The sequence below is a fragment of the Schistocerca gregaria genome, chromosome 5 (assembly GCF_023897955.1).
Source record: "Schistocerca gregaria isolate iqSchGreg1 chromosome 5, iqSchGreg1.2, whole genome shotgun sequence".
Taxonomy (NCBI): domain Eukaryota; kingdom Metazoa; phylum Arthropoda; class Insecta; order Orthoptera; family Acrididae; genus Schistocerca; species Schistocerca gregaria.
The window spans coordinates 159,303,644-159,447,822 of record NC_064924.1 but is presented as its reverse complement, the minus strand read 5'-3'; the positions used below and the strand labels follow the sequence as shown (position 1 = coordinate 159,447,822).

Here is a 144,179-nt window from a genome sequence, read left to right as displayed (position 1 = left end):
AGGCGTCACATCGGAGCGTAGATACAGGAACTAGACGGAGTTAGTGACTGATAGGAACGAAAACTAGTCCTAGTTTTATACAAGACAATAAGCTCTGTTTTTTCATTGGAAACCTGTGGTGTTTTTGCACGGGTCCTTCTCGTTTTAATTTCAGACTGCATCCAGTTTTCCTTATGGACGAGATACTATAAACCGCTTGGATACGGTGTACTGCCTGTGTGAGGTGCTCGTCTTCCAGTGCTGTGCTGGAGCTTAAAGTGTTGTAAAGTACTAGAGAGCATAATTAGTTGTAAAAAAGAATTGACTGTTTCAACACTGTTCTTTATTTAGCTCGATAGCATAACTGATCAGCCAGAACATAATGACCACCTACCTACTATCGATATACAGGGTGTTACAAAAAGGTACGGCCAAACTTTCAGGAAACATTCCTCACACACAAAGAAAGAAAATATGTTACGTGGACATGTGTCCGGAAACGCTTACTTTCCATGTCAGGGATCATTTTATTACTTCTCTTCAAATCACATTAATCATGGAATGGAAACACACAGCAACAGAACGTATCAGAATCACTTCAAACACTTTGTTACAGGAAATGTTCCAAATGTCCTCCGTTAGCGAGGATACATGCATCCACCCTCCGTCGCATGGAATCCCTGATGAGCTGATGCAGCCCTGGAGAATGTCGTATTGTATCACAGCCGTCCACAATACGAGCACAAAAAGTCACTACATTTGGTACCGGGGTTGGGTAGACAAGAGCTTTCAAATGCCCCCATAATTGAAAGTCAAGAGGGTTGAGGTCAGGAGAGCGTGGAGGCCATGGAATTGGCCCGCCTCTACCAACCCATCGGTCACCAAATCAGTTGCTGAGAAGCATACGAACACTTCGACTGAAATGTGCAGGAGCTCCATCGTGCATGAACCACATGTTGTGTCGTACTTGTAAAGGCACATGTTCTAGCAGCACAGGTAGAGTATACCGAATGAAATCATGATAACGTGCTCCATTGAGCGTAGGTGGAAGAACATGGGGCCCAATCAAGACATCACCAACAATGCCTCCCCAAACGTTCACAGAAAATCTGTGTTGATGACGTGATTGCACAATTACGTGCGGATTCTCGTCAGCCCACACACGTTGATTGTGAAAATTTACAATTTGATCACGTTGGAATGAAGCCTCATCCGTAAAGAGAACATTTGCACTGAAATTTGACATATTGTTGGATGAACCATTCGCAGAACTGTATCCGTGAAGGCCAATCAGCTGCTGATAGTGCCTGCACATGCTGTACATGGTACGGAAACAACTGGTTCTCCCGTAGCACTCCCCATACAGTGACGTGGTCAACGTTACCTTGTACAGCAGCAACTTCTTTGACGCTGACATTAGGGTTATCGTCAACTGCACGAAGAACTGCCTCGTCCACTGCAGGTGTCCTCGTCGTTCTAGGTCTTCCCCAGTCGCGAGTCATAGGCTGGAATGCTCCGTGCTCTCTAAGACGCCGATCAATTGCTAGGAACGTCTTCCTGTCGGGACACCTTCGTTCTGGAAATCTGTCTCGATACAAACGTACCGCGCCACGGCAATTGCCCCGTGCTAATCCATACATCAAATGGGCATCTGCCAACTCCGCATTTGTAAACATTGCACTGACTGCAAAACTACGTTCGTGATGAACACTAACCTGTTGATGCTACGTACTAATGTGCTTGATGCTAGTACTGTAGAGCAATGAGTCGCATGTCAACACAAGCACCGAAGTCAACATTACCTTCCTTCAATTGGGCCAACTGGCGATGAATCGAGGAAGTACAGTACATACGAAACTAAAATGAGCTCTAACATGGAAATTAAGCTTTTCCGGACACATGTCCACATAATATCTTTTCTTTATTTGTGTGTGAGGAATGTTTCCTGAAAGTTTGGCCGTACCTTTCTGCAACACCCTGTATTCCCTAGATCACGATCATGTGACAGGCAAATGAATTATTTATTAACTTCAGCGGTATTTAAGGATCGAACAGCCTGTAGCTATTTCTATTCCCTTATCCAATGAAAATCTTGAAGCAGAAATAAATGTGATAAAAACTACTGCAGTTAATAATGGTTATGAACCCAACATAGTAAGGAACATTTTTAATAATAAAACAAAGAACAAAATCATTACTCTGGGCGTTTCCTTTAATGACCGAAATGATTGGAAAAATTTTATTTCTATACCGTGTCTTGGACCTTTCTCTTACAGAATACTGCGTCTTCTGCACAACAAATCTGATTACACAATAGCTTTTTCCACCAATCATTCTTTAAAAAATAATCTCATTCACAATCTGGATTCAATCCAGTCTCACTTACAAATGTCAGCAGTTTATAAAATCGTCTGTGACTCTTGTCGGGCCTATTACATATCACAAACAGGGAGAGTTATAGCTGTAAGATTGAGAGAACATTTTCTAGGAGAAAAGGGTACTAATATTCATAATTCATTCTTCGCCGACCACTTGTTAAGCACAGACCATAATCCCAAGGAAGTGCAAGATGTCAGTATGCTACACTACGAGAAAAAAGGTCTCAGCCTTGGTATCCTAGAAGAGTTGGAAATTTTCAGACACCTCTCGCAAAAGACTGTTTTATTCTTAACGAACTATTGCAGTACGTAATAAAAATTTCTTTCGAGGTTTGGAGCCGTTATTTAGAACTGCCTGACTGTCGGATTTTCCCTGATCCAACAGTCATTGTCAGTTTTTTACTTTATTTAAATCTGCCTGTAAAAAGACTGATTTACTATTTTTGCAAACTTTTATATTGCCTGTTATCTGGATACTATATGTTACTAATGTATACCTACAGCCATGTAATTTTGGTCTTAACGCAGATGTTTATAAGTTTTCCGTTTTGTTACTAGATGACACTGCTAATCCTCATGTCCATCTCATGGCAATATCGGTTTACATGCCGTTTAGTCTGATGTCAATTACGTTCTGTGTGTGTGTGTGTGTGTATGTGTGTGTGTGTGTGTGTGTGTGTGTGTGTGTCGGTCTTAACCGGCCGACTACAGTTGTTTAACTTGTGCCACCACTTGCAACCACGGTTTTATCATTCTGTGATAATTGTCTGTCTTTTTTATTACGATTTTTTTTCTTGACCCATGGAACACAAACATGTCATTTGACAAGACCACTGTTGCTGAAATTTAAAAGTTGTTACGTGATTTCGTGTAAGTACGGTTTCCTGGCTTTAATTGAGAATTTTCACATATATAACTATTTTATTTATATTATTTAAACCTTATATATTTTTCTAGGTGACTTTTACCATTCTGGTGAAGATAGTCTTAGAACTATCGAAACCTGGTTACGTGTGCAGCCGGTTGGCTGACTATTACATTTTATATAACCTTTTCACGTGTTATTCGATTTGTCCCTCTAATCTTCAGCATTCTTCGACAGCGCCACATTTCGAAAGCTTTTATTGTCTTCTTGGTTCAACTGGTTATCGCTCACCTTTCACTTTCATATAAGTCTATACTCCAGACAAAAACCTCCAGCCTTTATAGCCCCACAACTTCAGCCTTATCAATTGTTTTGCGTCCAAATAGTTAAACCCATCTAATACTTATAGCGTCTCATTACCAAAGCTAATACCCTCAACATCGTCTGATTTAATTCGACTACATACTATCACCGTTATTTTATTCTTATTGACGTTTATCTTATGATCTCTTCCAGGGACGCTATTCATTCCATTCACCTGCTCCTCCAAATCTTTGGTCGTCTGTGATGGAGTTACTATATCATAGGCAAACCTCAAAGATTTTCTCTCTTCTCCTTGAACTACGAATCTCTTTCTTAATTTCGTTTACAATTTGTTCGCTGAACAGACTGAATAACATCAGGGATAGTTTAGATACCTGTATCACCCTCTGCTCAACTACTGTTTCCCTTTCATATCCCTCGATTTTATGATTGCAATACTGGTTCTATAAAAGTTGGAAATAATTTTCACTCTCCGTATGCTGTCCCTGATAACTTCAAAAATTAAAAGCATGTAGTTCTCTTAGGATGGTCAAAAACTTTCTTCAAGTCTATAGATTTTTCGGACGGAGGTTTATCTTACTTCATTGTATCTTCCAAGATGATAAGCAGTGTCAGACTTGCATCTCATTTTCTTGGATTTCCCCGAAACCCAAACTAATATTCTCTGAGATCGGTTACTACAAGTTTTGCCCTTCTCCTGTACATAACTCTTATCAGTGTTTTGCAACCATGATTATCAAACAGATGTTTTACTTGAAGTCTGAAGGTATTTCCCCTACCTCAAATACAATCTGGGGGGGGGGGGGGGGACGCACCATGAAGGAGTTATCTGAATGGGACGGAAATCGGTAGATTCGATTTGCTTCTAAATGTAAACAAATTATTACAATTTCCAAAGAATTGGACGGTTTATTCAAAAGGAAAAAAAGAAAGAACTTCACAAATTGAACAAATCAGTAACTCGTTTGTCTTCATCCAGCCCTCATGCAAGCGGTTATTCGATTTGCTATTGATTGATAGAGTTGCTGCATGTCCTCTTGTGGAATATCGTAACAAACTGAATCCAGTTGGTGCGTTAGATCGTCAAAATCCCCAGATGGTTGGCAGATTCTGCCCATGATGTTCCAAACTTTCTCAGTTAGGGAAAGATCCGATGACCCTGATGGCCAAGTCAAGATTTAGCAAGCACGAAGACAATAAATAGAAACTCTCGCCTTGTGTGGCCGAGCATTATTTTGCTGAAATGTAATCCCAGGATGGTTTGCCATGAACGGCAACAAAACGGGGCGTAGAATATCGTTGACTTAACACTGTGCTGTAAAGATGACACGAATGATAACCGAACTGGTCCTGCTATGAAAAAAAAATGGCACCCAGGACCATTACTCCTGTTTGCCGGGTAGTATGACGGGTGACACTAAGTTCAGTATCCCATAGCAGTCCGGGACGTCTCTTGCTACGTCGTCGTCACGGCTCAGCTCTATGCTGGACTCATCACTGAAGACAGTTTTACTCCAGTCAGTGAGATTCCAGGCCCCGATTACCAGCAAAGACATGTCACATCTACCGATTTCCGTCCCACTCGGATAATTCTTTGGTAAAGCATCGTTTCTTTGTCTTCCATTCTATCTTACGCACCCTGTGGAATAGTTCTATCATGGTTGGCTCTCTCAAATTAAGGCCTCGGAAGGCTCAATGGTACGGACCGACCGCCACGTCATTCTCAGTGACAGGCTGGATCTAGCTGTCTCTAGGATTTCAGTAATTCTGAGGGACTATCGGCTACTGTAGGTGTCTTGTTTCCATTTAGGTCTCTCAGTGCTCTTGTCAATTTTTTTTCGCTGTGTCATATTTCCCATCTCTTATTCATCTGCTTTTTCTTCTCTTTCTGTAACATTGCACTCAATGTCGCTTCCTTTGTATAGATCCTCTACATACTCCTTCGATCTTTCAGCTGGTCCGCCTTTCTTCGTTACTGGTTGCAGTCTGAACTGTTGGTCTCTGCCTCATTTATTGCATTTTTTATGTTTTCCTCTTCCGTCAGTTAAATTCGTGAATTCAACACCTCTTGTGTTTTCCAAGGATTTCCATTAGGCCTTGGCATTTTTCCATGATATTCCCTGCTGCCATCAGTATTTCATCTCTCAAAGCGATCCTTTCGTCTTCTCTCGCTTTCCTTTCCCCGCTTCATTTTAAAGTTGCCGCATGCACCATGTTAAACTCCCAACAACCTTTGGTTCTTTCAATTTATCCAAGTCCCGTCTGTTTAGTTTACAACCTTTTTGCAGATTCTTCAGTTTTAGTTCATAACGAATAACTTATGGTCAGAGTCAACATCTGTTTTGGGAATAGTTTACGATATGATTCCGAAATCTCTGCCTTACCATTATATAATCAATCTGAAGCAATTTCTTGTGGCTAATTTTTTTAAATCTTAATTTCTGGTGCTTTAAGTTGATGAGAGATGTGAGTATGATGGAATGGCATTTCTTTTGCGTATTAATGAAGGAATTACCCGCTACACTAGGTGTGATCAAAAAGTAACGGTCATTTTAGTTTTTCTTCAAGAATCCTTATTTATTGATCAACATTAACTTGGCGCCCTTCAGAATAATCTTCCGCAGATATAATTCATTTCTACCAACGCTTTTTCCAGCCACTCTGTTTTTATCTCATCAGTCGTGGCAAAGCGACGTCCTTTCAAGGATCTCTTCAGTCTCGGGAGTAGAAAGAAGTTGCAGTGGCCCATGTCCGGCGATTACGACGGCTAGTGTCTTGAAATGAGGATATAAAATGAACATCAACAAAAGCAAAATGAAGACAATGGAATGTAGTCGAATTAAGTGGGGTGATGCTGAAGGAATTAGATTAGGAAACGAGACACTTAAAGTAGTAAAGGAGTTTTGCTATTTGGGGAGCAAAATAACTGATGATGGTCGAAGTAGAGAGGATATAAAATGTAGACTGGCAATGGCAAGGAGAGCGTTTCTGAAGAAGAGAAATTTGTTAACATCGAGTATAGATTTAAGTGTCAGGAAGTGATTTCTTAAAGTATTTGTATGGAGTGTAGCCATGTATGGAAGTGTAACATGGACGATAAATAGTTTGGACAAGAAGAGAATAGAAGCTTTCGAAATGTGGTGCTACAGAAGAATGCTGAAGATTAAATGGGTAGATCACATAACTAATGAGGAAGTATTGAATACGATTGGGGAGGAGAGAAGTTTGTGGCACAACTTGACAAGAAGAAGGGATCGGTTGGTAGGACATGTTCTGAGGCATCAAGGGATCACCAATTTAGTATTGGAGGGCAGCGTGGAGGGTAACAATCGTAGAGGGAGATCAAGAGATGAATATACTAAGCAGAAGGATGTAGGCTGCAGTAGGTACTGGGAGATGAAGAAACTTGCACAGGATAGAGTAGCATGGAGAGCTGCGTCAAACCAGTCTCAGGACTGAAGACCACAACAACAACAACAAGGCAACATAACCGTTTTAATTTTTTGCCAATAAATCACGAACAAGCACTGAGGTGTGAGCGAGAGCATTGTCGTGATGCAATTTGCACGAGTGGTTTTGCCATTCTCTTCGGATTGCCTCACACAACGGCGCTTATCTTCCAGGTAGTACTCCTAACTGACGTACGACCATAAGGCAGGAAGTCATGAAGCGTTGTCCCATTGCAAGCGAAGAAAACATTGAGAAGGCGCTTCACTTGTCGAATATTTTTCGGTGTTGCGACGACAGGACCTTAGTTTCGACGTCAAACCTGTACACCGATGTTTCGTCACCCGTTATGAACTTCTTTAGAAGTTCTGGATCTTTGTCGACTTCGTTCCAGCAATGTGTACGCGACGTCGTTTTTGGTCGAAATACAATAATTTCGAAACAAACTTTGGTGCTACATGTTTAGTGCCCAAAACACCCCGAAAAATTGCTTGACATGCTGCAGAGGATGTACTGACAACATCAGAAATCTCATCAATGATAATTCGGCAATTTTCCGGAACCATTTTCTTTTCTTCTTCCACGTTTTCGTCAGTAAGTGATGTGGGGCGGTCGTCGTCCTCAGCGTCTTCTCGATCCTTTTTGAAACATTTATACCGCCAGTAGACTCTTGTCTTACTTATACTAGGTTGGCCAAAAGCCACAATCAACATTTCGATTGCGGTGCTGCTCTTTAATCCATTTTTCCCAGCAAAAATTAGTGAATATTCTTTGGTCCATCTTTTTCGAATGTAAAAATTCGCCGAGAACTCGAAAACACGTACCAGGTATAGAAGTATGAAACCGGAATTTCCCTATAGATGGTGCTAGTCGGCCGCGGTGGTCTAGCGGTTCTAGGCGCTTCAGTCTGGAACCGCGTGACCGCTACGGTCGCAGTTTCGAATCCTGCCTCGGTCATGGATGTGTGGTGATGTCCTTAGTTAGGTTTAAGTAGTTCTAAGTTCTAGGGAATTGATGGCCTCAGATGTTAAGCCCCATAATGCTCAGAGCCATTTGAACCATTTTTTATAGATGGTGCTAGCCGTCAGTGTAGGGCCCGAGACACCGCATCTGCAGCGCCATATTCTTCCTGTAACGGCTGACGACGAAAGTCAACACACAGTGACCCAAATTCCATACATCGTTATCTGTTTGAAACCCGTGAACATGTCGAGTTTTGGACCTACGAACTGCGACTTGAGAACACCATTGGTTTTCTGTCATCATTTGAAGAAAACCGCTGCAGAATCCCATCGAAGACTGGTCGAAGCTTTCGGCGAACATACTCTTGGGAAAACACAGTGTTTCGAGCGGTTCAAAAAACTTCAGAAGTGGTGATTTTGGCGTGAGAAAGCGCGGAAAACCACCGAAAAAGTGCGACGACAACGAACTGCAGGCCTTATTGGATGAAGGTGATACTCAAACTCAACAGGAACTCGCGGAAAAACTAAATTAGACGCAGATTGCGTTTCTTTTCGCTTGAAATCTATGGGAAAGGGGGAAAATAGGTTCCGCATTGACTGAATGAAAGACAGCAAGCAAATCGAAAAACCACTTGTGAAATTCTGCTCGCCATATCCAAAAGAAAGTCGTTTCTTCATCGATTAAAGGCAGGTGATGAAAAATGGATATCTTTTTAGAATTCTGAGCATCATAAATCATGGGTGAATCCAGGAAAACAATTGGAATCCGCTGCAAGAAAAAAATGTTCAAATGTGTGTGAAAACTTATGGGACTTAACTGCTAAGGTCATCAGTCCCTAAACTTACACACTACTTAACCTAAATTATCCTAAGGACAAACACACACGTGCATGCCCGAGGGCTTACACGAACCTTCGTCGGGACCAGCCGCACAGTCCGTGACTGCAGCGCCTTGGACCGCTTTTTTTTAAACAATTATTTATTGGTATTCTATTTCTATTTGGAAACAAAATTAGGCAGTCCACAAACACTAAATGACATGCATCCTCTGGGAAAAAAATTATTGTAAGGCAAATCACAAATTTAAAGGAACAAGGATGTTGTTTTTATTTATTTATTTATGTATTTATTTTTAATAAAAATCACTCTGTTAAAAGGAACATGTAGATCAGTTGCATTACATATTGAGTGGTGAGAGAAGTGTGAGGTTCATCATCAGCTGTCAAATGTACACACCGACTGCACCCGGCAAATCCCAACTGCGTGGGGGGTCGAGGAAGACTGCCTGAAGATAGTTGGCAAAGGTTTTCCGATAGTGTGACCATCTATGAACCTCATTGTGGGCTTGTGGGCTTGCTGCAAGAAATGCTAAAGTCAAGTCACGACTTGGCAGCATCCCCATAGAGGTGCGCGATCGTCCAACCATTGACCCAGATGATCGACTGATTTAGTCGCCGGGAAGTAGTCACTCTTCGGATGTAAGAAGGAAGCAGGTGTAATATGTTGCGGGGTCACATGGAGGTAGCAAGCCACCATCTGTCTTCCTAGGAGCCAGAGGTCCTCCACCGCGATACAAGTTAAACGGTGATGGTCGTCATCCACTTGGCGACATTTCGGGCATAGTGGGGTGTCCACTAGTCAAATTGCATGGAGCCGTTGGTTGTGCTGTACTTGCCACAGGCGACAGAGAACCACAGTGCCCGAACGAAGGTAGGAAGGAATTTTTGGTGCACATGTCTCCAAATCTTCGGCCAATGCAAATTGGGGTGTTTGAGTTCAATGCCGTTACGACTTATCCGTCGTAGCAGCCAAACATAAAAATCCTTCCCGCATGGTGGTCTCGTGCGCGAAAGTTTGTCTCTGATATAACTAAGTTCCACGATAAATGTTGATACATGCGCAAAATGTGGCATAATGTTGCCCACCGCCGCCGGAGTTGTGAGGGACCCTGGAACCAGGAGATCCAGTAGGCGGGATGTAAAGGAATCACGCCCGCTACGCCATTGCTCGTACATCGTGGCTAGAAGGAGCGCCGTCGCTCGGCAGTGAACATTCGTAAGTCCGAGTCCCCCCTTGTCCGTAGGGAGCGTGAGCGTTGCGTATAGCACCTTGAGGGGCGATCCAATCATCTCAAAATAGCCTAGTGCTGATTGAAGTCGACGTCCGAGGGTAAGTGGTAGGGGCAGGATCTGCGAAATATGCACCATTCGAGAAACCACATAAGCGTTCAGATACTCGACTCGCTGCAAAGGACCAAGGCGCCGTAGGAGATGTGCCGGACCATGGTACGTGTTGTCTGTAAAATACGTCAGTAGTTAACTGCCGCAGTATGTTTTACAGATGAGGTAAAGTCTATGCCGAGATAGCGAAATTGTTGCACATAAGGAAACGGACTGATTTCTTCCGGCGTAAGGCGCCTTCCAACCGGCATTGCTCCCGATTTGGTCATGTTCACTGCACTACCCGCCGTCACACTGTGGTCCAGCAACAGTTCAAGGACCGTCTTCACCTCTTCCTTAGAACGAACGAGCAGCAGGAGGTCGTCCGCATACGCTCTCGGCTAACCCCGCGCAGCTCCACTGCAAGACCAAATAGCTTTGGAATGAAGTGTTTGGTGGTGTCAGAAGGGTGTCATTATTATGAACTGCTAAAACCTGGTGAAGCTGTTAATACTGATTGCTAACAACAGCAAATGATCGATTTCAATTGAACACTACGTCAAAACGACCGGAATTTGGAAAAAGGCAACATAAAGTCATATTGCTCCATGGTGACGCCCCATCACACACAACAAAACGGGCCAGGGAAACGATCGAGGCTTTCAGTTGGGAAATACTAGAGCATGCGGCTTATTCTCCACACTTGGCTCCGTCCGATTACCACCTTTTTGCTTCACTGGTACAGGCTCTCGCTGAGCAACACTTCAGTTCGTCTGAAAATGTACGAAAGTGGCTCGGTTCAAAAGAAGATCTGTTTTTTTGAAGTGGCATTCATAGTCTGCGGGAGAGGTGGGAGATTATTTTGAATAAAATATCGTTTATCAGTTTCAAGCAACAGACGTGTAATTATTGCAACCACATTCCGGTCTCATACTACTACACCTGGTATAACCTCATTAATAAACGACATATTCGACTATAGCTGACAGTGCAAACATACGTCAGGAACTTGTGTGCCACCAAGATAAAAAAAACAATCGTATGAATAAAGACCACGAAATTAAAAAAAAGTTCCGTTACTTTTTATCACAAATCGTATAGCATTGAGTGACGTTTGACTCAACGTTACTTAAGCAGCACGAGAACAATAGGATTCGCCTAAAGCCGTCGGCACATGGACCGTGCATCCGAGCGTTGAGCGTGCCGAGTTTCTGACATCATAGCGTGGAATAGCAAGTTCGGGAGTCTTTCCGAACGTGCAGAGCAGTATTTGGCATGTCAGATATTCTGAGCGTGCGTCTGAGCGTTGACTAATGAGATGGCACAACGCCACCTAAGTCACACGCACGCCGTCTCCATTCAGTACAGAGTTGTGAGGCACCGTATTGGCATTCATTTCAAACCTATATGTATATATGCCGTTTCTCAGCACCAGCAGATTGAGAATTACTGAAAAACCCGTTGTTAACTGTGTGATTCGTTCCAATGAAATAATGAGAAACATCATATTCGTGGCATAAGAATTATTATAACTTGCGTATTATGAAAGTAGGCTATTTGAAGGCAGCGACACACTGAAGATCCACCCAAAACGAATTATTCTTGGTATAATTTGTTATAATTAAATTTCAATTAGTAACATAATTATCTACGATTAACGTTTTCAGCAAGGGCTACCATAGTATGATTAGGTACAAGACGTGTGTTTTTGTTTTAGCTTAAATGAGTGGCGTCACTGTCCACTATCGAGTTCTTTGTTGGGGCGGTGGTTCGCGTCTTAAATCTTTTTCCTAACATTCGCGATTTTGTTAGGTTAAGTTTAATGTAAGTATATACTATAATACACTCCAGGAAATTGAAATAAGAACACCGTGAATTCATTGTCCCAGGAAGGGGAAACTTTATTGACACATTCCTGGGGTCAGATACATCACATAATCACACTGACAGAACCACAAGCACATAGACACAGGCAACAGAGCATGCACAATGTCGGCACTAGTACAGTGTATATCCACCTTTCGCAGCAATGCAGGCTGCTATTCTCCCATGGAGACGATCGTAGAGATGCTGGATGTCGTCCTGTGGAACGGCTTGCCATGCCATTTCCACCTGGCGCCTCAGTTGGACCAGCGTTCGTGCTGGACGTGCAGACCGCGTGAGACGACGCTTCATCCAGTCCCAAACATGCTCAATGGGGGACAGATCCGGAGATCTTGCTGGCCAGGGTAGTTGACTTACACCTTCTAGAGCACGTTGGGTGGCGCGGGATACAAGAGGACGTGCATTGTCCTGTTGGAACAGCAAGTTCCCTTGCCGGTCTAGGAATGGTAGAACGATGGGTTCGATGACGGTTTGGATGTACCGTGCACTATTCAGTGTCCCCACGACGATCACCAGACGTGTACGGCCAGTGTAGGAGATCGCTCCCCACACCATGATGCCGGGTGTTGGCCCTGTATGCAGTCCTGATTGTGGCGCTCACCTGCACGGCGCCAAACACGCATACGACCATCATTGGCACCAAGGCAGAAGCGACTCTCATCGTTGAAGACGACATGTCTCCATTCGTCCCTCCATTCACGCCTGTCGCGACACCACTGGAGGCGGGCTGCACGATGTTGGGTCGTGAGCGGAAGACGGCCTAACGGTGTGCGGGACCGTAGCCCAGCTTCATGGAGACGGTTGCGAATGGTCCTCGCCGAGACCCCAGGAGCAACAGTGTCCCTAATTTGCTGGGAAGTGGCGGTGCGGTCCCCTACGGCACTGCGAAGGATCCTACGGTCTTGGCGTGCATCCGTGCGTCGCTGCGGTCCGGTCCCAGATCGACGGGCACGTGCACCTTCCGCCGACCACTGGCGACAACATCGATGTACTGTGGAGGCCTCACGCCCCACGTGTTGAGCAATTCGGCGGTACGTCCACCCGGCCTCCCGCATGCCCACTATACGCCCTCGCTCAAAGTCCGTTAACTGCACATACGATTCACGTCCACGCTGTCGCGGCATGCTACCAGTGTTAAAGACTGCGATGGAGCTCCGTATGCCACGGCAAACTGGCTGACACTGACGGCGGCGGTGCACAAATGCTGCGCAGGTAGCGCCATTCGACGGCCAACACCGCGGTTCCTGTTGTGTCCGCTGTGCCGTGCGTGTGATCATTGCTTGTACAGCCCTCTCGCAGTGTCCGGAGCAAGTATGGTGGGTCTGACACACCGGTGTCAATGTGCTCTTTTTTCCATTTCCAGGAGTGTATTTGATGTTATGTAAATATAAGTTCACCTTTTTTTTTGAGGGGTGTCTTTGTTCGATTCGCTTAATCTATAGGACAGCTTGCGCTACTTGAGTAAAAATAATTTGCTCCTTTTTCTTTTACACTTCGTAATTCACACGTGGAAAAGATTCTGCTACTGAGTAGGAACAGTGATCAAGCAAGATGATGCTGTGGTGTACGGGAAGGTGTCGTCGTTGATTGACTGTAGGAGGATACTACATGACTTGGTCAGGATTTGTGATTCATGCAAAGAATGGCAGCTAACTCTAAATATAGATAAATGTAAATTAATGCAGATGAATAGGAAAAAGAATCCCGTAATGTTTCAATACTGCATTTGAATACTCCATTGACACAGTCACGTCGATTAAATATCTGGGCGTAACATTGCAGAGCGATATGAAGTGGGACAAGCATGTAATGGCAGTTGTGGGGAAGGCGGATAGTCGTCTTGGGTTCATTGGTAGAATTTTGGGAAGATGTGGTTCATCGGTAAAGGAGACCGCTTATAAAACACTAATACGACCTATTCTTGAGTACTGCTCGAGCTTTTGGGATCCCTATCAGGTCGGATTGAGGGAGGACATTGGAGCAATTCAGAGGAGGGCTGCTGGATTTGTTACTGGTAGGTTTGATCATCACGCGAGTGTTACGGAAATGCTTCAGGAACTCAGGTAGGAGTCTCTGGAGGAGAGGAGGCGTTCTGTTCGTGAATTGCTACTGAGGAAATTTAGAGCACCAGCATTTGAGTTTGACTGCATTACAATTTTACTGCCGCCAACTTATATTTCGCGGAAAGACCTCAAAGATAAGATAAGAGAGATTAGGGCTCGTGCAGAGGCATATAGGCAGTAATTTTTCCGTCGTTCTGTTTGGGAATGGAACAGGGAGAGAAGATGCTAGTTGTCGTACGAGGTACCCTTCGCCACGCACCGTATGGTGGATTGTGGAGTATGTATGTAAATGTAGACTGAAAAAAAATAGTCTCTGAGCACTATGGGAGTTAACATCGGAGGTCATCAGTCCCTAGAACTTAGAACTACTTAACCCTAACTAACCTAAGGACATCACACACATCCATGCCCGAGGCAGGATTCGAACCTGCGACCGTAGCAGTCGCGCGGTTCCGGACTGAAGCGCCTAGAACCGCCATTTTTTTTTATAGACAGGGTAAACAAACAATCTTTATTCCTACAATTGTGCTGTCCTAGGGATAAGAAACGTATCGAGACAGCAATAACAATTTTGGAAACCATAAAATCAACATAAAGGCCGTTCTCTTTCTTTTGTGACAGGAATAAAGCAAATGACAATCGTAGTCACGGGCGGGAGTGAAAATGATGAAGTTATCATCTGCATCACAATCCCTGCAGCACGCGGTGTCGCATCATAAACCTGGCAGAAAGCCATATAATCTTGACCATTTCTGCCAGTGTGGACGACATGTATTTCTCCTGCGTCGACCATTCGAAGGACCATAATCTGTGGCGGTTTCGTTGTGTATTTTTTTTTCTTTTTTTTTTTTAAGATCACATAATCCATTCATAACTGGCGCCAACAGGTAGGGGCCAGTTGTCTTCTCAGTGTGCCATATGCCAACATAACTGAACCGTGCTGTACTGTCTGTAGTCGTTCTGCTGCTGGAGTCTTCTCAGTTCTGGGACACCCCAGCTGTCGGGCGGACTGTGAAAAACACTTCCTAAAAAATTGGAAAAGTAAGTCCTGTATTTCGTATGACTCCGTATGAGCTCGTGTTGTTCTTGTAAATACATCCAACAATCCATCACGGACTTAATATCGTACAAATACAAATATTTCGTCGCAAGTCCAGCGATCCAATTGACCGCATACGTCTTTTGTTTGGGAAAAAAGGTCTTGTCCGGTAGAAAAAGCACATCCTGTGTGATTAGTGTGTAGTTAGTGCGCCGAAGGAAGGCCAGTATTCGACGCCTCAGTATCCAGACGTCCCTCGCTGCGCCACACACTAAACCATGTTCTTCCGTTGCTAACAGTCCACAGTTTGTGCAAAGAGGAGAATCGACCATATGAATTGTATGTAACCGACTCCTGGTCACAAGTTTACGGTTTATAAGAATATCTCGGCCACCGCGGCCGGCAAGCAAGACTGACCTTCGGGTTTTACTAAAATGTGGGAATGATGAAATAATGTTTATCTTGCGCGGAAAACTATTCCAAATTTGTACCGCACTGTTAGTAACGGAACTTTTACAAGCCTGTGTCCTAATTGACTGGACATGGTACTTTCCTTTTCGTGGACGATAGAGGAACTGTGCGTTTTAATAGAGCTAACGTGGGAATTTTACTCGCGCCCGTTGAGTAAACAGTGTTTATTTATTTATTTATCTCTTGTTCCGGTGATCCATGTTGTGTCACTATCACAGGATATGGAACGTGTCTATTTTACTAGCTTTTGGCCAGAATTTATGGTAATACATAAAACAAAACAAAAACAGTAAACGCTAACTTAGGTCCCACTACAAAAAAAATACATTTTAGAGATAGATAGAGATTATAAAACAAAATCAGTAAACAACAACTTAGGTCCCACTAAAAAAATACATTTTAGAGATAGATAAAGATTACAAAATAATAAGTGTTACAGAGGAATAAATATTGCAAAATATATGTTTACAATAAAAATATTCGGTATTACAAATACAAATTTGGGCATACATTTACAATTTACAATACAAGAAATGTTAAACACTGTAGTTCAGGAACTCTTCTAATGTATAAAATGATCCTTGAAATAGGAACTGCCTTAAGGTTTTTTTTTTTTTTTAAATAGGAGACCATCATCTACCAAACACTTAATTCTTGAAGGGAGGGCATTAAAAATCTTACAGCCATTGAAATGGACTCCTTTCTGCACCATACTTAGATTTGGCTGTTCATAGTGGATATCATGTTTCCTTGTAGTATTGTGACTGTGATATGCACTATTCAGCTTAAAGATGGATTTTTCTTTCCTTATGAAGCACATCAACGAGAATATATATTGCGCAGTGGATGTAAGTATTTCAAGCTTCTTAAAAAGATCGCTGCATGTGGCTCTAGGATGGACTCCACACATGATCCTTATGGGTCTTTTTTGTACACACAGTACTTTTTTAGCCAGTGGCTGATTTCCCCAAAATATAATTCCAAATGCCATAATTGCATGAAAGTAATCACAATACGCTGACTTCATGGTTTTCATATTTATATAAGAAGAAACAATGCGCAATGCGTATGTTGCTAAACTTAGTCTTTTGCACAGATCCACGACGTGCTTTGACCAATTCAGTTTGCTATCAATATGCAAGCCTAGGTATTTTGATGAATCTACCCTGATTATTGCCTGCTCACCTATCTTTACAAATATTCCATCATCTTTGGATGTTTTGTGGAACTGAATGTAGTTTGTTTTACAGTAATTTAAAATAAGACCATTAATGGTGAACCAGTTCACCGTTTCATTTAAAACCTTATTTGCCGTTACCTCAAGTTTATCTACTGAATTATCAATAAGTGGTGTAGTGTCATCCGCGAAAATGGTGAACTAGAAACATCCAGCTGTCGCTGGAGTGCGTTGCTACCGCGTATACCACGTTGGGGCCCACGTACCGTATGCACAAGTCGAATCGTTCCTGAGCGTTCAGCAGCACGTCGAACTTGGCACGCTCAACGTTAACGTTCGACAGCACGGTCCGTGTGTGCCGACGACGTGCGGGTTGGCGATTGGGATTTGGACACGGCGTAGAATTAGCCGATGCCAACGTGGAACCCGACCTACCGGTTCCCTGCAGATTTATGTAAGTGGCCGCGTACACGCACAATTACTTTCTTACGCGGTCGCATTTGTAGCTGTCCTGTCGGTGGCGCGGGCATCCCTTACATCGGGCGGCTACAAGATAAAAACGGCGCGGCGGCTGCCGTGCTGGGCGGATTACGCCATTACTGGACGGTGGGCCGGTAGCTCTTCTCGGAAGGGCGCCACCCCGGCTGCCCGGGCGCACAGCAGGTAGAAGCCGGACCGCGTGCGACTGCGCCGCTTAATTGACAGAGATAAACATCCTATCGTCACCTAGTTAGCTGGCGCTCGTACGTCTCACAATTATCGGTGGCCACTCTCTGCATATTTAAAAGAACCTCGAAGGCCACACCACTGGCGAAGAAAAAGAAAAAAAAAACTAAAAATTTAAAAAAAGGTGGAAAGTGAACGTAGACTTTAGAACCGATAGCGAAAGATGGATAACGCGACTTCATAATGGTTATTTATCGTCAGATGTCTGGCCGAACGATTGGAACGGCCAGTAATTAAGGAGTCTCACTTTACGTAAACTCGCCAACTGCGATGGCTAGTACTAAAGGACGTATCACGCGGTTATCGCTTTTTCGCCAGCTTTATGGCCTTTTCGGTAAATATATCAGCGAAGGAAAAAAAAAAAGCCCCAGACGCGTTTCGCATATTTACTTACACCTAGGAGAAGGGAAACTATGTTTTTGCATATTTTCTTTGCCGATTGCGTGAACAATTTTCTGCGTTTTATGGCGCGGTAAAACATTTAAATTTAGTCGTGGATAAATACACTCTCTGTTGGTAACACAGTTTGCGAGTAAGTTAAAGGATTGCGCCTTATCAATATTCAAGAAAAGGAAAGTTTATTTGGCAGTCATATGTGAATATCTGAACACAATTTCCTTGCTCCTCCCATGCATGCTGCCGCGGGTTGTTAGGTTCGCAGCTGTCCAGTGCTGAAGAGGTTGGCAAATTTTTTTCATCGCATCCGTCTCAGTTGCACTGATATAAAATTTTTGCTGCAGTGGTTACCGGTTCAAATTGTTCAAATGGTTCAAATGGCTCAGAGCTCTATGGGACTTAATTTCTGAGGTCATCAGTCCCCTAGAACTCAGAACTACTTAAACCTAACTAACCTAAGGACATCATACACATCCATGCCCGAGGCATGATTCGTACCTGCGACCGTAGCGGTCGCGCGGTTCCTGACTAGCGTCTACAACCGTTAGATCACACTGGACGGCGTGGTTACCGGTTCCGGGCAAATACGCCCTTTCTAAAACCACACATCTTGTTATTAACCGTAGCTATTCATACAATATGGAGTCAAAAGGCACAGAAGGTTCTGTGCAGAAAGGTATACTGCAGGTCACAAGTACCGTCATTGATATTAACCTACACTATGTGATCAAAAGTATCCGGACACCCTAAAAAACATACGTTTTTCATATTAGGTGCATTGCGCTGCCACCTACTGCCACGCACTCCACACCAGCGTCCTCAGTAGTCATTACACATTGTCTGAGAGCGGAATGGGGCGCTCTGCAGAATTCACGGACTTCGAATGTCGTCAGGTGATTGGGTGTCACTTGTGTCATACGTCTGTACGTTAGATTTCTACACTCTTAAACATCCCTAGGTCCACTGCTCCCGATGTGATAGTGAAGTGGAAACGTTAAGTGAGACGTACAGCACAAAAGCGTACAGGTGCACCTGGTCTGTTGACTGACAGAGACCGCCGGCAGTTGTATAGGATCGTAATGTGTAATACGCAGACATCTATCAAGATCATCACACAGGAATTCCAAACAGCATCTGGATCCACTGCAAGTAGTATGACAGTAAGGCGGAAGATGAGAAAACTTGGATTTCATGGTCGAGCGGCTGCTCATAAGCTACACATCATGGCGGTAAGTGCCAAAAGACGCCGCGCTTGGTGTAAGGAGCGTTAACATTGGACAATTGAACAGTGGAAAAACGTTGTGTAGAGTGACGAACCACGGAGCACAATGTTGCAATCCGATGGCAGGGTGTGGGTATATCAAATGCCTGGGAAACATCATCTGGCAGCGTGTGTAGTGCTAAATGTAAAATTCAGAGGCGGTCGTGTTATGGTGCGGCCGTGTTTTTAATGGTGGGTGCTTGCACACCTTGTTGTTTTGCTTGGCGCTATCACAGCATAGGCCTACATTGATGTTTTAAGCCCCTTCTTGTTTCCTATTGTTGAAGAGCAGTTCGGGAATGGCGATTAAATCTTTCGATACGATCGAGGACCTGTTCATAATGCACGACCCGTGGCAAAGTGGTTACACAACAATAACATCCCTATAATGGGCTGGTATGCACACAGTCCTGACCTGTATCGTATAGAACACCTTCCGGATGTTTTGGAACGCCTACTTCGTGCCAGGCCTCACCGACCTACATCGATACCTCTCCTCAGTGCATCTCTCCGTGAAGAATGGGCTTCCATTCAATAACAGACCTTCCTGCAACTGACTGAAGGTAGGCCTGCGAGAGTGGAAGCTGTTATCAAGGTGGGCCAACACCATATTGAATTTCAGCGTTACCGATGGAGGGTGCCATGAACTTGTAAGTCAGTTTAGCCAGGTGTCCGGATACTTTTGATCACATACTGTATGTTAGTATTGTAGTCGCCTAAAAGCGTATGCCTTATGACGTAGACGCGCCATATAACATTATCTGAGATTTTTTCTGTTTACTTGCGTCCGCAGTTCTGAAATAATTTAAATGACAATTTTTTTCCGCCTGGATCTTTGTTCAATATTTTTACTCAACAATGTTAACATAATAGACGTTCTTCATAGAGCTATCAGCTGAGTATGGAACGGAAGGTTACAATCTGGATTATTAATAATACGTTTCCTAACAGTCCATGTGGAAGATGATGCTGTTTCTATAATTTTGTGAAACTCTCTGCTACACCTACATCCACATTTTCGTATGGTGCGTGGCGGAGGGCACCCTGTGCCATTATTTGTCTTTTCCTTTCCTGTTCCACTCTCAAACAGAGCGAGGGAAAAACGACTATCTGTACGCTTCCGTATGAGCCCTAATTTCTCGTATCTTATCTTTGTGGTCTATACGCGCAGTGTACGTTGGCGACAGTAGAATCGTTCTGCAGTCAGCATCGAATGCCGTTTCTCTACATTTTCTCAACTGCGCTCCTAGTAAAGAACGTCGCCATCCCTCCTGGGATTCCATTTGAGTTGCCGAAGCACCTCTGTGAAACTTGCGTGTTGTTCGAATCTACCGCTAACAAATCTAGCAGCCCTCCTCTGAATTGCTTCCATGTCTTCCTTCAATCCAACCTGGTCTGGATCTCAAATAATGCAACTAGTACTCAAGAATAGGTTGCAGTAATATCCTATATGCGGTCTCCTTTCCTTTTCTAAAATTCTTCCAGTAAACCGAAGTCGATCTTTCGCCTTCCCTACTACTACTCTTACATGTTCATTCCATTTCATACTGCTTTGTTACGCGTAGATATTTAATCGACGTACCTGTGTCAAGCAGTACGCTGTGGTGTCCTTAGGTTAGATAGGTTTCAGTAGTTCTAAGCTATAGGGGATTGATGACCTCAGAAGTTAAGTCCCGTAGTGCTCAGAGCCATTTGAACCATTTGATTTTGTTAGCTGCAAGAGCGACTTCGATAATTACCGCTTTGCAATGATTTCATTGAGTCCAGTAATATACACGTGCTTGTAATCAGGGAGAACTATCAGTCATATGCGCAGTATTCTATGTAGTTTTACCCCATTTACATTAGTTAACTAACATTAAATTAGGAAGTGAAGAAAACAATTTTTTTAATAAAAATATTTTATAAAAGCATACATTATATGATGTGACAGTGCTGAGAGAGAGAATGATAATTATTCATATTAGTTGGGGCTTACTTTTGTGTTATTAAACGGACTGAATTTCAAAGCACTTATTTTAATGTTTATAATTATTTCACAATGTTCAAAGAAACATGTTCGGTAAAATTTCCATCGTTAGACATTGCACGTTTGCGTGAACAACAAGCGATAATTTTGAAAGAGAATATAAACTAATTTTCTTAAAGAACAACTTAAATATAAATAATAATAAGAAGGTAGACTGGCGCACAGTGATTTCTTTCAGATGATCATTTGCAGTGTAGCCAGGACAGAATCAAGTTTTCAACTCCAAGGTAACAATTTTCTGTAAGGCGTAAATGAACATTTTTGACAGCACGCTAGGAACAGTTTCAGTCACTGAAATTACATGTATATTCAACAGATGCTTTGTTGTAATATGGCACACTGAAATTGCGTAACAGTTCAATATGGTTCAAATGGCTGTGAGCACCATGGGACTTAACTTCTGTGGCCATCAGTCCCCTAGGACTTAGAACTACTTAAACCTAACTAACCTTAAGACATCACACTCATCCATCCCCTTGGCAGGTTCGAACCTGCGACCGTAGCGTTCTCGCGGTTCCAGACTGTAGCGCCTAGAACCGCTCGGCCACCCCGACCGACTGCGTAACAGTCAGTCCTTCTGAGTACCTTTGTGAATCAGTCTTTTGTGCAGTCTAATTTTCAGACCATAAGGAGCATTTCATATTAATTAAAATTACAATCATAAAAGTAATTTGCATAATAAGTTCGTGTTCACAAGTAGGATAGCTGCGCAGTTTCTAGATCAGAATCTGTAATCGAAAGTTTACAAGTCAGCAAGTTGTGAGATTTTTAAGGAGAAATTTGGTTAAACACAGTTTCAACATACAGCTCCCAACAATACGGTTAACTTTCATGGATTGTTTCACTTACATCAACCTCAAAATGTCAAATCCAGTAGATATTTGATACGCAGAGCACTCGCTTGTTTATTACGTCAAAGCTGCTACAATCTGTTAGAGTTTAACCTAACAATCCATAACAGTAAAGGTTTCAGTATGAATGCCCTGAAAATATCCCCCTTTGTATAAAATTTATCCAATGAATTAAAAACAATTCAACCTAGCTACTGTTAATGAAACATGATGTAATCAGTAAAGTGGGCTTTAGCATCTTTTAAAGGAAACCAAAGCACAACCCAGACCTCCAACAGTCATAGTTCAACCTATACTTACTGTCTCTTTTTGTAGAAAAGACGCGTACAATGCAGATGAGACTGCACTTTGCATGGCCTTATACATACCGGCAAGGAGCTAAGCTGAAATAATGTCGATATATTCGTGGCTGCAATATATTTCGAAGTTCTCTGCGACTCAGACCTGCCTTGTTCGGCTGAAAAACTGCATTTAAAGAAGAAAATACTTTGTCTGCTAAGAGCAATTTATTGTACTATTAATTCTCCAGAAGGCATATCGTTCGCAATAAGCTGTGCTCGCACAACCTACTAATCTGCTCGTTTATAACACACCTGCAGCTGAGCATAAAAACTATACAACCGAAGGATGAGTTTAGCGGGAAAGTAATTTATGAGAGATTCCAAATTAACTTCACTCATAATTCAGTGAACAGCCACGTAGATTCACGAACAGTAGATGCAAATGTCGTTCACAGAACCACGTGCATGTATGACACGGTACAATGACAAAAGCAGAAAATTAACCCCATATGCTTTCAGATCCTTGTAATATTATGTAGTTAGCAGGGAAGTGAAATGAAAAGTGAATGATGATTAAGGATGACTAAACCAAAATTAGATACTAATCTTCGCTAAGTCAGGCAAAGACGCGAAACGAACAAAGGCCTGGCCTCGCTAACATGAATGGGCCTACACGTTTGCAAGCCTGAAAACCATGCAATTAGGCCAGTGGAACGCCAGCAAGCAACGCTCTCACTATAAACTCTGAATGCCACAGATTAGGAATTTTCATCTCAGTAACACACAAGATCCGGCCGCTGTGGCCGAACGGCTCTAGGCGCTTCAGTCCAGAACCACGCTGCTGCTACAGTCGCAGGTTCAACTCCTGTCTCGGGTATGCATGTATGTGATGTCCTTAGGTTAGTTAGGTTTAAGTAATTCTATCTTTAGGGGACCGATGACCTCAGATGCTAAGTTCCACAGTGCTTAGAGCCATTTGAACCACACACAAGACAAAATGGCTAAACTTGACAAATTATCAGTAGGGAGAAATATTAGCAGCTCCAGGCGCCGAGCACGAGAAGGTATTCGAACTCGAAACCCTGCACCTCTCAAGTCTCCCAATTCAAAGTACAAGTTGACGACACGCATTTCACAAGATATGACTTCTCGAGTAGACGACGGCATGGGCTATACACTGATGACCACCTGCGGAATTGCTTGTTTGTCCGTCTTTCTAACGAAATACATCACTGATTCTGCGTACCAGGGACTGGACAGTTTGTTGGTAGACCTGTGGAGGTGTGAGGCATTAGATGTCTACTCACAGGTCATGTTATTTGCTTAAGTAACGGGCAGCTGATTTGCGTATGCGGTGATGGCGCCAAAATAGCGACCCAGGATAGGATTTACATCAGTCGAATTTGATCGCAGAGGCATCAACATGAGGTCACTAGAATGCTCCTCAAACCACTGTAGCATGGTTCTGGCTACGAGACACGGACGGTTATACTGCTATAAGTTGTCATCGCGTCGGAGTAGACATCAACCACGAAGAGACGTAAGTGGTTCGCAGCTGTCAGCGTGTCTTCGACTACAACCACAGGTCCCGTGCAAGGTAGGAGAATGATTCCCATAGCAAAATACTGCTCCCACCAGCCTGAGTCCGTGGCACGCTGCACTTTTCGAGCCGCCGTTCACCTCGATGACGGCGTTTGTGGAGACTGCTGTCGACCTAGTGTAGCAAACACGTGACTCACCCGAAGAGCCGACACGTTTCGTTGATCGACGGTCGAATCCCAAAGGTCCTGTGTCCACTGCAGTGATAATTGACGATATCGATATGTCGACATGTCAACATGTAGGGATTGTCTGCTGCGGAGCTCCAAGTTCAACGACGTACTATGACCCGGTGAGCTCGAAAACACTTGTGCGTGTACCAGCTTTGTGGTCTTGCGGCAGAGATGCCACAAATCACTATTTATCCTACTTCACAGAGTAGATAAGCTTCCGAACTCCACGTTCTGTAAAGAGTCGTGGACGTCCAATCATTTAGCGCACAGCTTCACTGTCTTTGTACCTCTTTCCGCGGATGCTCACGGCAGTAGCACGTGAACATTCGATCAGCTTCGCCGTTGTCGAGACACTTGTTCACAGACGTTTCTATCAGAAGGCCTGCAATAGCAAGCCGTCTATGCCATATCAGGGTGGCGTTACTGGCCCCACTATTACTCGAAAAGTGCGAAAGCTGAAACGGCGTCATCTTTCTAATATAGTTTATCCCGCTCAAATTCCTCCTGGGTGTTGATATTTCATTTTCCACTAGCAGATGACGTGCGAGTGATTTCTAAGGCAACACGCTTTGTCCTCAGGCCCCTCTACTTCATTAAATTGCATGGCCTTCCCTTTTTTCAGATCAGTCTTTTCTTCACGAGGCACTCAATGGTGACAGTCATTCCCGTACCCGGGTTCCCGGGTTCGATTCCCGGCGGGGTCAGGGATTTTCTCTGCCTCGTGATGACTGGGTGTTGTGTGATGTCCATAGGTTAGTTAGGTTTAAGTAGTTCTTAGTTCTATGGGACTGATGACCATCGATGTTAAGTCCCATAGTGCTCAGAGCCATTTGGACCTAATTACGGAGTAATCAGGAAGTGGTTACACGGTTTAACGGAAACAGCCTCCACTTTACCCATATTGGATCTTGTGAACTCCATGGACAATAGAAAATGATTGATATCTCTGTATCTTTTCTTAATGATAATATTTCCGTTGTAAACCAAAACGTCAAATGTGCAGCACATGTGACATTAAGAATATTGTGAAGTGTACCACAGTCATTTATTTGCAATAATTGTGCCACTTGCTGAGTCTGCCGGACCCGGAACTTTTCGTGTCTAGTGCACAACACATACATGGACTTGAATAACCACATGTATCACAACAAAATAAAGCGCCATCTACTGGAACTTATGTAAGTTAATACAACTATTTCACATTGTATCTACAAAACGCAAGCACTTTAGAATGTTTTTGCTACCGAAACAACTTGCAAAGTGGCATTAAATATTCAGATTTTCTTGTCCAGTGTAGGAGCAGACTACCTGCTGTTGATCAAAATATTTGTGTAACTGAACATATTAGCCCTCTGGAAATGGGCATGGTAGCCCGAACCCGGTTATGGGACTAAATTAAAACATGTAAAAATTACTTGTGGCTGGCTGGGTGCGGCATTCACCAACTTCTAGAAGTATTTTTCACAAGGTTGTGGCAGGCACACGTCCTGTCCTCTTAAAGCAGTAGGAAAATCCTGTAGTTGTTTTAGTCTGTCAGATCTGACTTGCTACACTGTAACACGTTGTAAGACGTTACAGCCGGCCGGGGTGGCCGAGCGGTTCCAGGCGCTACAGTCTGGGATCGCGCGACCGCTACGGTTTGTGGTTCGAATCCTGCCTCGGGCATGGATGTGTCTGATGTCCTTAGGTTAGTTAGGTTTAGGTAGTTCTAAGTTCTAAGGGACTGATGACCTCAGAAGTTAAGTCCCGTAGTGCTCAGAGCCATTTTTAAGACGCTACAGTCGAGGGTACCACGTGTCACCAATCGTTTTGGAGCCTGGTGTCCGCCGATGGTATTTTGCCAATCGAGGTAATCACTCATTTATGTCAGTGACCCTGCACCACTTGCTGAGTCTGCCCGACCCGGAAGTTTTCGTGTCCAGTGCACACGTCAAGTAAGAAATAGGTTTTACAGTAACTGATAATTAAAAACAGTTATGACTGGTAGAAGTTACTGCTAAACATCCACTTAAAAAAGAATGAAAAATAAAAACACACACCGTCGACAACAGCCAGTAAAAAGGAAGATTCGTTTTAATGTCCCGTCGACATCGAGGGCATTAGAGACGGAGCACATGCTCGGATCGGGCGAAGGCTGGGGAAGGAAATCGGACCTGCTCTTTCAATGGAACCGTCCCGGCATTTGCCTGGAGCGATTTGGGGAAAACACGAGAAACTTAAGTCTGGATGGCCGGACGGGGGTTTTAACCGTCGTCCTCACGAATGCGAATCCAGTGTGCTGATAACAAAGTCACCTCACTCGGTCGAAAACAGCCAGCGTGCGTGTAGATGAGCCACATTATTTTTTGACCTGTTAACTATTTTTCAGTTTTTTTGCTTAATTTATATTGGTGAAACCTCCAACATGTTCATTCCAAGTTTAATCATGATGGTCGTAAGGAAGGCACTATAGTGAGATACCGGTACCTTGTTTCACTCCCAAGGTATTTTACTTATTTGTGGACACATTGAGTGGAATTATTCAGTAGAAGACTTATTTAGTTCTTAATTTGGTTCAAGAATGAACAAAGCAAATTATGATGTGATGAAGAGTTATAGGAGGAAGAACAGCGACTTGTTAAATATCAAATCTCGGAAGACACAAGTACAGATATATGAGAATCCTGCTAACTAAAATACAAGTCATTACTCATACTGACCGAAACAAGAGAAACATAAGCAGCAGAATGGGGCAACGATAAAAGGTTCCAGCAAAAATGTCAACACTGACAAACAAAATGAGGTAGAAGTTCATGAAATTGCGTGTCGATGTCTGTGAAGAAGAAACAGAAAGCCTTTGATATTTATTGATACTGCGTGACATGCTAAAACTGTATACTGGAGCGCGACAATAACCTAAAAATTTGTCTTGTCTTTCCTTGAGTATCTTAGAGTGTCGCAATTGGCAGTGCAGTGCCAGGAATTGGCAGGAAACATGGCCCAACTCTCAAAATGGCAAACAGTTTTAACTTATTACATATAATCAGCACCGCGCTCAGCAAAGCGGACTACTCTGTAGGTCTCTTATTTTCGTCTATTTGCAGTTTTTCCTGAGCTCTTAGTTAAAATTAATGATACCTGCTGCATCTCTTTGTGTTAGACTTGTAACGGGACATCCTGCTCTAGCATTACTTTCCCTCAACAGTAGTTGTCGATACCAGTATTATTTTTCGAATTTTGGACAGGTCACTATTGTCTCAGTTGCTTTTCTCAAAACTTTCATATAATTTTATACACAGTATGTTATATTTCAAGCTAAAATTTATGAAAGGAAATTACTTTTATAAAATATTTTTGTTTCCATGCTATAATCGATAAGTGCTAGTTCTGAATGTACAGTTAAAATTATTTTTGTAGAAACATTTGACATTACGAATTATTCGCACACTTAAAATTTCTATTATTAATTACGCAATCCTGTACTGTTTACTATGTTTATTTCTGAAATAGTAATCGAAATCAATAACGTAACGAATTCATTTGTTAATCATTTGTTAACAAAAATTGTATCACTTTGGGATATTATTTCCGCAGAGCGTGGGAGTCGTAAGCTTGCCTCTGATGTGACAGGACGTATTTTTGCATGATAGGTGCGAACAATGTAATTTCGGCTTTGTTAATGTGAAAAATCAAGATACTGTATGATATACTAAAGTGTGAGAAAATCAGTAGAAAATACATTTACGTAAAAAAAATTCTGCAAAAACAATCTTTCAGTTTATTTAGTTCAAACCAACCGTGAGGACCTGATGTTAGAGTTCCAGCTTCAAGAATCAGACCACTAGACAAGAAGAACTGAGGCCATCTCAACATGACAAGCTGAGTAAACTTGAAAGTTTATTATAATCTTCACCTCTCTCAAATTTTCATAAAAGACTTTGCTGGGCATTGTCTAGTATGGACACTATATGGAAGATGGAAGGAGCAGAGAGATTACGCACTTGTTACTCTGAATATGTCATGATCGTAGAGAGTTTAATCCATTTGCAGCATCGTTCTAATGTATGAGTCTTCTATCAGCTTTGTCGTATATCGTATGTATCAGTAACCGACCCATCGTTTTGAGAATTACATTTACTGTGCAAAACTGATTGCGGTTAATTGGTCCTGACAGAAAGAATTACGGCGCGGTACTTGGTGTTCTCGTTTGCAAGATCACTTGCCTGTCTCATCGCTCCCCGTGTGGTAACACCAGTTCCGTGACATTATTTGAAATTTGGCAGGCTGCTCTGCAGTAATCGTTTTTTTTTTTAAAAAAAAAAAAAAAAAGGGATGCCCTCTTTGAGATCCGGGTTTGGACAGCTTGCCTGTTCTTGTAGAACCTGTCAAGTTTTCGGGGCGAGTTTCCAAGGACCATGCAGCACATTCGCCCCCACAGCTTCCTTCAGTCTTTCACTACGTCTGTTAAAAGACAGATGCGCGATGTGGTTGCAGTCAGTGCATCGTCTTCTTTGGTTCTCGGAAACAGTCAATGCCGATTTACAAGGCCGTCATAACTACCTGTTCGGGGATCTACTTAAGGAAAGGATACATTCTGCATTATGCTGAAAGACGGTTCATTGAAGTGATTCAGTGCAAAGAAGATCTCAGACAATATTACGCAACGTGATTTCGATTCCCTGTGTGAGATAAGCGTCATGCGCCCAACAGTTACGTAAGAAGTACTTGTTTCATATCCGGTGAGTGCTATGCAATCTTCGTTAACTGTTTAATTTTACGGAAACTGGTGACAAATTAAAGCTTAGTGGAACGCTTTCCTGTTGTCTGTCAGTTAAAAAATATTTTCTGTTTTACAGTTTAAATCTGGAGTGGCTTAAACATGAGTGTCTCCACCATATTCGTCCATATCTTTTTCCGGTATCTAAACATACACTAATACCATGGAACTTAAAACATGGTCAGCTCCGTTCCTCGTGTCTAATGTGACAGTCAACTCGATTTTTGGAAAAGACTGTTTATTTCGTCATAGTGACCTCGACTCAGTTGTGTCTCCTTACTAGCGAGAACTAATAAATGAAGAGCAACGTATATGATAAACTTCATTCCCTAAAATTTGCTGTGATAATCACTATTACGGTTCATTCTATTCGCTGTTCAATTTACGAAATATCTTTATTAATGATTTTGTATCTTTCAATGTGTCTGTGACCTCTTGGTGGATCGCACATGTGCACTCAGACAGAGTGTGCATCGGGGCAGTCGTTTAAGTCTTCATGAATTAACTTCCTTCATATTATCAGCAGTCTCGAAAATAAAAGAAGAAGAACATTTTAGTGTGCTAGAACTACGCATCGTACACCACTGTTATGCAGGTATGTTGCGTTAATTCACGTCTTCGTCAGCTGGATATGCAGTCGCGACATTCTGTACAATTAGTTATGTAGTACCAGACGAGCCAATCCACTTCTCGACTAAGAACCTTCTGGTTGTAACTATGAATGGGCATTGTTCTCATTGCCAGTTCTCTTGTGTATATGACAGCTACATTGGTGCTTCTTTTTTTATCTCACTGATTAACCATGCTGCGGTTGAGAGGTAGCGCAAGTCGAACCGCATCTCCGTAAATTGTGAGGGAAAAAAAGAAACGCTTCATGACGTTTTTCAGTTTACAATGTGGCCACCCCACTGCATTTTCACAATGCATACCTAGGCGATAGTTTTGTGTGTAACGCAAATATGAAAGGATAAACCACACACACTTCAGTCTATTCTTGCACTTTCATGCTTCAGTAAACATCTTCACTCCTCTATAAAATGTTTCTAATAAACTTCTTTCTTCCACACCAACATAGATTCTTTAAAAACTGGAACGTGGGCAGAGTTATTGGTTAAATGCTCCTACTCGCCCTTTAATAACTCTGTCTTGCATTCATGACTCCTTTGGTTGCGGTATGTGAGGAGCTATAGAATGTTACAAAATACCGCAATAAATAGTGTTTCTTGGAAGTTTGTAAGCAGGCTTTCGAGCGATAATTTACGTCTCTCTTCAGGCGTCTGCCAGTTCAGGCTTTTCAGTAATTCCGTGACGTCAGACCAACTTGTGACCCTTCGAACTACTCTTCTTTAAATACATTGAATATTCCGTATTCTTCCTTTTTGGCATGGTTCCACAGTATTTCGGCAGTATTCTAGGGTGATGGTTCGCACGACTACACTCCTGGAAATTGAAATAAGAACACCGTGAATTCATTGTTCCACGAAGGGGAAACTTTATTGACACATTCCTGGGGTCAGGTACATCACATGATCACACTGACAGAACCACAGGCACATAGACACAGGCAACAGAGCATGCACAATGTCGGCACTAGTACAGTGTATATCCACCTTTCGCAGCAATGCAGGCTGCTATTCTCCCATGGAGACGATCGTAGAGATGCTGGATGTAGTCCTGTGGAACGGCTTGCCATGCCATTTCCACCTGGCGCCTCAGTTGGACCAGCGTTCGTGCTGGACGTGCAGACCGCGTGAGACGACGCTTCATCCAGTCCCAAACATGCTCAATGGGGGACAGATCCGGAGATCTTGCTGGCCAGGGTAGTTGACTTACACCTTCTAGAGCACGTTGGGTGGCACGGGATACATGCGGACGTGCATTGTCCTGTTGGAACAGCAAGTTCCCTTGCCGGTCTAGGAATGGTAGAACGATGGGTTCGATGACGGTTTGGATGTACCGTGCACTATTCAGTGTCCCCTCGACGATCACCAGAGGTGTACGGCCAGTGTAGGAGATCGCTCCCCACACCATGATGCCGGGTGTTGGCCCTGTGTGCCTCGGTCGTATGCAGTCCTGATAGTGGTGCTCACCTGCACGGCGCCAAACACGCATACGACCATCATTTTCACCAAGGCAGAAGCGACTCTCATCGCTGAAGACGACACGTCTCCATTCGTCCCTCCATTCACGCCTGTCGCGACACCACTGGAGGCGGGCTGCACGATGTTGGGGCGTGAGCGGAAGACGGCCTAACGGTGTGCGGGACCGTAGCCCAGCTTCATGGAGACGGTTGCGAATGGTCCTCGCCGATACCCCAGGAGCAACAGTGTCCCTAATTTGCTGGGAAGTGGCGGTACGGTCCCCTACGGCACTGCGTAGGATCCTACGGTCTTGGCGTGCATCCGTGCGTCGCTGCTGTCCGGTCCCAGGTCGACGGGCACGTGCACCTTCCGCCGACCACTGGCGACAACATCGATGTACTGTGGAGACCTCACGCCCCACGTGTTGAGCAATTCGGCGGTACGTCCACCCGGCCTCCCGCATGCCCACTATACGCCCTCGCTCAAAGTCCGTCAACTGCACATACGGTTCACGTCCACGCTGTCGCGGCATGCTACCAGTGTTAAAGACTGCGATGGAGCTCCGTATGTCACGGCAAACTGGCTGACACTGACGGCGGCGGTGCACAAATGCTGCGCAGCTAGCGCCATTCGACGGCCAACACCGCGGTTCCTGTTGTGTCCGCTGTGCCGTGCGTGTGATCATTGCTTGTACAGCCCTCTGGCAGTGTCCGGAGCAAGTATGGTGGGTCTGACACACCGGTGTCAATGTGTTCTTTTTTCCATTTCCAGGAGTGTATTTTATAAGCAGTCACCTTTGTACACTCTTATTCCATTTTCCCGGCGTCTTACCAGTAAACCGAAGTTTGACAGTTGCTGTAGCTACCGTTGAACCCATGTGATGATTCCATTTCATATCCTTACCGATTCGCACACGCTGTCAAATGTGTGCTTCAACTTCTCAATTGTGTCGTACTTGTATAATAACCACGTTTTCGCTTTTTGTGAAGAGCACGAGTTTTCATTTCTGATTGATTAAAGCAAGTTGTCAATCCTTGAATCACAAGGATCTTACCAGCATTTGACTGAATATATACTCCTATGTATATTTTTCCTGATAATACTTCATCATCTGGAAACAATATCAAAAGTAAGCTTTGCCAGGAGATTAATATCAGCATTAATGGCAAGGGTCCCATTACATTTCTCACGAGCACACCTAAAGTTACTTCTAACTTTATCTTACCTATTTTGTCTAATATTTATTCAATTATTATTTGGTCTTTCCATTTAGTTTTTATTATTTTTCTGCAAAACCACAAGTAAAACGTTTCCAGGTTTTACTCTCTTGTTTCATCAAGATTCACGTTCCTCCTCAATATAAATTCTCACCAGACATTTAGCTCTTTATCCAACAATTTATAACCATAGAATTCCTTCGTCGGAGAGGTATTTTTGACATGCCGCAGCCTCTACTTAGTCTCTTCTTTGCTGCAACTAATACTGCGTGATCTTCCCGTCTAGAAAGTAGAATTGTTTCACTTTTTCCTTTACATATTTTCCACTTTCTACGTTTTAGCAAATCATTTTGTTTCTTCCATTCATAATTTCTGCTTATGCTTTATTTGTCCTAAACTGAATTTCTGTTTTATTAAGTCAGTACTGTCGGCTATAAGTAAAAGAAGGGAAGTTACAGTTGTAATTGCTAAAAACAGTGCAGGAGACCGGAAGGAACTTGGCTGTAAGTTGGTTTAAAAAACTACACTATACTCTTCTGAAATGATTCAAAATAACCACTGAAAGTTGAAATCTCGAGAGCCTGGTGGGTATCAAAATTTATAAAGTAGTGGCAACACCAATTTTATTGTGTGAGAGTGAGACTTGTGTGCCTCCACAGAAGGTAACGAGACTTTCCAGAAAAATGAAATGACTTTCAAGGTTAGACAGAAAACATAACGAAGACATGAGAACGAAACTTAATGTTTATAGCATTGGGGAAAGAGTGAGCGATCACAGAAGAAAATGGATAGAATATACACACATCAAAACAGTTTGGCGTCACCTCATCTCCGAGAGTTCAGGAAGCTGTACAGAAAATTAGAATTGAGATTTCCGCCATTTTTATTGCTCATGAAAACCACACATTGCATATTGTACCACCGTACAACGAGGCCTTCAGCGGTGGTGATCCAGATTGCTACACACACCGGTTCCTGTAATACCCACTAGCAAGTCCTCTTGCATTGGTGCATGCCTGTATTCGTCGTGGTATACTATCCACAAGTTCATCCAGACACTGATGGTCCAGATTGCCTCACTCCTCAACGGCAATTCTTCACAGATCCCTTAGAGTGGTTGGTGGGTCACGTCGTCCATAAACAGCTTTTTGCAATCTATCCCAGGCATGTTTGATAGGGTTCATGTCTGTGGGACATGCTGGCCACTCTAGTCGAGCGATGTCGTTATCCTGAATGAATTCATTCATAAGATCAAGGCGATGGGGGCGCGAATTGTCGTCCATGAAGACCAATGCCTCGCCAATATTCCACGGATATGGTTTCACTTGAGGATAGCATTCACGTATCATATAGCCGTTACGGCGCCTTCCATGACCACCAGCAGCGTATCTCGGTCCCACATAATTTCACCCCAAAACAGCAGGGAATCTCCACCTGGCTGCACTCGCTGGAGAGTGTGTCTAAGGCATTCAGCCTGACCAGGTTGCCTCCAAACACGTCTCCGACGATTGTGTGGTTGAAGGCGTATGCGACAATCATCGTTGAAGAGAACGTGAGCGATCCATTCGGCGTGTTGTTGGGCCATTCTGTACGACGCTGCATTGTGTCGTCGTTGCAAAGATGGACCTCGCCAAGAAACTCGGGAGTGAATCTGCGCATCATGCAGGATATTGCGCAGAGTTTGAGCCGTAACACGACGTCCTAAGGCTGCACGAAAGGCATTGTTCAACATGGTGGCGTCACTGTCAGGTAAGTAGCGGTCATCCACTGCAGTAGTAGCCCTTGGGTGGCTTGAGCGAAGCATGTCATCTACAGTTCCTGTCTCTCTGTATCTCCTCAATTTCTGAACAGCATCGCTTTTGTTCACTCCGATGATGATGATGATGTTTGGTTTGTGGGGCGCTCAAATGCACGGTTATCAGAGCCCGCACAAACTACCAGCCATTCCTCAGTCCAATCTCGCAACTTCCGTGAATGATGGTTCAGTCCGAGACGCCTGGACACTTCTCTTGTTGAGAGCCCTTCCTAGCACAAAGTAACAATGCCGACGCGATCGAACCGCGGTATTGACGGCCTAGGCATGGTTGAACTACAGACAACACGAGCCGTGTTCCTCCTTCCAGGTGGAATGACTGGGGCTGATCGACTCTCAGACCCCCTCCGACTAATAGGCGCTGTTGATGCATGATTGTTTACATCTTCGGGCGGGTTTAGTGACATCTCTGAATAGTCAATGAGACTGTGTCTGTGATACAATCTCCTTAGTCGACGTCTAACTTCACGAGTTCTGGGAACCAGGTGATGCAAAACTTTTTTTTGATGTGGGTGTTAGCAGAATGGAGATAGATTGCAAAAACAGACAAATCTTTGTACGCGAAATGGAAGAAGAGATCCTGGAAGAGCTAGCAAAAGATAGGACCGACTGTAAATGTGACGAGTGAATTGGTTTGTTAAGTGTGGAAGAAGAAGAAAAAGAATTTGAAACAGATTTTCATCTGCGGTATTTCCAAGATCAAAATCACGCTGCTAGTCGGAAATTAACTCATGTTTTAATGTAAAAACTTTTTATGCCTAAACAGCAAGTTTTGGTATACAACTATAGCACGATGAGTACTTTCATTTCTTTTCTACAACCGTCTTCAGTTCGTTCAAATCGTAAAACAAACATGCATAATTAACTACAGTTATGCCCGCATCTCGTGGTCGTGCGGTAGCGTTCTCGCTTCCCACGCTCGGGTTCCCGGGTTAGATTCCCGGCGGGGTCAGGGATTTTCTCAGCCTCGTGATGGCTGGATGTTGTGTGATGTCCTTAGGTTAGTTATGTTTAAGTAGTTCTAAGTTCTAGGGGACTTATGACCATAGATGTTAAGTCCCATAGTGCTCAGAACCATTTTTTTGAACTTCAGTTATCCAGTGAAACGCAATCGTATTGTAGACCAAAATGATTATGACAGTGTGTAGTTAAACTCTTCAGCATGATCGCCCAGGTTGTAAACCATCATCTTGCAAGGTGACAGTGATAAAGAAGGAAAACTGTCAATTTCATGAGAAGAACTTGTACCACATGTCCGTGATTTTCAATTGTGATTCTGAGAACAGTATAAGCAACATTACAGGAAGAGCCATCTGTTCCGTAGCCTGGTTTACTAAACAGCGATCCAACATAAATTAGTCATCTTTATAAAATGTGCCCAAGTGGTGACTAAAAGTAAAATGTCACAAGTCTAATCTGACTCGCAGGACACTTCAAAAGTTATCGGAATGTGATGCAAGATTTACTAAGAATCTGGCAATTTTCCTTCTTTTCTACCGTCATCTTACAAGATTATGTTTTACAGATTGGCTTGCTCATGACGAAGTTTTTAACTACATACTGTCATTGTCTCGTTGGGCACAATACGAATGCATTTTAGTTAAGGATAATGTTTTTCAATACATGTTCGCCGTTTTTCTAAGATTTGAACGATCTGAAGATGTTTGTAGTAAACAACCGCAACGAGTCATCGTGCTTTAATTTTTTGTACACTGAGAATTTTGGTCTAGGCATAAAATTTTTATATATTAATATTATATTTAATAAGTCAGATTAGAAATAATAGTGCACCGATTTTCGACGGGATTGTGGGGTGGTTCCTTGGAACAGGACACATTCTTTCTTGATCCCAGTGCACGGTTTCAGATGACCACCTCACCGAAGAGACCGTACTTCCAAAGTTCTTTTTTTCGCGCAGTTCACGCCTCCAACACGGCATCGGTGTGTCCTTGACCCGTCCCCTTACATCTGGAGAATCCCGAGCCGGAGACGGCGCTCCAGATACGGAGGGCGGCCCAGCAAAGGGCTGGCTGGCGCTCCCAGCAGGTATGAAGGCGAGGTAATTGGCGGGCCCAGTTCCCAGCGTAAATCACTGCTTGCCGGGTCCCCTGCCGCCGGCTGCTTCCATTCACTGCGCCACAATGGCACGTTTAGCGAGCGCCTCCGTACCTGCCCGTGTGGCCCCTCTCGCCTCACCTCCCCCACATCACACACACACACACACACACACACACACACACAAGCAGAGGTAGTTGTGGTGGTCCACGACCACGACATCCAGTACCAGACAGAGCAAACATATCGATTACTGAACTCCTAAAACCATAAAACTTGTTGTTCTTTCGTGATTCACTCTATGGATAGATACAACCAGTGCGCTCACTGATCTCCTTTCACAGATTCATCAGAAAAAATGACTTTTTGCCATTCGTGCACCCAGGTTCGTCGCTGAGTACCCCATCGCAGGCGCTCCTGTCTGTGATGCAGCGTCAAGGGTAACCGCAGCCACGGTCTCCGAGCTGGTAGTCCATGCTGCTGCAAACGTTGTCGAACTGTTCGTGCAGATGGTTGTTGTCTTGCAAACGTCCCCATCTGTTGACTCAGGGATCGAGACGTGGCTGCACGATCCGTTATAGCCATGCGGATAAGATTTCTGTCATCTGGACTGCTAGTGATACGTGGCCGTTGGGATCTAACACGACGTTCCGTGTTACCCTCCTGAACCCACCGATTCCATATTCTAACAGTCATTGGTGTTCGACCAACGCGAGCAGCAATGTCGCGATACGATGAACCGCAGATCGCGTTAGGCTACAATCCGTCATTTATCAAAGTCGGAGACGTGATGGTACGCATTTCTCCTCCTTACACGAGGCATCACAACAACGTTTCACCAGGCAACGCCGGTCAACTACTGTTTGTGTATGAGAAATCGGTTGGAAACTTTCCTCATGTCAGCACGTTGTAGGTATCTCCACCGGCGCCAACCTTGCGTGAACGCTCTGAAAAGCTAACCATTTCCATATCATAGCATCTTCTTCCTGTCGGTTAAATTTTGCATCTGTAGCACGTCATCATCGTGGTGTAACAATTTAAAGGCCAGCAGTGTAAAATGGTGCAGCGAGTAATCATTCGTTTTATCCATTTGCATTGTGTTACACTGATTGAAATTCATCGCCAGGTGTGTGAGACTTGAGATGATGGTGTCTTGGATGTGTCTAGAGTGGGTTCGTGCGTTTGACAGTTCAAAGCAAACAGGTTGTCGTCTGGCAACAAACCTAGACAATGGCCGGTGTCGCACCAGCTGGCGTGATTGAACGAATGTAGAAAGTTGTTTCGGGGGCTCGCTGAATGAGTAGGGTACGCAACGCCTCCGAAGTTGGCATTTCGGTTGGATTAATGCACAAGACTCCGCCTTAAGACCTGAAAATGAGAAAAGTTTCCTGCAGGTGGGTGTTCCGGACGCTGCGCACGTGGCATGTTGTTAGCCATTGCCGACGAGCGGTAACGGCATGAACCGGACTTCCTTTTCATTTATTCCAGCTACATCTTTTCCGATAAACTTCGACAGAATATTACTAGTTCGTTATATGCAGACGAATTGCCTTACATGCCATTTAAAAATACGTGAATCAGATATACAGGATACTGTTTGTGAAAGAAGTGCATTACGAAATTTTGGTAAGACCTGTTCTTGAGTATTGAACGTCAGTCTGGATTCTTACCAGGTTGGGTTAATAGAAGAGAGAGAAAGAGAGAGAGAGAGAGAGAGAGAGAGAGAGAGAGAGAGAGAGAGAGAGAGAGGGGGGGGGGGGGGGGAGAGGGAGAGAGAAAATCTCGTACTGAAGTTTAGTGCCAACCATTCATCCCATGGGCCGTTCCAAAATGAAATGAGCCAGAGAACGAGGACTAGATATTGGTTGTCACTTAGCAAACTATTTGTTTGCCGTATTTCAGCTGGGACATTTCAACCCTGCTAAGATAGCCCAAGTCTCCTGCTGGTGGTGTGATCATGATGTCGCAACTGAAAGGAACAACCAGAGCTAAGTAAGACCCGTGGGAGATCAAGTACTTGCGCACAGAGACGTCGAACTTTACGAAGATTGTTTACAGAAAATTGCGTTAAGTTAGCGGAAGAAATCACTCGTCGGTTCCAAAGTGCTGCCTTCAGTCAGACTAGCACTATGGCTGTGCATAGGCGTACAACGGTCGAGCTAGCTCCTCAAAAGCCCCACATTTTTTTGTAATATGTCTCTTAAGGGTAGTGTAAAGGGCGACGCCAGTGGACAGTGGATGACTACAAATGAGAGATTTGGAGTCATGAGCCACGATGTATCCCGCGGCAGTACTATGGAAGTGTTTAGGTTTGACAAATGCCTGGAGAACGTTACCTGCCATCTTATGCAGTGCCAAGGAGGAGGTAGTGTTTGGGCTCGAGGGTCTGTTTCGTGAGAGTCCCGATTTGAATCCAATGGGACACCTTTTGGATAAGTTAGTTCCTCGACTCCGCTCAAGACTACAGCGTCTAACATCACTGGTTTCTTTTCATAAGAAAGTATGGGCTTCTGCTCTTTCACAGACCGTCAAACACCTCAAAGAATCTCCCTCCAGCAGAGTTAAGGCGGTCATAAAGGCGAAGAACTGAACAGATTTTATTAATGCCCACTAACAGACGTGTGAATACCTTTGATCACATAGGGTATAAATCGGGTGCTTTCCTGAATTTTTTAATTTTTGAGCTAACAAATATACAGATTTAGATATAAATGATCATGTTCGTATTCATGCCTTGTAATTAATGTTCTTTCTGGCTGAGAATGGCATGTTGTTTGACCGAAACATATTTTTAATAAAGAAGCGACATACCGCTATTACGTCAAATCATGATTTCTCAAAAAACATTTATTTACATTTAGAGTCTGCTGTCAATATTTGTAAGAAGCGCTTAGGAACTGAAGGTCCCTTTGCATTTCGTAACAAGCTTTCAGAGATGTCACCTCCTTCTACATTTATATCGTTTGCAAACAGGCATACGGAGCTCCACATGGTATCCGCCGAAGCATGCAGTGAAGAGAGCTACCTCTGCTTCTTTTGATGTCTCCTAACGAAATAAAAATTATTGTCTCTGAACTGTCCAGTCTGTTTTTAGAACTGGCTGACAGAAGTATTATTGTTTCGGAATGTAATACGGTTTTGTGCCGTGTTGGTGGAATTTTTTAGGGAAAGCTGCCACGTTTTATACTGAAATAATCTGTGTTGCCAAGGTACTTGCTTTGGAATGCATTCCGACCGTGTAACATTCTTGCGTTTATCTTAGTTCCAGCAGGTGAGCAACCGTGATGGTAAGAAAATCACGTCGAACAGACAGAAGGCGGTATGCAGAATGTCGCTGTTAGTCATAGTTTAGCTAGTATACTGATGTCCACGCAGCTGTTGTCATTTCGCGTTTCCTTACATTTCCTATGTTTTATGTCTCTCATTTTTCCAAAAGTGGACAGGTTGTAAAAAACCAACGCATATAAAATAAAATAGAAATCTGACTACCAGAAAATGCAACTACTCAAAAGCAGAACGTAAAATAAGATTTGACGTGGCATTAAAATGTTTTAACAATTAGAAGTGGCTTTCTCTATCGCCATGTCACTTCTCAGACAGTAGAAATTTTATACGATGTAGTTTGTTGAAGCGGCCTGCGGGAAAAAGGGGAAAAAGTGTGGTCCCGCTTTCTCTACCCTTCATCACGGTGTCATATGGCTGCCGTAAACCCCTTTGATGATATTTAATTCAACCTGAGATTTCCGTTCCCGCATGAAATATGGCGCTTTTTATCCCCTCTGGCCTTTTTGCGATAGACTTTCCTCACTCTGACATGCCTTTCCACAATATTACAACCCGAGATTTCGTTGCGCTTTGTATTTCCCGAGACGGGTGAGAAATTTACAAGAAGAAAACGGCGGTTTGTAGCGCAGCCTTTGAACGCCGCTGTCGCGTTGCCCTCTGCGGACAGAAAAACGGCGAGACGGAGCACCTGTGAGCAGAGGAACGCGGTAAACATCTGGCGCAGCCAGCGAGCAGTCGGCTTAGCGGCGAGAACAGACACCGACGGACGCACTGCGGTCTCAATTTCCGAACGTTAGACTACGATAGTAGTGTTAAGATGGTCCACACATCTTTTTGAAGAGCAGAGTAATATTCACAGAAAGAAACCATACTACACGCATTATGCTGTTATCTATAATGAAGTACTGTCTGAACAAGGCAGCATAAATACGCAGTAAGAGCTTGTTAATATTTCAAAGTGGTGTGACGATTGCCAGCTTGGTTTAAATGTTCGGAAATGTGAAATCGACCACTTCACAAAAAGAAAAGAACGTACTACTCTATGACTACTGTATCAACGAGTCACAACCGGATTACAAATACCTGTACGTAAAAATTTGTGGGGTTATGCAATGGAATGATAACATAAGCTCAGTCGTAGATGAAGCAGCTTTCAAACTCCGATTCGTATGTAGAATTCTAGGGAAATGAAAGCAGTCTACAAAGAAGATTGCTTAAGCAGCACTCAACCGACTCATCCTAGACTATTGATCTAGTGTGTATGATTCATAACAAATACGATTAACAGGGTACACTGAAAGTATACAAAGAAGGACAGAACAAAGGACATAGGTTTGTTTGACCCATGCAGAAGCTGAAGGAATTTAACACACCAACTATCCCGTGACAACATACTTAAGAAGTATTTAGGAAGCCAGGAATATACCGCGTCCCACCACCGTCTGCCATGAACTTCACAGTGGCTGTGAGTATGCTTGCAGTTGTAGATTAATTTGTCAAAAGCAACTGTTCTCTCCAACATTTTTGAATAACTGGATTTGAGTACCACAATGGGGAAGAAAAGTCTACTTTTTTCAGCGCTGTATTTTCAACTATGAAAAGAAATAAACCAGCAATATTTTCATAATAGAGAGGTTTTGTAGGAAGAGTTCTATTGTATGAAAATATCCCTATACCTTCCTCTGACTTAAGCAGGGCATCACCCTCTCATAACCGATGGAACTTCGAATCGCGTTTTGACTTGTTATTCTTCTGCACATTTATGTCGTTCCCAGACGTGACAATAGATGAGTAGAACCAACCGGGATGGATTTCATAATCTTCTAAATGTCACCTAAAGACCCACGAACACCAAAGGAAACAGACTACTAAAAAAATTTTTGCGGAAAATGTACATACCAATATTTTACAAGCACTTACGACGAAAGTAAGTTCATATGTAGCTTTCAGCGACCATCCCGAGAAGATTATTATGAGGGGTGTTCAATAAGCAACGCAACACATTTTTTAATTTCTGAAAGCAGGTACATTTTATTCAGGATTCCAATACACCATATTATTCCCCACGTTACTGGGAGGGCCTGTATGCCGGCATCGTACAACTGTACTGATGGACGTCGGAGCCAACTTCTTCCCGCATCAATGACATTGTCACCATCTGTGTGCTGCTTCCCATGAAGTACATTCTTCATTGAACCACACGTACGAGCCGGAGGATGCGATGTCCGGGCTGTAGCGTGGATGAGGAAGATCAGTCCAATAAAGTTTTGTGAGCTCCTATCGAATGAGGAGACCTGTGTGAGGCCTGGCGTTGTCATGGGAATGGGAAAGTTCATTTTCACTTGTGACGAGATCACACTAAAGCCCTTTGCTTAATTTTCGTGGGGATGGGGGGGGGGGAGCACAATACACTTCCGAATTGATCGTTGCACCAAGAGAAAGGATATCAAACAAAATAATCCCTTCAGAGTCCCAGAAGACCGTATACATGACTTTTCCGGCTGAGGGTGCGGCTTCGAACTTTTTCTTCGTAAGACAGGTGGTGTTGTGCCACTCCATGGATAGCCGTTTTTGTCCGGTTCGAAGTGGTTGACCTATGTTTCATTGCTTGTAACGACGTTCGACAGAAAAAAAAGTTTTCATCATCCTCGTAACGCTCAAGAAATTCCGCACAGATGGCCATTCGTTGCTGTTTATTGTCTTCTGTCAGGCGGCGAGGAACTCAACGGGTACACACTTTTATGTACCCCAAATGATGGAAGAGTTGCGTCAGGTCTACCAACAGAAACGTTCAGTCGTGCAGCGAGGTGTTTGATCCGTCCATCACCTCGCATGAGAGTGTCCGCACGTTCCAACGTTGCAGGAACCACGTCTCTGTGCCGCCGGCCGGCACGCAGGAGACACGACAGGTTTGCACGACCTTGTTGCGATGATGGCAGACACTTCGTCCAACCACTGGCCGTGCTTTTGTTTGTGGTCAGGTCTTCGAAGACGTACCGCAAGCACGTATGAATGTGATTCTCTGGTTTTCCAGCAAAAATACCTCAATGACAGCTCTCTGCTTGGAACACACCTCCGTTACAGACGTCATTTTGAAGGCCCTGTGTAGAGCCGCCGCCAATCTGAACTTCATGATACTATAGGGGATCAAGCTGGAATATTTCACGATATTCCACAATAAATACTGCATTTTTTCAACCGAAATTGATCAAGAAAAAAAACGTGTTACGTTAGTTGCTGAACTAGCTGGTCGTTGGTTGTGTTCCAAAAATTATCAACATAAAGACAGAAGTGATGACACTTTCTGCAGGACCTGACCATCATTTTGCAGGACAATACTCAAGGACGTACAGTGCAAGTTGTTACTGATTTGTTTGACTGATGGGCCTGCTAACTGCTAACTGCTATATCACCTACTGCACTCCCATGACTTAAGCCCTCGTCAGTTCAACTCGGTTTCTAAACTGAAGGAAACACTTCACGGAATTCGCTTCAGAACTGCTACAAATTCGTCGGGCAATAGACCGCGCCGCTCGAACTGTCAACACAACTGGCACTGCTAAGAGTATCCTTCGACTTCCACATCGCTGGCAACGGGTCATACTCAATGCTGGTGAGTACTTTGAAGGTCAGTAAAATTCGAAATACGTATCTATTTTGTACGAGCTGTAAATAAATGCCGGCCGCGTTGGCAGAGCGGTTCTAGGCGCTCAGTCCGGAACCGCGCGGCTGCTTCGAATCCTGCCTCGGGCATGGATGTGCGTGATGTCCTTAGGTTAGTTATGTTTAAGTAGTTCTAAGTTCTAGGAGACTGATGACCACAGATGTTAAGTCCCATAGTGCTTAGAGCAATTTGAACCATTTTTTGTAAATAAATAGTTGCCACTATTAAAGATCCAACCCTCGTACATCTTGTTGAGATAATGGTGGTAATGGCAGAACTATTTGAGCTCACATAGAGTGAAACTTTTTCTCCCTTGACGCTTGTCCACACCACCGCGCCACACTTTATTCGTAATTGGATCAATAACGCGTTAAAAATAAAAAATGACAGTGGAATCGGAAATACCCTCCCCCACCCACGGAAATTTGTGTTGCGAAGATATATCTGTTGATGTAGAATATATCAGGAATATACGTAGTATCTATGAAATTACTGATGAAAAGCTGGAAAGTTAAGTGAAATCATGAATTTCGTTGTTACTATCGAGGCTGAGTGTAATAGTAAAAGATTACCCGTGTTCGAAAGATTGTTGGTTTACGTCACTGACCATCAACGATGATGAGCAAAGAACACTTTTTTTCTACTTCCTTGAAAGTAGACGTCTATAAGCGAAAAAGTAAGTAACGCAACAACACGCGTCTAACAGTTTAGACGGTCCACACAAAGATAGCGTACGGGACATACGGGACTGGTTGATTCAGGCAGGCATCAACTGTGCGAAGCTTCTGGGAGCTGACATGAAAAAGGTCGCGCGTGGGGTTTTGGGAATATCTACCTTCTCTCTCTTCACAAGTAGGAGCAATAGAAAAACGTTGTACTTCTTTAAAATGTCAAGATTTGCTCGTGTACTTGTATTATTTATTATTTTCGGCAACTTAATATCCACTGCTGAACACATGCCTTCTTCAAGTTTTCTGCGTGCGTGGTGGTATTTCTGTGACTGCTATTATTTTGTGCAATTTTTCCTTCTCTGTGTTGGTCTCACATTGATTTATTCTTATTGAAATTTATTGTGACGCCTGTTTACAAACGTCCTCTATTATTTTACACCCATCACTTACTGAAATTTTCCTGTATAGACTCGAACAGTACTATATTCTTAGCACTACCATTCTGGTTAAAATATTTTCAGATAACCCTTCTTTCTCCGGTTCAGTGAGCTGAAAACTTCCACTAAGGCTACTGATATCAATCTTGATGATGACGTATCTCCTTGCCTAACTTTTCTTTCGGATCTGCAGTGATAATGAAACCTATTTCATGATGTACGAGGCACACAAGACGTAAAACACTTAGTGTCTTCGTAATTTAATGGATGTTCACCAAAGTAAGACCAACTGCCTAGAAATGTATTGAAATCAAACAAAGGAAGAAGTCAGCTTTACACGTGGATACAGCACAAAGGACCAGCTGCAAGTCATAAATCAAATTACAGAACAGAGCAATATGCGTGAGATACTACTACTATTTTTTTCAAAAATTTTAGAAATGTTTTGGTCTGAAATGCAACAAAACATGGGAAACGGACTTTCAAAAACAAGCACTAACGTGACCTATGTTAGCCAGTTGAAGAATATCTACATCAACAGACCTAGTACAGCTTCATTTAGAATTCATGAAGATTGTGCAAAATTCATGACTTGGAGCTGGTCCTTTGTGCTGTATTCACATATAAAGCTGACTTCTACCTTTGTCTGATTTTAATACATTTCTAAGCAGTTGGTCGTACTTAGGTGACCATCCAATACATTACAAAGATATGGCTCACCCGTCTTTAGTGTTTTATATCTTATGTACGTCGTACCTCATGAAATAGCTTTCATTATTACTGCATGATGATTATCAGCATTTAATGTAGATAAATGCCCCATTGTTCGTTAAAATATGGAAGCCCTTCACTGCATGACTAATGAATCAATACTGGAATCACCTCACAGAAGCATTGTGTGCCGATATGAAGTGGAAAGACATTCAGGTGCAGTACAAGGTAAGGCAAATGATAGCCTTATACAGGATGTAACATGTGTAAGTGCAGATACTTTTGTTGGTGATTAAAAATATTGAACTGAACAACATTATTTTAATATTTACTTCATTTGCATACTAATAATTATAGCTATTAAAAGTAGTATGTTTTTAGGCTGGTTAGTACATGTGGCAAGAGAAAGCCATTAATGCTTATATTCCCGTAGGCAACAAGTCAGTGTGGACACGTAAATGTAGAACAGTTAACCTATACTGACAGGCGTAGTCCACTTAGTGGTGCATTTACGACTGTGCAGAAAACATCAGGTAGCAAATTATTTGACATGTTTGTGTGAAGACTGTTCGAGACAGAGTAAAAGCAACCAACACATTGATGTGAGTGCATATCAAGGTAGCACACATTAAAATATCCGTAGTTATACACGTTACACGTTGTATAATGTGTTGAAAGTAAGAATGGCCCAAAAAATATTTCATGTACCCTAATATAGGCAACCTAATATACACCATCTGACTCAGGTGCAGATAAAGTGTTGGATTGCCTGTCTTAAGGCGTATGAAATGTTTTCTGGGCCAGTTTTATTTTTCCCGCACTGTATTTATTGGTAGGTTCTTGTGAAGCTGCAATCGGAGTATTAGGGACGTTCCTTAAACATAAAGCCATCATCAGCATGATGGTTGATTTGATCACTGCAGTGTTTTACTAGCAATTGTCGTGTTGGACATGGTAGTCTTCTTCTAAATTTTAAGTGGCCTCCTCAATTAGAGAACCGATTAAATTTAACGTGCACTACCAACCAATCGGATCGGAGCGTGGAATGTCAGATCCCTTAATCGGGCAGGTAGGTTAGAAAATTTAAAAAGAGAAATGGATAGGTTAAAGTTAGATATAGTGGGAATTAGTGAAGTTCGGTGGCAGGAGGAACAAGACTTCTGGTCAGGTGACTACAGGGTTATAAACACAAAATCAAATAGGGGTAATGCAGGAGTAGGTTTAATAATGAATAGGAAAATAGGAATGCGCGTAAGCTACTACAAACAGCATAGTGAACGCATTATTGTGGCCAAGATAGATACGAAGCCCACACCTACTACAACAGTACAAGCTTATATGCCAACTAGCTCTGCAGATGAGGAAGAAATTGAAGAAATGTATGATTAGATAAAAGAAATTATTCAGATAGTGAAGGGAGATGAAAATTTAATAGTCATGGGTGACTGGAATTCGGTAGTAGGAAAAGGGAGAGAAGGAAACGTAGTACGTGAATATGGACTGGGGCAAAGAAATGAAAGAGGAAGCCGCCTGGTAGAATTCTGCACAGAGCACAACTTAATCATAGGTAACACTTGGTTCAAGAATCTTAAAAGAAGGCTGTATACATGGAAGAAGCCTGGAGATACTAAAAGGTATCAGATAGATTATATAATGGTAAGACAGAGATTTAGGAACCAGGTTTTAAATTGTAAGACATTTCCTGGGGCAGATGTTGACTCTGTCCACAATCTATTGGTTATGAGCTGTAGATTAAAACTGAAGAAACTGCAAAAAGGCGGGAATTTAAGGAGATGGGACATGGATAAACTAAAAGAACCGGAGGTTGTACAGAGTTTCAGGGAGAGTATAAGGGAACAATTGTCAGGAATGGGGAAAAGAAATACAGTAGAAGAAGAATGGGTAGCTTTGAGGGATGAAGTAGTGAAGGCAGCAGAGGATCAAGTAGGTAAAAAGACGAAGGCTAGTAGAAATCCTTGGGTAACAGAAGAAATATTGAATTTAATTGATGAAAGGAGAAAATATAAAATTGCAGTAAATGAAGCAGGCAAAAAACGAATACAGACGTCTCAAAAATGAGATCGACAGGAACTACAAAATGGCTAAGCAGGGATGGCTAGAGGACAAATGTAAGGATGTAGAGGCTTATCTCACTAGGGGTAAGATAGATGCTGCCTATAGGAAAATTAAAGAGACCTTTGGAGATAAGAGAACCACTTGTATGAACATCAAGAGCTCAGATGGAAACCCAGTTCTAAGCAAAGAAGGGAAACCAGAAAGGTGGAAGGAGTATATAGAGGGTCTATACAACGGTGATGTACTTGAAGACAATATTATGGAAATGGAAGAGGATGTAGATGAAGACGAAATGGGAGATACGATGCTGCGTGAAGAGTTTGACAGAGCACTGAAAGACCTGAGTCGAAACAAGGCCCCCGGAGTAGACAACATTCCATTGGAACTACTGACGGCCTTAGGAGAGCCAGTCTTGACAAAACTCTACCATCTGGTGAGCAAGATGTATGAGACAGGCGAAATACCCTCAGACTTCAAGAAGAATATAATAATTCAAATCCCAAAGAAAGCAGGTGTTGACACACGTGAAAATTACCGAACTATCAGTTCAATAAGTCACAGCTGCAAAATACTAACACAAATTCTTTACAGACGAATGGAAAAACTAGTAGAAGCAGACCTCGGGGAAGATCAGTTTGGATTCCGTAGAAATGTTGGAACACGTGAGGCAATACTGACCCTACGACTTATCTTAGAAGCTAGATTAAGGAAGGGCAAACCTACGTTTCTAGCATTTGTAGACATAGAGAAAGCTTTTGACAATGTTGACTGGAATACTCTCTTTCAAATTCTGAAGGTGGCAGTGGTAAAATATAGGGAGCGAAAGGCTATTTACAGTTTGTACAGAAACCAGATGGCAGTTATAAGAGTCGAGGGGTATGAAAGGGAAGCAGTGGTTGGGAAGGGAGTGAGACAGGGTTGTAGTCTCTTCCCGATGTTATTCAATCTGTGTATTGAGCAAGCAGTAAAGGAAACAAAAGAAAAATTCGGAGTAGGTATTAAAATCCATGGAGAAGAAATAAAAACTTTGAGGTTCGCCGATGATATCGTAATTCTGTCAGAGACAGCAAAGGACTTGGAAGAGCAGTTGAACGGAATGGATAGTGTCTTGAAAGGAGGATATAACATGAACATCAACAAAAGCAAAACGAGGATAATGGAATGTAGTCGAATTACGTCAGGTGATGCTGAGGGAATTAGATTAGGAAATGAGACACTTAAAGTAGTAAAGGAGTTTTGCTATTTGGGGAGCAAAATAACAGATAATGGTCGAAGTAGAGAGGATATAAAATGTAGATTGGCAATGGCAAGGAAAGCGTTTCTGAAGAAGAGAAATTTGTTAACATCGAGTATAGATTTATGTGTCAGGAAGTCATTTCTGAAAGTATTTGTATGGAGTGTAGCCATGTATGGAAGTGAAACATGGACGATAAATAGTTTAGACAAGAAGAGAATAGAAGGTTTCGAAATGTGGTGCTACAGAAGAATGCTGAAGATTAGATGGGTAGATCACATAACTAATGAGGAAGTATTGAATAGGATTGGGGAGAAGAGAAGTTTGTGGGACAACTTGACCAGAAGAAGGGATCGGTTGGTAGAACATGTTCTGAGGCATCAAGGGATCACCAATTTAGTATTGGAGGGCAGCGTGGAGGGTAAAAATCGTAGAGGGAGACCAAGAGATGACTACACTAAGCAGATTCAGAAGGATGTGGGTTGCAGTGGGTTCTGGGAGATGAAGAAGCTGGCACAGGATAGAGTAGCATGGAGAGCTGCATCAAACCAGTCTCAGGACTGAAGACCACAACACACAACAAAACAACACCAACCACAGTGCGGTTTAGCATTATTCACAATAACACCACATGCCTTGAAGAGAAAGATGCAAGAAACGACAGGAAAAATGCTATCGATTTTTAGCGTTACACTCACACACCTAGCCACTGGCGTTGCATAATACTCATAGCTGTTATCCTACTCAAATGTTTGCGACACTTTGAAAATTAGGTGCCTCATGTTGCGAAGAAGACGTTTATCGGAGTCTAATCAGCTGATTTAGTGGCGGTGGAAATTAAATGCGAGGTGTATAAAATTTTCCTACGTGAGACGCGTGGCACAATTAACATGAATAGTGACACAATTAAGAGACATGCAAGACGTCGAAATAAGGCTCGTTATGTTGTGTGCCGGCTACTGCTCCTGTAAAGACGTGTAAGTGTGTGATTCTTGTTACCAACTCTGCAGCTCTGCACCCATCCTTGGATATAGTGCTTGGCCACCCCACACAGCAGGAACACCTCACAATGAAGCAAACATCCTATAAATGTAGGTGGTTGTATTTATTATTTAAGGGTCACCTAATCATAGAGAAATTTCAGGACATTAGGGCCGTCAAAATGTAAGTCACATCGAGAATGCAAAACTCTTACGTAATGTAACCAAGTGAAAAATCGAGAATGAATAATACAAAGCAATTTTCCGAGAATTGTAGTAAACTAAAATGAAATGACTCAAAACTTCACTGGACTTGCATTTAATTAGAAAACAGCAGGAAGCGAAAATGAATAATACCTACGTAGCTGAGCAGCTCGCAAAAGCAAGATAAGTGAAATATAGACAACTGAGCACCGAAGATGCGGAGCCAAACGAGTTAAATGCGACCTGCTCAGAAGACGAGTTATGCCATTGCCTGAGCGAAAGTGCAGCACAGTGAGAGGACGTCGGTCAGTACCAGACGAGAGCTGGGAAGTGATCCTCTCCAGTCCAAATTCTCTTCTGAACTCTCACAGTTTGCCAGCTCCTCTCGGAGCAGAGACTGATTGTTGAAGCCACTTTGACAAGTGAATATGTTCCCTTGCCTACATAAAAGGAAGGGAAAACAGCAGAAACTTCCCATTCGTCATTACGATTCATGACGTTGGTACTGCTTTCGAACAGTCTCTTTTTATTGGTCAGCAGCGTCTGTGTCGCATCTGGTGGGGAGCCGCTATTTTCAATGGAACAGTCCATAATTTTGGGGGGAGGCAACGACTTTCTCAGCCAAGGAAGCGCTGGTAGGTGGCTCGTCTTTGTTGTGTGAACGAAAGGCAAATTTCCACCTGAGGCACCCTTACGGGGAAAGCTGTGGCGAGTGGCGGGACCACGTCTGTGGTGAGCGGTAGGCGCCAGGAAGTATTTTGGGAAACAGGACCAGTTTCCGCGAAAATTGGCTGACACCCAGGAGATGCTGGTTTCCTGCATTTGAAGCACAGTGAAAAGCCTTCTGCCGAGCCTACACGACTGCTGAGTCCTCCAGATCCACTCGCTTCTGACAAGAAATCGATATACTTTCCACTTACAGCAAAAATCTGCCGATCTCACACATTTATTTACCGCTGAAAAAAATCGCAAAGCAATATATGACAGTCATATTACAACTGGTCAGCTCGAACTTATTGAGGACGTTTATCAAATACAATCTGGCTCTAGAATTGGTCAAACACGTGTTGTATCATGCGAAAATGTAACGGTAATGCTGAAGTGAACCCGAACTGGAGGACATTTGAAGAAATGTATGTAATATCGTGCAAAATCCTACTCAAAACATATCAGGTTTCGCTTTACTACCTAATTACCAGAGATATTCTTGACTTGTCCTGGTGCAGATCGAGAGATTAAAAGTAGACGGTTGACAGTACACTCTGAAGCATATGCGAAGGATTTTCATAAAGAAAACTGTCGAAAATACTGTTATGTAATTATTTATTAACAGGTGCACCTCTGAGATGATTGTGTGGTCTGATGAGGCACAGTTCAAACTCTTAATTGCACCTAGTTACTCGAGTAAACATGGCTGGCGCAAGGTTAACATTTGACGAAAGGAAGTCAGTTTTGAAGTGGTATTTTAAGTACGAAAACATTAATAAGGTTTAACGGGAACGGCGAAATGAGTATCAAACAGAGCCACCGACACGTTTAATGATTCGTCGCATTAGAGACAAATTTGTAGCCGAAGTTGTGTTAAAGATGTACACAAACAACGTCTGGATGACCTGTAACAGTAACAAATCCAGCTAACTCCCGTCGTGTGTTACAACAAGTCACTCGCTCACCACAGGAGTCTGTGAGACAGTGTGCCGTGAAACTGGAGTGAGTCGCTCAAGTGTTTGGGGAATTTTGAAGACAGCAAAGTGGACGTGCTTCATCCCATGATTGCTACACGCAATGAACGAAGACGACCCAAATCGTATGATTGAGTATAGCTAGATGTTTACTAACAACGCGCAACGATGAAGAGTTTGCACAGATGATTGTGTGGTCTGATGAGTCACAGTTCAAACTTAATGGTACGGTAAATCGCCACACCAAAATCTACTGGACCGCCGAAAGTCCGAACGTTGATGTAGACAAAGCCGTGAACTTGCCAGGACTAAATGTGTGGTGTGGGTTGTCTTACCGGGGCTTGATTGGGCCATTCTTCTTTGGTATTCTCGGTACACTCTTGACTCTGTGGATCTCGGAATACTAAATTGCCTTATGACTTCGAAATGAAAGGTTTCATGCATATAACTCCAACTACCATTCCGCGCTCTACGTCTGTTAAATGCTGCCATAATGCCATGACTTTTGTCACGTCATTCTAAATTATACAATTAATTACGTAACTCACGTAATTACATAACTTTATTTCTTCGTGGCGATAATTACAACTTTATGACTACGTTTCGTAAGCAGTCTTTTTTTTTCTGCCACGAATCATCTGTTATTGTATTGGGGTGGAACTGAACATATTGTCGAATAAAAAGTTTTCTCTGTCAGCTACTGTAAGGTGATTTACAGAATACAGATGCAGAATGGTTCAAATGGCTCTGAGCACTATGGGATTCAACTTCTGAGGTCATCAGTCCCCTAGAAATTAGAACTACTTAAACCTAACTAACCTAAGGACATCTCACACATCCATGCCCGAGGCAGGATTCGAGCCTGCGACCGTAGCGGTCGCGCGGTTCCAGACTGTAGCGCCTAGAACCGCACGGCCACCCGGCCAGCAGCAGATGTAGAATGAGAATCGTGTATAACACAGCAGCAGTTTACATCCGACGGCAAGATCAATGATGAATTTCTGCACACACGAGGCAGTCAGTACGCCGCTACAGACGATGTGTGCCACTGAACAACATGTGGAGGCCAACCTTGTTGGCACGAAGCACTCTAACGTCGACGCGCGTATCGCTCCAAGCGCTGGGAGACGTCGGGGCTTCAGTGGATTTACGCACCTGTAAAAACGCAGACAGAGATAACGGACCAGCATGCCACGCTCATCAACTACGGAAAATACGGCAGCGAGCCACTATCCTAGACGATCGTCACGACCGTCTTTATTAAAGTTTTAACTAACTAAGCAGCCCCCTCCCACCCTCACCGTTTCAGCTCCCACTCATGTTCTCCTTTTCTTATTATTTTCGTCGTTACTGTATGTGTGTGGGGAAGCGCCTACTTTTACGACCTTTAACCGGAGGCCCATAAGAAAACGCGCGGAGGTATAACAAGGACCCTTGGCGACTTGCAAGGACCCTGCCAGACGGGGCTTTTTTTCTACGGCGTCGTTCATTACGCGAAATTTACTGTACTTGTCAACTCCTTTGATCTGATTTACTCAGACCGCACGTCACACAAACATTAGCAAGATTTTTGGTCTGCGATACTCAGGTACAATCGACGAGCTAATAACACTGTAGCCAAGCGGTTCTAGGCCCTTGAGTCCGGAACCGCGTGATTGCTACGGTCGCAGTTTCGAATCCTGCCTCGGGCATGGATGTGTGTGATGTTCTTAGGTTATTTAGGTTTAAGTAGTTCTAAGTTCTAGGGGACTGATGACATCAGGTGTTAAGTCCGATAGTGCTCAGAGCCAATGACACTGATGTTGAGATCTAAGTATATCGAGTCCCCTACAATAACGTAGATTACAGAATCCATATCGCCTATGGATACGCAGGGGTGGATTAAAAATGGAAACAATAATGGCTCTGAGCACTATGGGACTTAACAGCTGAGGTCATCAGTCCCCTAGAACTTAGAACTAATTAAACCTAACTAACCTAAGGACATCACACACATCCATGCCCGAGGCAGGATTCGAACCTGCGACCGTAGCAGTCTCGCGGTTCCGGACTGTGCTCCTAGAACCGCGAGACCACCGCGGCCGGCGGAAACAATAAAACCAGGCATCTTACTGTGATGAATACGGTCCAGAAAAACCGTTTGCATTCAAAACAGGTTTACGTCGTCTCGGATCGGATAAATACGGGGCCGGTATGGTTTCCGAGATAACACCGGTTCCCGTCAGATCACCGCAGTTAAGCGCTGTCGGGATGGGCTAGCAATTGGATGGGTGACCATCCGGTCTGCCGAGTGCTGTTGGAAAGCGGGGTGCATTCAGCGCTTGTGAGGCAAATTGAGGAGCTGGCACACGGCAGGGAGAGCAGTGTTCTGACCACATAGCCCTCTATATCCGCATCCAGTGACACCTGTGGACTGAGGATGACATGGCGGCCGGTCGATACTGTTGGACCCTCATGGCCTGTTCGGGAGGAGTTATGGTTTCCGAGGGAATGTTATACCTTTCTTCCTGCTAAATAGTGGTAATTTCAGGTAATGTTTATGGAAGGGGATCTCCAAAGGCTCAACAATAGTGAGATTTGGTGAATATGGTGGTAAGGGGAAATGTGACGATTGATCCTTGTGCTCAGAAAACGAGTCCAGGACGATGCGAACTATGTGAGCAGGAGGGTTGTCTCCTGGCGACACATCGCCACTGGGGAACAAACATGGTAACATGGAATGGACCTAATCAGGCAAAATGGTCACATAATCTGCATCTACATACAAACTGCGGAAGCCACCGTCCGGTGCGTGACGGAGGGTACCTTGTACCACTCCTAGTCATTTCCCTTCCCCTTCCACTGGAAAACAGAGCGCCTTGGTGGCAAGAGAACCGTTCTGCAGTTATCTTCAATTACTGTTTCTCTAAATTCTCCCAGTAGCGTCCCTGCAAAGAACGTCGTTTTCCTTCCAAGAATTCCCATTTAAGATTCCGAAGCCTTTCCGTAACACTTGCGTGTTGTGTGTTCGAACCTACCAGTAACAAATCTAGCAGCACGCCTCTCAATTGCTTCTATTTTTTTCCTTTAATCCGATCTGGTGCCGATCCCAAGCAATCGAGCAGTACTTGAGAATGGGCCGCACTTGCGTCCTATATGCTGTCTACTTTGCAGATGAACCACAGACTCCTAGAATTCTCCCAATAATCTGAGGTCGGTCATTCGCCTTGACTACTAGCATTGTCACATGCTCGTTCCATTTCATATCGCTTTGCAACGTTATGCCTGCACACTTCATCGAGGTGACTGTGTCAACAGCACACCACTAATGTTGTATTCGAACATCAGCTCTAAGCTGATTCCCATTCATCAGAGCAACTACAAATTTTGACTGAGTCATCTTGTATCCTCCAAAAGACGCTTAACGATGACACCTTCCCGTACACCACACCATTATCAAAAAGTAGACGCTGCTCACCCTGTCCGCCAGATCATTTATGTGTATCGATAGTAACAGCGGGCTTATCACCCTTACCTTGGCAGTAATGCTACTTTGCTCTACGGGGCTCACGGAGTACTACGTTACGCCTACCCGTGTCATCGTCGAAACCCCTCCATGTTTCACACTTGGGACGTAAATCGGGCCAGAAGCTGTGAACAGTGTGAAACAAGACTCATCCGACCAAATTACTTTCTTCTGTTGCTCCACAGTCCAGGTTTTGTGGCTCTGGCTCCACGTTTTCGTGTTACGAACATTGTATCAGTGAAGAGTGGTTTTCGAATTCCGGTCGCTCTGCAGTTCCCAACATATGGAGCTCCCTTCGTGTTGTTTAGGTGCTGACAGGGTACATGAGGGCGACATTCGGTTCTGCAGTGCGTTTTGCAGACGACTAGCAGATGTCCGCTTTAAGCGATTTCCAGCTGCAAAGGTACGTTTATCAAATCGTATATCAGATGCGGTATTTATGTAAAGAGCGGCGTTGTGAAATCACTAAAAACCCACTTTGTCTCAAGCGGCCATTTTGGAATCACAGATTAACACTGTAGAAACTTAAATAATGATTTATTGCTTTTGTCTGCAGCATTTGTCACACGTATGTCAATATATTATTTTATATGTTTCGTCAATCCCCAAACGCAAAAATCGACAGTCAGTTGCAACGTGACATTTAATGGGGGTATTTAAATTTGCCAGATGTTGCAAATAAAAACAATTATCCTTTTTAACTCCAAAGAAATTTCTTTTGGCTTGAATTAGGATTAATCTGTGACTTGAACATGTTCCCTTGACCAAAACTGGTTGTCTGAGAGCAAATATACACTGAAACTGCTTTTTGTGGATGCATTATCCGGTTCCTTAAACACACTGCAGCTATGACATACTTCCACAGCCCACGTACATGGATGGCAGTTGTCAGTTATCTGTATATCAACTACGGTAGGATGGTAGTTGATACAGGATATGTAATACGTAGCCCTCTACATGAAAATATTTTAAACGTGAAATCGACTGCTTCTTGTTTAATAAAAGCGTATTTGTTAATAATCGCAGCTGGGAGGAGAATGCTTACGTCGTTCGGTAAATGAACACTGGTTGAAATGTTCCTCTGTCTGCTTATTGACAACAGGGTCCATTCGTCACTCCACAGTTGCTGGAGTCATTCGTAATATAATCTTTCATTCTAGTTGTTCGGACTGTTTTCTTTTATATGCATAGAATGTACGTCACCAAACTCTATATGTGCACCACACTGCAAGGAACAAGTTATACGCCGTCTTTTGCATTTATTAAAAAATAAAAAGTTAAAAGCCACGAAGAATTACTGCATTAGAATGTAATTGCATTTCTGGAACTAATTTCATCCAGTTTCAATTATCGAACAGATAATTTCAGAAATAACAGCGTTGTTAAAAAAAAGATGAAGTAGCCAAAATTATAAGTTATCAGTTACATGAAAACTTTTCTGCAAAGTTGTACAATGGTTCGAGGTCCACGCCATACTACAGATTTGCTCCTTAACAGACTGTGTATGTCAGTTTCAAGGATCGGAGAAAGACAAGGGCACACCTTCTCGAATAACGTAATTCATACTAAAGCAATGCAGCATCAAAACCATCATTCGGGTTTACGATGGTTTCACATTTTTGTTTTTTTCGACATATACCAATGAATACTAGTTCAAATTAATGGTTTAGGAGATCATTCTGTCACCCTGTCTACTCTTCCATTTCTTGTGACGATCTAGTTCCTAGCACGCCTACATGAATAGTGGCCGCTTGCATCTTGGTATTTGGAGACGTCAAGTGGTGGCGTAAGGTTGATGGTCACTTGGAGGCATCGGTATTTACTTTTTTCCTCGTGGGACAACTGGCAAAACTAACGATAGACCTACACGTGTGTACGTGGGTGGTTGTTAAATTCCCTGTTGGCATTGCTAATAATTTCGCTAGCTGCTGAAAATGTAAACATGACTGCAGATAATAATGCGGGACTCACCTCAGATGTTAGTGTTACTCATTCAGCTACCATGAAGATTTCTCCAAAGAAGATATATTTCTGTTTTCACTTCGAGAGCTTCAGGTATTTTCTTTCTCTATAATTTAGTACTTGAAATCGATAAATAACCAATGAAACATTGTGCTTATTTAGGATCTGGCATTCAAATGAGTTGTATTCGATTTTATTCTCGAACTGTTGGCAACAAACAGTATCAGTTTCCAAAACAGTGAGATAATTTGGAACAAGCCATTACTAGTTCAATCTCTATTGTTGAATGGCTCAAATGGCTCTGAGCACTATGGGACTCAACTGCTGTGGTCATCAGTCCCCTAGAACTTAGAACTACTTAAACCTAACTAACCTAAGGACATCACACACATCCATGCCCGAGGCAGGATTCGAACCTGCGACCGTAGCAGGCGCACGGTTCCGGACTGCGCGCCTAGAACCGCGAGACCTCTATTGTTGAGAATACCAAACGAATAAAAATATGAAGTCCGTTAAATAGAAGAATATATACTGATATACTGCTATACTCAGAGACAATGTAATTAATGTCAATTCACGGCAGTGATTTACCGATAATGAACCACATCTCTATGACTCTTTAATCTTCAACTACATCGGCCACTTTAAACGTCACTCTTCAGAATTACCAGCTTCGTCAACATAGCGCAACAAGCTCCCTTCGACTCACAATATATATTCCTCCAATCAGCTATCTGATAAACTTAAGTTATCTGGAGACTTTGGATACTATAGAGGATTCATAGACTCACATGTTGTCTCATTTCAGTTTTAGCGACTCTCGCTTGGTGAATAACTGTTTCACAAGCGTTAATTCCATCGCATCTTGCTAAGTAGCCAATAACAACCCTCTTATAGCCATACTAAAAAAAAAAAAATGCTTGCCTGCTGCTTTTATGTATTGTATTTCTTTGGAATTTTGTGGCCACGCAGCTATTGACACGTTCCACATCATAACGGTTTTTCGTGCTATTGATCAATGGAACACATAAATAACTAACTAGCTATTACGGATGACGCTTACAAGAGAAACGCAGGACGCTAAAAGGGACGTGCGGCATGAAAAGGGCCATCGCATGCTCGTAGTTCTGGGTCGTGTTAGAGAGTCCAAAGCACTATGCAGTTCCTGATGGAGAGATACAAGGTATGTGACACTGCGGTGACGATCCGTTCTTCGGATTAAGGTGCCAAGTAGCCCAGAATTCCCTGCAGTGTCTCTGTAGTCTGGCTGGTGAGAATGATCTGAGCGTTGCATGAGAGTCTTATATTTCTCTCTCGTCTTGGTCAGCAGCACATCTGCAATGATACACTCTGCACTTACATTACACAGTTATCTTCTTAAATGCTGTGAATGAACCTTTCTAGGTTGCCGAATGTATCTCACATAGTATCCAGTCAATAATATTATATGCATTGTTTGTTGTGGTCTTCAGTCCTGAGACTGGTTGGATGCAGCTCTCCATGCTACTCTATCTAATGCAAGCTTCTTCATCTCCCAGCACCTACTGCAACCTACATCCTTCTGAATCTGCTTAGCGTAGTCATCTCTTGGTCTCTCTCTACGATTTTTACCCTCCAATACTAAATTGGTGATCCCTTGATGCCTCATAACATGTCCTACCAAGCGATCCCTTCTTCTGGTCAAGTTGTGCCACAAACTTCTCTTCTCCCCAGTCCTATATGCATATTCCTTACTAATCCCCCAGAATTGTTTTCTTGTTATTTAACTGTTTTGAGAGTAACTGGGATGAGGGTAAGACTAGTTTTTATCTGGGAACATTATTTCAGTCGAAATCAATATGAAAGTAAAACGTGGTTTGTTGAAAAAAGAACGGCATCTAAAGTATTTTAAAATCTCTTTTCTAAGGGTATATGGCAGCAGAGCGAAATGAGATGATATTTTCAGTAACTAGGTCCGCAAGCGATAAAGAGCCAAATAGATAGTATACCAGCGTCGAAAAGAAACTTAGTAGCTCACTTTGCGTTTTGTGCGAAGTAGCCAAATGCTTAATCAGCTATCAAGCGAGTGATTAGGCATAGCGTAATGAATACGAGCACACCCTTTGTTCCGTATTTCCTCCTATAACCGAAATTCGACAACAGCGCTATCTCTTCCCTCACACTATGACAGTGACTTATTTATGTGTTTTTTTTCTTTTTTTTTTTTTTTTACTTTGCGTATTTACGGACGACTGTCAGTCTGTTACGACTCAGATATCTCCAAGGATACTCGTAAGATAACCCAGATATGTTTATGAGGCCGAAGACTTTGGGACTTTGAGCTCTCTCCCTTCCTTGTCGCTTCTGCGATTTCTACTCTGTTGCTAGTCGAGTGAAAAAAGCAACAGAATTTAGCTTTATTTGTTTCTCAATGCATACACTGTATTGCTACAAATTCATCACCTCTCTCTCAGGTAATCTACATCAAACTGTTCAGCTCGAACAAGCGAATACCAAGGCCATGTTTATCTCCTTGGTTCATTTCAGTTGGTATCCGTCCATTCGTTGTCTTCAGCAGCCCTAAATACAAAAACTCGTCAGCTGGCTCTATCACTTACATGTTAATTTTCTTTATTTACATATCGCTACGTTCATTCTAGTCACCTCTTTATTGTTATTAAAGTTTTTTCAATGCTAGTCTCTGCATCGCTCTGTTAAGTTGTTCGCTTCGTTGCGGAAGTTTATTTGCGCTAGAGGGAAACTTAGAATGTGTCCATAAAAACGAAGGTGGTTTGTTTTATTAACAAGTACTTCTTCAGCATTTTCTCTCAATTAAGGATATAAACACTTTTTGTCGTCCTGTTAGAGCAGTTGGAGTGCATAAAATCTCCTTGAATAACGTTTCTTTCAACTCTTAATTTGCGTCTACCCCCAAGAATGTATTTATTATGATACAGCAGGTTAGACAAAAGCCTTTTATCTCAAAATTACGTTGTACTAATTTTGTAGAAACAAAATCGAGAGGTTATCTAAGTTACCACACACACACACACACACACACACACACACACACACACACACACACACACACACAAACACACACACACACAGTGCCTACACTACTGCCTACACAACTTTGACCAAGTTGTGATTAAAGATTGAGAACATGGTCCATGTAGGCTATATTCTTTTTATTATCTGTGCGGTTGGCCATCTTTAACCTTTGGTCATTTTGAAGCACGTCTCTTAAGCTTCCAGCTTCGTTTTACATTGTAATATATCTCTGGTGCATGTTGATAGGAATACACCTTACTTCTGTGCGTATATAGCACAAATACAATACACTATTGTACGTTGTTTTGTCTGTTTGCCGACACAAACAGGAACATATCATAAGCACATAAACAACACGTATTCCTGTCCATATGTGCCAGCGACGTGTTGTAATGTAAAATGAAGCTGGATTCATAAGATACGTGCTTGAAAATGACCAAAGGTTGAAATTGGCCAATCGCATAGATAATAAAAAGAATAAAGCATACCGGACCATGTTTTCATTGTCAAAACACGTTGAGGCTGTGAACCCCCACAAAAGTAAAATTTTTAGTTGTGATTACTTTGTTTAGGATTTCTCCAATAGGCTACAATGTCCTGTATTTCTCCCCTAATCTTTATTCCCACTTTCCTTTGTACGTTACAGTTAGAATAAATATTTGACATACAGGAAGTTGACTGTATATAAAACTGTTATACGTTACAGTTAAAATATGCAATAAAGTGCTGCACATAACGTTTTTTCAGTTGCAAAAATTTGCAGTCTGTTAGAGCAGACACATAATGTGGGATTCATATCGACAATGACAGAAAACCGTATCACGTTGTTGTGGAATGTCAAAACTCCAAAATCAATGATGCCCTCATTGCGACTTATTAAGATACTGAAAAAACAACCGTAGGTGAGAGTCTATTGTTCCTGTGGCATCCTTGTTAATAGAAGTGGTGCGTACTGAGAGGGCCTAGAATGAGAACCAAATCACTCGTGACTGATATGAGAAATTTGCCTCAAGCGATTCGAAACAGAGTGAAAGAAGAGTTGAATACCATTCTTCACTGAGACTTTTATATGTTGATTGTGTAGAGCAAGTTTTACGTTATCATGAATTTTTTTCTGGTTTATAAGATAAAAAAGGAACGGAAGATAATGTACTAACATCCAAGTCTTACAGTTAAAACACAGCCTTCGAAAACTTGTCGACATATTTCACTAACAATAATGTAAGACTAAATCCTTCAAATACACACGTCATTACATTTCATATACGGAACAGGGACTAATAACGACCTGAATCACGCGTTTCTGGGAATAACTTTCGTCAGAGCACTTGAAGCCACAGTGTGAGTGACAAAATTAAGTCTCCTATATAAAATAGTCTAATTTGCACCTACTTCGAAAAAATCCATACCAGCGATATCACTGCGTATTTTTTTCTAGTGAATGTAGTTCACAAGTTTAGTATATATCATCTCATTCCAGACCTCTACATTCTGCTTCCAATGAATCTTGGAGGCTGATAAAGGGTTCTTTCAGGCATTTTATTACATTGTTGTTCTCTACGCAGAGAAGTACTAAGTGTCAGCCTGCAAGGAGAGATGGAGCGGTACGCTACAGTTCCCATACACTATTACTGAAGGGAGGTGTAAGCAAAGTTTCCTGTGAACTTCTAATGCAGCTTGAAACTTCCTTTCAGATTAAAACCAGTTATAATTGGTTATCTTTCTGACAGAGGGTAAAAACATGTCTTGGAGCTGTCAAAAATTTTCTCGGTGAAATTGACGCATTACATGGTATGAAACGTCGCCGGCGTAAAATAAATGCAGTGGATGTTGCGATCAGCGAAGGATAATCACGCTGCTGGAGCCCCAGCAGATGGCATTGATATTCCGTGCAAATGTTAAAAGCGGTACTTTTTCCCAGCTCTACACCAGACACCAGCAGCAAAATCTAGAAAATTCAGAGCAATCAGTCATAGCCTTGTCAGTAAGCACAAGATCTTGTTTGAGGCGACACAGATTCTAGCCCGCGCTTCGGATTGCTGGAAGTCGGTCATCAAAGAAGCCGTGAAAGTTTTAATGCATGTCAACAACTATAAAAGTGACACTATCTATGTACTGCCAATGAAAGTGCGTGGCCTCGGACGTTCAGAACCGCTCGAAAGTGCGCTTGGGATATAAATCGCTCATCCTAAAAACATTGTTATGTGCCACTCATATGCAAAACGACACGCCTTACCACGAGATTCATTTGAATTATCTCCTTTTAAATGTCAAAGAGAGGAACTTTGGTAATGTGAAGAAACAAAATATTGATGTAATACGACTAAAGTGCGATGGCTTATTGCCTTATTTCCCTCTGCTTAACATAATTACGCTATCTGTCCGACAATATTGCTCAACTATCCAGTCTTTAAAATGTAGGTGTGAGATTTTGAAGAAGTGGTGAAAGCAAAGAGGAACAGAACAATATGCACACCTGACCGAAGCTGCTTTTCCACAGTCAACATTCAAGCAGTCAAATATTGTAGTCTGAAAATGTAATTACTGTGGCGTTTGATAATGGACTGCTTGACTGCAGCAGTGAGACTGAATGTGAAAAAGAGGCTTTTATTGAGATCTGTATATCGTTCTGTTCCACTTTCCTTTGACCATTTCATCGAAGTGGCACACAAAAACTTTGAATAACTACGTAGCATCAAGTCAGCACAAAAAGTTCGTTTCTCAGATAGCATGCCGCGCCGGATTCGCCGAGCGGTCTGAGGCGCTGCAGTCATGGACTGTGCGGCTGATCCCGGCGGAGGTTCGAGTCCTCGCTCTGGAATGGGTGTGTGTGTTTGTCCTTAGGATAATTTAGGTTAAGTTGTGTGTAAGCTTAGCAGTTAAGTCCCATAAGATTTCACACACACAGAGATAGCGTACTTACGTTAAACAGGGAAATATAGCATGAAATCGCGACATTGATATACTCGTATGTTTTTATTTATTTATTTATTTATTTTTGATCTATTACATCGATACTTTGTCTCTTCGCATTACCAAAGTTAATCTTCTAGACCCTGAATAGGTGATCATTCAAATGGCTCAGAGCGTTGTTTTCGGAATGATCGATTTATGTCATAAGTACATTTGTGCGCGGTTCGGAGTTATCGAAGCAACTTACTTTCCTTGTCAGTAACGCGTGGAAGGAGTGCTAGATATCGGGAGGAGAATGTTCTGTCATAGTCGTAACAAAGATGCTGTGGAGTTGTATCATCTTCAGCACTGACCTACTCTCCTTCTGCGGGAGTTAACACTACATCAGTTACATATGTTGACTTCAGCTCGATAAAGAGCACAAACACAGGTACAGCATTTTAGTATGCTTCATATTAGACACTTGTATGTACTTTCCTTGACAGTTGCACTTTATTTTCCGAGAATCTCCGGTGCAAAACGAGGTGTTCCATTTGCCTCTGGCGTTCAATTTCATACAGAATCACAGTGTCACTCCCAGCTATTTCAAAGATACGGAAACCCACATGAACGACGCTATACTCGACGACCATCAGCTCTTTCTCGTATATGTGAGCATTCTCTGGGCCTTATTCTAGTTTAAGGAGATCTGAAATACAGTGAAACAAGTGAAAATACTTAGTCATTGTATGTTTTTTCACAATCATCCAGCCGGCCGCGGTGGCCGTGCGGTTCTGGAGCTGCAGTCCGGAACCGCGGGACTGCTACGGTCGTAGGTTCGAATCCTGCCTCGGGCATGGATGTTTGTGATGTCCTTAGGTTAGTTAGGTTTAAGTAGTTGTAAGTTCTAGGGGACTTATGACCTAAGATGTTGAGTCCCATAGTGCTCAGAGCCATTTGAACCATTTTTGAACCACAATCATCCGGCGAAGATGCTCGCCTGTAAAGTAAACGACAGTATTATCAGTGACGAATTAGTGTCGCTGATTATTATGTTGGCGATTCATTTATGACTGTAAACATCTACAGGTACACAATTGCTTTGCAATTCACAATTAAGTGATCGGTAGAGGGTGGGTAGAACTAATGTCACATATGTCTCCACCATTATACTTTCTTAGCGCTTGGGAAAAATTAACACCTATATATTTCGGTGAGAGCTCTGAATTCTCTCATTTTATCACGATGTTCATTTGTATGTGGATCGGAGACAACAAAAAATACTTTAGCACTCGGAAAAATCTGTTGACGATTGATATTTCATGAAAAGATATAGCCGTCATAAAATATGCCTTTGTTTTAACGATTGGAAGCCCAGTTCGCCATAATATCCACGACACTATCTACTCTATTTCGCAGTAGCACAAAACGTGCTCGCCTTCTTTGAAACGTTTCGAGGTCCTCTGTCAGTCATATCTAGTAAGGCGACCATAATGCCCAAACGTTCTCCGTTAGAGGAAGGATAAGTATAGTGTAGGCAGTCTCTTAGTGGATTGTTGCATTTCATAAGTGTTTTACCAATAAAATGCAGCTTGTGATTCACATTCCGCATAACATTTTGATCTGGTGATACTAATAAACGTTGTTCACAATTGTAGACACTAGGTATTTAGCTGGAACGACGATTTTAAATTTGTGTGCTTTGTCGCGTAACCGAAATCTAAAATGGTCAGATTGTCTCATAAGTCGCATTGTTTCCTAACTCTTTTATACAGATGAGGGCCTATAACGCTTCCTTAGGCAACTCTAGACGTAACTTCGATGTCACTAAATGACTTTCAGATAGGAAACTAAATGAAGTTGAGATAGGAAATCACGAATGCTTTCACGCAAAATAATATTCCGAACTTTTACATTGTCTTCCAATGAATACGAAACTCGCTGGTCTCGGCGGACGTTTGAGTCCTCCCTCGGGCATGGATGTGTATGTTTGCCCTTAGGATAATTTAGGTTAAGTAGTGTGTAAGCTTAGGGACTGATGACCTTAGCAGTTAAGTCCCATAAGATTTCACACACATTTGAACAATACGAAAGTCAAAGTTTCGCCCCATTTTCGGAGGACATCTACAAGGGAGTTCTATATTTATGACGGCCCAATTTGCACCTGGGCTCGATAATTCAGCAGTGACTCTTCATGAGAATTCCACCACTGCCAAATAGCTCTGAGTCTTTTCATAAGCGTGAATTCATTTATGCATACTAGTAAGATTAGCGACTCTAACGTCCGCAGCTCGTGGTCTTGCGGTAGCGTTCTCGCTTCCCGTTCACGGGTTCCCGGGCTCGATTCCCGGCGGGGTCAGGGATGTTCTCTGCCTCGTGATGACTGGGTGTTGTGTGTTCTTCATCATCATTTATCATCATTGACTCGCAAGTCGTCGTATTGGCGTCAACTAACTTGGAACCGCGTGGGGCCTCCCGGCCAATAATGCCATATTGGAACCGCGTGGGGCCTCCCGGCCAATAATGCCATATGATCATTTCATTTCAGCGGCTCTAATCCTTTCTGTGCAACGTTTGCTGTACAATGAAAGGCACAGTACTGTATCTGTCAGAAATTATTGCATATATCAGTAGATGCTTCGCTATCGGTCAAAAGCCATATGGTAAGCCACTGTTTATCATGTGAAATGCCGTGTGAAATGATAACCAGAGATAAATAGCCTCACATAAGTGTCAGACTTCCTAAAATATTCTAGACTATTACATCGTGGTGGTGTGAATATGTTGGAAAAACTAAACGTTTTGTCTCCATATTCGGAGGACTTCTTCAAGAGGAAACTTCAATGAAGGTCCGATTTACGCTGTGGTTCGTTCAGCCAGCAGTGACCAGCGTCTGAATTGTCGCAGAGGTTCAATGTATCACTGGCAAATAGGCGGGAATCTTTTAATAAGTGTGAATTCATTTCCGGCCCCTGTGGCCGAGCGGTTGTAGGCGCTTCAGTCCGGAACCGCGCTGCTGCTACGGTCGCAGGTTCGAATCCTGCTTCGGGCATGGATGTGTGTGATTTCCTTAGGATGGTTAGGTTTAAGTAGTTCTAAGTGTAGGGGACTGATGACTTCAGATGTTAAATCCCATAGTGCTCAGAGCCATTTGGACCATTTTGTGAATTCATTTGTGCATAGTGAGAAGATTAGAGCCTCTAATGCTTCCTGTGGAACGTTTACTGTCCCGTACAACGAACTAGATTGTATCAGTCACAAAATGTTACAGATATGAGTAGATGATTCGTTATAGGACTAAAGCCGTTTGCTAAGGAACTGTTTCGCATGTGGAATGTCGCGTGAACTGAATGTTAGAGACTAGTAGCGTCACGAAAAATATGCTTATTGAATCCAACACGAAAATGATTTTTTTGCAAATACGCTGTGTCGGTGCCTTCGCACTTGGTGGTCCGCGGGATAGCTGGTGGCTGTTGGATGAGCAGCAGAGTGTACAGGTAGGAGAGGCAGGGGGCCCGGCCGCCGCGACAACTATAGCGCCGAGAGGATGACAGCGCAGATTTATTGCTGTACATACACCGCCGGCATTTGCATGAGGACGGGCGCGGGCCTGGGGAGCGGGAAAAAGCAACAGGCGCCCGCTGCCTGCCTGCCTGCCTGAGCGCGGGTCCGCCACCGGCTGTCTCTGCCGCCGCCAGCATTCATCACCTCCGTCTGCGGCGACACGAGCAAAAAGCCGGCAATGTCCTTGATAACTGTACAGAATTTCCGAGTCGGGAAAGCAAAGTGAAACGTTTATTCGCAGACAAATCCGACGTAATAGACGTCTGCAATAAAGTAAGCTGCGAACGGAGGACGTCACAGATTTATTAACAAGGTGCTAGGAAACTTTCAAGCAAAACAGTAAGTCCAGGGTATAAATATGTACTCTGACACACAAATCAATCCTGCATTTTAAAATTTTTTCGCCGACAGGCTGTGTGTTTCTTTACTAAAACAAAACGAAAAACTGGGAAGTTTCCTCCCAGTGAAAAGCTGGTCGGTAGGCTGTTAGCCCTACACTGCTTCCTACCCCATTCTTGCACTATTATACATGTCCTGACTGAGACTCCTTATGTTGCCTGGTAAGATCCGTTTTTTAATTTATTTCACTCTGATTCAAAACATTCGTCGCACATTGCCAGAGCGATTAACGACTGTCAACTTTACTTCTCCGTGTGACTCGCAAATATAAGAATATCTGCTAAGAAACACGCTTTTGTAACTTATTATTTATTTTAGTCAGAGTGGCAATTTAATATACACGAATACTAGTTTCGGCCATTATCTTCAGGTCTATACAGCTTAGTTGCTGTGACACGCGAACTACGTCGCCGTACATCGCTGCTTCAAAATTAATCTTCTTTAATATTTTAACGCTGAAGAAGCCACACACGACAATTTAGTGAATATGTCACACTACAACTATGTTGAAAAGATCTGAAGATGGCCGATAGCGGCCGAAACCGGTAGTCTCCTACCTTAAATTGCAACCATGACTGAAATAAATAATCACTCAGGATATTTATTTCTTTTATTGTTGCGAAGGTTTCTGCTCAATTTATGTTTGGAATTCTGCTCTCTCCATTTTAAACAACAGAGGGGCTAACTTAATGCTACTCCCTCAGCAGTAATTAATACTTACTATCGATAATTTCTGATGTTGCCCGTCTTCGGTGAGTCAGGTATAATCTTTGGTGAGTTACAATCTTTTTTGCAACTCTCCATAGGTGCAGTAGCTGCCCTTACAAAAAAACTCTCTTCTTATTCCGAAAATTCTTCAATTTGTGACCAGACAACCGTGTGACAAACATCAAGAGGAACTCTTCGCTTAGCCGGCCAGGGAGGCCGAGCGGTTCTAGGAGCTACAGTCTGGAACCGCGCGAACGCTACGGTCGCAGGTTCGAATCCTGCCTCGGGCATGGATGTGTGTGATGTCCTTAGGTTAGTTAGGTTTAAGTAGTTCTAAGTTCTAGGGGACTGATGACCTCAGCAGTTAAGTGCCATAGTGCTCTCAGTCATTTGAACCATCTGAACTCTTCGCTTATGTTATTTAGGCCCTCTTTCGAACCGTCACACCCAGTAATTCCATCACTGACAAACAGAGGTATGGATTTTAAGTTATTTATGTTCAGTAGTAGAAGAACTGAACTAATCATAGAACACCAGGTACGCTGAAATAACCTGCCGTCACCTGAATGTCGTCTGAGGCCAAAAATTTTAATTTCGGGGCATTGTATCGACAAGGAAGTATGTGGCCAAGCCAAAGGCACAGAGAACGTAGTATGTCTAGGTATATGTAAACTTAGCTGCAACGTAGTCGCTAGAGAGCGTACGTTGTATGTGCAAAGGTGTTGGCACGGACAAGGTAGTGTTAGCTTTTCATTGCCTCGGCAATGGAGAGTGCATACACGTGTTGGTAGCAATTAGTGGTGTTCATTGTGATACATAACTGTGTTTATAAATCAGTATGCTGCCAAAACTCCTCTATTTAGAATGGTAAATTAAAATTACTGACCCTTTGCTAATGTTTCACTATCTCTTGTGAGTCTAACCAAAGTGGCTTGTACAGAAAATTCTTTCCTAGGAAAAAGTAAGTGGCGTTATAAGTGTCGTGAATTCACTTAAGAAAGTATAGTTTGTAAAGAATTTTGGAAACAGACAGCTGATGTACAAGGAAATATCTGATGAGTTTAACTGCTGTCGTGAATATTCACTGAAGACTTGATCGAAAAATACGATGATAGAGCATTAACTAGGAGCCAGGTTCCTGTCACGTATTGCTTAACCGCCGACAGTGAACATGTGCAAGTTTGTAGTAGATATTTTAAAAATATTTTGCGGCTACGTTGAACTTCCTCGATGAGAATATAACGCATTTTACCGCAAAATTTGTGTGTAGAATACAAATCATAGTAATCCTGAGTGGATAGGATATATATGAGAGGATAAAGAGAGAGAGACAGTGGGATTTCATGGGCAAATTTTTTCGTTCTTTCAAATGTAATATGTAATACAAAGAATGAGTGTATTCCTCTCATTCCAAGCAGTGTCTGTAACAATCTGTTAGGAAACTAACTCATAAATTTGCTTATTGATTCCCCTGAAAAGTTCTCTTTTTGGCAGTTACTACCTTCCCCGTATCGAAGTGTTATTTGATGCCAGGCTGTTGGCTATGCCATCGCTTAGACGAGTGTTTTAATCTCGTAGAATTTAAAGCAAAATTGTACACGTTGAACTAGATCAGTAGTTTAAAATGTGCGCCGGTGCTACAAAGAAGTAACAAGGTGTCGCTGCAAAAGTGCATGACACAGCATTCTGTCGCGTCGCAGAGCTGCTGCCGACATAGAGTATGCCCAGACACACCTCATTTCATTACCCTCGCCAGCGCCAGAGCGCGCTATCAGCTCTGCGTCCCTCCCGGCGAGCATACATGTCACATGACTCTGCCCCGTCATCCGGAAAAACCAATTCCTAAAGCGAAACACGCCGCAACTCCGTGTTATGCCGGCTGAGTGCGCAGATGGGGCGCGAGATAGGCTCTACCGCTTTGGCGGCCCGCATCTGCACCAGTACACACACACACACACACACACACACACACACACACGTATAACGCAGACGGCACACGAGAGCACCGCGACAAAAAAGTCTGGCGCGGGCCCCAGTCGAATAACTGGAGTGCACACAGGCGCAGGAGGGCAGGGTGAGCCCATTGAGGGCCCCCGGCCAGCCCTTTGTGCCCTGCAAGGGCGGCTCGTCGCTGGAAATTGGGCTCTGTTGCGCCCTCGCGTTCCTGCGTGCTGGGTGACACCTCTCGTATATGTGTTACAGGTATCCGGGAACCGCCGGACCTCGTAACGTCACAACCCGGCCCGTACGTCCGATGACACACTCGAACATTTACGAACATGATGAGGAGATCCGTTTTTCTTTCACATACATCTACATCTACATGACTACTCTGCAATTCACATTTAAGTGCTTGGCAGAGGGTTCATCGAACCACAATTATACTACCTCTCTACCATTCCACTCCCGAACAGCGCGCGGAAAAACGAACACCTAAATCTTTCTGTTCGAGCTCTGATTTCTCTTATTTTATTTTGATGATCATTCCTACCTATGTAGGGTGGGCTCAACACAATATTTTCGCATTCGGAAGAGAAAGTTTGTGACTGAAGTTCCGTAAATAGACCTCGCAGCGACGAAAAACCTCTTTGCTTTAATGACTTCCATCCCAACTCACGTATCAGTTCTGCCACACTCTCTCCCCTATTACGTGATAATACAAAACGAGTTTCCCTTTTTTGCACCCTTTCGATGTCCTCCGTGAATCCCACCTGGTAAGGATCCCACACCGCGCAGCAATATTCTAACAGAGGACGAACGAGTGTAGTGTAAGCTGTCTCTTTAGTGGACTTGTTGCATCTTCTAAGTGTCCTGCCAATAAAACGCAAGCTTTCACTCGCCTTCCCCACAATATTATCTATGTGGTCTTTCCAACTGAAGTTGTTCGTAATTGTAACACTCAGGTACTTATTTGAATTGATAGTCTTGAGAATTGTACGATTTATCGAGTAATCGAATTCCAGCGGATTTCTTTTGGAACTCATGTGTATCATCTCACACTTTACGTTATTTAGCGTCAACTGCCACCTGACACACCATACAGCAATCTATTCTAAATCACTTTGCAACTGATACTGGTCTTCGGATGACCTTACTAGACGGTAAATTACAGCATCATCTGCGAACAACCTAAGAGAACTGCTCAGATTGTCATCCAGGTCATTTATATAGATCAGGAACAGCAGAGATACCAGGACGCTTCCCTGGGGAACACCTGATATCACTTCAGTTTTACTCGATGATTTGCCGTCTATTACTACGAAATGCGACCTTCCTGACAGGAAATCACGAATCCAGTCGCACATCTGAGACGATACCCCAAAGGTAATTTTCTCCTGGGTTGTAGACGAGGTCATCTTGTAAAATGTACCAAGCTTTCTGTCAATATTGGAGGTTGCCTTCGTGCTACTGTAGTATTTCCGTCGCTGTGTGGATTCAGCCAATAACGATCTTCTCCGGTGTTACAAGAACGATGATGAGGTCCCACACTCCGAGGGGCGTAGGGGACGATGCGGGAGACCCGCACCGCCGGCTAGGCAAGGTCCTAGTGGAGGTGGTTTGCCATTGCCTTCCTCCGACCGTAATGGGGATGAATGATGATGAAGACGACACAACACCCAGTCATCTCGAGGCAGAGAAAATCCCTAACCCCTCCGGGAATCGAACCCAGGACTCCGTGCGCGGGAACCAAGAATGCTACCGCAAGACCATGAGCTACGGACGAACAACATGTAGGAATACGTACCAGGCCACTCACGGCTTGCAACAGTATAAAAAAGGTTTATTCGAGTCAGAGATACGTAAATTACGTGGTAATTACCAATAGATGAGGAAGAATTATCTAGTTACACCACTCTTCACCAAAAGCTTGCAACTTCAGCTGCACACGGAGACCCAAGCAAACGAGCTTCTGTGCATTCACAGTTGGTGCTATCTAAGGTCCAGAAATCCACAACTGTTTCCTTGATATAGCTGCTGCCGTTTGCAGTGGTGGATTAGAGGACACTACTTCTATACCTCAACCATAGTGCTGGTTGGACGTACCAGTCTGATTTATTCTTTCCGTATTCGCAGTTGCTTCACGATGAATATTTAGTGGTGCTACGCCTGGGAGCTGTGTTGTTTTAGAAGTGGCATTTCTTTCAGATGACCTGTCATGAAACTGTGTTTCGTTTAGCACATTTGCAACTATGCAAATATTGGCAGATTTGTAGCAGACTCGGCACGCATAATCTGCAGCACTTTAAATTATTGGCGGCTGTCGTTCCGACAATTTGTGGTCAAGACTCGCAGGTGCTATCACTGATCTTGCGGAGGAAGTTCCTTCTAGCTTCCACTTTCACTCTCGTAGTGCGGCTTGTACGTTAGCAAACGATTCAGAGTGACTCCAAGTAATTTTGGGAGAGCAGTATTTACTAATTGTTTTCATTGCTATCTGATTTAAGTTAGCGACGTGCCTGATTGTGCTTAGGATGAAACGTATATAGCTGAAAATGGATTGTGTGTTATCAAGTGTTTGCGATGATCATGAAGTAGGCTCCTCTTTGTCAGTCCTTTTCTTTGGAGAGGTAGCATCAGGTCATCATCTACTGGTTTATGGAGAGTAACGTAGGGGTATGGGGGTAAAAGCTGTGGAGGGAGGCCGAGAGAGAATACAGTAAGCAGCTTCAAATGGATTTTTTTTGCAGTAGCTTCGAAGAGATGAAGAGGCTGGCTCAGGAGGGACTAGGGTACAGTGCTGCGTGAAACCAGTCGTCGGAATGAAGACAGCAACAACAACAACAACAACAACAACGTCCCTGCGGTGTCGTATACAGTATGCCACCGAATGGCATCTACTGACTTTGAGGGTTTTTTGACGCTGTCTTGAGAAACAACTTGCGGATAGTTAGCCTTGTTTGAAAATGTCATTCAGGGAGGCTAAAGCGCGTAGAAAATTCAAGGGCTAACGTCAGCCGCTGGGACATTTCTTAGAGGCAAACGTAAGTTTGTACGCTGTCGGTCCGAAAGCGGAACGTTTCCTTATGGGCCTGATAGCTTTCGGGATGTTACGTCCTGCCGAAGGTGTCTACCTGTCACAACTTTATGGAACGTACAATCACTTGTTTACTGCCCAAAGAGCGGCCTAGCGACAGACATTAGCTCCCGTAAATTTGATGCTCAATGGCCTCATTGGATTACGTTTCAGACTCGGTTTCCTACGCCCTCTTAGTTCCTTAAAACATCCTCTTTAATGTATTTAGCCTTAACTGTATAGTTCTGTTACACACTGCTTTCCATCAAAATGAACTGTAGTTCCGTTGTGCAGTAACTACATGTCCTGAATAAAGTAGGAATAATATTTACTGCATCCTAATTATTAATACAACCTTTATGTTAATGACTTCGACACACATATAGGCATTGCCATTTGGCAGGTAAAAATGCAGTTTGAAGGAACTCTGAGACTGTTTTTCTGAAATTTCGACTTATCACTCTGTGACCGGTATCACGCCCACTGTAGACTCTAACGAAACGATCAGCTCTTCTTTGGATATCGTGCAATTCTCTCGTTAATCCAACTTCCTTAAGGATTCCAGACCATAGAATAATACTCAAGCACTGTTCCAACAACGATGTGATCTCTTTCGTGAGTCAATCACACATTCTTAGAATTCCTATTATAACCCCGTCTGGTATCCATGTTACACTTCCATGTTTTTTTCTTTTTTTTACATCATCTAGTCACTTTTCTTGAAGTTTTATTGTTCTGTTGATGTCTCTTACAACCCAATAAGTAACGACACGGTCACATACCCGGAATCGTTTTACTGAAGATAACATGCGTCGCGAAAGTCTACGCGCGCACACTGTTAACCTTAATCTCGTACAACACGACAGCTGTAAATTGTAATCATGGTGGTCTACGATTTCCTAGATGCGCATACGTTAATTATATCGAACATGGCTTAACAGCCATCTGCTAACAGTAATGGGTCGTAAAAAGCTATCCTTCGGAACACTCGATGCATAAGTTGAGTGTTACATGAAGAAGTAGTTAAATTTGAGTCGAAGGGCACAAATCTAAATAAGTCAGTTGCAAAAAAAAAAAAAAAAAAACATCGCAGTTTACTGCGTCTGTGTCAGGAACTCTGTCTTCAGTGCTTCCCATATGCTTCTTTCCTTCGTGAATGAAGCAGAGGATTGTGTGTCTCAGTGACCTGGTGCAAGCCTTTCAATTGGACGCCAATTCGGCTTGTCCCTGACTTGCCCCGATAATCTAACCTATAGCGTAACGAGGCATCCGAACTACATGTCATTTTTGGCGAATCTGTACACCATTGAGGGGTGAATGCTAGGTTCAAAGACTGAAAAATTCGTGGTTCGAGCGGGATTCGACCCTGCAACCTATCGGTCTCCACGAATGCGTTTACCGTTTCTTTATTTAGTTACTTGACTTGCCATAATAAGGTGTAAGTTTCCATCTGAAGTCCTCTCATATATACGTCGGGGACCACCACGCACGACCACTCGTGACTACAATTAAGTTGTTAACATAGAACGTGTAAATGCGTCGAGTATTGCGTAAGGGGACGAATCGTGCAATCGGCAGAACAGGAGCATGGTTGAACTTGAAGCCATTTTGACTATTTTTCGACCGTGTCTGTTTCAAGAAATATGTAAAGGTTTTTTTCAAATTACCGCTACCAGTCACAAACTTTGTTAACTATTGTATTATTTATTTAGCGACATGTTTCGAGGGAATACCTCATCTTCAGACTAAATGGAATTACAAAAACAACTTTACAAATAAGGTCATACTGATGTTACATGGTCTTTTCGTAAATGCTGCTATCATCTTTGTTCTTCTGGCGTGGCAGTAACTTTGTGATGCTCTGAGGTGTTTTCATTTCCGTGACTCTCTCGCTCACTGTTACAATTTGTCACTAACATAGCAGTAACTTGGAAACGCGATCACAAACAGTTCCGTAGTGCAGTGGATAAGATGGCGGTCGAAATACAGCTGGTTTCGATTTGACTATCGATTTGTCGATCTATGTGGTGTCAGATGTTTACATATCTTCTGCATGTCTTGTTACCTTATTACAGACGTAGGTTGACGAAATACATTACAAATTGAGCAGGTGTTACAATATTATTGGACACATCATGATATTTATTTTACCTATTTCTAAGCTATTGCAGGGGCTAGAGTCAAACGACTATCATGTTATGTATCTTTTATTCTAGGATTATTGTAGTGACATTACAAAAGAAATGTGAATTTTTGAAGTCTTTCATTTCATTCAGGATCTCGTTATTCCCCATGTGGCCATGGATTAATATTTCCATTTCTTCCGAGATGCCCATTTTCCAGCTCTTTTCTAAATTATGTAGTATCAATATGTTTCGTTATAGCTGATCTATTCGGTTTGCCAAGTCTGAAACAATCAATGTGTTCTTTAAACTTTCTTCCCGTTTGGCCAATACAATATTTGTTGCAATGAGTGCATATCATTTTATAAATTCCTGCTTTGTTAAGTTTTGTCAGAGGGATGTGAGATGACATGTATCAGTTTCTTTTTTTAAGTTGTTAGTGGCAAAGGTTTTTTAAACAGCTTGGCTATTTTGTCTGATATGACATCTAAATATGGTAACGTTATGTAGTTGGGTTTTTGGATGTTGTGCGAGGAAGCTGTGTCACATTGTTTGTTGTTTTCTTTAGTTGTGCATTGTGATAGTGTGTCTATTTCATGTTCATGATAGCCATTATTATGTGCAAAGTATTTGACAGTGTTCATTTCTGTCTCATAGTCGGCAGCATTAAGTGGGAATTTCTGTGCTCTGTTTAAGAAGGCTCTCAATGAAGCCTGTTTATGTGAGTTGGGATGTGAGGAAGATTTATTAATGACTGTGTCTGTGTATGTTGGTTTTCTGTGTACATTGATATTTAGGGTTTGTCTGTGTTACTTATTGTCATGTTTAGAAAATTCATTTTTTTTCTCATGTTCTATGGTGAACTGGATGTTGTTGTGTAAATTATTGAGTCTGTTTAATAGAGTTTCTACTTCTTCATCAGTTTCATTGTATACAATGAGTGTGTCATCAACATATCTGCTGTAGTGTACTATTTTATGGGTTATTATGTCTTTGTTGTTGAGAAGTTTATTATCAAGGTGTTTAATGAAAATTCTGCAGAAGATGAAAGTTTCAACTGTCGAAAGTGCCCGTCACTAATAAATATTAATTAATGCGATCTTGGCTCTAAAAGGTTTTTCCACGTTATAGATCGCTCATTCCATTTTTTCAATATGAGAAATTTCAATAATGCTGATCAATGCTGGGAATGTGATGAGCTACAAGGTCTATGCAACTTGCTAATCTGCAGAATATTTGATGAATCGCTTGTCTTAGATAACTTGATTACAGAAAACAACCTGGCTATTAAGGCTGTTACTTTCTGGACTAATTTTGGAAAACCTTTGCGGACACCATTTTCATTACCACATGACATATTATTTAACATGTTGTAATGTGCTGATTCGGTTATGTTAACTAAGTGTGTTTTAATACTGTAAATTATGATTTTACTTAATAATTTTATTGTTCCTACTGTATAATGTCTCGAACAGAAATTAATAAACAGACTGATATATGCTTGTGAAGTGGTTTTCCTGTCCATCGCTCGTAGCACCAGAAGAAATCCAAACGTGGTACCATAGAGTGAATTTTTATTAAGTTTTACATTGGTGTCGTTCGCACTAAAGCATCAGATCATCCGTCTGAAAATTTCTGCTTTGACGTTTCGCAGAAAATCTAGCGAAACATTCTTAAAGCTTTGCCACACTCTTCTGTCCCTATCCTTTAGCATTAATTTAAACTAAATATTTTTAAAAAGTTCTCTGATCGGTTTACGGATAAACACCTGCATTCTTTTTTTCAGAACTGAGCCTGAAGAACTGTCGACGTAAGTGAACGCAGAGCCATTTACATTTAACTGTTACAACGTCCTTCACAAGATCGACTTTTATATTAGCGCCAGAAAGAACCCCTTGCTTGACTCTATTAATGGTCCCCTACAGCGTTTTTCATTCCAGGAATTAATGACTGTCTCTTCACATAACGTTACTTTTAATAGTGTTCTTCCGAAATCAGATATCCTACTCCAACGAGAAGCAACAGTACTTGGTGTAGTTTGATTGTAGTCCTCATAATATGACGGCAACTTAATGCCTGCAACGTATCTACTGGTATCTCGTGCATAATCTGGATGTCTCTCACATTTACACATATCTGATTTGTATAAAATTCTCATTAAAGCCCTTCGAGAAGCGTAAAACTGGTAGCAACTGAAAATTCTTACCCGGCCACAGCACCGTTAGACCACGTGATGAACACATGCAGATAGCATGTAACCTATTACGTGACGATAGTACGGAATGAGTGTTACGAAACGCTAAGCAGTGTCAACAACTTCTTATGTGAGGAGGGAGGGGGGCGCACTATTTGGTAAAAGACAATGTAATTACAGGTAAAGGCTGTAATCACAAAACTAGAGCTGAAATGCGAATTTTTACTTCAGTTTCGTGAGCAGTGGCACAGATTAACAAAGTTCAGCACATTTAAATCTTTTTACATAGTTAATGAAGATATACAGCATGAGGTCTCAGACGCGAATGATTTTCTCAGATCGTTCATTTACAGTCACCGTTACTGAGCAACAACTGTGTTCAAAATTTTAAAGTTGTCAAATGTGTTAGCGAGCTGAAGACTTTTTAAGAAACAGAACCCAATATGATGTGCTAGACGACTAGTGTTCACCGGAGACAGCGGTATCATCGAAAGTGTCCCACGGTAGTGCGATAGGACTGCTCTTACTCTGTGAAGGTTAGGTGAGCTGTTTGCTGACGACACTTTAGTCTACGGCAAGTTCCCGGGTTCGATTCCCGACGGGGTCAGGGATTTTCTCTGCCTCGTGATGGCTGGGTGTTGTGTGTTGTCCTTAGGTTAGTTAGGTTTAAGTAGTTCTAAGTTCTAGAGGACTGATGACCATAGATGTTAAGTCCCATAGTGCTCAGAGCCATTTGAACCATTTTTGTCTACGGCAAGTGATGTGTTTGGGCGACTGTCGAAGGATACATGAGGACTTGCACGTAGCAAAGTGCTCGTATGGAACGACTACGTATGAGTAAGTTCGGTCCACTTCGATTTATAGGGTGAACTGTAGGAAGCTCACCTATAAGGCAGACCACATACAGAACAATGTGTGCGAGCTATTATTGAGAACCGCTCGAGTGTTCGAGATCTCCACCATGTCTGATCGAAAAAGTTCAGTGACGTGCTGCTAGATTTGTAATCGGCAGGTTCGATCAACAAGCGATTGTTACCGCTGTACGTGCTGAACTCGAATGGGTAGTTCGCAGCTCGTGGTCTCGAGGTCGCGTTCTCGCTTCCACGGGGTCCCGAGTTCGAATCCCGGTGGGGTCAGGGAGTTTCACCTGCCTCGAGATGACTGCGAGTTTGTTCTGTGTTTATCATCATTCATGAAAGTGGCGACATTGAACTTAGCAAAGGTTGGGAATTTGTACGGGCGCTGATAACCGCGCAGTTGAGCGTCCCACAGACCAAACATCATCATCATCATCATCATCATCATCATCGAATGGGTAACCCAGGAGGGAAGAGGAAGAACGTCTTTTCGTGACATGCCATTGAAAAACTGAAGAGAACAGGCATCTGCGACAAACTGCAGAACGATCCTGTAGCCACCAACATGCATCACGCGTAAGAAGTGCGAAGACATGATGGAAACCGCAGCTCCTACGAAAGCGGAGAGACCGTCAATTTTTCCCTAGTTCTGTTTACGAGTGGGACTGGAAATGGCTTCTAAACAAATTGCGTGCCTACAGTGAATCGTCACAGCTGTGCGATTGAATTCGTGATTTGCTGTCAGGAAGGACAGACTCAGTAGTAAATGGTGTAAAGTCATCGAGTAAAACAGAAGTGACGTCTGGCGTTCCCCAAGGAAGTTTTACAGGCTCTCTGCCATTCCCAGTCCACGTAAATGATTTAGGAAACAATCTGAGCAGCCTTCTGAGATTGTTTGCAGACAACGCTGTCATTTATCACCTGGTAAAGTCGTGGTCTTGCGATAGCGTTCTCTCTTCCCGCGCACGAGGTCCCGGGTTCGATTCCCGGCGGGGTCAGGGATTTTCCATGCCTCGAGATGACCGGGTGTTGTTGTCTCGTCTTCATCATCATCATCATTCATCCCCGTTACGGTCAGAGGAAGGCAATGGCAAACCACCTCCGCTAGGATCTTGCCTAGTCGGCGATGCGGTTTTCCCGCATCGTTCCCTACGATCCTCGGAGTATGGGATCTCATCATCATCATCAAAGTCATGGGGAAGTCAAAATCAGTTGCAAAAAAAATGTAGACAAGATATCGATATGGTTTAAAAAGTGGCAGTTGACCCTAAATAATGAAAAGTCTGAGGTCATCCACATGAAACTAAAAGGGACTGCACAAACCTATAGGGTGTCAATTCAAGTAAATACCTAGGGATTATAATTACGAACAACTTAAGTTGTAACGATTACGCAGATAATGTCGTGTATGAACTGGACCAAAGACTGCATTTTATTGGCAATATATTTAGAAAATGCAATAGGCCTACTAAAGAGACTGCTACACTACACTTTTCCGCCTTCTGCTAGGTTACTGCTGTGCGATATGGGATCCTTACCTGGTAAAATTGACGGAGGACATTGAAAAAGTTTAAGTTCGGGCAGCTCATCTTTTACTATTGCGAAATAGGAAGGAGTGTCACAGATTTCATATGCAATGTGGGATGGCAGTCTTTAAAACAAAAACGTTGCGACAAGATGTTTCACGAAATTTCAGTTACCATCTTTCTCCTCCAAATGCACAAATATTCTGATTACTCTCATTTTGACAGAGAGAAATGGTCATCGTAATAAAAGAAGAGAAATCAGAGCTTGCACAAGTGTTCGTTTCCCCCGCATGTTCTTTTCGAGTAGAGCGGTGTAGAAACAGTGTGAAACTGGTACGGTGAAACCTATGGTGATATTTTAAGTGTGAATTTTGCAATAGTTATGTAGATGTAGATTTATATGATTTACAATGGCATAAGTTAACCTCCATTGGTATCATTGAGAGTTCATGGTCCCTCGCCAAATTCGGCAACACATATTTATACCACAGACGTTCGTGAGATCTCGCTGCAATCCGGAACCACGTATCGTAGGAATTCCTGAAGACCACGTCTCCCTTTCAGCACAAGTCAATATAGAGCCGAACGTGGAAGCTCTTTGCCCCAATTTTTGATCTCAGCTGAACTAGGAGTAACAAGTATCTCAAAATTTAAGATGGACTTGTACTTTCGAAAATGTGGTACATTGTATTTCAGTTATCAGTGCATCAGTGATGTTTTAACAGTCAACGACAGTAGCAAATTATAAAGCACACCTGTAGCAAAGAAATATGTCAAGTTAAGTAAATATTTTTATCATATACGTAATAGGTGACAAAAGTCATGGGATACCTACTAATATCGTGTTGGAACTTCTTTTGCCTGGCGCAGTGCAGCACCTCGATGCGGCATGGACTCAAGAAGTCATTGGAAGTCACCTGCAGAGATACTGAGCCATTCTGCCTCTATAAGCGTCTACAGTTACGAAAGTGTTGCCAATGAGGGATGACGCGCACTAACTGACCTCTAGATTATGTCCCATTGATGTACGAGGGGATTCGTGTCGGACAGTATGGGTAGCCAAACCATTCGCTCGAACCGTCCAGAATGTTCTTCAAGCCAATCGCCAACAATTGTGGCCCAGTCATATGAAGCATTGTCATCCATACAAATTCCATCGTTGTTTGAGGACAGGACGTTCATGAATGGCCTCAGAGGTCTCAAAGTAGCTGAACATCCAGAGGACACAGTCCACATCATGTAAACACAGCCCACACCATTATGGAACCACCACCAGCTTGCACAGTACCTTCTTGACAAACTGGATCCACGGTTTCGTGGAATCTGCACCACACTCGAACCCAACTATCAGCTCTTACCAACTGAAATCGGGACCATCTGACCAGGCCACGGTTTTCCAGTCGTCTCGGGTCCAGCCGACATTGTCACAAGCCCAGGAGATGAACTACAGGCGATATCGTGCTGTTAGCAAATGCACTCGTATCGGTCGCCTGCTGCCATAGCCCATTAGCTCCAGATTTCGCCGCACTGTTCTAACGGATACATTCGTGGTACGTCCCACATTAATTTCAGCAGTTATTTCACGCAGTGTTGCTTTTCTGTTGGCACTGACAACTCTACGCCAGCGCCGCTGATCTCGGTCGTTAAGTGAAAGCTGTCGGCCACTGCGTTGCGACACTGTGGATCATGGAATATTGCATTCATTAACGATTTTCGATGTGGAATGTCCATGCGCCTAGCACCAACTAATATTCCGCGTTCAGTTACCGTCGTGTGACCATAATCACGTCGGAACCCTTTTCACATGAGTCACTTGAGTACAAATGACAGCTCCAGCAATGCTCTGCCCTTTTATTCCTTGTGTGCGTGACACTACCGCCATCTGTATATGTGTTTGTGTCCATCCCATGAAGTTTGTCTGCTGAGTGCAGTTCCTGTATGCCACCTTACCAAGCAATCAATGAACCCACCGTTATGGCCAGACGACTGTTGTTTCATCAGGTCACAGTACTCCACGATACACTGTGGGATGTGCATCTGATTGAAGCTGTAGATGTAGGTACAGATGTTGTTGTTGTTCTGGTCTTCAGTCCTGAGACTGGTTTGATGCAGTTCTCCATGCTATTCTATCCTGTGCAAGCTCCTTCATCTCCCGTACCTACTGCAGCCAACATCCTTCTTAATCTGCTTAGTTTATTCATCTCTTGGTCTCCTTCTACGATTTTTACCCTCCACGATGCCCTCCAGTACTAAATTGGTGATCCCTTGATGCCTCAGAACATGTCCTGCCAACTGATCCCTTCTTCTAGTCAAGTTGTGCCACAAACTCCTCTTCTCCCCAATTCTATTCAATACTTCCTGCTTAGTTATGTGATCTACCCATCTAATATTCAGCATTCTTCTGTAGCACCACATTTCGAAAACTTCTATTCTCTACTTGTCCAAACTAGTTATCGTCCATGTTTCACTTCCATACATGGCTACACTCCATACAAATACTTTCAGAAACGACTTCCTGACACTTAAATCTATACTCGATGTTAACAAATTTCTCTTCTTCAGAAACTCTTTCCTTGCCATTGCCAGTCTACATTTCATATCCTCTCTACTTCGGCCACCATCAGTTATTTTGCTCCCCAAATAGAAAAAACTCCTTTACTACTTTAAGTGACGCATTTCCTAATCTAATTCCCTCAACACCACCCGACTTAATTCGACTACATTCCATTATCCTCGTTTTGCTTTTGTTAATGTTCATCTTATACCCTCCTTTCAAGACACTGTCCATTCCGTTAAACTGCTCTTCCAAGTCCTTTGCTGACAGGATTACAATGTCATCGTCCAACCTCAAAGTTTTTATTTTTTCTCCATGTATTTTAATACCTACTCTGAACTTTTCTTTTGTTTCCTTTATTGCTTGCTCAATATACAGATTGAATAACATCGGGGATAGGCTACAACCCTGTCTCACTCCCTTCCCAACAACTGCTTCCCTTTCATGCCCCTCGACTCTTATAACTGCCATCTGGTTTCTGTACAAATTGTAAATAGCCTTTCGCTCTCTGTATTTTACCCCTGCCACCTTCAGAATTTGGAAGAAACTATTCCAATCAACATTGTCAAAAGCTTTCTCTAAGTCTACAAATGCTAGAAATGTAGGTTTCCCTTTCCTTAATCTTTCTTGTAAGATAAGGCGTAGGTTCAGTATTGCCTCACGCGTTCCAACATTTCTACGGAATCCAAACTGATCTTCCCCGAGGTCGGCTTCTATCAGCTTTTCCATTCGTCTGTACAGAATTCGCTTTAGTATTTTGCAGCTGTGACTTATTAAACTTAAAGTTGGGTAATTTTCACGTGTGTCAACACCTGCTTTCTTTGTGATTGGAATTATTATATTCTTCTTGAAGTCTGAGGGTATTTCGCCTGTCTCATACATCTTGCTCACCAGATGATAGAGTTTTGTCAGGACTGGCTCTCCTAAGTCTGTCAGTAGTTCTAATGGAATGTTGTCTACTCAGGAGGCCATGTTTCGACTCAGATCTTTCAGTGCTCTGTCGAACTCTTCACGCAGTATCATATCTCCCATTTCATCTTCATCTACATCCTCTTCCATTTCCATAATATTGTCCTCAAGTATACCGCCCTTGTGCAGACCCTGTATATACTCCTTCCACCTTTCTGGTTTCCCTTCTTTGATTAGAATTGGGTTTCCATCAAAGTTCTTAATGTTCATGCAAGTGGTTCTCCTTTCTCCAAAGGTCTCTTTAATTTTCCTGTAGGCAGTATCTATCTTACCCCTAGTGAGATAAGCCTCTACATCCTTACATTTGTCCTCTAGCCATCCCTGCTTAGCCATTTTGCACTTCCTGTCGAAATCATTTTTGCGACATTTGTATTCCTTTTTGGCTGCTTCATTTACTGCATTTTTATATTTTCCCCTTTCATCAATTTCAATATTTCTTCTGTTACCCAAGGGTTTCTACTAGCCCTCGTGTTTTTACCTATTTGATCCTCTGCTGCCTTCACTGTTTCATCCCTCAAAGCTAACCATTCTTCTTCTACTGTATTTCTTTCCCCCATTCCTGTCAATTGTTCCCTTACGCTCTCCCTGAAACTCAGTACAACCTTTGGTTTAGTCAGTTTATCCAGGTCCCATCTCCTTAAATTCCCACCTTTTTGCAGTTTCTTCAGTGTTCATCTACAGTTCATAATCAGTAGATTGTGGTCAGAGTCCACATCTGCCCCTGGAAATGTCTTACAATTTAAAACCTTATCCCTAAATCTCTGTCTTACCATTATATAATCTATCTGATGCCTTTTAGTAGGTATAGATATAGATGTAATTTTCAAACATGCTGAGCGTTGAAGAGTGCTATCAGCCTGCGTCGTCGCTGACGGTAGCAGACACTGTACCTACCATCCCGGTGGGCGCCGTTTGGTGGCGAGGGGTTCAGACACATGTCGCCGGAGCGCGCCAGGAATATTTGCGGGCGCCCAAGGCCAGCACGGCCGCGTTTAGCGAGGAACGCCGGCCGTGGCGCTGGCGGCCCGGGAATCCGCCAGATAACAAAACGATAAAGCGGCCGCGCGAGTGGGCAGCCGAGCCTGCCGACGCTGCCCGTCTGCCGCTAACGACCGACCGCCGCCGCCACGAAAAACGGCGCCACTTTTTACTGCGGCCGCAGCGCCACGCCGCGCCGATCTCAAGACACGGCCGAGAAGGTCGCAGCAGCTCCACTGGCGCCAGAGCGTAGCCTGCTGTCCTGGACGCCACTGGCCATTTGGGCACCTACGGGGGTTCTCTGTAATGTTGTCGGACGTGTCCGAAAGAACAGATACCATCCATTCGTATGACTGATTTGCCTCGACGGGCAATGAATACATCACCTTCAGTGCCGATACACAGTTACGTTCGACCTCCTGCGGGAATCTCAAAGTAGCGAGAGTGTAGGACACGGGCAGGGACTACGGTAAGGTGGCGCTAGTGGGGAGCGCGAGTCGGTCAGGAGCCACGCCGAGGTGGTGCGTGCAGTTGCGATAACTTCTGTGTCCAGGTTGCAAAGTAGTTAACAGAACTGCCTAGTATGCAGCAGATCCCAGGTTCGAATCCCAGCCTGGCACACATTATCACTCGTCGCTGCTGATTCTGCATAAAGTACCAATGCAGCTGACATCAGTAGTTCTACATCTACATCCATACTCCTCAAGCCAGCTGACGGTGTGTGGCGGAGGGTACCCTGAGTACCTCTATCGGTTCTCCCTTCTATTCCGGTCTCGTATTGGTCGTGGAAAGAAGGATTGTCGGTATGCTCCTGTGTGGGCTCTAATCTCTCTGATTTTATCTTCATGGTCTCTTCGCGAGATATACGTAGGAGGGAGCAATATACTGCTTGACTCCTCGGTGACGGTGTGTTCTCGAAACTTCAACAAAAGTCCGTACCTAACTACTGAGCGTCTCTCCTGCAGAGTCTTACACCGGAGTTTATCTATCATCTCTGTAACGCTTTCGCGATTACTAAATGATCCTGTAACGAAGCGTGCTGCTCTCCGTTCGATCTTCTCTATCTCTTCTATCAACCCTATCTGGTACGGATCCCACACTGCTAAGCAGTATTCAAGCAGTGGGTGAACAAGCGTACTGTAAGCTACTTCCTTTGTTTCCGGATTGCATTTCCTTAGGACTCTTCTAATGAATCTCAGTCTGGCATCTGCTTTAGCGACGATCAACTTCATATGATCATTCCATTTTAAATCACTCCTAATGCCTACTCCCACATAATTTATGGAATAAACTGCTACCAGTTGCTGACCTGCTTTATTGTTGCTAAGTGATAAAGGATTTTTCTTTCTACGTATTCGCAGCACATTACACTTGTCTGCATTGAGATTCAATTGCCATTCCCTACACCATGCGTCAATTCGTTGCAGATGTTCCTGCATTTCAGTACAATTTTCCATTGTTACAGCCTCTCGATATACCACAGCGACATCCACAAAAAGCCTCAGTGAACTTCCGATGTCATCCACAAGGTCATTTATGTATATTGTGAATAGCAACGGTCCTACGACACTCCCCTGCGGCACACCTGAAATCACTCTTACTTCGGAAGACTTCTCTCCATTGAGAATGACATGCTGCGTTCTGTTATCTAGGAACTCTTCAATCCAATCACACTATTGGTCTGATAGTCCATATGCTCTTACTTTGTCCATTAAACGACTGTGGGGAACTGTATCGAACGCCTTGCGAAAGCCAAGAAACACGGCATCTATCTGTGAACCCTTCCCCTTTCCTTTCATCAAACCTTCGGCTAGTTTGCCACATAATAATCTCCTCTTTCCATTGAATGCCTCCTTCACCTTCGCTATTGCAATACGGGTTTTCATATCCTGATGGCATCTCAAGTCTTCAATAACCGTGATGATGATGAAGTCCCATACCCCTTCAGAGCGTAGAGGACGATGTGGGAGACCCTCACCGCTGTACTACACGAGGTCCTAGCGGAGGGGGTTTGAAGCAGGTGAAAATCCCTGACCCCGCCGGGAATCGAACCCGGGACCCCGTGGTCGGGAAGCGAGAACGCTATGGCGAGACTACGAGCTGCAGACTTCCAAGATATATAAATGTCTAATAATAATTTGCTCTGTCTCAGTGTTTTCCCATCTAAGCCTTTCACAAATATCTCTTCCCGGTATAAGTTGACCAATAAAGGGGAGAGGCAATAATATTGTCTAAAGCCCCTTCCAATGCTGCTTTCTTCAGACATTTCATTTCCAATCCTTATTCTTACTTTTCTTTTGCAAATGTACGTTTTGTATCAATCGTCTCTGCTTTCAATCTTCTACTTTCGTCTTCAAAATATCCATCAGATTGTTCCATAGCGCAATTTACATATCAATAAAAACAGCATAAATTTCGCTGCTTTCCTCAGTACATTTTCTCCTACGATTCTTAACAGGCTACTATCTTCTCTTTTTCCTTTTCTCTCATAAATCCGAACTGTTCCTTTCCTGTCCATGCATCCAGCTCGTTGGGAGTCTCATTGAATATTGTGAACGACCACATTTTCGCCATGGACTGCACCAGTTATTATAATATGCACAGTCGAATCGTTTATTTTTAGAAGGAGACAATTCACGATTGATAATTTTTCAGGACAAAGAACAAACATTCCATCCAATTGTTTAATAATTTAATGGCGAAATTCTTTCTGAGTTGTGAAACAGTTCATTTTATGGACTGAGTAAGGCTAATGTCGCTTTGTCTGAAAAATATTTGTGGCTGCAATTGTGATTATTATAGTATGGATTGTTATCTTACAGTAGTAAATGAGAGACCAAATATACTGTAATCCCTTTATTTTAATTACGTGAAAATAGGAAGTTATAATTAACAAAGGGCAGTATTTCGAGCGCAATAAATGTAATATAAGGTAAGTACGTCTGTCCTGAGCTTACTATAACACACAAAAACACATTATTAGTGTATGCAATATCGTAATTTTAAATGAAAACGAAATAACCTACTGTTCCCTAATGGTTTGAAACCTAAACCACTGAATATGTTTAACCTTAACCTCATAAGACTTAGGTGTTCAGGAAAATGGCTTCACAAATTGCCTGTTGGTTTGTCTCGCGTTCTTCAACCGTCGTTTGTTTGATAATTTTTTGAAGTTTCGCCAGCACGAGTAGGTGGCATTGTGAAAACTTCACCCTACATTGCTGGTGGTGGACTGAAGTCGTGAATATAACACACACTAAGTACATCTGGAAAATTCCATGTGGGACTGAGAGGACGATCGATCAACAGCTGGATAACGGAACGTAAGCGCCGTTGCAGGTGGTCGTGGAGGAGCACGCGCTGTGTGAGCCCGACTACGTGTGCAAGTCGCCGAGACGTAAGTTCATGCTGTAGAGAAGAGCTACCGCACCCGTCTGTTCAGGGAAGGCACACAAACATGACAGTAGCTTCAACGAGGAACAAGAAGGCCTCAAGGCAACCGGATCCTGATTTCTAGCGCTGCAGAGAACGACCGTCGCTGGATACAAAGGGAGAACCGAAACGGTATTGATCACGGTGAAGCCTTCGGAAACTGGCGCGCCAGGTGCATATAATATGCGACAGCTAGCTCATCTCCAGTCCGCCACCAGCAATGAAGGGTGAAGCTTCGACAGTGCCAGACACTCGTGCTGGCGAAACGTCAGAACAATTGTCAGACAAACGACGGTCGAAGAACGCGAGACAGAAACCAACAGGCAATTTGTCAACACGTGGCCATAAAGCCTTAACAATTCTGTAAAATGACTTTTGTTCATACAGGATTGAATGTAAAACATGCTACATATTTTAATTGTCAACACGTTCACAAAACTATTTTAACATCATACAAAAATGATACAAAATATTTTGCGAACTCTGTGGCATAGAGTCTGTCCTATTGTACCAGTTATTACTGATGTTTTGCCGTTCCATTCACGTATGGATCGTGAGAAGAATGATATTTTTAATGTCTCTGTGCGTGCTGTAATTAATATAATCTTGTGCTCAATATCTCTATGGGTGCCATACTTAGGGCGTTGAATATTCCTAGAGTCCTAAGTTAAAGTTGGTTCTACACTACTGGGCATTAAAATTAATACACCAAGAAAAAATTCAGATCATAAACGGGTATTCATTAGACAAATATATTATACCAGAACTGACATGTAATTACATTTCCACGCACTTAGGGTGCATAGATCCTGAGAAATCACTACCCAGAGCAACCACCTCTGGCCGTAATAACGGCTTTTATACGCCTCAGAATTGAGTTAAACAGAGCTTGGATGGCGTGAACAGGTACAGCCGCCCATGCAGCTTCAGCACGATACCACCGTTCATCCAGAGTAGTGACTGGAGTATTGTGACGAGCCAGTTGCTCGGCCACCATTGACGAGACGTTTTCAGTTGGTGAGAGATCTGGAGAATGTGCTGCCCAGGACAGCAGTCGAACATCTCCTGTATCCAGAAAGGCCCGTATAGGACCTGTATCATGCGGTCGCGCATTATCCTGCTGAAATATAGGGTTTCACAGGGATCGAATGAAGGATAGAGCTACAGGTCGTAACGCATCTGAAATGTAACGTCCACTGATCAAAGTGCCGTCATTGCTAACAAGAGGTGACCGAGACGTGTAACCAATGGTACCCCATACCATCACGCCGGGTAATACACCAGTATGGCGATGACGAATACACTCTACCAATGTCCGTTCACCGCGAAGTCAGCAAACACGGATGCTACCGTCATGATGCTGTAAACAGAACATGGATTCATCCGAAAAAATGACGTTTTGCCAATGGTGCACCCAGGTTCGTCGTTGAGTACACCATCGCAGGCGTTCCTGTCTGTGATGCAGCGTCAAGGGTAACCGCAGCCATGTTCTCCGAGCTGATAGTCCATGCTGCTGCAAACGTCGTCGAAGTGTTCGTGCAGATGGTTGTTGTCTTGCAAACGTCCCCATCTGCTAACTCAGGGATCAAGACGTGGCTGCACGATCCGTTACAGCCTTGCGGATAAGATGCCTGTCATCTCGACTGCTAGTGATACGAGGCCGTTGGGATGCAGCACGGCGTTCCGTATTACCCTCCTGAACCCAGCGATTCCATATTCAGCTAACAGTCACTGCATCTCGACCAACCCGAGCAGCAATGTCGCGATACCATAAACCGCAATCGCGATAGCCTACAATCCGACCTTTGTCAACGTCTGAAGCGTGATGGTATGTATTTCTGCTCGTTACACGAGGCATCACAACAACGTTTCACCAGGCAACGCCAGTCACCTGCTGTTTGTGTATGAGAAATCGGTTGGAAACTTTCCTCATGTCAGCACGTTGTAGGTGTCGCTACTGGCGCCAACCTCTTGTGAATGCTCTGAAAACCTAATCATTTGCGTATCACAGCATCTTCTTCAGTGTCGGTTAAATTTCGCGTCTGTAGCACGTCATCTTCGTGGTGTAGCAACTGTAATGGCCAGTAGTGTAGAAATATTCTAAGTGGTTTTCCAGTGGATTGTTTGCGCCTACCTCCAGGCGTCTGTCAATTGAACTCTCTCAAGCTTCTTCGCGATACCTTCCAATTCGTCGAAGACATTTGTGACCATTCGTGCTGCCCCTCATCACAGGCGTTCATTACCCACTGGCAGTCCTGTTAGGTACGGGTCCGGCACGTTCGAGAAATATTTTAGAATGAGTCGCACAAGTTCAAAATGGTTCAAATGGCTCAGAGCACTATGGGACTTAACTTCTGAAGTAATAAGCCCCCTAGAACGCAGAACTACTTAAACCTAACTAACCTACGGACATCACACACATCCAAGTCCGAGGCAGGATTCGAACCTGCGACCGTAGCGGTCGCGCGGTTCCAGACTGTAGCGCCTACAACCGCCTGGCCACTCCGGTTTTGTATGCAATGTTCTTCGTAGACTGACTTCACTTACCTAGTATTCTAGCAACGAACCACAGTCTGTCGCCAGCACTTCCTGAGACTGAGCCTATGTAATTATTCCGTTTAATATCCCTACAAATTCTTATACACATGCATTTGTATTAGTTGATCGGCTCCGTTTGTCACCTACTGCTATTGTAGTCATAGACTACTACGTTTGTTCCTTTTTGTGAAGTGAACAACTTCACACTTCTGAACTTGTGCTCATTTAATAAGACTCTGGCAGCGTGCAAGTCGTTCGCCTGGTGGATGGCTATCATTAAGGCAGTTTGTGGTTTAAGAAAAGACCACAATTCCACTGTCCTCAGGATTCAGTTGTCGAACACGTCTCTGACAATGCCATAGAAACCAAATTTTGGCTTTACTAAAGTACCATCTAGTAGGCTGAAATGAGTAGCAAACCAGACGCTTCTTATATAATGTCCACATTTTATATCACAATGCCCAAACCACTGAATTTGCACACAGGTCAACGTACGCGGTAAGTTAGATGAATATAGAAAAGTTACTTTTGCTGCCAGCTCGGAAAAATGGATTTCTGTTAAGTATTACCGTAGAGACCCTCAGCTAATAACGCCAAAAGGAAACCGCAACGAATGATTCCTCACAACACAGAGCTAACTGTATTGGTTATCTGCTATCCTTTCGCCATAATAATTTGAAACACTGAAATATTTTCCTTCTACTTAGGTTTCCTGGGAATATCAACGTAACATTCGAGGAACACGAATGACCTTCAGCCATGGGGCAGCCCTTGAGAGTAGACCGCCTCACCTGGCTGTGATTACGTAACTATCGAGTTCTCCGCAGAGAAGCACACGTGTCATAGTTTTTTGTATCAGGTGTTCACATTTTAATACAAACATTCTTTCGCATTATTAATTCTCCGGCACTATCAGACATGTAGATAGACCTATCCGCAATATTAGCAGATAGAGAACAGGATTCTGTCATTAAAAATGGACATGCTTGCTATAACAGGAATAAGTGCACCAGCTATATGGTAGAAAAATTTATGGAGCAATCACGAAGTTACATCAGCACACTGTCAACCGTAGTTGGAGGAAGTATTGGCCCTGCGAACGTATGTTACAAGATAAAAGAAAGACGGCCTGGACCACATGATTCGAAAACAGGTGAACTAAAGTCACTGATGCAAGAATCACATCTTCAAAATTTTGAACGGGAGGATTATAGCAGTAACCTTTAATAGGAATAGACCAATATTTAAGCCAAACAAAGCGCAGCAATCAAGTTTCAGTTAGAATCGTTAGCAACAGCAGTAGTAAAACACATCACATTTCGTGACAGGCAGGTTGACACTGCTCCATTAGAGAGAGAGCTAATCGTAACAAAATGCCTGTTAGTACCATCTGATGTCAGTCCAGGGACTATGTCGGAAGTCACGAAGCATAAGCAGCAAAATGGCGAAAGACTATCCTTGTCTGTCAGTGAATCGTAGAGAAATAGCTTTTAACCAAGAAAGATGTTGCCTAGGTTGTTATCTGCTAGGTCACTCCGAACATAGCTCCGATGGTAAATCCGAAAGATTGCAACGGTTGATTCAAATGGCTCTGGGTACTACGGGATTTAACTGCTGAGGTCATCAGTCCCCCAGATTTTAGAACTACTCAAACCTAACTACCCTAAGGACATCACACACATCCATGCCCGAGGCAGGATTCGAACCTGCGACCATAGCGGTAGCGCGGTTCCGGACTGTAGCGCCTAGAAATGCTCGGCCACTCCGGCCAGCGTAACGGTTGGTGTTTACGCCCCGTTACATAAACTGAGTACATGCTTTGAGTGAACAAGGATTTTGAAGGAAGTTGGCACTGTCATTTTCTTGCAAAGCGATATTCCAGGGTTTCGGAAAACGACCGAAAACCCAAGACCGTATGACCAGGTGGCGATCTGAATCTCACTTCGCGTGATTGTGAATTCTGGATGATAACCATTGGGTCACGTACTGCGGTGAAGATCAGTACGTGGATGTCGGGAAGAAAATCATAATTTCTACTTTCTACTGTTGAAGATATGTGAAAATAACAAAATAGAAACAAATAAGGCCGTAAATTAAAATCGTATCACATGCTTGTTAGAGAAAAAGACACTGTATCTGACGAGGTACCAGATAGAATATTCGGAAAAACTGGCCGCTCTTCTAATAACAATTGGTAGTAGAGTCCCGGAACAAGGAAGCCTTAAAAAAAAAAAAATCGACACGCCCTCCAACGGTACCGACCGGCCACCGTGTCATCCTCAGCCCATAGGCGTCACCGGATGCGGATACGGAGAGGCATGTCGTCAGCAGACCGCTGACCCAGCTGTTGTGTTTTCGTGACCGGTGTCGCTACATCTCAGTCAAGTAGCTCCTCAATTGGTTTCATAGGGGTCGAGTGCACCTTGCTTGCCAACAGCACTCGTCAGAACTGAACGATGGAGCATCCATATGTTAGCCAAGCCCGATGTGGTTAACTTCGGTGATCTGACAGGAACCTGTGTTATCGCTGCGGTACGGCCGCTGGCATTAACGAAGCGCACCTAGTGACATTAAATGTCGCTGGCCGTTCCCACTTACAGGGTGGTCAGAAATAGTCTGAAAAACTTGTAAAGGTGTTGAAGGATAGGTTGTGCTGAGAAATAATTGTTAAAAAAAGCGATACTTTGCACCGTTTCCGAGGTAATTATCATTGAGGTTAGACAGTCAAGCTATTGCGCTAGCAAATTGAAGCGGCCCGCCAGAGACAGTATCGCTAAACCTGCTCCTCATCTGGTTTCCATAAACCAAACAAGAGACCAATATACAAATTGGACAAGGGACGGTGGTAAGGATCGAACGGCAGTGTCGTGCGCTATCATCTAACAAGGAATCCCCGCAGAGCGAGATCCCAAAAGTTTAGTTATGTTTACTGCCCCCCACATGTTGTCTACCATGCAACCACAATATTGCCTGCTAATGGCAAACAGGAGGCAGGACTGGAGGTTTATGACGGTGAGCATGGTATGAGGCAACGGAGCGTAATTGAACCGCTTAGGCCGGCCGCTGTGACCGAGCGGTTCTAGGCGCTTCAGTCCGGAACCGTGCTGCTGCTACGGTCGCAGGTTAGAATCCTGCCTCGGGCATGGATGTATGTGATGTCCTTAGGTTAGTTAGGTTTAAGTAGTTCCAAGTCTAGGGTTATGATGACCTCAGATGTTAAGTCCCATAGTGCTTATAGTCATCTGAACCATTGAACTACTTAGTCGACGAGTAATTCACAACAGTGTTACACTGCTAGGGTATTGATACAAAGCAGAGGAATGGCAACGATAAACAAAGTAAACATAGCATTATATCTACAACAAAAGTTTCGGAAGTTGATATTTCGTCAGAAAGAAACCCAAAGAAGTTCGTACAGTGAAAAAGGGGTGTCAGATGAAATATTAGCGTTACTGTAAGCTGAGTCCGTGGGATGTGTGGTGTCATATACGCTCGAATATACTGACAATGAATACGACGACTACAGTGAAGGTTGTACGTGCTTAACATGTGATAATAACACTGTGTAAGTAGGCTGTTTATGTGTGTGTTTGTTGGCAGCGCTACGTAGCGCTTTGCATTAATAACTCTGGCAGAGCTGTGCACTCCCTGTAGGAGACTCTGTGGCTGGTCGGACTCATAATTGGAAGTTAACAGTCAGCGGTGATGGAAGTTCGGAGTGAGTAGCCAGCGGTGATGGAGGTTAGAGGTTTGAAATGTTAGCGCGAGCGGACGATCTGGACGTGTGTCTTTCATGGAAATATAATTTGTAGATGATTATATAATTTTGGAACTGGTTGTCACATTATTAAGGTTAATACATTGTTGGCTCTGCAACAAAATCTATCCTTTGCTAACTACTTGCCTATTAGTAGTTAGAGCCTTCAGTAGTTAGAATCTTTTATTTAGCTGGCTGTATTGGCGCTTGCTGTATTTCAGTAGTTCGTGTAATGAAGATTTTTATGAGGTAAGTGACTTATGAAATGTATAAGTTATTGTTAGGATTTCTACTAATTCAGGACCATTCTTTGTTTTAGTTATTTGAAGTCAGGTTATCATTTTTGAGCACTCATATTGCGTTGCACTGGGATATTATGAGTAATTAATGAATAGGAAAAGTTTGAGTTGTATTTGTCAGAAATAATTCTGTAGGTATGAAATGAAACGATCAAAAAATAACAAAGTGACACTTGCATTCTATCTCAGTTACAGCAGTTTAAGTAAAAATTAAATAAAGAAGTTTCAACTGAAACAGGTGTCGAGCCATTTAGGTCATCATCCTTGTCTGACAGAGGGCCAGAAATCCCGCCACCAATGAAACGTAGTAAAAGAAGACCGTTGTCCAAGGAGCAGCTACTAAACATAATCAAGTGCTTGAAAGATCAACCACAATATAATAAAAACAAACATTTACGCACAGACTTCGAATAAGTCCGCAGCAGTACGACCGTATAGTGCATAACAAAAGCTATGGTTATTGAAGGGAGGACGAGGCCCATTTGTTACCAAAACTAGTATTTGAGCGTCTCAGGAATGCTCGATACAATTTACAGCACGTTCGTGATAACGTCTACTCCGTTACATACATCAAATTGCGTGTGTCGTAGATTACAGCGATTTCATGGGAAGCAGTTGCATAACTTCAGTGCCACAGAACTGGAGGAGGTAAGACAACACAATAGCAAACAAAGCGTCAACCTGACGATGCACAGCAGACTGCAGAATTGGACAGAAAATCTATAGATAAGATAAACAAATGCATCTCATCGCTCGGTAAGGAACTTTTTTTCGACTCCGACCAATCGGAATTTGAAGAGGAAATACATATGAATGGAACCCTGGAAATTAAAGTTAGCAAGAGATTTGTACCAACATCAACTAACATCAGTACCCTAACGCATTTGTATACAAAAGTTCTATGCGTACCACGGGAAGCAGCAGTCTTGGATAAAACACTGTACAGTCATTGTTAGTAAAGTCAAGAGTTCTGACCAATTTCCAATGGGTTTACTCGCAGTAGCATTCCATCAAAAATTTAAACAGGAAACATGTGGTTCCCTCATTGCAGCGTGCCAATTCTGTCCTTTGAGCTATTGTTATGCGTGATTTTGCAGTATGGTGTTGTTTTCTAGTAGTTGTTACATGTAACTATATGAATAAGTAAACGGCAGAGGGTTAAATCCTGAGCGTCAAATAGCCTACTCCTCTCGGATTTTGCAATGCCGACTGTTGATCTGGATGGTAAATTGGCTGGAAAGTTATTTATTGTGCTTCTGGATATTGGAGGTGTTTGCCCTCTGCGGTTCTTTCTCGTGTGCGTGATCTTGCTGGAGCAGTAGGGAATGTTTACGTTGCAGCAAGCAAGAGTGGCAAAATGGGCGTAAGAGAACTACAACTATGGTATCAGCACTGGTTTTGGCCAATAACTGGCCAAAATAACTTACTTTCGCTTGATTATTGGCTTGCATATAGAAATCATAGTCCTTTAGAGCAAACTATCCCTCCAGAAAAGTGTGTGACATTGCAGTTCATACCGTCTGCAACCAATGGACAAAATCGGCCTCTGGATGTCTTTTTGTTTTCTTCGTGAATCATGTTATCGCACTATATACAGCGACACCTTAAAGGGTAATCAGTTTCACGATAAGTTTCATGACAGACTGTTTCGCATTCGGTTGTATGTATGTAAACATATTCCATTAGTTCTTATCACGTTACAGCAACAAGATTTTATATGCATTCTTTCAGAATGGATATCCAGCTGAGCGTCCTCCACGGTTTGTAACTCGCAAGGAGTTCGCCTTCGATCTGGACGGTGCAAACCTTTGAGATTACATCGGCATGCCATTTTTCACTCAGTGTTCATGGGTCAAGAATGGTTTGTTTTGAATATTCCTTGAATTACGATATCCGTTTTGTGGCATACATACATCCCATAGAAGGTTCATCTCTGAACCTTCCGGATCTCATTTTCTGTCACCCTCCTGATGCACTTGGAGAGTGATTAGCAGCTAATATTTTTCCTGTCATAATCGTTAACACAACACTTTCAAATGAGCCTCACTAAGGCTTGAACTTGAGACTTCGCACTAACCGGGTTGCTTGTAAACTGTGAGAACACCTAACACTAATAGTATCCGGTGGACAGCTTGAATTTCCGGGCTGAACTTGCTCTTTCGAAATATTCAGGCGCTCACTGAAGTAAATGACAGAATGCGCTTCTTATGATATATTCCTGTTGCAATGTGTATCGCTCTGTCTTCATAAATCCAAGAGGAGTAGGCTATTTGATGCACACGATTTAATCCTCTGCTGGCTTTTTATTCACATAGTTACACGTAACAACTACAAGAAAACAACACTACATGGCAGACCACGCATAACAATAGCTCAAAGGACAGAACTGACACACTGCAATGAGTAAACCACATGTTTCCTGATTAACGTTTTGAGCGAATGCTTCTAAAACCATTGGAAATGGGTCACATCTCTTGGCTTTACAAATAATGACTAGACAGAGTTTTATCCGAGACTGTTGCTTCGCGTGGTGTTCATAGAACTTACCATATAACTATACATTCAGTGTGACTGCTCAAGCGACAAATCTTGGAATCTTGAACCGAAGAGCATTTCAGCATGCAAATTACACTACCTGTGTTTACAGGCATCTAGACCACGCCATTGAAATGGTGCGCTACACGTAAAATGGCTTTTGCAAAATATCTGTTTAGGTCTAAATAGACATCAGGAGACGTAGCACGTGGAGAGAACAAAACGTAATAGTTCACACTGTCACGTCGATTACTGCGAAACTTGTAGTGGGAAGGCTTATTTGACAGATGATACAGTCACAAGTAGTTTTGCATGTATGTGCGACGTGTTTACTGATAAATTTAACAGTGAACTAGACACGTAAGCTTTGTATAGGCCTGGAAACTTCGTCGGGTGACAGGAGCATGAAACATTACAACGGTAAGCTCCCAATTATAGTAGGCGCTGTCACTAGGCTGACAGTCTAGTACGTCACATTATGCAAAAATTTCTTATCTCGTCTGCCTCGTGTAGACCGACTGCGAAGAAAAATTATATCACAGTAAGTTTCAAAATTTATCGTATATAACCCGTTTTAACAAAGGAAGACTTCCACCCATAGAGCTCAGAACACCGAGTTTGTCGCATTACAACTCTGTAAACAATGTTTATCGTAAATTTATTGTTCAGTAATACATGGAGAAAATACGAGGGGGGCGTTCAATAAGTAGTGCAACAAATTACCTTCTGAATGCAGGTTGGTTTCGTTCAGGACTCCGACACACCCTATCATTTCTCCTTCTTTCGGCTACAAAACCCTATTTTTCAACATAATCTCCGTTCAATGCGACGGCGTTACGCCACCTTACTGGGACTACTGGTAGCCCGCATGGTACCACTCCATTGAACGACGTCAGAGCCAACGTTTTACTGCCATCTACTGCTTCTCACGGAATGCAACATTCATTTGACCAAATATATGGTAATTGAAAGTACGAGATCCAGGCTGTAGGGCGAATAAGGAAGAAGAGTCCAGTAAAGTTTTCTGAGCTCCTCTTGCGTGCGCAGACTTGTGCGAGGCCTTGCCTTGTTATGGAGCAGGTGAAGTTCTTTTTCATTTTTGTGGCGATGAAGACACTGAAGTCATTTCTTCAGTTCCCTGGGGATATCACAATACACTTCAGAGTTGACTGGTACACGATGAGGGAGGACATCAAACAGAGTAACCCCTTCAGAGTCCCAGACGACCTTTGACCTCAAACGTTGCTCTCAAACTGGGGAACAATCCAGAATGGGGTGCCGCAAGGTTCGGTCTTGGGTCCTCTGCTGTTGAAACTTGCCATTCTATGTTTACGAAGATGCAAAGCTGGTACATATATGCTGAAACTTGCCATTCTATGTTCACGAAGATGCAAAGCTGGTACATATATGCTGAAACTTGCCATTCTATGTTCACGAAGATGCAAAGCTGGTACGTTTTGACTTTTTGCCGATGATACCAGTATAGCTATCACACCCAACAGAAAAGAATTAACTGGTGAAATTGTAAACGATGTTTTTCAGAAAATCATTAAGCTGTTCCCTGCAAATGGCCTCTCATTAAACTTGTAAATGGAGTGACACCATTGATAAATACAGACTTCGATCAGAAACCGGTAGCTAAGGTAGAATATTAGAAATTTCTAGGTGTATGCATTGATGAGGGGTTGAATTGAAAAAAAAAACACACACACACACACTGAGGATCTGCTGAAACGTTTGAGTTCAGCTACTTATGCTATTAGGGTCATTGCAAACTTTGGCGATATACATCTGAGTAAATTAGCTTACCATGCCAACTTTCATTCTCTGCTTTCCTATGGCATCATTTTCTGGGGTAACTCATCATTGAGTAAAAGAGTGTTCATTGCACAAAAGCGTGTAATCAGAATAACTGCTGGAGCTCATCCAAGATCATCCTGCAGACACTTATTTAAACAGCTAGAGATCTTCACTGTAGCCTCAGAATATATATATGTATATTCACTTCCGAAATTTGTTATTAACAATCTGAACGGATTCAAAAGTAACAGCAGTGTACATGGCTACAACACCAGAAGAAAGGATGATCTTCACTACTCAAGGTCAAATATAACTTTGGTTCAGAAGGGGGTAAATTATGCAGCCACGATAGTCTTTGGTCACTTACCTAATAGCATCAAAAGTCTGACAGATAGCCATATAGCATTTAAAAGGAAATTAAAAGAATTTCTGAATGACAACTCCTTCTACTCATTAAATAAATTTTTGGATATAATAAGTGGGTAATTTCCCCAACCACCACAAAAAAAAATTAAAAATATTGGTGTCATGTAATATTTTGTGTAATGTAATGTCTTGTATAGACACCTTTTATTAACCTGATACGTTCCACATCATTACGAAGTGTCGTATTCGTGATATATGGAGCAAGTACTAATCTAATCTAATCTTTATCGGCTGAGGGTCAAGTTTTGAACTTCTTCTTCGGAGGAGAGGTGGTGCCGAGCCACTACATGGATTGGCGTTTCGTTTCCGCTTCGAAGTGTTAAACACATGTTCCATCGCCTGTGACGATGTTCGAAAAAACTGTCACGGTCAGCCTTGTAACGAGCGAGAAATTCCGCACATCCTCGTCTTTCCTTATAGTCTTCTGTTGGGCGGTTAGGAGTGCTGCAGGCACACACCTTTGGGTAGCCAAAATGTTGGACGAGTGTGCCAGCACTACCAACAGAGACGTCCAGTTGCGCAGCGAGGTATTTCAATGCGATCCGTCGATCACCTCGAATGATAAGTATCCGTACCTCCCAACACTGCAGGAGTCACAGCTGTGTGGGGCCGGTCGGCCCTCGGGAGATCGGACTGGTTTACGCGGCCTTGTTGCGGTGGTGATACACGTCTCCCCCAAGGACTCAGCGTGCTTTTGTTCATTGAGAGGTCCCCGTAGACATTCTGCAAGCGCCTATGAACATGTGCGATGCTCTGGTGTTCCACCAAAAGAAGCCCAATGACAGCTGTCTACTTGGGACGCACCTGCTTTACAGGCGCCCTTTTGAAGCTTACATATAGTGCCTGCACATTCGGAACTTCATGAAACTGCAAGGGCTGAAGCGGGAATATGCCACGATATCCTGCAACAAATTCCGTATTTTCTCAACCGAAACTGGCCAAGAAAAAAAAGTGTTGCATTACCTATTGAGTGCTCCCCGTTAATACAGATAAATCCCTCTACATAGACAATAAACTGGATCATGTTGATCAATCGGGTTTGTGTCGGTTATTCGCGTGTTTCTTGTACGATATTTCATCTGCCCGACTCGCAGTCTTCTTCAGGTTTTTATTTATTTATTTATTTACATGTCCAGTTCCGTAGGACCAAATTGAAGAGCAAATCTCCAAGGTCATGGAACGTGTCAGTACATGAACTTACAACATAAAAGTAATAACAGATAAAAATAAATGCTCATGAACCTCATAAAATAGTCAGTCCATAAGTTTAAGCAAACGCTATCAGCAATACAATGAGAATCAGCTTAATTTTTCAAGGAACTCCTCGACAGAATAGAAGGAGTGACCCATGAGGTAACTCTTCAGTTTCGATTTGAAAGCCCGTGGATTACTGCTAAGATTTTTGACTTCGATTGGCAGCTTATTGAAAATGGATGCAGCAGTATACTGCACACCTTTTTGCATAATAGTTAAGGAAGTCCGATCCAAATGGAGATTTTATTTCTGGCGAGAATTAACCGAGTGAAAGCTACTTATTCTTGGAAATAAACTAATATTAGTAACAAGAAACGACAATAAGGAATATACATATTGAGAGGCCAATGTCAAAATACCCAGACTCGTGAACAGAGGTCGAAAAGTGGTTCGTGAAGGTGCTGTCTGATACTGATTCAAACGTCATCAAAGAATCTATTGAGATTAAGGTTGCTGAGAATCTCATTAACCAGGACACAGGTTTCCAGCTGAGCTCGACCTGGAACCCAGCACTCGATCTTCTGAACACGCAGCTAGACATCCAGACACCAAGGGACACAAGTATAAGGAGAGAATTAGAGATAACAGCCTTGTACATGTAACTAAGGACGAACACGAAATGGCACCTCAGACAACAAAGTATCAGAGCACGCTCTTCCGAGTCTCGACCGACGATTTAAACACAATCGGCGTGAAAATGACGCTGCAGTCGCTCCTGGGGGGCAAGAACCTTGGACGGAACTCCTAACATGACACAGCACGGTAATAGAACGTTCTAATCCACAGAAGGACTCAAATGGCAACAATCGGAAGATAAAACGTAACCACGAAGTACGCGCACAGCGTTCGGAACAGCTGCGGCTAGAAGAAAATGCTACAGCCGTTGCTATAGGGCGGCGCACGCCACGGACAGAGCGCCAGACGGCGCGGACGGCAGAGGAAACGTTTAGTACAACGTAGGCATATACACTCCTGGAAATGGAAAAAAGAACACATTGACACCGGTGTGTCAGACCCACCATACTTGCTCCGGACACTGCGAGAGGGCTGTACAAGCAATGATCACATGCACGGCACAGCGGACACACCAGGAACCGCGGTGTTGGCCGGCGAATGGCGCTAGCTTCGCAGCATTTGTGCACCGCCGCCGTCAGTGTCAGCCAGTTTGCCGTGGCATACGGAGCTCCATCGCAGTCTTTAACACTGGTAGCATGCCGCGACAGCGTGGACGTGAACCGTATGTGCAGTTGACGGACTTTGAGCGAGGGCGTATAGTGGGCATGCTGGAGGCCGGGTGGACATACCGCCGAATTGCTCAACACGTGGGGCGTGAGGTCTCCACAGTACATCGATGTTGTCGCCAGTGGTCGGCGGAAGGTGCACGTGCCCGTCGACCTGGGACCAGACCGCAGCGACGCACGGATGCACGCCAAGACCGTAGGATCCTACGCAGTGCCGTAGGGGACCGCACCGCCACTTCCCAGCAAATTAGGGACACTGTTGATCCTGGGGTATCGGCGAGGACCATTCGCAACCGTCTCCATGAAGCTGGGCTACGGTCGCGCACACCGTTAGGCCGTCTTCCGCTCACGCCCCAACATCGTGCAGCCCGTCTCCAGTGGTGTCGCGACAGGCGTGAATGGGGGGACGAATGGAGACGTGTCGTCTTCAGCGATGAGAGTCGCTTCTGCCTTGGTGCCAATGATGTTCGTATGCGTGTTTGGCGCCGTGCAGGTGAGCGCCACAATCAGAACTGCATACGACCGAGGCACACCGGGCCAACACCCGGCATCATAGTGTGGGGAGCGATCTCCTACACTGGCCTTACACCTCTGGTGATCGTCGAGGGGAAACTGAATAGTGCACGTTACATCCAAACCGTCATCGAACCCATCGTTCTACCATTCCTAGACCGGCAAGGGAACTTGCTGTTCCAACAGGACAATGCACGTCCGCATGTATCCCGTGCCACCCAACGTTCTCTAGAAGGTGTAAGTCAACTACCCTGGCCAGCAAGATCTCCGGATCTGTCCCCCATTGAGCATGTTTGGGACTGGATGAAGCGTCGTCTCACGCGGTCTGCATGTCCAGCACGAACGCTGGTCCAACTGAGGCGTCAGGTGGAACTGGCATGGCAAGCCGTTCCACAGGACTACATACAGCATCTCTACGATCGTCTCCATGGGATAATAGCAGCCTGCATTGCTGCGAAAGGTGGATATACACTGTACTAGTGCCGACATTGTGCATGCTCTGTTGCCTGTGTCTATGTGCCTGTGGTTCTGTCAGTGTGATCATGTGATGTATCTGACCCCAGAAATGTGTCAATAAAGTTTCCCCTTCCTGGGACAATGAATTCACGGTGTTCTTATTTCAATTTCCAGGAGTGTATACCGGACTCGTCCCACGCCGACGTGCGTAAACTGCGGCGGCTCGCACGCCGCAAACGCACGCAGGTGCGCATATCTGAAGCAGCGGAGACCAACAACAACCGCTAAGAAAGCGGTACACGAAGAAGAGGCGGCCGTTCCGCCACCACCGCCCAAGGGGGACAATGGGGCGGCCGCAATCTCGCCCAGCGCCGCTACCGACGACGCCGTGGCAGCCCTCAAAACCGCGATGGCGGCAGAGAGAGCGGCCATGCAGAAGGAGATCGTCGGTCTACACCGGCAGCTGCAAGAGTTGCGAGAGGAGCTGCGACTTTTCAAGAAGGCGCCGCCTGTCCCTGCTCCCGCCGCCCCCGTGAGGCGGCCAGTGGGGGTAGACGCCGCCACACAGACGTCCACTGACTCGCCTCCTGCAACGATGCAGGCGGCTTCGAGCATGGAAGTCGACGTCTGGACGCCTGCGCTGTCCACTCCCTCGGAGACAGACGTGGAAGAAGCAGCACAATCCGAGGAAGAGATGCCGCCGGCTTCTTCGCAAGTCGAAGAAGAGGAAACCGTCGAAGAACTGCCCCTTCCGCTTCCGGACGAGCGGAGCGTGCAGCCCTTCCTGAAAAAGATCGTGGCGTCGCTGAAGGACGGGACGTATCCACATGGGGACAACCCGTACCCCTTCACGCCGGCGCACGCAAAACCATCACTGCCTCACCAACCGTGCGACCTTCGCCACACGCGAGGCATGTTGCGTGAGGTGGTAACGAGGAAGGAGCTGATACTGCTCAACAGCCGCCCCATCTTCACCCCCTCCGACTGGGAACACATCTACCAGGTCGCAGAGAAGTGGGTGAAGGAGGAGTGGCGCTCCGGCAGGCGTAAGCCTGCCCCAGAGGACATGCCAGCGACCAACTACTTCGCTACTTTAAACTCAGCGGGGTAGCCAGAGGCCCATTCGAATCGTGAGGCCATCCATACCACAACACAGAGGATAAAGGAGGAACAGAAGCACCGCTGCTTAGCCTCCATCATCTCCGGACAGAGGATGTCCGTGAATTACGCGAGACGAGCGAGACGAGACACTAGTATCACTATCAAACAGAACCTGAAGAAGACTGCGAGTCACCCAGTTGAAATATCGTGCTGGAAAGACGCGAATAACCGGCAGAAACCGGATTAATCAACACGCCAACGCCTCGCCCGGAAAGCTTGAAGAATTACAATAAACTGGATCATTGCAACTTTTCGGGGAAGGTATGGTTTTCTGAAAACTATTACGCTCATTACGCAAGAAACGGAAAAAGGAGGACAAGGACACAATGTGACTTCTTTCCCCTAAGTGAGTATAATTTATCATGTAATTGTTAGGAGATGGTGTTCAATTTTTCCCTTAATGTTTTATCCCGTCGCAGTAGGGAGATTGTTTCAGTTCATTAATCTCCGCAATTAGTACAGAATCTCGTAATGACATTGGGATGGTTGCAATTCAGCCGGCCGCTGTGACCGAGCGGTTCTAGGCGCTTCAGTCCGGAACCGCGCTGCTCCTACGGTCGCAGGTTCGAATCCTGCCTCGGGCATATATGTGTGTGATGTCCTTAGGTTAGTTAGGTTTAAGTAGTTCTAAGTCAAGGGGACTGATGACCTCAGATGTTAAGTCCCATAGTGCTTAGAGCCATTTCAACCATTTTAGTTGCAATTCATTTCAGCCTGTAACAGCTATACGATGATAACTTCTTACTTAAAAGAAGTACTTGTGATTGGAGTCTGCCAGCGAGTTACAGAAAAGGGATCATACCAGCAGTCAAATGTGGAAACTGAAACACTGCCCAACTCAGCATTTACGGACACAGGAAGTTTCCAAAATTAAAATTCTTTGTAAGACGGAAAATGGAAGTGGGATAGGGACCGTCAATCTCTCTCTGTATTGTTATATAGAAGTCTCACATCTGGAACTATCCAGGGTCATAAATTACAAGCTAGGTATCTCCTAATTATTTCTTTGCTGCGAGCTTGCATTTAGTTATCCAGTACAAGAAGCAAAATTTCATCATGAAAGTAATGTGTACGGAATAATTTGTGGAATGCATATAAGATACTTTGAACTCCATTCGGCTGCACAACGCAACAAAGGAAAGGTGTAGCTGTTGTTCCATCGACAGAACTTTGATTTTATTGGAAAAGAAGTAAAGAGGATTAGGATTTAAGACTGTGTCGATGACGTGACCATTAGTGTTGCAGTATGAGCTGGGAATCAGCAAGAATGGGGAAAGAAATCAGCGACAGCTTCTGTAAAGTAACCAAAGTGAACTTATTTCTCGTTAGGTTCGTAGCATCCACACTGGGCATGCTCAAGATCAGCGGTAGAAAAGAATCACACGATATCTAACGAATAGGGACTGCAAGAGGTTTGCGTTCGAGCAATGGCAACCAATTTTCAGGGCTGTCCAGAGGGCAGTCGTAGAACATCAGCACCCACAGTTATGGAGCTGTCAACATACCTTCGCTGTGCCGTTCGCTAACTGGAGAAAAAGGAGGCAACACTGATCGAACAAGAAAAAGGCGTGTCCGATCAGTGACCGCAGGCGGGGAAAGGTTGTGTGATCTTCGCCTGACTAACGGGTCCGAAATACAGCGGAAACTGTTACAGCTGAACGACCCAAATAAAGTTGCTAGCTTACTTACAGCATTTGTGACGTACATTCACAATTGAAAGATGAAGATCTTTTGATTAATGAGCGATACGTGTTTACTTTTACTAAGTATTGTTAAATATTTGTATCATGAAGAGCACAACGGCGTCAACACTATTGTCTGTCCGCCAACATACTCCTGCACAGTGGCTGTTGGTCTTATCTGATATACCCTGATAAGCCGAAACATTATGACCACTCAAATGTTTTTTATTTCAGTCTTTGATCACAATATGAATTCTTTAGACGATGACAGGTTTCATGACCACTGTCCACCACGACGTTGGATGCCGCCTGCTGGCGTTGAGAGCAAGTGAGACTATTAAAAAAAAAAAAGTAAGAACAGGAAATACGATGGGTCATCACCATAGCGAAGAAATGGGCTGCAAATGGGGAAATCCACTGATACTTTGGCGACGGGTACATTATTAATATGCACAGCCTGTGAACCAGTATCTCAAAAACGGTGAATTTCGTCTAATGTTCACGTGCTACTGTCATGAGCACCTACGGAAAGAGGTAGAAGGACAGTGAAACTGCCACGAGACGCTAAATGGTTGGACGTTCCACAGAACTTGGGGTTCGGAGGCTTGTCTGCTCTGTGAAGGAGGACAGATGGTGGACTGTGGCATCTCTGCTGGAAGAGCGCAATGCTGGTGCACGCACAGGAGTTTCGGAGAACACCGTTCATCGTACATTCTTGAACTTGGAGCTCCGCAGCAGACCACAGCTACGTGTTCACATGTTAACCCTACAACATCGGCAATTCTGATTGCAGTGGGCACGGAACCATCCTGATTCAACGGCCGATCACTGAAAACTTGTTGGCTCTTTGGGTGAATCGCATGTTTGCGAGGTGAATGGCGGCTCGAAACATGCAGCGCGCCAAGGACGCAGGCTGGTGGGGGCACTGTTGTGGGAGACATTCTCCTGCGCTTGTAGTAATCGAAGACACGCCGACAGCCGCAATCCATCTGCTTCCCTTCATAGCTGATGTCTTTCCCGACGGCGATGTCATCTTTCAGCAGTATAATTGACCGTGTCTCGGAGCCAGAACCAATCTACAGTGATCTGAGGAATATTGTGGTGATGTCTCGGCGACCAAATTCGCCTGATGTAAATCCTATGGAACCCATCTGTGTCGCGATTGGGCGCCGTCACAGCCTACGCAAATCACCGGTCCGTTACTTGGGGGAATTACATGACTTGTGAGTAGGCATCCAAAGTCAAATGAGTCCAAAAACCTACCAACAAACAGTCGGATCCCTAATATGCAGAATCAGTGATATATTTCCTTTCAAAGACGGACATACAAGCTATTAACTAGCTGGTCATAATGTTTTGGATCATCAGTATATCGCACTTTAACCAGAAAAATATTTTGTTGATAAATGTCTTAACCGTGTCACTCTTTCACCACTGACTCGTCTTCGTTAGGTAGCAACACTGTTTCCTTTATAACAAACAAAAAGTTTTTAAATATTTGAACGATGCCCTCGGAGAACAAATAAGTTGCTGTGAATTTAATGTATGTGAATACACTCCTGGAAATGGAAAAAAGAACACATTGACACCGGTGTGTCAGACCCATCATACTTGCTCCGGACACTTCGAGAGGGCTGTACAAGCAATGATCACACGCACGGCTTAGCGGACACATCAGGAACCGCGGTGTTGGCCGTCGAATGACGCTAGCTGCGCAGCATTTGTGCACCGCCGCCGTCAGTGTCAGCCAGTTTGCCGTGGCATACGGAGCTCCATCGCAGTCTTTAACACTGGTAGCATGCCGCGACAGCGTGGACGTGAACCGTATGTGCAGTTGACGGACTTTGAGCGAGGGCGTATAGTGGGCATGCGAGAGGCCGGGTGGACGTACCGCCGAATTGCTCAACACGTGAGGCGTGAGGTCTCCACAGTACATCGATGTTGTCGCCAGTGGTCGGCGGAAGGTGCACGTGCCCGTCGACCTAGGACCGGACCGCAGCGACGCACGGATGCACGCCAAGACCGTAGGATCCTATGCAGTGCCGTAGGGGACCGCACCGCCACTTCCCAGCAAATTAGGGACACTGTTGCTCCTGGGAACCATTCGCAACTGTCTCCATGAAGCTGGGCTACGGTCCCGCACACCGTTAGGCCGTCTTCCGCTCACGCCCCAACATCGTGCAGCCCGCCTCCAGTGGTGTCGCGACAGGCGTGAATGGAGGGACGAATGGAGACGTGTCGTCTTCAGAGATGAGAGTCGGTTCTGCGTTGGTGCCAGTGATGGTCGTGTGCGTGTTTGGCGCCGTGCAGGTGAGCGCCACAATCAGGACTGCATACGACCGAGGCACACAGGGCCAACACCCGGCATCATGGTGTGGGGAGCGATCTCCTACACTGGCCGTACACCTCTGGTGATCGTCGAGGGGACACTGAATAGTGCACGGTACATCCAAACCGTCATCGAACCCATCGTTCTACCATTCCTAGACCAGCAAGGGAACTTGCTGTTCCAACAGGACAATGCACGTCCGCATGTATCCCGTGCCACCCAACGTGCTCTAGAAGGTGTAAGTCAACTACCCTGGCCAGCAAGATCTCCGGATCTGTCCTCCATTGAGCATGTTTGGGACTGGATGAAGCGTCGTCTCACGCGGTGTGCACGTCCATGCACGAACGCTGGTCCAACTGAGGCGCCAGGTGGAAATGGCATGGCAAGCCGTTCCACAGGACTACATCCAGCATCTGTACGATCGTCTCCATGGGAGAATAGCAGCCTGCATTGCTGCGAAAGGTGGATATACACTGTACTAGTTCCGACATTGTGCATGCTCTGTTGCCTGTGTCTATGTGCCTGTGGTTCTGTCGGTGTGATCATGTGATGTATCTGACCCCAGGAATGTGTCAATAAAGTTTCCCCTTCCTGGGACAATGCATTCACGGTGTTCTTATTTGAATTTCCTGGAGTGTATATGTGGAACACCGAGATGAAACGCATGTAAGAGCATATACCTACAGCATTCACTGTGTAACAAAGAATTGAACAGTCCTGTCGTGGACTACAGGAAGGCATATAATTGCATTTTCCTGCTTAAGAAAATCGTTAACCAGTAAAATTTCGATGAGCTTCGATATAAGGTCGGGACTGAGAAAAGGAGATGGCCATCACGAGTGTTTTTAAGCCTTACACTAGAAAAGATAACTAAGGAAAAATTAAAAAAGAAGTTCTTGGCTGAGAGACGAAAAAAGCTGACCTGGCATACGCCATACTGCATAGATCTAAGCGGAGAACTGGAACTAATGAACGAAGCTATGAAGACCGGAGTGAGGAGAACTGACCTTCTCATTAAGGCATAACAAACAAAATATCTCTTAATCATCAGAGATCGAATTGGAGCAGTGGGATGACGGAATTATGTAGCGGTGAGCGAGTTCTAGTGACTGGGAGCAAGATGCACTACTAAGTAGTTGAATTACGGTGAATATTTTATTTGTAATGGTGTTCATTATCATGATAAATTTTTTGAATGATACCAGTTTGCTGCTCTGTTTTTTAATGATTATATCATCTTTTTTATTTTATGCTGCTAAGCAATACATAGTTTCGTTGATGTAGCGATTCTTAAGTGTACAAAGTTCAACCTTAAACGCACTTACATGTGTTATATTTGGCGAACTTGTTTAAGTTACATGGTTTTAGAAGCACAGGGAACCTGACCAGACGTTAATGGCATGACACAAGGTGTTACAAAAACAGGAATGACACAGCCGTAGACCGTAGCTCAGATGGGGTGTCAGATATTAAGGAATTATATATCTTAAACCACTGTTGTGAAGTAATGAAGCAATTTGTTTTTCTTTCGCAGGAGCTGCACATGATGAATGACAAAGGATATAATCACGTGTTGGCAACCTACCCTTGAGGCTTTTCGAGTGACCACATGACACCATGGTAAGTTTTAAGAACAATAGTCATGTAATGATAATTTAAGTTTGAGTTGGAAGGGCGACTAGGGTCTTTCTCGCCGACGTTGAGGCCATTAGAGATAACCAATGAGCTCATATTTGTGAAAGAACCCGGTCACGTCTGTTTCAGAGGATCCGGTTTCCTTAAAGGATTTAGGGGATCAACGGGAAACCTAAAGCTGGATGGCAGGGCAGTATGTGAACAGCCGTCGTCCCGAATGTGACTCAAGAGTGTTATCATTACGCCACCACACTGAGTACTCCAGGTCTTCCCTTTTGAGAAGGCGGGTTTGCAACTGAAAGCGAAACTAAAGCAGTGGTATCTAGGAGAGTCGTCACTGCCAAGGGAATACTACGTCTGGTAACAATCACTGTATCTTCAGGGGAAGGTTTAGCTACTGAAATGAGACATGATAATTTCCCAGAATTGCCAAAATATGTTCTCTGGTATACCTATAACTTTATTTAAGATGTGGTGGAATTAATCGTGAGTGACAGGAACTGAAATATAACCGTTCAGTTCATGTGATTAAGGAGGCGTTTGTGTGTGTGTGTGGCACAATAAAGTAGATGTAGTGAGAAAACACGGCAACATGTCACAGAAAAGAATACTTATACTGCTCCCGTATTCCGACTTACCGTACGTTTCAAGAAAAGAGGTATACTTGGAATGGGGACAGCAATGGTAAAAATCACAGCAGGAAAACGAGTGAAGGTACGCGACGAAGACGAATGGTTCAAATGGCTCTGAGCACTATAGGACTTAACAACTATGGTCATCAGTCCCCTAGAGCTTAGAACTACTAAACCTAACTAACCTAAGGACAACACACAACACCCCTCATCACGAGGCAGAGAAAATCCCTGAGCCCGCCGGGAATCGAACTCGGGAACCCGGGAGCGGGAAGCGAGAACGCTACCGCACGACCACGAGCTGCGGACGAAGACGAATGACTGCGTCGAAATTTCAGTAGCATGCGAGTACCATGGCACGCCACCGTTTCAGTGAATTTTCGTTTCTCACCGTCTAATTTTAAGCGTTTACAGTAAAAGCGAAGATCAACTTGAAAGAATGTTAGGCAGAAATAAGTCGAAGGTGTTGCTCTCTAATTACAAGTGCTCTATCAGGGTTATAATGTGAACGTCTCTCCTGTAAACAACAGAAAGGCAGTGCAGAAACAATAATTTCTTTGAAGAGCGAATGACGTACATTGAGATAAGACAGCCAACAGTACACTATCTGATCAAACCCGTGGACGCCCGTTTGTGGGCATTAATATGGGAGTTCTACCCTTTCCATTTACGAGGGCTTGAACTGTGCTGGAAAAACATTCAGGGAGGAGTCTGAATGTCTTTGGAGGAAGGCAACCCATTATTCTTCGAGAGTAGAAACCAGAGAACGCACTGACGCGGACGCTATGGTTTAGGGCGATGTCGACGTTCTAAGTCATCCCAAAGGTGTTCCATTGATATCAGGTAGGAACTTTGAGCAAGCTAATCCATTTCAGGAATGTTATTGTCCACAAACCATAACATCACAGATGTTGCCTTATTACAGGGTACACTGTCAAGTTTATACAATCATCCTCTCCAAGCTGTTTCTCTACCATACGCAGTATTCAGTGCTGTAAAGTATGTTCGTGCCGTTACGAATTTGTCGTTTGCTTAAGCGCAATGAGGGACCACACCCTAAACACGAAAAATAGCCACATACCTTAACAAAACCGCCTCTATACTTCACTGTTGGCACTACACATGACGACAAGTAACTTCTTCCAGACATTCACCAAACCTAAACCGTCCCATCGAACTACCACAGGGTGTAGCGTGATTCATCGCTCCATATTGCTCGTTTCCAGTCATCCAGTGATCAGTGGTGTCGTTTATCTCTACGGATTATTGTGTCTTATGAGGAGTTGCTCGATCATGGTACCCTTTCCTTTTTGTCTGCCTACGGGCAGTCATTGTGGTAGGTGGACTGCTGATAGCACTTTGTTCCTTGTCTGATTTCTTGCGACTTTTCACAAGCACACCCGGCTTTGCTCGACGGACAGTCAGTATATGCGCCTGACTGTCAATACATGAAGTCTGCCTAATGTTCTACATTTTTACATCTACATCTACATGGTTAATTAGCAGTTCAGACTTAAGTGTCTGGCAGAGGGTTCATCGAACCACTACTTCTCTACCATTCCACTCTCGAATGGCGCGTGAGAAAAAGGAACACTTAAATTTCTCCGTTCGAGCTCTGATTTCTCTTATCTTATTATTATGATCATTTCTCCCTACGTAGGTGGGTGTCAACAAAATATTTTCACATTCGGAGGAGAAAGTTGTTGATTGAAATTTCGTAAATAGATCTCGCCGCAAATAAAAGCGCCTTTGCTTCAGTGACTGCCACTGCAACTCGCGTATCATATCAGTGATACTCTCACACCTACTGTGCGATAACATGAAACGGGCTGCCGATCTTTGCACTTTTTCGATGTCCTCCGTAAATCCTACCTGGTAAGGATCCCATACCGCGCAGCAATATTCCAGCAGAGGACGGACAAGTGTAATTTAGGCTGTCTCTTTAGTGGCTTTGTCGCATCTTCTAAGTGTTCTGCCAACAAAGCTGCAGTCTTTGTTTCACCTTTCCTACAATATTATCTATGTGGTCTTTCTAATTTAAATAGCTCGTAATTGTAATTCCTAGGTATTTAGTTGAATTGACAGCCCTCAGATTTGTGCGATTTATCGGATTTCTTTTAGTACCCATGTGGATGACCTCGCACTTTTTTTTGTTTAGTGCCAATTGCCACTTTTCGCACCATACAGAAATTCTCACTAGATCATTTTGTAATTGGAATTGATCGTCTGATGATTTTACTAGACGGTAAATTACAGTGTGAACTGTAAACAATCTAAGGGGGCTGCTCAGATTATCACATGGATCATTTTGTAAATCAGGAAGAGCAGAGGGCCTATGACACTGCTACTGTTGTTCCTTCACGTTTCCACTTCAAAATCACGTCACCAACAGTCGACTTGGACAGCTTTGGGACTGAAACATCCCAGATAGGTTTATTACTCAAATGAAATCCAATGACTATTCGACATTCGAAGTCACTGAGCTCACCTGACCGACCCATTCAGCTTTTGCTGCTACTCTACTGACACCCCAATACTTCTTGCGTCCTTTTACACTGGAGGATCCGCCTCTCGTGTCATCTAGTAGTCAACTCTGTATTACATAGGGGTGTCCGGATATTTTGAACCAGACAGTGTACAAATTTTCCAGCGTTTCATCAACGAGGAGCTCATAATCAAGATAAAAATATGGTAACCTGTTGATCTGAACTAGTTCACGCACTGTATTGCGAATATCGTTGGCGTACACGTTTTGCGTATGGAACAGGGCAGTTGGAAACTGAGTAATACGCGAATTACCCTCCGCCACGCACGGTAAGGTGTCCTTCGGACACAGATGTAGAACGCAGGCGGAGGAAACTGGGGCATTTATAAGTTGCCCTCGCCATGTGCGGCAACCCGTATCCGGTGCCCAAATGCTGCTGCCGTCGCCTCCGACTTAAAGCCGCACACCGCTGCAGACCTGCCCACGGCTGGTCCCAGTACTATGCGGGCTGCTGCGCCAGTTCCGATTATGCGGGCCTCAAAAGACTTTAATGCGCCTGATTACATCGACAGCGTAATCGACAGTTAACAAGGTTCATTTTTCAGCGGCCTACTGGTATATGTATCTTGTTATACTACAGTAAAATAGAAGCAGAAAAGAATGTTTCTGAAAAGTTAAGTGTGTGCTTGACCAGGTCTCGATCAAGGACGGTTAACCTCGTGGTCCAGCCAGAAGCGACGAGCTGGATGAAAGCGTAGTCCCGCCACTAATGCATTACACTGAGATCTCAAAAGACATGGGACACCTCATAAAATCGTGACGGACCACTTTTGCCCGGCGTAGAACACCAACTCGGCAACGACTCAAAAAGCTGCTGCAAATCCGCTGGAGGAATATTCAGTTATGCTGTGTCTATTGCCATTGACAACTGTGAAAGTGTTACCGGTGCACGATGTTGTACGCGAACTGACCTATCGATTACGTGCTATAAACGTTCGATAGGATTCATAACGGACGATTTGGGTTGCCAAATCGTTCGCTGGTAGTGTCCAGCATGTTCTTCAAACCAACAGCGAACAATTGTTGTGTTTGACTGTGCCTTATTCTGGCATGTATTAGTTTATTTTATGCTTCTAGAGAAGACTAGATCTTTCATGTATTAATATATCACAGTTGCTGACAGCGCTGCAATATGTTATAAATTATTCGCGAACAATTGTAGCCCGGTAAAATGAGGTCATTGTTTAGGGACATGAAGTCTGTGAATGGCTGCAAATGTAGCCGAACATAAGCAATTCCGGTCAATGATCGGTTCAATTGGACCAGAGGACCCAGTCCATTCCACGTCAGCGAAGCCCACACCATTATGTAATGTAATGTGTGTGAAATCTTGTGGGACTTAACTACTAAGGTCATCAGTCCTTAAGCTTACACACTACTGAACCTAAATTATCCTAAGGACACACACCATGCCCGAGGACTCGAACCTCCGCCGGGAGCAGCCGCATAGTCCGTGACAGCAGCCCCCCAGACATCTCGGCTAGCCCCGCGCTGCACACCATTATGAAACAACCATCAAAGTGCACACTGCCCTGTTGACAACTTGGGCGCATGGCTTCGTGGGTATGTGCCACACTAGAATTCTACCATTACCTCTTACCAGCCGAAAGGGGCACTCATCTCATGAGTTGACGGTTTTTACAGTCATCTAGGATCTAACCGATATGGTCTCGAGTCCAGGAGAGGCTCAAAAACTGGTTCAAAATGGCTCTGAGCACTATGGGACTTAACATCTGAGATCATCAGTCCCCCAGAACTTAGAACTACTTAAACCTAATTAACGTAGGGACATCATACACATATATGCTCGAGGCAGAATTCGAACCTGCGACAGTAGCGGTAGTAGCGGTAGTGCCTAGAGTCGCTCGGCCACTCCGGCCAGCAAAATAGGTATGAGCAGTGTTATATGCATTATATGTGTAAGGAAAAGTAATGCAGTGGTTTTGTCATTTTAAGCCGATCTTGTGATGGTGTTTGTTCATGAGAAGATTATATCATGCCTCTTGTAAGAAGGAGAAACGTCTTCCAGCACGAATTGGAATCCGACAGCGGCAGGATTGTGGCACATTGAAACTGCAGATTATCGTTGTGGGATATTGCTACTTGTGTTGTGTGGTATCCCACACCCGCCATGCGAATAGGGCATCGTTTGATTCAGTAGCGAAATATTCCACTCCATACACGATCTCAACGGCTCCATACGATTAGCGCGCGAGAGGATTCCACTCTATACACGATCTCGAAGGCTCCATGCGATTAGCTCATGAGAGGATTTCATTTTCTTGGGCAAGTAGGATCGCGTAGCAGTGTCAGGTACATTGAGTCAGTAAATGGACTTGTTTGCAACAAGGTAAATGTGCATGCAGACTGTGCTATGACGTTTGGAGGACCATACACTTCCATCACGGCAACCAACGTTGGTGCTTCCTTTGACGCGTAAGTAGACAAAGGCTTTCCATACTAGTCTCTATTGTGCGTATAATATCATGATGGACTTATTTGTACACGGAGGTTCCGAGGATAACCACAGTGGCCAGTTTACATTGGTGATCATCGTCGCTCATCGTCTGGCACGTGTGAAATGTTATTCGATGCAGCAGACGATCACCTATGTTTCGCATAACTTGGACAACAGCTTTTACGTTTCTGCTGGTAAACCTTTCGAGATATAAAGTCATGTTCCACGAAACTCTTCTGCTCCAAATGTTTCATCCAGAAGAGCGCTGGACATCTTCAGAGGCGTTATTCCTCCGTTGAATCCTGTCGAAACACAGGGTCGGACGTCTGAGAGCGACATATATGCTGTAGAAAAAAGGAGGGTTGCCAGAGTTACACGTTGTAACCAAAGACGATCCTTGTCAAAGATGAAACTTAACTATCGATTGTCGTCTTGTAAAAGATAAAAAACTGTTTAGCGATTGTGCAGAGCTACTCTCCGTGTTTCATGGTCACTCTCTTAACATTTAAATTACCCCAGTGTTTATATATTTCAACGGCTTCTCTTCATAGCCGTGGATGATAGTTCGTCATCGTAGATAAAATTTTTGTTTCAGAACACTTCGTAACTTTCTGGCTGAAGAGCATGCCCTGCTACAACCGATTTTCCCTAGTCGGCAAAGACTTTTGCGTACCTTTAGGCGTGTATTCACGCTTCTCTCGTTTGTTCCAAAATAAATTTTACGAAATGTACAGGGAATTTTATATACACTACATGCTGACAGAGCAGGGCGTTTGTCCTTCACAAATAGGAATGCTTAATCTATCCTCTTTGTTGGTCTAGAAACCGGTCTAATGTCATGTTTCTGTAAAATCTTTCCCATTTAATGTGCTACTTTTCAATAAAAGGGAGAGAAACTGTATTCTGAAACCCTGCTTCAGATGTTTTAATTCGGCTGCCAGGTGTGCAGTCCGGAGTGCAAAGCCTTTTTGGCCCTATCGGCAAGACTTTTAATTGCACCTCTCTTTTGTTGTGGATGGTGATTATCGTTGTTGTTGTTGTTGTTGTTGTCTTCAGTCCTGAGACTGGTTTGATGCAGCTCTCCATGCTACTCTATCCTGTGCAAGCTGCTTCATCTCCCAGTACCTACTACAACCTACATCCTTCTGAATCTGCTTAGTGTACTCATCTCTCGGTCTCCCTCTACGATTTTTACCCTCCACACTGCCCTCCAATGCTAAATTTGTGATCCCTTGATGCCTCAAAACATGTCCTACCAACCGATCCCTTCTTCTAGTCAAGTTGTGCCACAAACTAGTCTTCTCCCCAATCCTGTTCAATACCTCCTCATTAGTTACGTGATCTATCCACCTTATCTTCAGTATTCTTCTGTAGCACCACATTTCGAAAGCTTCTATTCTCTTCTTGTCCAAACTAGGTATCGTCCATGTTTCACTACCATACATGGCTACACTCCAAACAAATATTTTCAGAAATGACTTCCTGACACTTAAATCTATATTCGATGTTAACAAATTTCTCTTCTTCAGAAACGCTTTCCTAGCCATTGCCAGTCTACATTTTATATCCTCTCTACTTCGACCATCATCAGTTATTTTACTTCCTAAATAGCAAAACTCCTTTACTACTTTAAGTGTCTCATTTCCTAATCTAATTCCCTCAGTATCACCCGATTTAATTTGACCACATTCCATTACCCTCGTTTTGCTTTTGTTGATGTTCATCTTATATCCTCCTTTCAAGACACTGTCCATTCCGTTCAACTGCTCTTCCAAGTCCTTTGCCGTCTCTGACAGAATTACAATGTCATCGGCGAACCTCAAAGTTTTTACTTCGTCTCCATGAATATTAATATCTACTCCAAATTTTTCTTTTGTTTCCTTTACTGCTTGCTCAATACACAGATTGAATAACATCGGGGAGAGGCTACAGCCCTGTCTCACTCCTTTCCCAACCACTGCTTCCCTTTCATGCCCCTCGACTCTTATGACTGCCATCTGGTTTCTGTACAAATTGTAAATAGCCTTTCGCTCCCTGTATTTTACCCCTGCCACCTTTAGAATTTGAAAAAGAGTATTCCAGTCAACATTGTCAAAAGCTTTCTCTAAGTCTACAAATGCTAGAAACGTAGGTTTGCCTTTTCTTAATCTTTCTTCTAAGATAAGTCGTAAGGTCAGTATTGCCTCACGTGTTCCAACATTTCGACGGAATCCAAACTGATCCTCCCCGAGGTCCGCATCTACCAGTTTTTCCATTCGTCTGTAAAGAATTCGCGTTAGTATTTTGCAGCTGTGACTTATTAAACTGATAGTTCGGTAATTTTCACATCTGTCAGCACCTGCTTTCTTTGGGATTGGAATTATTATATTCTTCTTGAAGTCTGAGGGTATTTCGCCTGTCTCGTACATCTTGCTCACCAGCTGGTAGAGTTTTGTCATGACTGGCTCTCCCAAGGCCGTCAGTAGTTCTAATGGAGTGTTGTCTACTCCGGGGGCCTTGTTTTGACTCAGGTCTTTCAGTGCTCTGTCAAACTCTTCATGCAGTATCGTATCTCCCATTTCGTCTTCATCTACATCCTCTTCCATTTCAATAATATTGTCCTCAAGTACATCACCCTTGTATAAACCTTCTATATACTCCTTCCACCTTTCTGCCTTCCCTTCTTTGCTTAGAACTGGGTTGCTATCTGAGCTCTTGATATTCATACACGTGGTTCTCTTCTCTCCAAAGGTCTCTTTAATTTTCCTGTAGGCAGCATCTATCTTACCCCTAGTGAGATAAGCTTCTACATCCTTACATTTGTCCTCTAGCCATCCCTGTTTAGCCATTTTGCACTTCCTGTCGATCTCATTTTTGAGACGTTTGTATTCCTTTTTGCCTGCTTCATTTACTGCATTTTTATATTTTCTCCTTTCATCAATTAAATTCAATATTTCTTCTGTTACCCAAGAATTTCTAGCAGCCCTCGTCTTTTTACCTACTTTATCCTCTGCTGCCTTCACTACTTCATCCCTCAGAGCTACCCATTCTTCTTCTACTGTATTTCTTTCCCCTATTCCTGTCAATTGTTCCCTTATGCTCTCCCTGAAAGTCTGTACAACCTCTGGTTCTTTCAGTTTATCCAGGTCCCATCTCCTTAATTTCCCACATTTTTGCAGTTTCTTCAGTTTTAATCTACAGGTCATAACCAATAGATTGTGGTCAGAGTCCACATCTGCCCCTGGAAATGTCTTACAACTTAAAACCTGGTTCCTAAATCTCTGTCTTACCATTATATAATCTATCTGATACCTTTTAGTATCTCCAGGGTTCTTCCACGTATACAACCTTCTTTCGTGATTCTTAAACCAAGTGTTACCTATGATTAAGTTGTGCTCTGAACAAAATTCTACTAAGCGGCTTCCTCTTTCATTTCTTAGCCCCAATCCATATTCACCTACTATGTTTCCTTCTCTCCCTTTTCCTACACTCGAATTCCAGTCACCCATTACTATTAAATTTTCGTCTCCCTTCACTATCTGAATAATTTCTTTTATTTCATCGTACATTTCTTCAATTTCTTTGTCATCTGCAGAGCTAGTTGGCATATAAACTTGTACTACTGTAGTAGGTGTGGGCTTCGTATCTATCTTGGCCACAATAATGCGTTCACTATGCTGTTTGTAGTAGCTTACCCGCATTCCTATTTTCCTATTCATTATTAAACATACTCCTGCATTACCCCTATTTGATTTTGTGTTTATAACCCTGTAGTCACCTGACCAGAAGTCTTGTTCCTCCTGCCACCGAACTTCACTAATTCCCACTATATCTAACTTTAACCTATCCATTTCCCTTTTTAAATTTTCTAACCTACCTGCCCGATTAAGGGATCTGACATTCCACGCTCCGATCCGTAGAACGCCAGTTTTCTTTCTCCTGATAACGACATCCTCCTGAGTAGTCCCCGCCCGGAGATCCGAATGGGGGACTATTTTACCTCCGGAATATTTTACCCAAGAGGATGCCATCATCATTTAATCATACAGTAAAGCTGCATGTCCTCGGGAAGAATTACGGCTGTAGTTTCCCCTTGCTTTCAGCCGTTGGTGATTATCATAAATTGGAAATTTGTGGTAAGGACTTATGGGACCAAACTGCTGAGGTCATCGGACCCTAGGCTTACGCACTACTTAATCTGACTTAAACTAACTTACGCTAAGGACAACACACACACCCATGCCCGAGGGAGGACTCGAACCTCCGACGGGGATAGCCGCGAGAATCGTGTCAAGACGCCTCAGACCGCACGGCTACCCCACGGAGCTGGTGATTGGATTTCTTACGTCAATATCCGGCCTTGTGCGTGTGCGATAATTTTCGGAAAACCTTATGTTCAAAACTTTCATCGGTCTGTCTCTGCTGGGTTGAGGCCAGTGTCTGAGCTTTATAGCCGAGTTTTGCGTAATGTTATCTTTCAACAAGATAACGAAAGACCACATGTCGCCCATGCTATCCCGGTGTTCTTCGGTACAAAGGGTGTTGGGCTGTTGGCCTGGTTAACACTCACTTCAGACTTCTCATCCACTGAAAACATATAGTCATGGGTTGCCGAAAAACTGGCATGTCAGCACTCGCCGGCAGGTACGACTAATTAGTCCCGACGCATTGCTGAAGCAACACGGAATAGCAATTGTCTGTCATCCAAGCTCGGTTCGACTCGGTGCTCAACTGAGTTGGCGCCGCTGTTGCCGCAAGAGCTCCTTGTACCGAGTTTCGGACTCCGCTTAACCACAAATCACCTAATATTTAATAATGTATGATCCCTAGTATACTGCATACCCACAGTAAGTAAAATTTCTTCATTTGCTAATCTTCCTAGTGCTGAAATTTTGATGGTCAGCAGTGAACATGGGTATTCGGTGTGAAACAGAGGAGGAATTAAAGTACAGCCTACTGAGCTCAGAATACAGATTGAAGAAAAAAAGAAACAAATTGAGCAGTTGCATAGTTTAGCATAACAATTGGGGAACCATATAGTAGACGAAGTGAAAGATTTCTCCTACACTGGAAGCAGAGTGTTGCGTGACGGACGAAGCATGGGTGACGTAAGAAGTGGATCAGCATAGGCAGAGAGACCATTCCTCGTTAAAAGAAGTCGAATAATGTCAAGCAGAAATCTTAACTTGGGAGCTAACTCCTATGACAAGAAAATGAGCTTGACCCGTATCAGATTCGTACCGTTAAACAACCGTGGGCCGGTACACCGGCTAGCCTCAGTGTAGTTTTTAGGCTCGTTTAGGCAAATTCTGGGCTGGTCACCAAATTACAGCTCAGAAAAGAACGGTTAAAGTACGATAAACCAAAGAACAAAGTTTGCAAGGTTCACAGACAGAGGGCGCACTCGATTTCCTGCCCGTAGGTTATCTTCACGTCTTGTGAACAAGGAAGGGCATCCGACTACAGAACTAAATAATAACATCCACAGGTTTCGCAGGAGAACTTCTGTGCAGGTTTGGGAGGTTGAAGAACAACGCTTGCGGAGACGTCTACGGGTGAATAGACGTGCAATTGTTGAGCGTCTGGACACCCAGACGAACCAAGGGGGTACCAACAGTGTCTTCTCAGCTGCAGTTCAGCGAACGTTGCTGCGTATGGACCTGGTTCTTGCACCCTTACTGACTGATGTAATTCGGTGACAGAGGCTGGAATTTGCAAGCTGTTACCTCAATTGGACGTTCATTGAGTGGCGACAGGTGATCTTCTCACATTAATCACATTTTATGCTCTATTGGACAGATGAACGTTGGCGTGTACGGCGTGAAACGTCTGAAAGCAAAGATCCTGCAACAACAGTCAGAAGGGTCCAGGCTTGAGGGCATTCCCTGTGTGATCCTGACATTCTGGAAGGCACAATTGATCAACGCAGGTATGAATTTATCCTTGGGGACCATGCCCACTCCTACATGCAGTTTTTTTTTTTTTCCAGGCGCGATGATATCTGCCAACAGGACAACGCAACTTGTCACACGCCTCACAGTGCTGTGATTCTAACAGCACCAGGATGAGTTTTCCTTTCTCTCCTGGCCACCAATCTCCCCGAATTTAATTTCACGATGGATCGTCAACCTAGAAAGCTATTGCAGGTGTCCACAGCACTGAAGGCAGGGCTCCACATACTCGGCTGGTACCTCGCAGAAACTAACGTCTCTCCACTTCCACGTCTCGTATCGGTCCGCGCTTCAAAATGTGGTTATTGAGGCTTTTGACGTGGTTACATTACTGTGAGTGGGCAGTGATTGCAAGCCTTCATGATGCACCGTTTAGACGAAAAAAATGGTTCAAATGGCTCCGAGCACTATGCGGCTTAACATCTGTGGTCATCAGTCGCCTAGAACTTAGAACTAATTAAACCTAACTAACCGAAGGACGTCACACACATCCATGCCCGAGGCAGGATTCGAACCTGCGACCGTAGCAGTCGCGCGGTTCCCGACTGAGCGCCTAGAACCGCGAGACCACCGCGGCCGGCCCCTTTAGACGTTTCGTCGCGTAACTGGCGTCTACAAGGCACGGCTCTTAGCAATTGCTTCGTTCCTGGTGTCAGCATCTTAACCTGGACAATTTTCATTGAGAAAAGTTGGTGTTCATGATGCAGAACAGGAAATGAAAAGTTTTGGAACTAAACTGGTTCTTCTGTCCTCAGCAGGGCGAGTGCTGCAACCAGTCTTGTGGACTACATTACAACCAAATGTCGGAAGCGAGATTCTGCCGAAATCCTTCACTTTCACTGCTAGTACCATCGCTGTCCGGTTATCCAGCAACAGATGCTGTTTAGAAAGAAGTATGCCAACATAGTGAAACCGTCTGGTCGTTATCTCTACAGATAGCATTTGAATTACAAGTCAAGTGATACTTTGGTTTCTTGATGTCGACTGCAGGCTCTCGAAGTACAGTATTAATCTTAAGTGGCGATAGCACTGCAACTCTCACTATCGAATATCTGAGCTTCAGTGCAGATAAACAGGAGTTTCTTTACTGACTGAGCGAAATGTAGTCACTCGAAATTTGGAAGCTAACCTCACGTCAACAACGGAATCCTTAAAACATTAACATAACACTAGCTAAGCTTGTAAAAAAAAATCGAACAAAATCAACAACGATTTAGGGAATCTTCGGAACACTTAAATCGTGTTAGTCGTACCCATCACTGAAACTTCGTTTTACTGTGTGCGAGTCCTGTGTCTTAACCACTAAACCAGCTGACTCGGTGCCTGTTTTTGATTCACTTCGATTTCCGAACAAGCATTCATTTATCTGGAAACCATTGTCGAAATATTACCCAGGAACTAATTGACTTTTGAGTTGGCAGATGCGGCGGTTGCTATCAACAGAACCGGATTTAGATATCTTCAAGCTACTAATGGTCAGTGGATACAGTACTGATTCCTTGGGAATACTATGGCGGATACGTTTCACCCTTAATCATCCCTACCCTTTGTCAACTAAATACTGTGGATGGTTAATGCTTTCACTGTCAGAATTCAGGCTGGATACTGTCCAGTCGGAAACAGTCGCTTTACCTCCTCAAACAAGTTCAGTGAAGGCGGGGGGCACGTATGGAACTAATCCGTTTTTAATTACTGGGAGCACTACGAGCTTCCTTAACATGTATTGTCCTAAGGCTGCAGAGCTGTCAGCTGCAAATAAGGTCCCGACAAGCATATGATAAATTACATTCACATGCGACTAGAAAACGACGTTAAATAACATGTTCCGTCCTTCTGTTTAATTAATTTTTGTAGGGATACAGTCCATGCACGTGAGTTTTTAGTAATTAATAAGGAGACGTTTCAATGATAAAGTAGGAAAACGGCATGAAATAGCCTAATAATCAAATGTAACAGAACTGTAATTAATCATTTAAAAGGCAGTGATGGTGTATAAAATAATTACTCCTCGAACACAGACAAAGGGACTGGATCAGATACGTAAATTTTGCCGTTAGTGGATTTCAGGGATATTTTTGGTAGGAAATATTGTCGTCACAAAAACTACATTTAAATATTTATTTACTCACCCACATGCATTTAACACCGTGTGCAGTTTCACCAAGGAGATATATGAAACATTACGTACAAGTATTACATTAAAACATCACGTTAACTGGACGCCGAAATATAATACACATATGAGCACTGGTAAAACATGTTTTGAGATAAGTGAGCCGATAAAATATGTGGCGTGACGTACACTAATTTTTCTATCTGGGAGTAAATGACAACTCCTCGATTAGTTCGCGATAGAAGGAATATATCATCGGGGCTTCGTATAAACTTTAACATTTATAAAATGTAGGATACATGTGACTAACTAATCTGAAGTGAAACTCGCATTCAGAGTAAATGTAACGAACACAGAACTGTCCTTGAGAATGTAACTTGCTGAAGTTAGCAGAGATTCGTGCTGTTGTAAAAAGAGCGATGCGCAAAGCATTCAACCACTACCACCGTCATACCTTAGCAAACGATCTTGCTGAAAATCCAAGGAAATTCTGATCTTACGTAAAATCGGTAAGCCGGTCGAAGGCTTCCATACAGTCACTCACTGATCAGTCTGGCCTGGCAACGTAAGACAGCAAAACGAAAGCTGAAATTTTAAATTTAGCATTTGAGAAATCTTTCACGCAAGAGGATCGTACAAACATACCACCGTTTGAGTCTCGTCCAGATTCCCGTGTGGAGGACATAGTGATAGACATCCCTGTGGTTGTGAAGCAGCTGAATGGGTTGAAAATAAATAAATCGCCAGGTCCTGGTGGGATTCCAATTCGGTTTTACAGAGAGTACTCTACTGCATTGGCTCCTTACTTAGCTTGCATTTATCGGAAATCTCTTGCCCAACGTAAAGTCCCGAGCGACTGGAAAAAAGCGCAGGTGACGCCTGCATATAAGAAGGATAGAAGGATGGATCCTCAAAATTACAGACCAATATCCTTAACATCGGTTTGTTGAAGGATTCCCGAACATATTTTCAGTTCGAATATAATCAATTTCCTTGAGACAGAGAAGTTGCTGTCCAAGCATCAGCACCGCTTTAGAAAGCATCGCTCCTGCGAAACGCAACTCGCCCTTTTTCACATGATACTTTACGAACCATGGATGAAGGGTATCAGACGGATGCCATGTTTCCTTGACTTCCAGAAAGCGTTTAACTCGGTGCCCCACTGCAGACTCCTAACTAAGGTACGAGCATATAGGATTGGTTCCCAAGTATGTGAGTGGCTCGAAGACTTCTTAAGTAATAGAATCCAGTACGTTGTCCTCGATGGTGAGTGTTCATCGGAGTTGAGGGTATCAACTGGAGTGCCCCAGGGAAGTGTGATGGGTCCGCTGTTATTTTTCTATCTACATAAATGGTCTTTTGGATAGGGTTGATAGCTGTTTGCTGATGATGCTGTGGTGTACGGGAAGGTGTCGTCGTTGAGTGACTGTAGGAGGATACAAGATGACTTGGACAGGATTTGTGATTGGTGTAAAGAATGGCAGCTAACTCTAAATATAGATAAATGTAAATTAATGCAGATGAATAGGAAAAAGAATCCCGTAATGTTTCAATACTGCATTTGAATACTCCATTGACACAGTCACGTCGATTAAATATCTGGGCGTAACATTGCAGAGCGATATGAAGTGGACAAGCATGTAATGGCAGTTGTGGGGAAGGCGGATAGTCGTCTTCGGTTCATTGGTAGAATTTTGGGAAGATGTGGTTCATCTGTAAAGGAGACCGCTCATAAAACACTAATACGACCTATTCTTCAGTACTGCTCGAGCGATTGGGATCCCCATTAGGCCGGATTGAGGGAAGACATAGAAGCAATTCAGAGGCGGGCTGCTGCATTTGTTACTGGTAGGTTTGATCATCACGCGAGTGTTACGGAAATGCTTCAGGAACTCGGATGGGAGTCTCTAGAGGAAAGGAGGCGTTCTTTTCGTGAATCGCCACTGAGGAAATTTAGAGAACCAGCATTTGAGTTTGACTGCAGTACAATTTTACTGCCGCCAACTTATATTTCGCAGAAAGACCCCAAAGATAAGATAAGAGAGATTAAGGGTCGTACAGAGGCATATAGGCAGTCATTTTACCGTCGTTCTGTTTGGGAGTGGAACAGGGAGAGAAGATGCTAGTTGTGGTACGAGGTACCCTCCGCCACGCACCGTATGGTGGATTGCGGAGTATGAATGTAGATGTAGATGTATGAAGCCTTGACTTGGACAGAGGCTGAAAAGCGCGCAGCCTTGAATGAATCAGGGTTTGGATATGACGTAGGTGATCTCCCACCAAGTAATCTCAATGGAAGTCGATAAAGCGCACGTACCATTGCTGGAGGATCGAGACCAAGTTGCCGAACGCAGAATGCCGAACAAACACTTTCGATTAGCAATGGGCCAAGCGACGGTGGTCAGGGGCGGGAATGAATATGGAAACATCTGATACACAACACATTACCACACCTAACACGGTTTAGAAAAGCCGTTGTCACTCAGGACAGCTTTCGGTCACCTCTGAATAGATAAATAAGGCCCTGTATTGTTTTCGAGGGAATGTTACACCCTTCTGCCTGCAAAACAGTGGCAGGTTCAGGCAACGGTGGTGGAGGTGCGCGGTGATCGCGTACCCATCTCTCCAAAGTAGACCACAAAGACTCAATTGTAGTGAGTTGTGGTGAGTGTGGTGGCCACCGAAGGTGCGACGGTTCATCCTCGTGCTCACAAAACGAGTCCCGGTCGGTGCGAGCTGTGTTAACAGGGGAACTCAGCATCTCCATTGGAGAGCAAACCTTGTACCAAGCGGTAGACCATATCAGCCAAAGGGGTCACATAATCTTTGACAATAATGCGGCCTCGCACAGTAATTATGAGGCCCTTTGAATACCACAAGACGGCGAACCTGATCACCACCGAACCCGTGCCACGTTTCACTCTTGGGACGTAAACTTGGCCACAAGTTAGAAGCAGTGTGGAACAAGATTCATCTGACGAAATGACTTTCTTCCATCAGATTTCATGGATTGTGCACGACATTTTTTTGGTAGAGGCATTTGCATCTCTAATGAGTGATATGGAATTCGAGCTCGCCGGGCAGTTCCCTATTTCTGGTGCTCCTTTTGTGTTTTTTGGTGCTGACAGAGTTTGTGAGTGCGACAGTCAGTTCTGCAGTGCCATTTGCAGCTGTGGTTCTCTTATTTTTCGACACAATCCTCTTCAATCATCGACTGTCATGATGACTCGAGAAACGCTTTCTTCTGTGTTGTGCCTTAGCGCAACATGTTTTTCGGCTTTTTTGTATGCGGTATGAACCTTCGATACGGAGCCGCTTGCGACACCAAACACTTGGCTAACTTGGTGACGAAAGCTCCCATTACACGTATTGCTCACGTTCGAATTCACTTAGCTCCGACAAATAATGCACTCATGACTACACAGAACACTGTTTTGGCCACGAGTGACGCCAGCAACGTACCAAAGACATAGCACAGGTACCGTTCCTGGTCACACACAACAGCGCCTGCTGCAGGGTAGGGTAGCATCTGTATTCATGTTCAAACGTGAATTTCTCGAGGTTTTACCATATATATACCCCTATACATTTAGATTTAAATATACAGGGTGAGTCAGCAGGAAAGGTACACGCTTTTAGGGGTGACAGTAATAGTGATTCTGAACAAAAAAGCACCATAGGTACATACGCCAAACTCCGAATATTTTCCGATATAGAACATATTTAATATCAGTTTTGCACGTTTATCTTGAAGAACTGGGAACTTGAAAAACCCTCCAGCGAAAACGTGTTGCAGTACGATATCAGATTACATTAAATTTCCTACGAGAAAGATCCGATTCTTTTTCATCTCTAAGACTGTCCCCCTTAGAGCAAGAATTGAAAGGAAAGCGATACACGTTCACGCATGCCGATAAACACTTTGTAAACAACGGTAACTGCATGTGAGTGGCACAATAAAAGATGTCCAATAGGTCCGTCGTTCGATTTCGTCACTCATTGGATTTACCCAGAACACTTCGTGTCGACTTCCCTGTTTTTTCGTTTCTGCTAACGCCAGCGACATAGCAGTCGTAGTGGCAAGCTTGCGAAGCGAAGGCTGGACATTGCGGTTAATGTCGGTACGACCGAGCGCCGATTACGTCAGCATTTCTCTTCACACGTCTCCGCCCACCATAAAGACCAATCTTGTCAGTTTGATTTTTGTTCATCATTTTCAGCAACTGTTTATGAAGATTGCTGATGTGAAGAAATTGCACACTAGTTGCATTAATAATTGTTTTTTAACGCAACTGATGTGCTATCTCTTCACACTGGAACTCTTGTTATTCCATTCAACCCGCCAGCCCCCTCCCACCCTCCAGTGCAATCGAACTTCTTCTTCTTCTTTTGTGCCACATGTACGTGTTTCACATAGTCAAAGAGAAGGATTGGATGTGACGGAAGCTCAAAACGTTGTAAGGCCCCTTCACACAGTGCAAGTAAAATTATGTTCTACTGCAACTTCAAAAGAATAACTTCAAGTACACTCCTGGAAATTGAAATAAGAACACCGTGAATTCATTGTCCCAGGAAGGGGAAAATTTATTGAAACATTCCTGGGGTCAGATACATCACATGATCACACTGACAGAACCACAGGCACATAGACACAGGCAACAGAGCATGCACAGTGTCGGCACTAGTACAGTGTATATCCACCTTTCGCAGCAATGCAGGCTGCTATTCTCCCATGGAGACGATCGTAGAGATGCTGGATGTAGTCCTGTGGAACGGCTTGCCATGCCATTTCCACCTGGCGCCTCAGTTGGACCAGCGTTCGTGCTGGACGTGCAGACCGCGTGAGACGACGCTTCATCCAATCCCAAACATGCTCAATCGGCGACAGATCCGGAGATCTTGCTGGCCAGGGTAGTTGACTTACACCTTCTAGAGCACGTTGGATGGCACGGGATACATGCGGACGTGCATTGTCCTGTTGGAACAGCATGTTGCCTTGCCGGTCTAGGAATGGTAGAACGATCGGTTCGATGACGGTTTGGATGTACCGTGGACTATTCAGTGTCCCCTCGACGATCACCAGAGGTGTACGGCCAGTGTAGGAGATCGCTCCCCACACCATGATGCTGGGTGTTGGCCCTGTGTGCCTCTGTCGTATGCAGTCCTGATTGTGGCGCTCACCTGCACGGCGCCAAACACGCATACGACAATCATTGGCACCAAGGCAGAAGCGACTCTCATCGCTGAAGACGACACGTCTCCATTCGTCCCTCCATTCACGCCTGTCGCGACACCACTGGAGGCGGGCTGCACGATATTGGGGCGTGAGCGGAAGACGGCCTAAAGGTGTGCGGGACCGTAGCCCAGCTTCATGGAGACGGTTGCGAATGGTCCTCGCCGATACCCCAGGAGCAACAGTGTCCCTAATTTGCTGGGGAGTGGCGGTGCGGTCCTCTACGGCACTGCGTAGGATCCTACGGTCTTGGCGTGCATCCGTGCGTCGCTGCGGTCCGGTCCCAGGTCGACGGGCACGTGCACCTTCCGTCGACCACTGGCGACAACATCGATGTACTGTGGAGACCTCACACCCCACGTGTTGAGCAATTCGGCGGTACGTCCACCCGGCCTCCCGCATGCCCACCATACGCCCTCGCTCAAAGTCCGTCAGCTGCACATACGGTTCACGTCCACGCTGTCGCGGCATGCTACCAGTGTTAAAGACTGCGATGGAGCTCCGTATGCCACGGCAAACTGGCTGACACTGACGGCGGCGGTGCACAAATGCTGCGCAGCTAGCGCCATTCGACGGCCAACACCGCGGTTCCTGGTGTGTCCGCTATGCCGTGCGTGTGATCATTGCTTGTACAGCCCTCTCGCAGTGTCCGGAGCAAGTATGGTGGGTCTGACACACCGGTGTCAATGTGTTCTTTTTTCCATTTCCAGGAGTGTATTTACCGAAAATTGTGAAAAAATATAATGTAAAATAAAAATATCGACACTCGATGATGAATTCTGATTTCGATATACCGCTAAATCAGGCCAGAAAATATCCACAGTAAGTATCGACGTTTAACGGATAATGTCGATGTATCGATATCTTATTAACCGGCCTAGTCGGAGGCAACGTCTTGCTGCATCAATAATCTCCACAACATCCACTAACTGCTTCCCGTACAGTGCATCCTTCATTGGGACAAAAAGACGAAAGTCGCAAGGTCCGAGGCCCTAGCTGTAAGGTGGATAAGGAAGAACAGTCCAATGAAGTTTGCTGAGCTCCTGTAGGCTATGCAGACATGTGTTGTCATGGAGAAAGAGAAGTTTGTTTCCATTTCGTTTCTTCAACTTGTTGAGGGTAGTACAACAGACTTCAGAACTGATCGTTGCACGTTGCACCATGAAGGAGGACATCAAACAGAATAAGCCATTCAGAGTCCCAGAAGATCCCCGCCATCGGAGGGGAGGTGTTGTGGTGCCACTCCATAGACGGCCGTTGTCTTTCCGCTTCGAAGTGATGAACCCATGTTTCATTGCCTGTGAGATGTTCGACAAAAAATTGTCACGGTGAGCCTCGTAAAGTGCAAGCAATTCCGTACAGATGGTTCTTCGTTGCTCTTTATGGTCTTCTGTTAGGCGGGGAGCAACTCAGTGGCCACATACCACTGACTAACCCAATTGATGGACGATTGTGTCAGCACTACCAAAAATAGCTTCCAGTTGCGTAGCGATGTGTTTGATTGTGATCCGTCGATCATCTCGAATGAGTGTCCGCACGCTCCAACATCGCAGGAGTCGCAGCTGTTTGTTGCCGGCCTGCACGTGTAAGATCGGACGGATTTGCACGACCTTGTCTCGATGATGACAGACGTCTCACCCAACGACTCAATGTGCTTTTGTTACCTGCCACGTCTACGTAGAAATTCAGCAAGTGCCTATGAAGACCTGCGATGCTCCGGTTCCCCCTAAAAGAAGTCAGCGACAGCTCTCTGCTTGGAACGCCGCACTTCCGTTACAGACGCTATTTTGAAGGTTAGGTATAGCGCCGTCACCTGTCGGGAGGTCATGAAGCTACAGGGAGTGAAGCGCGAATATTCAACTGTGTCCCACAAATAAATTTGCATCTTTAAACCGGAAATGGCCTAAAAAAAAATGAGCTATATTACTACTTGAACATCCCTTGTATCTTGTACTACTCTATTACAGTTTCTAATGCCGAAACTAATACAAGATTTCGGGAAATTATTGAATTTTGTTGATATTCATCGTGCGTACTGCTGACAAGAGCACACACTGGTTAAGATACGTAAGTAGCGTTCGGGAATGGTAGTATTGAGATCCCTTCAAAGTACAGAGATTTACGATTTCAGCAATTTAGGCCATGTTCTCCAAGGTTCGTTTGGTAACGACGCGGCCGATTTCCTGCCTTTCTTCTGCGCATACCTAGCCCGTGCTCCGTCTGTAACGATCTTGTCATCGATGGAACATTAAGTACTAGTATTCCTTCTTACATGTCTGTAATTTATAGTGTATGCCCAACTAACTCCTCCCGTTACGTAGGGCAGAGATAAACTGATAAGCCTTCCCAGAAATAAAACCAACTACTACACCTATTTCTAAGTAAGTCTCGAACATTGATGAATGAGATAGAATGTAGATACTCGTTCGCAGCATATGTGGTGCGCTGTTGTACTCGTAGAAGGAAATAATGAAGGTCATATTAAACTCGAAACCTAATTCCCATTTATTTTCTGTTCTTTTGCAGGTACTAGCCCCACGACTTCATTAACGATGAAGGCAGTGTGATTGGATACCAGAATGACATGGACACGCGAGACTATCTGGATATGGCTTGGACGTATACAAGTAATTGCTGTCGTCGAGTGTGGCGAACGTTAAGAAAACGACAGCCTGCAACAGGAAACAAGCAGCAGCAGCTGTAACAACGCACAAGGACTCCGCTAAGGATAATGAATGCATTCGCTGCTAGCCAGTAGCCTAGAGAAATCAATTCACGAATAATCATTACTCTCGTCCATCAATGAATTAACCGAGAAACAATCTGATCGACTGTTGCGACTGTTGATGTAAGGGAATCTGTGAGCAATAAACATGCATTTCACAAATTTCAATTAACTGTCATCCAGGTAAACAGATATATTAACCGAGCAAACATCTTTATCAAACTACAAAGACTATTAAGATTTCTAAAGAATCCACTTGGGCCGCGCGGTCTTGGACGTCTTGCCACGGTCCGGGCGGCTGCCCCCGTCGGAGGCTGGAGTCCTCCCTCGGGCATGGGTGTGTGTGCTGTTATTAGCGTAAGTTAGTTTAAGTTAGGTTAAGTAGTGTGTAGGCTCAGGGACCGATGACCTCAGCAGTTTGGTCCCTTAACAGTTCACACACATTTGGACTTATTTTGAACCCGTTTGGGACCATTTTTATTTTGTTAATTTCGGTCTCAACAACACACCCCATATTAAAGAAGGGAATCTTGCTTGCAGTACTGACACTACAATTTTTTTTACGGATCTGTGATGTTAGCGGTGCAAAGCTGCAAGACAAATGTTTCTTATGGAAACTGATCTCTGCAACTTGCCCTCATAGACAGAGAACTTTCAGACTACAGACTGCGAAACCGACGACTGATGAAGAAGTATGGCAAATATGGAAGCCCATTTCTTCTGACCCTAAGCAGTTTAATATCTGTCGCCAGGTTTGTCTGAAACTGTGTATTCACGCATGCCAACAGCCCGACACTAACGTGTTGATCAGGAAAGTCTAACAGAAAAATGCGTACCTCCGATCTATAATCCGTAGGTAGCGGTCGTCCACTGCAGTAGTGGCCCTTGGGCAGCCTGAGCGAGGCATGTCATCGACAGTTCCTGTCTCTCTGTATCTCCTCCATGTCCGAACAATATCGCTCTGGTTCACTCCGAGACTCCTGTACACTTCCCTTGTAGAGAGCCCTTCCTGGCACAAAATAACAATGCGGACACGACCGAACAGCGGTATTGATCATCTGGGCATGGTTGAACTACAGACAACATGAGGCCCGTACCTCCTTCCAGGTGGAATGACTGGAACTGATAGTTGTTTACATTTTTGGGCGGGTTTACCGACATCTCTGTACAGTCGAAGGGACTGTGCCTGTGATACAATGTCCACCTCTATCTTCAGGAGTTCTGGGAACTGGGGGGATACAAAACCTTTTTTGATGTGTGTAATAAACTGTGGAATAAGAGTCGGGTGAGTCATGAGTAAGACAGTAGGCACAACAGAGTCAGTTACAAATAAAGCTATTTGTATCTAAGAATGATTTATAGCGAGTACCATCTCAGATAATACGTAGTGCTTATACATTATGTAGTCAATTATTAAAATGGACAGCATGTGTTAAAATTCCAGGTAGGGAAAACTCAAAACCATCATTTCTTTGAGACTGAAGAAGAGAAATGAATGGTTTCGAGGGATTGTTGAGATGCAAATCGTTGACTCGCTTGAGCAAATTGTCTGCCAACCGTATTTCCACGGATTCATTGGCCCCTGAATCCTAATGCGACAAAAGCGGTGCCCTTATCTTGACTTTCCAGTAATTCATGGAATGGCCAGCGTAAATACTATGTTTAGCAGATATGTTGTACTGTAGAAGGCGGGTCCGCAGCTCGTGGTCGTGCGGTAGAGTTCTCGTTTCCCGCGCCCGGGTTCTCGGGTTCTATTCCCGGCGGGGTCAGGGATTTTCTGTGCCTCGTGATGACTTGGTGTTGTGTGCTGTCCTTAGGTTAGTTAGGTTTAAGTAGTTCTAAGTTCTAGGGGACTGATGACCATAGATGTTAAGTCCCATAGTGCTCAGAGCCATTTGAACCATTTTGTAGACGGCGGGTGTATCGCTGACTTTCGGTGCACCCTTTTGGTGCAGTGCGTGTTGTTTGTCCTATGTACACTACTGGCCATTAAAATTGCTACACCAAGAAGAAATGCAGCTGTTAAACGGGTATTCATTGGACAAATATATTATACTAGAACTGAGGTGTGATTACATTTTCATGCAATTTGGGTGCATAGATCCTGAGAAATCAGTACCCAGAACAACCACCTCTGGCCGCAATAACGGCCTTGATACGGCTCGACCTTGAGTCAAACAGAGTTTGGATGGCGTGTACAGGTACAGCTGCCCATGCAGTTTCAACACAATACCATAGTTCATCAAGAGTAGTGACTTGCATATTGTGACGAGCCAGTTGCTCGGCTACCATGGACCAGACCTTTTCAGTTGGTGAGAGATCTGGAGAATGTGCTGCCCAGGACAGCAGTCGAACGTTTCCTGTATCCAGAAAAGCCCGTACAGGACCTGCAACATGCGGTCGTGCATTATCCTGCTGAAATGTAGGGTTTCGCAGGGATCGAATGAAGGGTAGAGCCACTGGTCGTAACACGGCTGAAATGTAACGTCCACTGTTCAAATTGTCGTCAATGCAGCAAGAGGTGACCGAAACGTGTAACCAATAGCACCCCATACCATCACGCCGGGTGATGCGCCAGTATGGCGATGACGAATACACGCTTTCAATGTGCGTTCACCGCGATGTCGCCAAACACGGATGTGACGATCATGATGCTATAAACAGAACCTGGGTTCATTCGAAAAAATGAAGTTTCGCCATTCGTGCATCCAGGTTCGTCGTTGAACACACCATCGCAGACGCTCCTGTTTGTGATGCAGCGTCAAGGGTAACTGCAGCCATGTTCTCCAAGCTGATAGTCCATGCTGCTGCATACTTCGTCGAACTGTTCGTGCAGATGGTTGTTGTCTTGCAAACGTCCCCATCTGCTGACTCCTGGGTCATGACGAGGCTGCACGATCCGTTGCAGCCATGCGGATAAGATGCCTGTCACCTCGACTGCTAGTGATACGAGACCGTTGGGATCCAGCACGGCGTTCCGTATTACCCTCCTGAACCCAACGATTCCATATTCTGCTGACAGTCATTGGAAATCGAGCAACATGAGCAGCAATGTCGCGATACGATAAACCGCAATCGCGATAGGCTACAATCCGACCTTTATCAAGGTCGGAAACGTGATGGTACACATTTCTCCTCCTTACACGAGGCATCACAGCAACGTTTCGCCAGGCAACGCTGGTCCACTGCTGTTTGTGTATGAGAAATCGGTTGGTAATTTTGCTCATGTCAGCACGTTGTAGATGTCTCCAACGTCGACGAACCATGTGTGAATGTTCTGAAAAACTAATCATTTGCATATCATAGCATCTTCTTCCTGTCGGTTAAATTTCGCGTCCGTAGCTCGTCATCTTCGTGGTGTAGCAATTTTAATGGCCAGTAGTGTAACTTTTACCATATAAAGTTTTATCATCTGGCGCTATCGTGTCGCTATTACCTCTGGCGCATGCGCATTCCCTTCGTATTACATCATTGTTTAGGTAGCTGTATTTAAGAAAAACGTGACACGCACATAGCTACAGCGGTGATAATGTACTATATTTCATGGTTTATCCCTCTGTGTTTCATGTGCTTCTGAGTAGTACCCGCAGAAGCTACTTAGCCGCGCGATATTAGCCGAGCGGTCTTGGGCGCTGCAGTTCTGGACAGGTGCGGCTGGTCCCGGCGGAGGTTCGAATTCTCCCTCGGGTACGGGTGTGAGTGTTTGTCCTTAGGATAATTTAGGTTAAGTAGTGTGTAAGCTTAGGGACTGATGACCTTAGCAGTTAAGTGCCATAAGATTTCACACACATTTGAACATTTTTTAAGCTACTTAGGTCATAAGAAACTGTGTGCCTACATCAAGGCAAATTTCAGTGTTCCGAAATATTTTTCTTCAGACAGCAGAAGAGGTAAAATGTACAAGGAGTGGAAACTTCTTGATCCGAATAGCTGTCATCGTTCTCCGTCTTTCCGTCCAGGTACCCTTTTCACCGCAATTCATATCCGCTTTCAAGCTACGAGAGATTCTAAATAGACTAGCAGCAATTTCCTCGCATTATAAAAATTGCCTTTCGTGAAAACGGTGAACTACATTACTTTCTTGGTGGAATACAAGTAAACCAGGCGACGTCTTGAAGTGTCGCCCCAAGCGCTCTTATCGTGTGAGACAGGTAGCAGAGAACCAGAAACCGGTAAGTCCGCACGGGTTTCTCTCGAAAGGTCGCACTAGTTCTTGGCAACTGGAACCCGACTCTGGAGACGCAAGGTCGATCTTAATTACCGGATGAGTTATGCGGCCAACTCTCAGCAGGACAGCAGAGTCCAGATTGGGAAAGTTAATCACTGACTGACATGGCAGCGGACAGTGGAGGTTCGCTAGTTTCATAAACCACGGCCACGCTCCCGCATCCGGTGACATACATGATTCCACAGTAGCATCACTTCACAAATCTAGTCATCCCTTCAAATGCAAGCCAATACTCTACGTCGTAAGAGTGCATGACAATCGTCAGCGACTGTCCTATCACACAAGATGCAGTCGTATTCTTCGATGAAGATTTGCAAATTATAACGAGAGAAGAATTTACTTACTATGGTAAGCACCAGGTAAAAACGATAATATCGGTAAAACACTTTTTGATCATTCCTTCAGTGCATGGCAGATGACCGCGGCAAAAATTTTAAGATCACTTGTGACATCATGGATTTGTTACATGTGATCAAATTCGCAAGATGGTGAGAACTATTTGCAAGCTAGAGCTGCGAATGTGAGAGGTATTTCATTGATGATGGCGCAATCACTGAAGTTATCAGCTGCCGCTCAGCCATGTTACTTATTGCTGCCGGCCGGGGTGGCCGAGCGGTTCTAGGCGCTACGGTCGCAGGTTCGAATCCTGCCTCGGGCATGGACATGTGTGATGTCCTTAGGTTAGTTAGGTTTAAGTAGTTCTAGGGGACTGATAACCTCAGCAGTGAAGTCCTATAGTGCTCGGAGCCATTTAAACCAACTTATTGCTATATTCAAATGTTACTGGACCGATTTTACAGGGTGTACAACTTTGCTTCCGCCGTTTGTCTATAGATGGCGACAACGGTAAATAGCGGTTGAAAGAAACAGATCGCTGATGCCAGCGTGGACCTCGTCAACATAACCTCATTCAAACATTAATCGATTTGTGTTTGCATCACAAAGCTGTTCTTGATTGAAAATGTCAGTTTACGAGCCAAATTCTCGTCATTTGCCGGATGTATTTCTGTTTTGTTTCAATATGAAGAAAAAAACAGCTGAGTCTCATCGAATGCTCTAAAGTATGTATGGTAAGGTCGCTATTAGTGAAAGAACGTGTCGTGAGTGGTTTCAACGCTTCAAGAACGGTGGCTTTAACGTCGTAGACCGGCATAGCAGTGGAAGAGAGAATGTTTTCGAAGATGGAGAACTGGAGACATTGTTGAGTGAAGACTCGCGTCAAACGCAAGAAGAATTGGCACGATTAGTGGGAGTGACACAGCTCGCCATTTCAAAACGTCTCAAGGCTATGGTCATGATTCAGAATTTGGGTGCTGTATGTTTGTGAACAGTTGCTTCAGAGGCAAAAACGGAAGGATTTCTGCATCGCACTGTGGCGGGGACGAAAAATTGGCTCAATTCGATAAGCCTAAACGCAAATAATCATGGGGATATCCCGACCATGCTACCACGTCGACGGCCATATCGAATAGTCACGCCTCCAAGATCATGCTCTACATTTGGTGGGACCAGCTCGGTGTCGTGTACTATGAGGTGTTAAAACGAAGTGAAACGATCACAGTTTCTTTTTATCGAACGCAATTAATGCGTTTGTGCACAGCATTAAAAGACAAACGTCCGCAATACAGCGAGGGGCACGATAAAGTTATTTTGCAGCACGACAACGCTCGACCTCACGTTGAAAAAGAGGTCAAAAGGTACTTGGAAACGTTAAAATGGAAAGTCCTACCCCATCCGCTGTATTTTCCAGGCAATGCTCCCTCTGACTGACACCTGTGTAGATCAATGGCGCATGGCCTGGCTGACTAACATTTCCGATCTCATGAAGAAGTCACAAATTGGATCGCTTCAAAAGAGGAACCATTTTTTCGACGCAGGATTCGTACACTGCCCGAAAGATGGGAGAAAGTAGTGACCAGCGATGTAAAATGCTTTGAATGATACTTGTGTAACCAATTTGTTTCATTAAAGCCTCAAATTTTCGGGAAAAACGGCGGAAGCAACGTTGTACACCTTGTAGTATCATCGGTTTCGAAAAGAATATACTATCAAATGTGTATACGAAAGATCCTTAGCAGAAGAAGGTACAGGCACATCTGCTAAGGCATCCAGAAGTAGTTAGCTTGGCGCTACCTGAACGAGTAGGGGGGAAAAATATTAGATTCAGCACAGGACTAGAAAAAGCAAAACATATTACAGAGTTTGTTGGTCGTAGTAGTTACGTAGAGACGATAAGTTCAGCACAAAGAAGGGAAAGGTGGAGAAGGACATTAAAACAGTTTGAACACTGATTGTTTCAGACACCAGTGTTTCAGGATCTATTGACGCTTACGTTCCTACATTCTATCCGGTTTTTTCAGGGAGTTTTTGTGCCTCGTCTCGATTTTTCAGGTACCTAAATATGAATCGTAGTATAACTTAAACATCGAAGTAAACAATACAGTTGAGAGGAAAATATATTCAGCATAATAAAACAGAAAACATAGGCCCCAATACTACTCTCGCTTACCACTGAGCGACACTACATCCTTTTGAAACGACGTCCCTAGTGCTTCGTCACAAGGACTCCCAAACCGAGCTCTGTTATCCATAAGAATGTTCAGTAGGTTTCACTTTTATCTGAGCTGTCATAAGGAGAGTAGTATTTTGTACACTAGAGCGCAACTATTCTTTAAAAGCGCATTAACGATTTTTTAAATGAGATATGTGGTGGGAGATGAAATTAATTACACTTAGTTATGTTACTGTTTCAAGAGGAATAGTTACTCGAATTTCAGCAGTTACTGTCTAACCGAAACATCAATTTTCAAAGGAAAATCTTTTATAATAATACCATGCAAAGCAGATCTTCGTGCTAATCTAGAATTCCATCAGTGTCATACAGCTCAAGATTTCAGGAAATATGTAAGTGTCAATTATTAGAAACTCTTCAGTAAATTGAGTTCCTGCGTACCTGAAATAACGAAAAAGAACTGAATCCTCATTCAGATTTGGCAAGAATTTATTTTAAATACAAGGAAAGGCTTGAAAAACGGGAACAAACTAAATGATGAAGTCCAGGAGACAAAAGCAGTGTTGCCTTGGACGGATGTATGGAAGGGGTTTGAGCACATCGTTATCCCGATCGTACGTGTCGTTTTATGAAACCGGAATCTGTTCCTCTCCTTGGTGTAGCTTCTTATTTTTTCACTCAGGATTCCAGCTCTCACACTATGTTCAATAGGAAGCGCCGAGTAGAATCTTAGTTCTCATGTGTTACAGTCAGAGACACTGACGCACAATTCCGGAGATGTATAAATTTGTCACACTACTTAACCCATTAGTTCAGTTGAAATATGAATTACTTGATAATTATATTCTTTTCATAAATCTTATATTTCTTTAGTCGTAAGGATATTCGGCTTAATGCTTGTTACAAAGTGACTCATCAGCTCAGCAGCTAAGCCTAATTTATCAACAGTTCTTCGTTTGACGCCATTGATACCAACCTGTTGTATACTCGAGCTCATCGCGGATTGCCATATGTTGCTCAACGTTTCCCTTTGTTTCAAATAAATCCTGGTAAATTTTTGATAATGGTTGAAATACGTCGGAACAAACGATCATATGCTTCCAAAATGTTCCGTTCTGTGTCACTGGTGTAAATCTTGTTTTCCACGAAGATTACATAATGTTCAGCCTAGGAATTACGGTAATATCAATCTTAATATTAGAAAATAGAAGTTTACTTACGCTACTAACTACTCTTCGAACAACTTGCACAGAACTAATTTCTTAGACGCAATGTGACTTCCAGAAAATTCACTATGTGAAATTAACAATAATACTTTTGTTTTCAGATGGCATAGACAGCAGAGAGAAGAATTCAGGTGCAACCTGGTGAATGCTGAAGTTTACGAGAGGACTTCTATCACAGCAACCTACGCAGGATCTGTTCGCAAATATACAGTTTTCCTTTAACAGACATTCTAGTTGAGAACACAAATCTGTGATTATATTTTTAATCTGCTATACTTACATTTATTTATTACCAATACAGTGCAAAACTGGAAATATTTTGTGGTGATACTATGTCTCATATATGTGTTCGTTAGATAAACTTTAATTGAGATACTTAACCAAAAGCGCCTTCTGTATGTTAGCTCTGACACACTGTTTAGTTAATTGAAGGATAAATAAATTAAGGAAACATAAACTGACTAAATTCACGAACAGATTACCTGGAAGAAAATTCATCACTTCTGAAACGATGCAAACAATACTTTTTGAACAACAGACATGGAACTTGTCCACGCAGCGCAGCCGTAGAACAAATTTGTAGTGTAATATCCATGCAGAAAGATTTGGATTTTGAGTCAAAGATTTTTACAGTAACATAAGTGTAATCAATATGAGACATCAGATGACCCAGTATTTAATTCGAATAAACAGAACCCTTCATTCCCTTAATACAGGCCAGGGGTTATTTGTATAGGACATATAAAATTATCCCAGCAAATGTCATGTCAATAGCGTCTTTCCTCAACCTATTAGTAGCTCCCATATTAGTAGATGTAGCATATGTATGACCATGGCGATCGTCTGTTTATTGTAGTATTTCATTAGTATCACCTGAAAGCTTACCAGTTAAATAACACAGTAGGTGGCCACAGAACTTAACCTCCCCATCTGGACGGTGGATCGAAATACATGGTGTGTTATTGAGGTGAAATTATAGTCTTCAGCGCACGTGAGGATTTGATGGCACCTGTACATAGGTATTTCGAATTTCTAAGTCCACCTATCGGCTTATATTGGATTCCGTCAAAAATACTTATTATAAATAATTACTGAAATCGTTAACTTTATATACCTTTGTGTACGGCAATAGAACGCACCTATTATACACCTTAAACTGAAACAGCAGCTGCAGCTTGGTCAGGCATGGAATGTTTCTCTACCGGTGTCTGTTTCCCATCCATGTGAACTGCGTCAGTTCCAGGAAGGCTTTTGGGAGAACTAACACAAAAAAATCAACGTTTCGAAAGCAGTACTACCAGTAAAAAACACATTAGATTTAAGGCTCTACAGAAATCATTTTAAACTGTTGTAAAGTATCCCGCTTAAGATACAGCCACATGGAAAAACGTAACGGTGAGTGACTGTACACGCATTTTGCACTAAAACTGCGGTGTTGTCACTTTCATAACATGTTCGCTGGCCTTCGAGGTGTCAGGAACAATTAATTTTCTGGCACTAATTTTGACAGAAAGCGGGGTTGTCCTTGAAGGTGAGTGAGGTGGACTGGTCGGAGGAAAAGTTATGATGCTAGCCTGGCATCGAAGGAGAACCAATTAATAAGGAGACTGTAAAAATGATACCTGTCACACGGTAAGAAGCTTCACGCTTGTAAATGTACATGCAGTTTTTAGAATATCCTTCTGACATGCCCTAAAATTGTGCTCTCGTAGACAGACAACTGAATAGCCTGCGAAGACTAGTCCACATTTGTTCCTCTTTGGTTTTCAATAAGCTATTTTCTTTCTTTATTCGTTATTTAAATTTGTTACGTTCCTTTTCGAACCGTAGGGTAGGTCGGCCCTGTGTGAAATCCAGTTCGGTTAATTTTAGCTAAATCCCAGCTAGCTAGGAATAGGGCAGAATGGATCCCAACTGGGTAAGTTTGGGAGAGCATTTTCGGTTCTGGCACTTTTCTTACAGTCAAAGTAAATCTACAGCAAAACATTGATCGAAATCGAGAGGTTGATAGAGATTTTCATTTTTCTCTGAGGCAATTTGTACTAGATAAAAATACGAATGCTTGGTTAGTTTATGTGTTTCTGGTAATGAATGAGTACAAGACTGAAGCAGTGACATGCTCGCTATGTGCTGAAGTGACCCTCAGAGCTACTACCACTCCGAAGGACCGCAATCCGATAAGATAGGAAATATGCACGCATCCAAATACACAGACGCATCAAAACACGCAAATCATGGTAATTTCGGACTCCCACTCTGTCTGTGTTAGAAAACGAATCTAAGCGTAATTTGTCAGTGCCAAGTAGACTGGAAGTAATTGGCAAGAATGTGGTGCTCATTTGTGGGTAGTATTGAAGGTAATGAGAAGGTAAAATAATTGGCAAAGTGGGAGGCATATCAAAGGCAAATGCGTGGTCTTATGTAAAATCGCTAACCGGGTTTAAGGCTTCCATTCAGTCCCTTGTTGACCAGTCTGGTGTGGCAGCTGAAGATAGCAAAACGAAAGTCGAAGTTTTAAATTTCACGTTCAAGAAATCGTTCACACAGGAGAATCGTGCAGACACACCGTCGTTTGACCATCGGACACACCCCCGTATGGGTGATATAGTTATAAGCATCCCTGGCCTAGAGAAACAATTGAAAGATTCGAAAGCAAATTAATCGCCACGTCCAGATGAAATCTTAATTCGGTTTTACAGAGAGTATTCTACGGCACTGGATCCGCAGCTAGCATGCATTTAACGTGAATCTCTCGCCCAGCACAAAGTCCCAAGTGACTGGGCAAAAGCGCAGGTGACTCCAGTATACAGGATGTTACAAAAAGGTATGGCCAAACTTCCAGAAACATTCGTCACACACAAATAAAGAAAAGATGTTATGTGGACATGTGTCCGAAAACACTTAATTTCCATGTTAGAGCTCATTTTAGTTTCGTCAGTATATACGCTCAATGGAGCACGTTATCATGATTTCATACGGGATACTCTACCTGTGCTGCTAGAACATGTGCCTTTGCAAGTACGATACAACATGTGGTTCATGCACGATGGAGCCCCTGCACATTTCAGTCGAAGTGGTCGTACGCTTCTCAACAAGAGATTCGGTGACCGATGGATTGGTAGAGGCGGACCAATTCCATGACCTCCACGCTCTCCTGACCTCAACCCTCTTGACTTTCAATTATGGGGGCATTTGAAAGCTCTTGTTTACGCAACCCCGGTACCAAATATAAAGACTCTTCGTGCTCGTATTGTGGACGGCTGTGATACAATACGCCATTCTCCTGGGCTGCATCAGCGCATCAGGGATTCCATGCGACGGAGGGTAGATGCATGAATCCCAGCTAACGGAGGACATTTTGAACATTTCCTGTAACAAAGTGTTTGAAGTCACACTGGTACGTTCTGTTGCTGTGTGTTTCCATTACATGATTAATGTGATTTGAAGAGAAGTAATAAAATGAGCTCTAAAATGTAAAGTAAGCGTTTCCGGACACATGTCCACATAACATATTTTCTTTCTTTGTGTGTGAGGAATGTTTCCTGAAAGTTTGGACGTATCTTTTTGTAACACTCTGTATAAGAAGGGTAAAATAATGGACCCGAAAATTACAGACCAATATCCATAACTTCGGTTTTCTGCAGAATTTTTAAACATATTCTCAATTCGAATATATTAAACTTTCTTGAGACTGAGAAGTTTATGTCGACGAAATCAGCATGGTTTTAGAAGGGATCGCTCGTATTAAACGCAGCTTGCCCTTTTCTCACAAGATATACTGCGAACTAAGGATGAAGATCAAAAGGCAGATTCCATACTTCTAGAGTTCCAGGTTGCTAACGAAGATACGAGCATGTATAATAAGTTCATATATATATATATATATATATATATATATATATATATATATATATGAGTGGCTCGAAGACCTCGTTAATAATAGAACCCAGTAACTTGTCCTCGACGGCGTGTGTTCACAAGGGTATCGTCGGAGTGCCCAGGGAAGTGTGATAGGACTGCTGTTGCTCTCTGTATACATACAGGGTGTCCAGAAAAGGGCTCCCTGATTTCAAAATTAAATATCTCGAAAACAAAGATCGATAGAGGAATGCAGTAAACGGTTCGTTTATTGTGAAAGCTGTAAGAAGTTATACAGCAGTTTGAAATAATAGTTATAAAAAGCTGCTATCAGATGGCGCTGTACGCTGTACAGCTCATATCAGCATACATAAGTGAAATAATCGTATGAAAACAATCTTTGCAAACAATCACATCACAATGTTTTCAAAATGTTCACCATTGGCACTACAGAGGTGGCGCAAACGAAGAATGAAATTCGCCATCACATTTCGTAGTGTCTCAACCGAAATGGATTCACATGCCACAGAGATCGCCGATTCAAGCTCGTCGAGCGTGGCGGGATGCTTCGGGTAGACTATGTCTTTCACTGTGCTCCACGAAAAAAGGCCACAGGGAGTGAAATCCGGCGAATATGGAGGCCAGTCCATGACTGCACCAGTGAATGTGGGGTATTCCAAAGCAATGACTCGATTCCCGAAGTACAGTATTCCTCAAGAAAGCGAAACACTTGTTCGGTCCGATGCGGTCGGGCTCCATCTTGCATAAACAATTCAGTACCTGGTCGATTATCTAACGCTTGCTGTGTGACGACAAATTGTTCCAAAATTGCAACGTAACGTGCTCCAGTGCCCGTTTCTCGAATGAAAAAAGGGCCAATAATGCCTCTGCTGCATACTGCAGCCCACACAGTAACTTTAGGAGAATACAGGGGTTTCGCTTCACACAAATATGGCTTTTCGGAACCCCAAAATCGCCTGTTCTGGTTAATCACGTATCCATTCAGGGGGAAGTGTGCTTCATCTGTAAACCAGATGCAGCCAACATCAAATCCTTCACTATCAATCATTGTGAGCATCTGATTAGCAAGGCAATCCTTTGTTGCACAGATCGTACGGGTGTGGCCTGGTGCGTTTGAATTTTGAATGGAAAAATGTGTATGTTCTTTCTCAGTATTTTCTGCGTGCTGGAACGCTTCAAACCAGTCTCAGATGCAATTCTACGGACGGACGGCATTGGATTTCGCTGAGTAATTCCAGAAACTGTGGCGTTATTTTCAGGCGTAACTGCGGTTTGCTTGCGGCCAACATGCCCCACTAGATCCTCAGTTACGCTGCCTGTTCGTTGAAATTTTGCGAAGAGCGTACGAATGGTTTTCGCATCGGGTCCTTTTGGAACATTAAATCGTGCTTGAAAACTTCGCCTTGTTGCCTGTGGTACTCTAGCACCAGAAAAACGCATTGTTCAATGGAGTACATGGTTTTAACCTCTTCCCTCGGTACGCTAACCTCCTTTCACGTTTCAATAGTGGAACTGATAGCTCTGGGCTTCAGATCACTATTTATACTAGGCATTACTTATGGCGATTATAGCGTCATCTATTAGCAGCTTTTGTAACTATTATTTCAAACTGCTGTATAAACTTCTTACAGCTTTCACAATAAACATATCGTTTACTGCATCCCTCTATCGATATTTATTTTCGAGATATTTATGTTTGAAATCAGGGAGTCCTTTTCTGAACACATGATTTGGCCGACAGGGTGGGCAGCAATCTGCTGTTGTTTGCCGATGATGCTGTGGTGTACGGTAAGGTTTCTAACTTGTTACTGAAAAATATACAAGATGACGTAGACAAAATTTCGAATTGGTGAGATTAATGGCAGCTAACTCTATATGTGGAAAAATGTAAGATAATACGGATAAGTAGTAACAACAAACCTGTAAAGTTAGGATACATTATTACTAGTGTCCTGCATGACTCAGTCAACTTGTTTAAATATATGGGAGAGCGATGTGAAATGGAACGAGCATGTCTGGACTGTGTTGAGGAAGACAAATGGTCCACTTCGGTTTATTGGGAGAATTTTAGGGAAGATTGGTTCATCTGTAAAGGAGACCGCATATACAACACTGGTGCGACCTATTCTTGAATACTGCCCGGGAGTACAATAGTACAATTCTCAAGGCTGTCAATTCAACTAAGTACCTGGGTGTTAAAATTACGAACAACTTCAGTTGGAAGGACCACATAGATAATATTGTCGGGAAGGCGAGCCAAAGGTTGCGTTTCATTGGCAGGACACTTAGAAGATGCAACAAGTCCACTAAAGAGACAGCTTACACTACACTCGTTCGTCCTCTGTTAGAATATTGCTGCGCGGTGTGGGATCCTTACCAGGTGGGATTGACGGAGGACATCGAGAGGGTGCAAAGAAGGGTAGCTCGTTTTG

At 43.6% G+C, this 144,179-nt stretch overlaps 1 long non-coding RNA gene across 3 annotated transcripts; it reads left to right on the top strand.

Moving 5' to 3' along the window:
• The first annotated feature begins 28,513 nt into the window (after positions 1-28,513).
• Positions 28,514-138,295, top strand: LOC126272365 (uncharacterized). Of its 3 annotated transcripts, none has more exons than XR_007549214.1 (5): positions 28,514-28,782; positions 108,166-108,251; positions 129,704-130,239; positions 133,484-133,589; positions 137,970-138,295. It is a non-coding gene; the product is annotated as an uncharacterized LOC126272365 (long non-coding RNA). The 3 variants fall into 3 exon arrangements; XR_007549215.1 differs by having other exon boundaries at positions 133,484-133,597; XR_007549216.1 differs by lacking the exon at positions 133,484-133,589.
• The last annotated feature ends 5,884 nt before the right edge of the window (positions 138,296-144,179 follow it).